Source organism: Cnephaeus nilssonii, assembly GCF_951640355.1.
Source record: "Cnephaeus nilssonii genome assembly, chromosome: 12".
Taxonomy (NCBI): Eukaryota; Metazoa; Chordata; class Mammalia; order Chiroptera; family Vespertilionidae; genus Cnephaeus; species Cnephaeus nilssonii.
Window position 1 is genome coordinate 31026253 of NC_137083.1, and position 125354 is coordinate 31151606.

At 41.8% G+C, this 125354-nt stretch overlaps 2 protein-coding genes across 2 annotated transcripts; one reads left to right on the forward strand and one right to left on the reverse strand.

Annotated features, from left to right (window-relative positions):
* Positions 1–223: 223 nt before the first annotated feature.
* Positions 224–63142, forward strand: ABCB4 (ATP binding cassette subfamily B member 4). Its single transcript, XM_079786187.1, has 28 exons — positions 224–299; positions 501–586; positions 4178–4232; positions 6854–7004; positions 13222–13279; positions 14528–14719; positions 15795–15966; positions 17245–17369; positions 20502–20673; positions 22992–23105; positions 24169–24279; positions 25732–25857; positions 30384–30587; positions 31039–31209; positions 34958–35119; positions 40116–40292; positions 42999–43145; positions 45067–45171; positions 46712–46789; positions 48091–48174; positions 49155–49358; positions 53033–53133; positions 55275–55415; positions 57735–57891; positions 58890–59087; positions 60500–60706; positions 62231–62377; positions 62928–63142. Exons 2-28 carry the CDS (start codon positions 507–509, stop codon positions 63132–63134), a joined length of 3846 nt encoding a protein of 1281 aa, XP_079642313.1. The 5' UTR covers positions 224–299; positions 501–506; the 3' UTR covers positions 63135–63142.
* Positions 63143–65515: 2373 nt separating this feature from the next.
* CROT (carnitine O-octanoyltransferase) lies at positions 65516–96624 on the reverse strand. Its single transcript, XM_079786188.1, has 18 exons — positions 96559–96624; positions 95853–95942; positions 91920–92055; positions 87284–87408; positions 85563–85744; positions 85278–85402; positions 82084–82192; positions 80851–80944; positions 80411–80536; positions 77830–77931; positions 72683–72766; positions 72494–72601; positions 71968–72098; positions 70873–70996; positions 69941–70019; positions 69760–69853; positions 69518–69637; positions 65516–66916 (listed from the first exon to the last, which is right to left on the reverse strand). Exons 3-18 carry the CDS (start codon positions 92032–92034, stop codon positions 66796–66798), a joined length of 1839 nt encoding a protein of 612 aa, XP_079642314.1. The 5' UTR covers positions 92035–92055; positions 95853–95942; positions 96559–96624; the 3' UTR covers positions 65516–66795.
* Between the last annotated feature and the right edge of the window lie 28730 nt (positions 96625–125354).

The following is a 125354-nucleotide window of genomic DNA, read 5'->3' on the forward strand; positions in this document are numbered from 1 at the left end:
CGGCGGAGCGCGGGCTTATCGCCCACAGCTGGCGCGGCGGGGCCGGGCTGGCGGCTGGCCCGGGTGGGCGGCGGCGAGGGCGGCGCGCGGGGCCCCTCACCCGCGCCTGGCCGGCGGGGCGAGCGCGGCGGGCGGCGGGGGCTGCTCCGCGGGCCGGGGCCTGAGCCCCGGCGGCAGCGGGAGGCGTCGCTGGGCCCCGACGCGCGGGGGGCGGGGGCGAAGTCGCGCGAGCAAAGTCCAGGCCCCTGGTCGCAGCGCCCGGCGCCCGGCGGCTCGGCCACAGGCGCGGGAGGTCCGAGGTGAGGGAGTCCCTGCGCGCCCGGGGGGGAACCCGGGGCGGCGGGCGGGCGGGAGGCGAGGACAGCGGGACCCTCCCCCGGCGCCCCGGCCCCGCGCCCCTGCGCTCGGCTGGACCCTCGGGCGGGGGCCGCGAGGAGGCCGGCTGCCCTCGCCGAGCCGGGGCGGGCGCACGGGGACCTGAAGCTGTGCTTTCTCCCCAGGCAGCGATGGATGTGGAGGCGGGAAGGAACGGGACGGCCCGGCGCCCCAGGAGAGCAGAAGGCGACTTGGAACTGAGCAGCAGCAGGTACCTCCCCGCGGGCTCCGCCGTCCCGCTGCGCGCCAGGCGGCCGCGCCGACTTCGGCCCCGGGCAGAAGCGAACCAGACCTGCGGGATGCCGGGGCCTCTGTGCCGGCGCTCCTTTGGGGGGGCGCGGGGGGGGGGGGGGTCTCGGCTGCGCCTCCGACCTTTCCCGGGGAAGGTCCCTGCGCCTCCTGGGGCCGCGGGCTCGGGAAGAGGCTGTCTTCAGAGGCGCCCGCTCCCCTTTGTCAGGGCAATGCGATGAGTGTTGTGTAACGTTCCTTGGGTTATATAACTCAAAACTTTTACAAACAACTTTCATAAACATCATCGGATGTTGCCTGCGTATAGAGCACCCAGCATTTGCTGTGGATGGGTGTGCTTTTAGAACGAGGGCCGGGAACCAGCCTCCCTCCTCCCCCTCCTCTGGCTCTTCCTCCTCGCCCTCCCCTTCCCCCTCCTCCCAGAGCCAGGCGGGTTCCGTATTTCTCAGCCCGGGGCCTGGAGGTGGGGAGGGGGGCCTTGGGCAGCCTCCTTCTTCCCTACCCCGCGCCCCCAGATCCGTGTTTTGTTCCAATACAAGGGGAACCCTCGGGGCTTCCTCGGCTGGCGCGTCTGGCTCCCGGTGCAGGCTCTTTGGTTCCCGGGGACCCTTGTGGAGTGCACTCCACAGGCCTTCGTAGGAGCAGAAGCCGCCGGTCAATAGAGTGCTGTCTTTGTTTCCTCTTTCACTGTGGGAATCGTGAATCATGTTCGCCTTTCGCCTCAAATAGTGGATGAGGCAGTTATGGTCTCGGAGTTCACACCAGGCCATCCAGAACTAAATGACCCGTGTCGCGGAGTCATCCCCCAGAGAGAGACACATTTTATCAGGTTCCCTAGTGTGTCCCTCAAGCTGCAAGGGGCCTGATTAGCCAACTGAAATATGCCTATCTGATGTTGAAACCGAGGCATTATTTTAGTCTGTTGACTCCTTCTTCCAGGGATAGGGCCCTGTTCCTTCTGAGTACCATGAGCACCCATTCATGGAAAGTTTAGTTAGCCCCGAAGAATTGGAAAAACGGATGCATGGTGGAATTTCTACCGGAAAGATTACGGTATTCATCAGTTGGCAATTTAGTCTGGGCTTGACTGTGACTCTATAAATAGGTGGCATTTTCACCAGGAAGGCTATTTATGTATTGCCTTGGCTGAACATTTGATAAGTGTACAAAGGAGCTATCCCTGAAGAAGAAGAAAAAGAATGCCGTTAACACTCCAGAACCTAAGGAGGTTCTCAGAAATGGAGCTCACAGCCTTGTGCTGGAGAGAAGAAAACAGTTCAAAGGAGAATGCAGGAAGTTAAGAAGACAATAAGCCTGTAAGATTATGAAATTAAATGTAATGAGGCTAATTTTTATAAAAGGGAGTTAAGCTCACCTCAGTCATCTAAGGAAAAGGCAAACTTTGTTATATGCTTACTCCAATCATGCGGCTATTGCCTGTGGCACGTTCTTATAAAACATATTTTGTGGCAGATGCCTGCCCTTTGATTTTAGCAAATGTTCTAAATAATTTGGGATCAAGTTTTATGAGTTAACTTTATCACCTACCAGGAAATTTAAGCCAAATAAATGAATTTTAGGTAAACACACACACACACACACACACACACACACACTTCTGCCCTCATGGAATGAATTTACATTATTGTATGGCAGACGGACATAAATAATACACAGGCTAAATAAGTAAACTACAGTAAATGTTAGAAGATAATGAATGCTGTGGGGAAAACATTAGTCAAGAGTAAGGACGTCAAGAGGGCGACAAGGAAGTAGTCTGTAATTTTAAACAGGGAGGTTAAGGTAGGTCTTATGGAGGAGGGAGTATTTGAGCACAGATTTGAAAGAAATGAGAGGAGAGCGAGTGTGGGTGTCTGAAGAGAGCTTTCCTGGCAGAGGCATCTGAGAGGGCGAAGACCCTGCGAGGGAGGGTGCTGGCTGTGTTCACAGGACAGCAGAGAGGCCAGGGTGGCGGGGGCAGAGGAAGCAGAGGTGTGTGGCTGGAGAGGTAACGGGAAACAGATGTGTGGTGCCCTAGCGGCCCATGTAGGGGTTTGGATTTTACACCTGAGAAAAATGGGAGCCACTGTAGGCTTTTGAGCAGAGGAGCAGCATAGACGGACTTGAGTTTTTGAATGAATTGTGCTGGCTGCCGCGTTGAGGTACATTAAAGTGGGCATACTAGTAAGTGGAAGTAGAGAGACGAGGCGGGCATTCTCCTGGGCTAATGGGATAGCAATGGAAGTGGTGAGCAGTGGTTGAATTCTGGATGTGTTTTGAATGTAGAGCAAACAAGATTTCCTGACACCACTCCCCACACCCTTCAGAAGAGTGGCCTTTACTATTTTTAGAACAATATGTTTTTTTAGCCAAAGAAGAATTTACAGTAGTCCCCCTTTATCCATGGGAATATCTTCCAAGACCCCCCCAGGGGGAGCTTGAAACCTCAGATAGTACTAAACCCTATATATTATGTTTTTTCTATGCATACACACCTATGATAAAGTTTAATTTGTAAATTAAGCACAGTAAGAGATGAACAATAATAACTAAATAAAATAGAGCAATTATAACAACATACTGTAATAAAAGTTATATAGGGTGGGGCAAAAGTAGGTTTACAGTTATTCATATAGAAAGTAATAATTAATAAATAAGAATAAACTCTGAGTTTTGAGTATTCACAACAGTAAACCTGCTTTTGCCCCCCACAGTATGAATATGAATAAGCTCGCGCTCTCTCTCTCTCTCTCTCTCTCTCTCTCTCTCTCTCTGTCAAAACATCTTATCATTCTGTACTCACCCTTCCTCTTCTTGTGATATGATAAAATGCCTAGTTAAGTCAAGAACTTTCACCTTGTCACTTAAAGAAAGCACTTTATGGCTTCTCTTTGGCATATCCAAATTGCCAGCATCACTGCTCTTGCACTTGGGGCCATTATTAAGTAAAGTAAGCTGACTTGAACACAACACTAGCACAACAGTCAATCTGATAACTGACAAAGTGACTACTAAGTGCCTGACAGGAGGGTAGCATCTACAGCATAGATACACTGAACAAAGTGATGATTCATGTCCTGGGCAGGGTGCAGCAGGACAGCATGAGATTTCATCACGCTACTCAGAACCGCATACAATTTAAAACTTATGAATTGTTTATTTCTGGAATTTTCCATTTAATATTCTCAGTCCACAGTTGGCTGTAACTGAAACTGCAGAAGGCAAAACCATGGATAGGGAAGGATGCCTACTGTAATCCATTTGGCAGGCACTGTTAACATGTTCGTCTTCCCTCTGTGTGTGAGCTCTGTAAGGCAGGTGACCATTTCTGCTTACCCAGAGAGTCCTGTAGTACCTTGGACAGTTACCTTAGTTAAAAGGGGATTGCCTTGAAGTATGTTAAACTGGATAATTTTGACAATTTGTGGCCAACACTGTTTTGTATTTGCAATATTATAAAAGTTGAATATGATAACTACTGAAATTCGTATTCAATTGACTGTGAACTATTTGTAACAGTTTTAAATTAAAGCAATTATATATTTTTTTGCAGCAACCAAGACAGGAAAAAAATGAAGAAAGTGAATTTAATCGGACCATTAACATTGGTAAGCTATGAAATAGTAAATGTGATCATTCGTTCCTTCGTTCAGATTTGGTGTCTTGAATCGATAGTTACTGAGCCAGGACTTTAAGACTCTGCAGGCAGCAATAGATTTTCCCCGCTGCACCAGCGCTGTCTGAGGTTGGCTCATTGCAGTCACGGCTCACATTCTCAAGGTGGATGATAAAAGAGGCAGGGGCAAGCTGGCTGTGAAACAGAGCAGAGCTGACTGGTCCACAGGGAAATTGAAAATAGCACTTGTGTTTGTAGCACCAAACAAACTAACCCATTTCAGAAAAAAAAAAATATATCTCTGCATTCGTTTCACAAAACCCTACAAATTCAGCTTAAAATAAGATTGCATGCAACGTGATCATTAATCATAGAAAATTTAAAATAATCAAGAAATCTGTGTTCACATTTGGCATCCAAGAAAACATTAAATATAGAGTAACTACTAGGGATTTAGATGATGTGTAATACAATTCTCAGTGGTGTCTGCCGGTACAAGGCAAGCCAACATGTTTTTGGAAGAGTCTGACCTGTTTTTCATTTGTAATATGTCTCAGAGGGGCAGCCCAAGAAAATGTTTGCCCACTTTTGATAAATATGTGTTTCAAGTGATGACAGCCACTACTCAAAAGAAGTTGGTTATTAAGTGGCATCAGTTGAATTCCCCACTATAATAAGTAAATGGGTGAGAAGACAGAAAAATATCCTAGGTTTCGAGCCTCATTGAAGATTTCCCATGTCACAAAGCCCCTATTCATTCTCTCTCCCTTATTCTCCTGATGTTTTTGTCTCGGTAAAAGGTGTTGTTGTTGTGTGTGTTTTTAATTGAATGTTTTAGAGAATAAATAGTAAAACTAGTTCTGGTTTTAATGCACCGGTTTTAAATCTGCCTCTTACATAAAATAAAATATCCCAAACCTTAAAGTAGAAACATGGAAAATTTCATCTGAATTTAAAAGTTAAAATTGAAATTAAGTTTAAATGTAATCTTTTTCAAACTCTGAGTAGATATTTTTTTGTGTCCTGAAAGAGGTTCAGGACAGAATGGTACTCTTTTTCTCCCTTTTTTATTTTTCACTGACAGTTGACATACAATATTATATTAGTTCCAGCTATACAACATAGTGACTAGACATTTACAAAACTGTACTGTAAAGGAGTTTGCAATGCATTGTTTTGTTGAAAATCACTGAAAAATATCTAGGTTTACTTAAGATATTGCTATGAAGTTCGTGTAATTTTAAACTTAAGCTTAAATACAAAAATTTTTACTTAGTAATTTGAAAAGCACTTAAAACATTCTTCAATGTCATGTAATTGTTCATTAAAGCGAACATTACACCACAACCGATACTGTGTTTGTAACTATAGCCCACAGACCCAAGTACTCTATCTCCCTCCCCAGGGGCCACTAAATTGAACCTCGGGGACACAGTTCCCTTTTGTAGCAATTATAGGGTCCCTTCTCCATTTGCTCTTGACTTTACCTCCTCCCCTGGTTTCGTCCCAAGCGCCACCTGGCTCTGACCCTTTGTCTCTGTTGGCACTCTGGCGTGCCGTGTGTGTTTGATGATGGAATTTGGCCTTCCCATACGGAACTTTGGGAACTCTCTGAGAACAGTTTGCACACATCCCCCCACCCCACCATGGGTGTCTGACCTCAGCCTGCCCATCATATTGGCCCTGTCTGACCCGACTTCCGCTCTCAAGGACCCCAAGCTTCCAAGCCTGACTCATCATCCATTCTCCCAATGACCGTTCCTTGTCCCCAAAAGGGGGATAGGCTGGGTGAGGAAAATGGGTGGAAGGAAAATATTAAAAAGGGGGGAGAGATGCAAGGGACAGAGGGAAAGTATAGAAGTGGAAAATTTAGAGAATGAAGATGCAGTCTGGAAGGCAGAAGAGGAAAGAAGAATAAAGAAAGAGCCATGGAACCATTGATCTAAAATGTGGAAAGTGAGAAACGGGAGAGGACTGAAAAGACAGTGAGGGAAAAGTCTTGGGAGCATGGGGACACTGATAGGCTGCGTGGTTCCTGGGAGTTGTGCACTCCACTGTGTCCCCCTCTAAGTGATAGTACTAAGTACATTGTACAGGGGTAGTACTAAGCACATTGTACAGGGGTAGTACTAAGTACATTGTACAGGGGTAGTACTAAGTACATTGTACAGGGGTAGTACTAAGCACATTGTACAGGGGTAGTACTAAGCACATTGTACAGGGGTAGTACTAAGTACATTGTACATGGGTAGTACTAAGCACATTGTACAGGGGTAGTACTAAGACCAAGGTCCTGGGTGTGGCCCACGGCCTTTCTCCCTCTCTCCAATGTCATCTCCCACACTTCGCACTGAGCGCTTCAGGAATTCTACACTGTGGAGCTACCTGAGCACTTCATGCAGTTTCTAGTTCTAAGCCTATTGCGTCACTACTCTTGCACTTGGGGCCATTAGTAAGTAAAATAAGCTGACTTGAACACAACACTGAGAATTTTACACAACTATTACAAATGTGCTGACCTTAAAGAAAAATCCAAAGTACATGTAATTGTGGAAAAGGGAAATTCTATCCCACAAGGTAAAATAAGTATTGTTTTACTTCCATTTCTTTTAGTTTCGATACTCCGATTGGCAGGATAAATTATTTATGTCCCTGGGCACAATCATGGCCATAGCTCACGGATCAGGTCTCCCCCTCATGATGATAGTATTTGGAGAAATGACCGACAGATTTGTTATTACTGCAGGAAACTTCTCCTTTCCAGGTAAGCATTTCTCTACTTTTTTTTTTCTTTTTTAATGCACAGTACTCCATTTAAGTACCTGAAGGTTTAGAAATAGACTTTGTTCTTCATTGTGCACTTTTGTAATGATTTAGCCATCTGGGTGACTTTAGATATCATGGAAGTTGTAAAATTCTCAGAAAATTCCTCCAATAGTCCTTTAAATTTTAAGAAATAGGTGTATGCTGCTTGAAAGGATGAGGAAATATACAGAATGCTTTGCCTCTAAATAAAGTCGGGCAGTCACTCTATTTTAGGATGGGAGAGCAGTAACAGTATCCATCCCCTCAGTGATCCCTGGTGAATTTCAGAATACACCAGTTACCGGCAGTGCTTCCTAGCTGTGCTCAGCTTGTAGATATGTTTCTGCTTTTCTTTTTTCTCTTCCCACCCTTTTTGTTAAAATTATAGCCATTTTTTGTGTCTACATTTGGATCAGCCCGGTTGGCTGGAACTTGATGTAGCACTTCACTAAAGGGTGAATGGATTCAATAGGAGAAGGATGCGGATGCACCCAAAGGACTATCATTACTGAAGGGCCAGAGGAGTCCCAGAAGTTAAGGTCATCTAAAGAGGGGCTGTGGCAACAGCGTGCGAGGGAGGTTCCAATGGACGTAGCTGTTTTTCATATTAGTCAAATTCCACATAGGAAGGAAGAGTCCCATGCTTTTACCAACCCTAAGACTTCGTTCCTCCGTGTGAGCATTAGACTGGAGAAGACTGAATGGAGCTTTATTGGTACACATGGTAAAACATAAGGACAAAATACCGATAAAGGAAAGGTAGCTTTCATAGCAAAGAACCTAAGAAAAAGTGGACCCCCATCATTTAGAGAATATTCGGTAAGAGTTTTCAGGGTTCACTGACTGAGCACTATAATATTTGTTTAGCACAGTAGGATGTAAGTGTGAATAACTAGGAGAGGGCCTATTTACATTAATAGTGATAAACATTAATGCCTTTTAGAAAGTAAAAGCATCCTTTGAATTTTAAGGAAAGCTCCTACAAAACCAGTTTGTTTGTTTTTTAATTCTCAAGTACTGTTGCCTCTGAGAAGACCCTCTTATAATAAAAATAACCACAGTAATAGCAATCTGCTTTTGTATTTTTTATCTGCTAGGTCCTGTTTCACTTAACCTCACAAGAACAACTCTACACAGTGGGTAATATTATCCTCTGTGACAGATGAGGCTAGGAGAGAATAAAAAACTTGTCCAAAGTTACACAGTTGGTGAGCATGAGGACAGAATTCAAATCCAGGTCTCTCTGCCATCCAAACCATGCTCATATGACCAACCATGTAAATACAGTACACTGCCAATGTAAATAATTTTGCTTTCTCTTTTAAAAAGAAATGTGTTTGATAAAGTTAAACAGATTACCTATGTTTAACCAGTGACCAAAATTTTAGCATAAATACCAGAAAGGTAAAATTGGAGTTAATTTAGGATAGTTTAAAAAATATTTAAGGAAATGAGGGGTAGGAGTTTTCTATTGACTTTTTAGAAATTCTATAGACCTATTATGCAATGATTATGTAGAGGTATAAAGCAGGATGATGTCCACATTCAGGCAAATTAATCCAAAATTGGTTTCAATTCAGGGTTTAAAAAATTCAGATTAACAGATGAATGGGTAAACAAAGTGTGGTATGCCAGACAACGGAATAATAGCCTTCAAAAGGAAGGAAATCCAACACACACTACATGAATAAGCCTGGAGGACATTATGCTAGGTGAAATAAGCCAGTAACAAAAATACAAATACTGTATGATTTCACTTATATGAGGTATACAGTGTAGTCAAATTCACTGAAACAAAACCTGGAATAGTGGTTACCAGACACTGGAAGGAGGTAGAAATGAGAAGCTGTTGTTTAATGCATTGAGTTTCATTTTGGAACGTATAAAGTTCTGGAGATTGGTTATACAACAATGTGAGTATACTGAACACTATTGATCTGTACACTTAAAGATGGTTAATTTTATGTGATGTATATTTTTATCACAATTAAACTTTTAAAAAAATATCAAATTAAAACAATGCAACACATTCATCACAGATAAGTTAGCATTTGTACTATTTTATTAGTCTTGTTTTTAGAATACCAGAATACTTCTTCAACTTTCTTATTTGGAGCAGTTTGCTTGTGTTTTTTTACTTGTTTCTAATTATGCAACTGAATTGCTTTAAAGCTGAACATGGTGGACAGGTGGCCCGTGCTGTGCCCCGGACCAAATTCAAGGTCTCTCTGGGGAATGGCACAAGCAAGTGGCTTACAGACCTGTGGTTGCTGGAGTGCTAAACTCAGCAGAGTTGCCAGCTTATTTTCAGTAGCCTCCAAACGCTATGACCCTTGGTCTTCCACAGCCACGTTGGTCAGTAGGCCTATTGGCTGTCTTAGGGGACTTGGAAGGGGAAGTTCCTCCCATGTTTTTAATTTCAATGTCCACTCTTTTTGTAGTTTGTAAAAATAATATTCTCATATCTCTTTGGAGAAAACAAAATCTTTACATTTCATACTCACTCTAGATCCAGAGAGATCATTGACATGTTTAGAGTTGTAGAGTTTAGCACCCCTCATGGAAGTTGGGAGAAGGCAGAGTACTTAGCTGAGCCCCCTAGCTTATCTCATAGAGATCGTGTTTATTTAGAGTCCATTCTTTAGAATTGTTGGAATCTTGGACACCTACATGAGAAGGAAATATTAGAAGAAAAAACAGTTTAAATTACAAGAGAGTCTGACAACGATTTATTGTGACCAGAACCCGTCCCTGTCAACAGAATAAAGTCACTCCGTGACAAGGTCCTTTCCTCACAATGACTCAGTTGTGCAGAAACTATGCATAAAACATTCTGCATCCAAAACCTTAAGGACAGAGTCATAAGAAACAGTTTTTCTGCAGAGTATCAAGAACTTGATATATTTTATGCCAAGTCTATGCGACTGTAATAATCTAGGATATTCTGTGGGGAAATCAATATGCCCTGCATGTCCTTGCATTGTCCTGGGATTAAGAGGAACATGCAACCCTGGCTGGTTTGGCTCAGTTGATAGAGCATCTGCCTGTGGACTGAAGGGTCCCGGGTTCGATTCCGTTCAGGGGCACATGCCCAGGTTGTGGGCTCGATCCCCAATAGGGGGGTGTGCAGGAGGTGGCCAATCGATGATTCTCTCTCATCATTGATGTTTCTATCTCTCTCAACTTCCCTCTTCCTCTCTGAAATCAATAAAAATATTTTTTAAAAAAAAAAAAAAAAAGAAGAAATGCATTTTGAGTCCCTTTTTACCTTAACTAACTGCCTATGCTGCCTCAGCTACCTGGACAAACACCATCTCTTTGTTTTGTGCTGAATATTTCTATATGATAAAAGAAATTTTAGGTAGAATTGAAGAAGACAGACATTGATTTACTTTAAGACTCAAAAGTGGCAGGACTCCCTATGCAATGTCTCCTTAAGTACTCCTTAAAGTATACGGTTATTATTTAGGCCCTTCACTCACCAGCTGCATGACCTTGGGAAAGTTACTTAACCTCTATAGTTCTCACTGTTCTCATCTTTGAAGGTAATCATAGAATTAAATGAGTTGTTTTATGTAAAGAGTTAAATGAGATGATTTATGTAAAGTGCCTGGGACATAGTAAATGATCAATTAATATTGGGGAAAACTAGCTGTGGGAACTTGGAAATGAAATAACTACTCTGAAATTCTGTTTATTCATCTATAAAATGGATGAATGCTCTGGGAGCTCTCAAAACTGAATAGGCAGCTTCAAAGAATTCCCCATTCCCTTGTCGTGGGAGGCATTCAGGAAGATGGAGGGAGAGTTCTCCATGTGGACGTGTTAGAATCAAGTGGAGGTAGTTTTAGAAACATGATCTCTAGACTCAGTCAAAGGTTCTGACTTATGGTGTTTGGTGGTGCCTGGACATCTGTAATATTGCAAGCTCCCCGTGTCACTTTAACAGGCAGATAGTGTTAAGAAATTCCAAACCAGATAACTATTTGGAGATTGTTTATGAGACAGAAGCATAACAGGTAGCATCTGAGAGAACAGTTCTACGCCCTATCCAGATCTAGAATCCCATGAGATTTCTAGATCTAGAACACCACATACGAAACCGCTAATTCCAGTTCTAGAACTCCATATTTCCAGATTTAGAATTCCAGATCTAGAATCCCATGACTCTTCTGGGAACACAGCAACACACATTTGTCTCACCTTTGTCCCCAGGCAACAGAAACTCTTTGTTTTCTGAAGGTTCTGGAGCTCCTCGGATTACGAACCCAGAACTAGATCACCGTTCTTGGCCTGGGACTTGAGAAAGAAGCAGGTCAAATTTGGAATGCCAATAAATTCTTATTTCCTAGGAGGGAGGATCAATTTGAATTATAATATCCTCACTGAGAGAATTTAAAAGTTTGAGATAGGTGTTGGAGGAGAGTAAAACTCATTTAAGATTTCTAAGTTCAAGGAAAAAATTAGCCCTATTTACAGCCCTAGCTGGTTTGGCTCCGTAGATAGTCCATTGGCCTGCAGACTGAAGGTTCCCAGGTTCGATTCCAGTCAAGGGCACATGTCTGGGTTACAGGCTCAATCCTCAGTAGGAGGTGTGCAGGAGGCAGCCAATCAATGATTCTCTCATTGATGTTTCTATTTCTCCCTCTCCCTTCCTCTCTGAAATCAATAAAAATATATTTCAAAAAATTAGCTCCGTATTCATATACCTGAAGGTTTTCCAAGATTTTGAACAATGATTTTACAAGTACCACAGCTTTAGGATAGCTTGTCTGCCTCTAATTCCAAACACAGCTCCAATTTGGCATATCAAAGGTACCTATTTAAGAACTCGGAAGGAAATGAACACACAGAACTGAACTGATAAGAACGGGAGTAAAATAGGGCATGTTTCTTCCAGGATCTAATAGCTGAGGGAGAGCTGGAGTAATAAGCACTTTACTGTGAACATCAGTAGAATTTACAATCCCAAGGGGAAAAGTTATGCCTGGTAATTGATCCTTATAGTAGTTTAAGTTTTAAATAAATTTCAACCTTATCTCCGTTTGGAAGAAGATAAGGAGGATACACAGAACCCAGAAAACATGACCTCTGGGTTGTTTACACATGATAAAGGAACAAAGATTAACTAGTTTCTCTCCTAGCATCATGGGAGATGGGAAATACCTACCCTGGTATGTTTTTTCACCAATACCATAGTGATGATACTTTATCCTATTATTTTGTGGATGCAATAGATATAGTCTGTTTCCTCCCCCCCCCCCCCCAACTTTGTGGGGTTTTTTTAAGTGAAAATAAGTGATTACCACATGAATCAATCAGCATAGTATAGTGTTAGGAGCTATACAGTACAACTGTTAGGACTCTCAGCCTTTTGCTGGCTGTGTGACTTTGGGTAAGTTGCTTTATCTCTCTGTGCCTCAGTTTCCTCATCTGTACAATGGGGATTTCTAAAACAGTCCTACCTCAGTGGGTTGTTTTGAAAATTAAGTGAATTAATATATGTAAACTGTTTTCAATAAATGCTAGCTATAATGAAAACCAGGAAAGCTCACTGACATTTTTATCAAATTAGCTCAAGTTCATGGATAGTATATTTCCTTCTAATTAATACTCCTTTAAAAATACCAGAATACAGTTTTGCTAGCAAACAAGACATGGAACGCAGGAGGATGACTCATTGCCAATGATCATTAAGATCTCGTCTTTAGGTTTTCTTCCTCTACAATGCAAGCAATTCAGCCTTTCTATTACTTAGGTCGTGAGGAAGCATCTCAGGGAACACACACATATATTAAAATGAAATTTACGGGAGCAAGTATCTGTCAAGTCCTTTGAGCCACTTAGAAAAGAGGGCCCCTTAAATGCTGTATTTTCTGTTTGGACCGTTTCTTTCTTCCTCCTCTGCCTTCTGTGGCTCCTCTCTACTGCCTTAGGAAGCTGCTCTGCTGAGGGCCGCAGACCCGGAGGATAGGGGAAGAACCTGGGAGGGTTTATCTCCTCCATCTGGAGCCTCCATGTCCTGCACCTAAACCCTTGGGTTGTTTCCTTGAGTAAAGTGAAGAGTGCACTTGAAAGTGAAAAGAAAAAAAGGTTTTTAAAGCCCAGCAATATCTATTAGTAGTTCAACCTTTCAAAAATGTCTCATTTTTGTTGTTTTTTTTGTTTTTATTTAGTGAATTTTTCATTGTCAATGTTAAATCCAGGCAGAATTCTGGAAGAAGAAATGACTAGGTAATTGGCTAATATATATATACTCTTTACCTTTTGTTATACTCTTTAACCTATTATTATCATTTATACCACCCCCAACCCTAACCCCACCATTTGAAGTAAGTTGCATACATCATGGCCCTTTACTAATAAATACTTCAGTGTGGTTCTTAAGAATAGGATGTTTTCTTCATAACCACAGTACAGTTATCAACTTCAGTAAATTTAATATTGATACTCTACTTTGATCTAATCTACCACCTGCATTCCAACTTGGTTAGCTGATCCAGTAATGTCATTTATGGCATTTCCCCCCCTACTTTAGCCTTCTTAGTGGAAATCTCAAAAGCCTGTAACATAATGTTTGTGTGTTTCACATATCAATTAAAGTTGCTGATATAAATGAATACTATCTGTATGCGATAGCAGGACTGAAAGGCTCTATCTGGAAGATGTTTGTAAAATTATATAAAAGGTATACTTGAAATTATTCAAACTGAATTTATTATTTTTAAAGATACTAACTTTTGCCCTAGCTGGTTTGGCTCAGTGGATAGAGCATCAGCCTGCTGACTGAAGGGTCCTGTGTTCAATTAGGGCACATGCCTGGGTTGTGGGCTCAATCCCCATAGCGGGGCGTGCAGGAGGCAGCCGATCAATGATTCTCTCTCATCATTGATGTTTCTATCTCCCTTTCCCTTTCTCTCTGAAATCAATAAAACTATATTATAAAAAAAAGATACTAACTTTTCTCTAATTTAGTTAAGCCCTCACTCCAAGTTAATATAAAATGTTAGCACACTATTAAATACCTCCCCCCCAAATTCTGCCAAATAGAAAGGGTTTTTTGTTGTTGTTGTTGTTTCTTTGTGTAAACAGTATAAGAAACATTTAACATAGTCAATCTGTTTATTCCTTTACTTGCAATATGTTGAACAGTAGTGAACTTTTTCAGTACAAGATATGTAAGTCTAGAATAGTAATTGTAAAAGAAGGATCATATTGTATCTATAAATTGTCAATATCAGTTAAAATTATTCATTAACACCACTATTTTTTGCAGTTAGCCAAAAAAAAATTCTTTGGCTGATAATTCAAGTAAATCAATTTGCCTTTATCTTCTTATAATTTAAGAAAAGAAAAAGAAACTTTAATGTATATTTGTTATAATGGCCTACATAATCTTATTTATCCCCAATTCTGAAGATTACTCCTGAAAGAGATGAATAAAGAACAGTATATAAAAGAAACTTTCTAATTATTTTCCAGATATGCATATTATTACTCAGGACTAGGTGCTGCAGTTCTCATTGCTGCCTATATACAAGTTTCATTTTGGACTTTGGCAGCCGGCCGACAGATTAGGAAAATTAGGAAAGAGTTTTTTCATGCTGTTCTTCGACAAGAAATAGGCTGGTTTGACATCAACGACACCACTGAACTCAATACACGGCTAACAGAGTAAGTATATAGTTAATGTTATACTTGTGTGAAGAGATTAACCACTAACTGTGAACATTTGTCATGGGAGGATTTTTAAATGGAAAAAGTTACTAGATTAAGTATTTGATATAATACCAAGATAGATGATCTGACAGCCATTTCTAGCACTTACAGCCTATGCCACAGCATATTTTCCTTATCTGTTAGTTTTTCTCCTTAGTTATAGAGTAAGTTTATTTGAGGACTGAGCTCACATCTTGTATACTTGTTTATCTCTCATGGAGCTTACCACACGGCCTGGCAGACGTTACATACTCAATTAAGATGGTTGAATGAATGAATTCATGATTGAATGAATTCACAAAGAGGCTCTTCTTAGTCATTGCTGACTCTTGACTTACTCATCAATTTGAGGGCCTGTTATGTGCCAAACACGAGATATTTGTGATGTACCCGGGACCCAAAGACCTCTGCCATCTTATAGCTTACATTCCAATAGAGGGAGATAGATGATAAACATTTCTTACTGGAGGTCCTGGCCAGAGTGTAGTGAGAAAATGTGGTCAAATGGGAGTGAAGGTCAAGGCATTGGGGACCTGGTTGGCCTCAGTAAGGCCTTCATTGTTCACTCTGAGTGAAATGGCAGCGATGGCACATGTTTGGATCTGAGGAGGAGCCTGTGCAGACTTCCATTTTCAAAGGATCACACTGGCTGGCTGTATTGAGAACCGAGTGGATGGAAAATAGGGCCAACGGTAGAAGGAAGGAGCACTTCCCTATTATCGCAATGCTCTTCCTAACTTCTGCTTTTAGTGAGGTTGGCTCATCTTCAAAATGTTAACGCTTCTCTTGTAGGATTTATGAGTTTAATAGCATCCACTGTAATGTTAATGTCTTAGAAGCATGAACTAATCCTGGATTTCTTCCTTTGTACAGTGTTTAGGTGGGGAAAGTATCATTCAAGAGGCTAAGACTCTGAAAGAGGCTTGCAGTGTCTGAACGAGTCTGACCTGTCTGTGTTTGTTAGATGTCTGCTTCACCTTTCTAACTGAAGACCTCCTGCCTGTAACCACCTAGGTGTGATCTTTTTTAGTGACATCTCCAAAATCAGTGAAGGAATTGGTGACAAGGTTGGAATGTTCTTTCAAGCAATAGCCACGTTTTTTGCAGGATTCATAGTGGGGTTCATGAGAGGATGGAAGCTCACCCTTGTGATAATGGCCATCAGCCCTATCCTGGGACTCTCTGCAGCTGTTTGGGCAAAGGTATGTGAAACAAGGGCATTTTCATGTGTGTTAACCCACGTCTGCCGTTATTTGAAAGATGCAGGATTCCAGTGCTTGTAATTGTGCAAATCAGTGTTCAATGTCAGTTGAAAGCACATCTAGAAGCATGTTGTTAATTTGGTGCTTTAATAAGGAAATTTATTTCAAATGTGATTCAAAATGTCACCATTTTTACCTCAGTTATAGATTTTTTGCACTGCTGGTATTTCTTTGGTAAATTTTCGGGCACAATAGCTTAAATTACATATAAGATTTGTGTCCTTAATTTGAGAAAACACAATTTTAAAATATATCTCTAAACTATTCTGTGAATATAAAAATTTTAAATAAAGTTTGGATTTATTTTATTTATTTTTATTTGTTACCTGGACAATTGAGTGGCGCTCTGCCAAATTTGCCTTACAGTAAAATACACATAACCTGTTCTACTTCAGCCAACACTGCAGAGGTGAGAAATTTTACTGGCATTTTTTGCTCACTCCGGAATTGATAATTTACTTAACACATTGCAGACCAGTAGTTTTATTGCTAGCTTTACCCAGTGGCCAGATAAGTTTCTATTGAACGAGTACAAAAAACGCTTTACATAAATGTTAAAGGCACGCTTTAAACTTAAATACCCATTGCATTTTGAAGTTATTTATTACATGTTCTTACAAGCTAATATCTTTTGAAAGTAAGATACTTTGTAAAACACTGTGTAATATGAAGTGGAACTGAACAAAGCTGGCAAATTCTCGTGATCCGTCCGCAATGCGTTAATAAACTACTGGTATCTATTTTGTTTTTATTCTTCCTTTATCTTTCTCCCACAGTATCTCGTTAGCCATCTTATTATTCAGTAGAATGCCCAGGAGTACATCTGGAAATATTCTTTCATAGTCATTAAAATCATGACAAAATTAAGGAAAGGGTGGGCAATCCTTTCAAAGCAGTAAAGTTTTATTTTCATTTATTTTGTAATCAACACAGAAAAAAACCAAAATAGATGTGGAACTTGAACTGTTCCCAAAAACGCTTTCTAGAGAATAACATGTGGATTTCCTTTTCCTGACTGCCCTTGGGGAGCATGTCACGAGGGTGGACCTGAGTGGCCTGTGCAGAGTGGAGGAAGCCCCTGCTGGCACACGGAGTGCCGTTTGCTTCACGACTTCCGTGTTTAGTAGAGGATAGGGTTGGGGAGAAAGAGTAACTTTAAGGATTAGCTTTTTAATTTCCCTCCAATACAGAAGTCATGAATGTTTCTCTCCTGTCCAGATACTCTCGGCATTTAGTGACAAGGAACTAGCTGCATATGCGAAAGCAGGCGCTGTGGCAGAAGAGGCTCTGGGCGCCATCCGGACCGTGATAGCTTTTGGGGGCCAGAACAAAGAGCTGGAAAGGTCAGGAAGGCTCTTTGCACACTTGTACATTTTGTTGTTCATTCTTTTGTGGTATGTGTTCACCACTTTCCTTTTCCTCATGTTAATACTCCCCCACGGTAGACAGGCACCTTCACTAATGGCTAGAGTTTAACGGCAGACTATAAAACAGGGTTCTGACCCTTCTATGTCCTATGGACTCCTTGGGCAGTCTGATGAAGCCCATGGACTCCCTCCTTAAAATAATGGTTTCAAATGCATAAAACAAAATAGGATTACAAAGGAAACCAATTATATTGAAGTCCAATTATCAAAATATTTTTAAATTGTAATCTAATGAATATGTCTCTTTTGTTAACATATCTATCTATAATAATAAAAGCATAATATGCTAATTAGACCAGACGTCCTTCCAGACAACCTTCTGGATGAAGCCAGGGCTGTAAGGGAAGCCCGGGTCCCGGGTGCCAGAGGGAAGCCAGTACCAACAGCTGGGGGAAGGAAGGCCTACTCTTGCACGAATTTCATGCATTGGGCCTCTAGTGTATGTATATATATATATATACAAGGCTAAGTGACTGACTGTATGTCGGTTTGACCGTCCAGCCGACCATCCGGTACATATGACGCGCACTGGCAATTTAAAAATAAACATTGACTCGCACATGCACGATACATATAAAGCTCTCACTGGCGCCAATCGCATGCATATATTTTGATCTGTCATTGTCAATCGTGAATTTGGTTGTTTTTGTTGACATTCAACGTGAACCACATCGTGATTTATTCATTGATCATCCGACCGACTGACCGACTGGTACATATGACACGCACTGGCAATTTAAAAATAAACGTTGACTCACGCACTTGCAATACATATAAAGCTCTCACTGGCGCCAATCGCACACGTGTTTTAATTTTATAATACTATATTATATATACTATTTTGACATGTAATTTTTTGCAGTAACGTAATTACTGCACAAATCTTTCTTCTAATTAATTTCCTTCCACTATTTAAATAATAAGAGCTAACCATTGGTCTGACAGGTGCTGTAGTTCTGAAGTCGGGGTGTGAGTAAAATATATTTAAAGATATTTGTAGCAATTGTAACATGATATTAAAATGATCTGGGATTTCTATTGGCAACAGAGTCAGAGTTACTGCTCATACTACCATGGTTTGTTGCCAGCATTGATCATGAAAGGAAATGCTAAATTTCAGTTAGAGGTTAATGAAAATAAATATGTAATTTTTTCCCCCATTCAAGTTCCTTGACCTTGGATCCCAGGTCAACTATCTCTGCTCTAAAGGAACTTGATATATAAAAAAATCTAAATGTCAAAACAAAGCCCACTGATGAAGGGTACTCCCTCCACCAGTTTTCTCTAAATAATAACACCCCCTAATATATAACTCTGTGTAAAGTATTTTCTTTTGCTGTCCTGTGGAACTCCTGATACCCACAACTCTGAAATAGAAAATCTTGGAAATTCTCCAGCATTAAAAGCCAAGTTTTCCTAATTTCCTCCATTTCCTTTTCTATTTTTTCTATTCCTTAAGCCCTCTTCAAAACCACCACGTTCCTGGTTCTCTAACCTCTCCCTTTTTCTCTCTTACTGCTGCTTCCTGTACACAATAGCCCACACAGACCACACTAACCCTCAGTTGGACCTCAGGATGTGAATGTAATCAGTGCCGCTCCATTAGCTGCAGTAAGCAAGCCGCCTAAGCGAAGGTAACTACAGCATGTCCACCACTGTCACCGGAGCTATGTGTCACATTGGGGCCGATACAAATCTCCCTGCACGCGGCTGGCTCAGGGCCCAGCCCAGGACTGGACCTGGCCTTCCGGCTGTCTCCCCAGGGACGCAGCTCTACTAAGTGAGTGCAGCGCCCAACACAGAAAAATACACTGGAGAGTCGAGTGCTTCAAGTAATTAAAAGGACAAACACTTTTTGGTGGCAGTATGCATTCTTTGCAAACTAATAAGTTCTCAACATCTCATTGGGGTAAACTAAAAAAAAAATATATGATGCTGTTTTTTTGTTAGAAACAGAAACACACGCTTTATATGTTTCCCCCCCCCAAAGTCTCATTGTATATTCATTGAATTTTTTTCTGAAGTTAGGGAGCTGAAATAAACATTTTTATGCTCTCTGTGTCTAGCGTGGAAAGGTAGATTTAATTTAAATTGATGTAAAAAACAACAACAACATTGCAATTTAATAGAACCATTCTAGATATTTGTGCCTTTGTATCAAATCATAGAAGTCAGTAGTATGAATTTTAATTACTATTTAGAAATATGATAATAATAGAATGGGCAATGTTCAGAAAGAGATTACATTTGAGAACAGCAGTAGTAGTAATAGTGGGAATAGGAAGTGTCAGGTTTTGCCAACTTTGCGCCAGCCCTGTACTAACTACTCTCTATAACTTCTGTCGGCCTCAGAATTACCTGGAAGGTAGGCATTATTCGCTTCATTGTACAGATGATGAGACAAAAGTCTGAAAAAATTGAGTAAGAACCCAAATCCCACAAGTAGTGACCACTTAATAACTGTGTACCCTGGCTTGACAGTTGAAGGTCAGTTGATCAAAAAACAAAACAACAATAACAAAAAAGCAAAGTCCTAAGTATAAGAACATGTAAAATTCCTGTCCCTCACCCAGTGGGGCAACAAAGGAAGGATTTTTCTTTTCTCTAGAGAAGAGAAATTAAGCTGTGTTAAGAATCTTAAGAGTCCTGAATAGTATTTACACTTTGGTGTCATTCTTGGTTGGCTTGGTTTCTCTCCTTCCTCCTTAACCTTGACTTGAGATGCTGGCCATGGAGGGGGTGATGAAGCTCTTCCATATCCCAGGGATGAGAGCTCAATTCTGGAATAGCTACAGGAACATTGGTTGGACTGGTGAGGACAAGGGAGAGGGGTCCAGGCCAGTGAAGAGAAGGCTCAGATAGGTTCTAGCCCTCTCGAGCCCTATCTGGCTGATCCTGAGTTGGTGCAGTTTCCAGGAAGCTGGGTCCCCCAAGGGATTTCTTACTTTGATGGCCTGTTTCTTAAACCTCCAACTATACAGGAGGTGAATATGGCTCAGATTATGGATTGTTTACTTATTATAACATTTTCCCCTAATTTTCTGGTAGGTATCAGAAACATCTAGAAGTTGCCAAAAAGATTGGAATTAAAAAAGCTATTTCTGCAAACATTTCCATGGGCATCGCCTTCCTGTTAATATATGCATCATATGCGCTGGCTTTCTGGTATGGATCCACTCTGGTCATATCAAAAGAATATACTCTGGGAAATGCAATGACAGTAAGTATTTTTTCCTAATATATTTATGAAGAATCTAAAATTATTATTTATCCATCTTCCTTGTCTTTACTTTCATACTCCTCCTTTTCGAAGGATGAGCCATGATGATAGGTTTTTTTCTTTTGGTGAATCTTTGCTCTGTCCTGTGGGCAGAGTTGGCCTTCTAGACTACACAAGGTATAATTATGAGTAGGGACAAGAAAATAGCATGTAGTAAGAAACATACATTTTGTACAGGAAATGAAAATGGAATGACTTTGTGAATAGACAAATATGGACTGGAGCCATCCTCATTCTGCCCTCGAGTTCCATTATCTAAGAAATTAAACATTACATAGTGATGGAATGTTAAATTTATATATTATAAAACATCAGCTATCTGAAATAGGAGATGAAAAGTTATTTTAGTTTCCTTTTCTTTTTCAAAATGAAGATAGATTTATTTTAAGATTATAAAAATAATGTATTCTAGTTATTAAAAGGATTAGAATTTTAAAAATCAGGAATTACTTAGAATTAGAATTATTCATAATCTAATAATCCATATACATTTAATGAGAACTTTTGGCGTATATCTTCCAAAAGTATATATCTTCCAAGTGTATATATTTTCTACATACAGTATACACATACTTTTTTCTTTCAAAACTGGGATTGTATTATATCATTCTGTAATCTTTTTTTATAAACTAGAAATAATTTTATGATCAACTTTCCATGTCAGTGACAGAACAACATGTAACCATTCAAACAGTGATCTTTTAAAACCTGAACTTCCCTACATTTTCCAACAAAGGATACTGAACACAGTCTGTCCCTTTGCTGATGACGTAGGGCCATTATGAAAATTAATCACTTCAAGTTGTTTTCTAGAGTGCTATCTTCAGACTCCACTGAGGTGTTGAGGGCTATTTGGCTGGATGAGCTTTCATAATTGCTGTGCCTTTTCTTTTTTCTCTCATTTTGGTCTTCTCTCTGATTGTTAGCAGAAGCTCTCCACCTTGCTTCAGTTCCTTGCTTGCTAAATTTTATGAAGAAAGGAGACTGAATCGTGACTTTGCTATTCACCTTTTGTGCGGAGTGTGTCCTCTCTGGCCTTGTCTCCTCGTTGGTAGTACGTGGGCAGCGACAGCTCCCCCGTGGGGCTGGAGGGTGATATCCACCCACAGTGCAGGGAGCCAGCAACACCCTCTGGGTAAAGGGCTCTAGTGCATTAACTTAGTAACAACTATTTTGGTAGAAACTCTTTGCTTTCCTACTGGCCCTTACCTTATTGCAGACAGTGGAGAGATAATGAGGGATATTTGAGTTCTGGCTATGTGAAGTGTTATTGTTCCTGTCTTCTGAGAAAAGCCAAACTATGTGTAGAAGTTTCACCATACCCAGAGAGAAAGGAGTAATTTCTCTTCATTTATGTTGTCCTCAGTTGAGTTATGCTAATAATCTGGATTCCTGAAGCTATATTTTTGGCTTTTCTATATCAATTTATTTTCCTAGTTAAAAAAATATAAAGGAAAATGTATTAAGTTTTGTGTGGTATAGTGCAGAATGATTATACAAAGGAATTATTAATCAGTGCACACAGGTGTGATTGTGTTTTACTAGTATAATGTGTGAACTAGTTCTTATATTAAAATCTTATTAAAATATGTATGTAAAATGGTACTTTTTAAGGAAAATTCCATGGAGCCAAAAACCTACCAGGTTTCATCCTTTTTAAAATATATATATTTTTATTGATTTCAGGGAGGGAGGAGAGCCAGAGAGAGAAAAAAACATCCATGATGAGAGAGAACCATTGATCAGCTGCCTCCTGTACAACCCACACTGGGGATCGAGCCTGCCACCCGGGCATGTGCCCTGACTGGGAATTGAACCATGACCTCCTGGTTCATAGGTGATGCTCAACCACTGAGCCACATCATTCGGGCCCATGTTTCCTCTTGAACATTCTGTATATCATATAAATATATAGTTAGAGAAAATGAGAATAATAATAGTGATGGAAAATGCTTCCCTCTGGTGGTATTAGCTTCAGAGTCAAGGAAGAAGGTTTGAAAAAAATCTTTCTGACTCTGTATGAGTTCAGAAGAGCAATAGATAGTTTCCCAAGCTAGACAAATATTTTTGAGGTTGAAGAAACCCATTTGTGCAATGAACTGTTATAGTAACCTTGTAAGTTTTCCTCTTTTGCTAAAACAATTTTAAAGGACCAACCTAAACCCAACCCTTTGTATTGTGTATTTCACACAAATCATGTTTGAGATCCTGGACCCCAGAGTGGGGCTTGTAACTCTTTCTCACGTTCTTTTGTTCAGGTCTTCTTTTCAATTCTGATCGGGGCTTTCAGTGTTGGACAGGCTGCTCCATGTATTGATGCTTTTGCCAATGCAAGAGGAGCAGCATACGTGATCTTTGGTATTATAGATAAGGTGAGTCAGTTATTGTGATGCTGGAAAGTTCCTTGAGGCTTGGGTAATTAAGTCTGGCTTTAGGTTAAATGTCATGTGAACATTAATTATGTGAAATTAACAACCTCTTGTTAGTAATGAATGAAGCAAAATGCCTCTTATTAATGTTCCTAAAAGTGTACCTTTCGTATGACAACCCTGACCTCCTTTTGGAAAGGTACGTCTGCACTTGTGTAATTATTAGAGTTCAGAGCAAAGATGTTTGTCTTCCTAGTTTTTCCCCCCTTTTCTCTTTCACTTTGTGGCCAGACTAAGAATCATATGATTTCTATACAGGGTGGAAAAATTATTGGTGGAGCCAAAATTGACAGTATGTTTTACTGGGTTGCCCCCTTCAAAAAAAAAAAAATGATCACTGCATGTTTGATATCATTTTGAATTAACTATGTTGATTGAATAAGTTGTGCTGATTGCAGTGGAATAAAGAAAATAGTTTTGACATATTAAAATATGTCACTGTTTATACACAGATAAACCCGCAAAGAGGATAACTGAAATTTGATCATTTAATCCAAGCAATTCCTCCTGTTTCATTGATCGAAGTCGTGAGAAAATTGTTCAGCTTCCAAATTTATTGAAAGTTTACATTGGCCCTAAATAACTTGCTTTAACTAGTTGTTTAGTCAGTCTTCTTAACCCAATCCATTACATTTATTATTTAGAAATAAACTAATTTTCTCTAAATGATGAAATACCTGGCTATATCCGTTACAGTATGTTTTGTTGTATAAACATGAATATCTGACCATTTAGAAATTTTATAAGGGTATGCCAAAATCTTAAAGCAAAATATTGTACAAAATAAAATTAGTATGTCACTATGATCTTTTAAAGAAATGCCTGTTTTCTGAGAATGAACATTTCCTTAAACACACACACACACAATCTCTACCTAGGGTTCTATCTTATGGGAGGGAGAGTGTGCCATTCCAGGTATTATTTTTGGAATTTGCTGAATCATATTCCTTAAAAATGCAATTGTTTATTGTATGATAGAATAGTCATTGAATTTTGTTTTATTTAGAATCCTAAAATTGACAGTTTTTCAGAGAGAGGACACAAACCAGACAACATCAAAGGGAATTTGGAGTTCAATGATGTTCATTTTTCTTATCCAGCTCGAGCTAATGTCAAGGTACTGTAAATAGTATCTATAGGAATTCCTAACACAGGTTGAATGTTTAATCATCTTAAAGAATCTAAAGCCTCTAATCTTTTGATATTTATGTGTTTTTTTCTTTTTGGGGTTATATTCCTTTATTTGATAGTTTTGTAATGAAAAAAGTTGAAAGTTGTATTATTAAACTGTTTCTTGTTTTCCTGCAAGTCTGTTGCTTCACTGTCTAAGAATAGCACCAGCAAACACAATTTACTGCAAAATTAAGATAGTGTTGTTCATCATCTGACACTGTAACAACTAACAAAAGCTTTTCTCCACTGCCAGTTATTTCCAGTGGAAAAATCATTCAGTATTTTGACCCAATCCTGAGACAGATGTAAGCAAGTTATAATACAAGGTGGGGCAAAAGTATGATTACAGTTGTGAGCATGCAAAATACAGAGTGTATTCTTGTGTTATTATTTATTATATTATTTTCCATATGAACAACTGTGAGCCTATTTTTGCCCCACCCTGTATTATATAAGGCTTAAGGTAACAATGTTATCTTTGAATTATATAATTTTTATGGCTAGATTTTACCACAAATCATTTTATGAATTCTGAGTATTATACCTTGTCGCCTAGCCTAAAAATCATAGCGTGTTGGGAGGAGGTACATATTGTATTTATCTGCAATTGTTAGAATGTTAAGGGGTATTTTCTTCCAGTAGCATTGTAGTTACTTTTTCCATTGGTACTGCTAAAGGTTGCTAAATCTTTTATCCACCACTAATTTAAGCCAACTATGCTGGACAACTTTATTTAGTGGAGGGGGTTTCCATTTTCACTCCTCACGTAGATTTTATGTATTTCTCATATGCTTCTTCACTCATGGGTTCATCTGCATTAGTTCTGTAGGGTTACTCAGTGTCATCTGGGTCAGCCAACCATCTTCATGACAAGATGTGCTGACAAGTCCTGGATTTTCTGCAAGAGCTTCATTCATTTCAGTTACTTCTCCTGATAGAGGAGAATAGAGATCACTAGCAGCTTTCACAATTTCCTAAGCACCAGATTCATCTTGTTTGTTCCATTTTGTCCCAATTTAAGACAGGCTACAGTAAAACAACACCTCCCAAAGATTCCTATGCAAAATTGCAGATTCTCACCATTCCAGTACCATTTTCTGTTGTTATCCATTCCTGCTACTCAGTGAGAGCAGATTGGGGCCGGAGCACTGCCTCCCGATGCCACACACCCTTCGGCCCCAGGGCTGCAGTCCGCAGGCTCTGTGCTGCTCCGAGCACACTGGAGCACCCCGTTACAGGAGTGTGTGGCCTGGGGGTGGAAACCAACTCCTCAGTCACGCTGGGCCCATGGGGGCAGGGCCTATTTCATAGTTTTTCAAATTTAACATTGAATCAAATTACTCCCCGGTTAGGATTTTGTTGTGAAGTGTGTTCTTTTTTGCTCTTTTCCTCCCAGATCTTGAAGGGCCTCAACCTGCAGGTTCGGAGTGGGCAGACGGTGGCCCTGGTTGGGAACAGCGGCTGTGGGAAAAGCACGACGGTCCAGCTGATCCAGAGGCTCTATGACCCTGATGAGGGTATGGTAAGTGGGAAGAACTAACTTCTCCACATTGGGAAGCTGGGTTCCAATTAGCCCTTTGAAAATGTTTTTTTTTTTTTTAGTAACAAATTTGCATGTTAATGTAATTTTGGTAAAGGGGGTATGGAATTGCAATGTATCTGGAAAATGCATTCAAACCCTTGGGCTGGTTTCACTAAAGTATTCAAAATCATAAAAGCCAAAGAAGCTAGACAGCACTCTTTTCAGTCCCCACTTAGTGCCTCATAACCTACTACATCACCAGAAACAGTCATCCAAACCACTGAGAGAATTATATTCAATGAGTGATTGGGTTTGGTCAAAATTATTTCATATCTCAGTTGCTGACTATTTGGTAATCAGGGTCAGTAATTAAATTCATCCGAGACAGTTCAGCTTTCTTAAATGTTGGAATATCTGAAGGGGAAAATTTTAGATTTTACCGCGTAAGAAACTTCTGGGGATATGAGGGACAGTAATAGCCTACCTAGGATATATATATTTTTTTTTGACCTCTTAAAAACTGTGTTAAATTCTGGCCCTGACTGGGTGTCTCAGTGGGTTGCAGCATCATCCCATGCACCAAAAGGTGATGGGTTCGATTCTGGTCAGGGCACATACCTAAGTTCAATTCCCGGTCAGGGCGCTTACAGGAGGCAACCAATCAATGTTTCTCTCTTACACTGATGTTTCTCTCTCTCTCTCTCTCTCTCTCTCTCTCTCTCTCTCTCTCTCTCTCTCCTTCTCTCCCCCCCCCCCCCCCCCCGGGTGAGGATTTTAAAAAAATGTGTTAAATTCAGCAGAAACCGGTTTGGCTCAGTGGATAGAGCGTCGGCCTGCGGACTCAAGGGTCCCAGGTTCGATTCCGGTCAAGGGCATGTACCTTGGTTGCGGGCACATCCCCAGTAGGGGGTGTGCAAGAGGCAGCTGATCGATGTTTCTCTCTCATCAGTGTTTCTAACTCTCTATCCCTCTCTCTTCCTCTCTGTAAAAAATCAATAAAATATATTAAAAAATAAATAAATAAAAATAAAAAAATGTGTTAAATTCAAACTTAAAGAAAAGTTGGAAGCAGGGAACTCACTATACCCTTCACCCTTCAGATGTACTAATTGTTTAATTTTGACCCACTTGCTTCATTGTTCTCTCTACTCTTGTCTTTTTCATAATAGCCATCCTAACAAATGTCAAGTGTTATCTCATTGTGGTTTTGATTTGCACTCCCTGATGATTAGTGTGATATTGAGCACCTTTTCCTGTACCTGTTGATCTTTTGGATGTCTTCTTTGGAAAAAAAGAAAAGGCTATTTAGTTCCTCTGTTAATTTTAAAATCAGATTGTTTTTCATTTTGCTATTGAATTGTATGAGTTCCATATATATTTTGGATTTTAACTCCTTATCAGTATGTGATTTTCAAGTATTTTCTTCTATTCCCTAGGTTGTCTTTCTTTAATGTTTTTCTTTGCTGTGCAGAAGTTTCATGGGTTAATATAGTCCTACTTGTTTATTTTTCCTTTTGTTGCCTGTGCTACTGGTGTCATATCTCAAAAAAAAATATTGCCAAGATCATTGTCAAGGAGCTTTCTACCTATGTTTTATAGTTTCAGGACCTACATGTAAATCTTCAATTCATTTCAAGTTACTTTTTGTGCATGGTGTAAGATAAGGGTCCAAGTTAATTCTTTTACACATGAATATGCAGATTTATTTTCCCTAAAACCATTTATTGAAGAGATTTTTTCTTTCCCCATTGTGTGTTCTTGGCACCCTTATCAAATACTAGTTGATCATATATATGTGTGTGTTTATTTCTGGGATCTCTATTCTGTTTCATTGGTCTATGTGTCTGTTTTGGGGGTTGTTGTTTGCCAGTACCTATGTGTGTTTTTATACCAGTACCATACTGTTTTGATTACTACAGCTTCGTAATATACCTTTGTTTATTGAGGATGTTGAGGTATCCCTTTCCCCACTGAGTGCTGGGGCTGGAGTCCTTACAATATCTCAAGAAAAAGAACTTTCTGAGACGAGCATGGGAGGATGAATGATTTTTATTTGTGTGGAATTACATCCCTGGGTTTCCCAAGTCCCATTCCCCTTAGCCTAGTCCTGGAAGAAGTGAGCTGGGGATTCAGTAAAGCTAAAAGCAAAGCCAGTGTCCAGAGTTTCCATTCCATTTTGCAGCCAGGAGTCAACCAATGTTCCATGTTCAGCAACAGGCTAGTTGCAGTCCATTAGTCCACTCTGTGAAGGAATGCAGGGAAGCAGGAGCAAGAGTCCCGCAAGCCAGGAGTCAACCAAGAGGCACCAAGAGAGCGAATTCCTTTGTTCAGGGAATGAAATATCCCAAATCTTCCCACGCTTGCAGTGGCCATGCCCTTTCTGGCCAGTGACCTCCGTTCTCAGGTGTGACTGCGAGCAAGCACCTTTACTAGCCTCCCTGACTTTACTGGGCATGCATCTACCTCCCTGCTTCCCCCAGCAGTCTGCAGGGAATAGGCAGGTGGCTCCCTGGGGAGTGTAAAGCTTTAGCTTCCTGGTGAAGCTGCCCACATGGCATGCCTATAATATTTGGCCTTCCCTTTGCTCCTTTCCTGTTATTAATAACTAGGTTCGTTTCAATGGTGTCCCTTTGAAGTCAGGAAATGTAATGCCTTCAGTTTTGCTTGTATTTCTCAAGATTGCTTTGGCTCTTTGGGGTCTTTTATGATTCCATATGAACGTTGTATTTTTTTTTCTATTTTTGTGAAAAATGCCATTGGAATTTTAACAGGGATTTCATTGAATTTGTAGATCATGTTGAATAGTATGGATATGTTAACAATATTAATTCCTCCGTGCCATGAACAAGAATATCTTTTCATTTGTCTTCTTTAATTTCCTTTATTAATGTGCCATACTGGGAAAGATCTTTGTATTCACTTACCTTTTTTATACCAACCACTTAACAATTTGAAAAAGGCAAGTTTTAGCAAATATTTATTCCAGTATTTGAAAATATATTTAACTGAAGCAACATTATCTAGCAACTAATATCTAGATAACAATAGAGATAGTTCAAATTAATATTTGCTTTAGAATTCATTAGGCACTATAATCTTTACCCTCCATTTACTAAACTTTCCTCTTTTGAAATTAGAAAGTTAGAGATTCATCAAGTTTAAATCAGGTTCATTGTTCCTTTCTTTAAACGCTATTCACCACTACCACATACTCATTTTATACTCAACTTCATTAGACTTTTTAGTACATGGTCTTGTTTGCAAGCCTAGAGCATGAATGTTTTGATTAGATTAGAAAGTTTCTCATTGCTCTCAGCATGAACTGTTACTCCGCTTGCTCATGTGGAGGCTGTGGGGCTGAATCTGTTATCAAGTTACACGTGTGGTTTCAAATGAGGTTCCAGGGAACTGCAGAAGCCCTGGAGAAAGATTGACCTTCAGCTGTTAATACCCTGGGCTCCGGTGGAAGGAGGGCAGAGCGGCCTGGAGTCCTGTGAGGAGAGACTGGGGCCTGTGGCTCTGGGAAGGGAGCCCAGGGGACAGCTGCCCAGACCCCTGGGCTGAGTCACTCTTCTGCACCTCAGTAGCCATCCTTCTTCTAAAATCTTCTTAGAGGATTGTTTATTCAACCTTTATTCAGCAAATAAATGCCCAACATATATCACTAACTGTACAGGGTGTTATTAGAGAAGAAAAAGTAAGTCATACTCCTCAGCCTGGTAATTCTCTACTTCTACAGTGACTGTCCTACAGTGTTTCTTGAAGGAAATAAAATGTCCAGCAGGTGGGAAATGCTAAAGAAAATTGTGGTGTATTACATATAGTAAAACATCGTAATGCCATCAAAATGACATGCAGAATGGGTAGGAAAGTGGACATTTTTATTCACATTTACTAATGGTAAGCAAAAATAATAGTATGCCAAAACTATATAATCTAAAATACTTATGGAGAATTATCTATCCATGAAAAAACTGTATAGGTAAGGAGAAAATATCAAGAGAACATATACTTTTTATTGTTATTCTTGCACATTGTTCTTTATTTCCATTCTCATCCTAACCACTGAAATAAGTTCAATATTAGCTAAGACTTTTTTCATAACAAATGAAAGAGTATTAGGCTAATTGAAATAAGCCAGTCAGAGAAAGACAAGTATCACCTATCTCATTCATATGTGGAAGCTAATGAACAAAATAAACCGATGAACAAAATACATTCCAAGACATAGAAGCATGGAACAGACTGTGGACTCTCAGAGGGAAGGCAGGGGTGGGTGGGCAGGAAGAGATCAACCAAAGAACTTGTATGCACATATATATGCATAACCCATGGACACAAACAATAGGGTGGTGAAGGCCTGGGGTGGGGGGCAGGGGTGGTCTAGAATGGGTCAATGGGGGGGAAAAAGAGGACATATGTAATACTTTCAATAATAAAGATTTAAAAAATAGTCTTGATGATTTAGATATCAAATGGTTCAAAATATTTAATGAAAATATTCCTCTTTTTTTTTTTTTTTTCAGATTAGCATAGATGGCCAGGATATTAGGACCTTTAACGTAAGGTATTTGAGGGAAATCATTGGAGTGGTGAGTCAGGAGCCAGTGCTATTTTCTACCACAATTGCTGAAAACATTCGCTATGGCCGTGGAAATGTCACCATGGATGACATAAAGAAAGCTGTCAAAGAAGCCAATGCCTATGAGTTTATCATGAAATTACCACAGGTAACAGCTTTGTTAATGTAGTTGCCCTCAAAGTTAGAATGTCACCTCATGCAGCCGAGTTCTTTCTTCTAAGGTTAAGCTAATAATGTTTGAGAGACAAGGTTGTCCAACTTTGCTAGGTAAGTCCCTTGAATTATTCAGTTGGAGGTTTAAGGAGTAGAGCCTGGAACACAAATCACATAAAATTTTATACAGAGTATGTCAGTAGTTTTTATGATTTAGTATTCATTTATTTTATTATAATTTATGACTCACTGTGATGGTCAAAATGATGCTCCATGTTGTCTTCATGAATTCCTAAACTCCGTAGCCTTTTCTATTTAAAATATTTTAGGGGACATTTGAGATCTTGCTCCCCAGCACATGTCAGTTTGGCTCAAATAAACTCTTATAAAATTTCTCTAAAAAAAAGAAAAAACTTTTAACAGCTCTTCCATGTTTTCTGTTGTAGAAATTTGACACCCTGGTTGGAGACAGAGGGGCGCAGCTGAGTGGGGGACAGAAACAGAGAATCGCCATCGCTCGGGCCCTGGTTCGCAACCCCAAGATCCTGCTGCTGGATGAGGCCACGTCGGCCTTGGACACTGAAAGTGAAGCTGAGGTACAGGCGGCTCTGGATAAGGTGGGTAGACACTAAACGCCTGAAGGACCAACAAAATGAAACTTTTGAAAATTCTTGCTAATGCTTTGCAAGTCCAGATTGAAAAGCATGAGAGCAAACGAAGCTCTCTCATGGAGCTTTATTGATTTCCCCTGTGTCAGGTCACATGGCAGGCAGGTGGGTGGCCCATTCGCTGGCTTGCTGACCAAGGTACGGTGAGCTGAAATCCAGGCCCAGGCACTGAGCCACTCATCTTTGTTTTGCCCTTGCAGGTAGGCCATTGCTTTGATCCAAAGTAGTTGTGTAAAAATCTACCAAAAAAATATGGTTACCTAGACACTGGTCCAGCCGAAAAACAAATCAAAATCCTTGCCTTATTTTTTAGGCAGTAACATCATTTTTATCTATTCACGAAGGCGGATGGATGATTTTCTGGAAATAAAGTTCAGTTTGTATTTGTCTAAGCAAATAAATAAGCAGCACATTTTAAGGATGCTGAGCTCACGTTCCTGGGTCAGGTATTCTAAATCTTTCTATCAAATTTAAGCTGAAGCTTCACAAGAAGAATCTTATCTTAGGACCCTTTGGACATCAGTGCTGATGTCATTTGTAATAACAACGGAGTGTAAAAACCAGATTCGTGTGGCACCAACTTACTGTGGTTAGCTATTTATTTATTTGCCTTCTCTCTCCCAGGAAGAATAAACCCCTTAACATGCAACATTAATAAATGTTTCATATTTGTATCTGTATAATATGTAATCCAGTGCCTTGCACATAGTAGAGCCTAAATAAATACTATCATGGTCCAACTCATTGAGACAATACATGTTTACAGTAAAAAAAAAATTAATGACCATATTAGCTTTTGACTCAATAGATAGCAACTATTTGTCAAAATAAATAATAGGTTTTTCAATATAAGATCTTAAAGAATATAAAAGTGGATTTGATATTTTGAAATTTTAAGGTAAGTCAATAACCACAAAGTTTCATACCCACATGCATCCTCCTTTTCCTAGTGTTATTATCAGGAGGGGTAAGGAAAGAATGAAAAGCCTCCATGGTGATTTTATGAAATGATTCCAAAAGGTTTCATTTTATACTATTTTTTCCAGAAGTTCCAGAAAGGCTAATGAATAGTACTCCCTTTGTGTGGCCCTGCCTTTCACCCCTGCATATCCCAAACTAGTACAGGGTCCAAATGTCTTAATAGCTGGTGTCTTTGAATCTAGGATGTTTATTTGCCAATGTCTTGTCATCGTTTGTGTGTCTGAGAGGTCTGAAAAAACATCTCTTTGTGTCAGATCTCTGTTCTGGCCAAAATTTCTTGGTCAAGGGTGACAGTTGCTAACTTTTAAATTCACAAATATATGCTTTGTTTCTCCTGAACACCAGCCAGTCACTCACAATTTTTATTCCAACTTCTCTGTTTGTTTGTTTGTTTTGTATTGACATAGCATCAATCTATTATCATAATGATAGCATAGCCTTTGTTAGAAATTTAGTCATCACTATTAGTATCGTGAATATAATTAGAATGATTAAATTATTTCCTATCTGCCTTATCATGCATGAAGCAAGCCATGCAACTTCCACATTAGTAAGAGAGGAAGGGAGAGGGAGATAGAGAAAGAAACATCGATGTGAGAGTGGAACATCCATTGGCTGGCTCCTGCACAAACCCTAGTGGGGATCGAGCCTGCAACCCAGGCATGTGGCCTGAGGGGACTCAAACCAGCAACTTTTCAGTGCACGGGATGACACCCAACCAACTAAGCTATACCAACTAGGGCTCATGGCTGCTCTTTTCAAAAAATTTGAGATATAATTTATATACCATAAAGTTCACCCTCTTAATATGAACAATTTATTGGTTTTTAGTATTTTCACAAGATTTTGCAACCATCCCCACTATATAATTTTAGAATATTTTCATCATCCCAAAAGGAAGCCTGGTACTCACCAGCTGTCACTCACCATTCTACACTCACCCTAGCTGTAGCAACCTCTAATCTACCTTCTGTCTCTATGGATTTGCCTATTCTGGACATTCCATATAAATGGAATTATACAATGGGTGGTCTTTTTGACTCGCTCTTTTCACTTAGCATCATGTTTTCAAGGCCATTCCTGTTGAAACATGCATCAGAGTATTGTTCCCTCTTACGGTGCAATAATATTCTCTTGTATGGACATACACATTTCATTTATTCTTTGATCAGCTGATGAACATGTGGATTAGTTCCACTTTTTTGGCTATTATAAATCTAGCCTCTTGTTTTTAATTTATGTTTTAATCTACTTAACTGAATTAGGTTATACTTTACTAACTATCCTAATGAGGTTTTATTGCCTCAGAGTAGAAGTAGTCACACTTGTCAGGATGGCTACCAGCAATAAATCAACAAACAAGTGCTGGTGAGGATGCGGAGAAAAGGGAACCCTAGTATACTGCTGGTGGGGATGCAAACTGGTGCAGCCACTGTGGAAAACAGTGTGGAGTTTCCTCAAAAAATTAAATATGGAACTGCCATTTGACCCAGCGATTCCACTTCTGGGCATATATCTGAAATAGCCTGAAACACTAATCAGAAAGAATATATGCACCCCTATGTTCATTATGTACAATAGCCAAGATTAGAAGCAGCCCAAGTGCCTATCAGTCGATGAGTGGATAAAAAACCTGTGGTACATTTACACGATGGAATGCTACTCAGCCATGAAAACGAAGGAAATCTTACCCTTTGCAACAGCATGGATGGACCTGGAGAGTATTAGGCTAAGTGAAATAAGCCAGTCAGAAAAAGACAAATACCATATGTTTCACTTATATGTGGAACTTAATAAACAAAATAAACTAACAAAGAAAATAGAAACAGACATGGATACAGAGAACAGATCGACAGCTGTCAGAGAGGAGCGAGTTTGGAGTGCTAGGTGAAAAAGGGGAAAGGACTAAGTAAAATAAACCTTATTAAAAATAAAATCAATCACATAGGGGGGAAAAGAAACCATTAACCTAATTCTTGATACTCACTAGAGTATCAAGAAGAATAACGATTATAAATGACATAGTATGAATAATTTGATGAGCATTTTTCAGGTTTTAAATTCCCATAAATAAGCCCACCAAGCCAGCAGGCCCATTCATGGAACTACTTCGAGGGATGATTTGTAGATTTTAACATGCATTTAAAAATCACCTGGGCCCTTGTTAAATCAAAGTTACTAGCCATACTCCAGAGGTTGTGATTCAGATGGACTTTGAACCATGTTTTGAACCGTCCAGACCCCAAGGTACATTTTTGCCTAAACTGCCTACATGCAGTCCATGAGAATTACAGGTAAAATCAGGCAACTTCAGAAGTAACCCTGCAGAAGTCTCTGGAGAAGGCGTATGTCTCTAGCATGCCGTATAGCTCAGAACTAGGGCTCCTCGGGCAGGTGTGACCACACTTGAGAAGGGTCAAACCTTTTCTCCTGTTGCTTGAGTCAAGACTGACACTCCTTAGGCTTCCAGTTACCCACCCCTACACTGAAAGGATTGGCTTCCTGTCTGGTCCAGACCTCAAGTCTCACTTGAACCTTTTACGTATATAGATGAGTGATGCCTTTGTGCCCTAATCACACGGCGTGGGGCATGGGGTGGGCTCCTGTCTCACCAACGGCAAACACGTCCATCCCAGTGCTTAACTGTGCATGCTGATTGACAATGTGTCGACTTTGGAAACCTGCTGCCCCACGTGTTTGTCCTTTTCCCCTTTAGGCCAGAGAAGGCCGGACCACCATTGTGATCGCACACCGGTTGTCTACAATCCGAAATGCAGATGTCATCGCCGGCTTCGAGGATGGGGTCATCGTGGAGCATGGAAGCCACAGCGAACTGATGAAGAAGGAAGGGCTGTACTTCAAGCTGGTTAACATGCAGGTATCTGCCTCCCAGGAAGCGTGCTGCTGTTGGCTCCTCAATATAGTATTTGTGCCTATATCGATTAAAATATCAGACAGCGCCCTGACTGGTTTGGCTCGGTGGATAGAGCATCAGCCTGCTGACTGAAGGGTCCCAGGTTCGATTCTGGTCAAGGGCATGTACCTTGGTTGCGGGCACATCCCCAGTGGGTAGTGTGCAGGAGGCAGCTGATTGATGTTTCTCTCTCATCGATGTTTCTAACTCTCTATCCCTCTCCTTCCTCTCTGTAAAAAATCAATAAAATATATATTTTTAAAAATAAAATATCAGACAGCTATTGCCATACTGAAGAGTAAGAAGTATTCAGGGAGAGTCCTAAAAGTATGCATCTGAGACTTTAATTCAGAATTGGTGCAACAGTCCTGAAAGAGAGAAGCGGAGAGGATGAAAATGCCCAAAACATTTTGAACTTATTCCTTAGGACAGAGATTCTTAATTGCCTGGGGAGCGTGTTCAAACTAACAGGTCCTTTCCACCATAAGATTAGGGGTGCTCAGAGTGGTGGTAGGCGTAGGAGGGAAAGGCCAGGATCTCTAGTGATGGGGGGAGGTTTTATGTAATTTAAAAATGCTTCCCAGATGATTCTAATAAAACCAATAGCAAGATTCATATCTCTAGGAAGTGAATACAAGCATACCTCAGAGATTTGAGGGTTTAGTTCCAGACCCCCGAGATGGAGTGAGTATTACAAGGAAGCAATCACAATATTTTTGTTGGCAGAGGATCTTACTTTCAATTTGTAAAAAATGCACCATCTGTGCAGCACAATAAAGTGAAGTGTGATAAAGTGAGGTATGCCTGTAGCTTGTTTTTGTTAAAAAATGATTCACTCTAATTCCTAAAACAGGTGATATTGGGAATTATTGGTTTGTCTTATTGAACAAGACATTTTATTGTGCTTACTCGCTTGAGCAACTGCAAAATAAATACCCTAAAAATATTTTATCCTATAAACAGGATTCTTATAGTTATAAAAGTATATGCATTGGCTTTGCTATAATTGTGACTAGTATGTACATAATATATTTTGTTCTTTTTCAGATATACATCATTCAAATACTATGAGTTTAATGCATACTTAGCAGTCCATTACATTAATGTGTAATTAATTGCCTTGTTGTTTCTCTAAAGCTGGATACATGCTTTGTTTCCAGTATTTCTCTGTTCTAAATATTGCCCTTGAAGCACGTGGGTCAAAAAGGTTAAGTAAAAATGTGCTCGCTTCGGCAGCACATATACTAAAAAGGTTAAGTAAAAAAATTGCTTTATTTTCTGACAAGTAAATCAACTCCTCTGACCCTTAGTTTCCACATTTGAAACACTAAACCTACCATGCAACGTTGTTATAAGGTTAAGAAATAAGCACCTGAATATACTAAAAAACAAACACACACACACACACACACACACACACACACACACACACACTTTAAAGGGGTAAATTTTGTGGTATGTGAATTACGTCTCAATAAGGCTGTTATTTAATTCTTAGCACCTGACACAAAATAGATGCATGAGACAGGATAGTTATTGAAATTTACTAAGTTCCCAAAGTGAAAATATCCAATGAAATGATAGAAAGTGTTATAACTCATGCTTCATTTTGCCAGAGAATGTTCTCCAGCAGGAGGGGATGAATCATGGTGTCTCCTATTTGCTGTTGGGTCCTCAAACGAGGTAACCACTTTCTCCCCTGGCTGGCCTATTTCTGTGTCCCTGAGGGAATGACCTTGCCCTCACACCAGGACTTAGGCTGGGAGACTGCCAAGGGGATAGGACCGCTCTGACCTTCTATAGCCTCTTCCCTTAGCTCTCTTTCCTGGGAAAAGCTGTGATTAAAGACTGAACAGTAGCCTGGTGGGCCTGAAAAGGCCTGCCGCCAACTCAGCAGTGGCTGGGGAAGTCCTTGGGTTTTGGTGCCCACACCGTTCCCACTTCTGGTTTGAGTTTGCCTTACCTTTGACTTGCTGGTGCTGTGGGAGAGTTGGAGGAAAGAGCCACAGTGAGCCTGAGGGTTTACGAAAGGTTCCCCCTAATGCTGCTTTCTTTTCCTCAAACTCAAAGACCAACATCGTGTCAATAGGTCCTTGTCTTGGTTTTGTTTCTAAGCAGAATGATCTCTAGGTAGACTGTTGGTTCTTACTTGTTTCTTTTAACTATAACTTATTTTTTTTCAGATTATAAATGGAGTGCATTCTTATTTTACTTTAGAATTTTGATAGGTTTTCTCTTTTTTTAAGATACTTTTATTGATTTCAGAGAGGAATGGAGAGGTAGAGAGAGATAGAACATCAGTGATGAGAGAGAGTCATTGATTGGTTCCCCCCTGCACATCTACTACTGGGGATCGAGCCCCCAACCTGGGCATGTGCCCTTGACCGGAATTAAACCCAGGACATTTCTATACACTGAGCCAAACCGGCTAGGGCAGTGGTCGGCACACTCATTAGTCAAGAGAGCCAAATATCAACAGTACAACAATTGAAAATTTCTTTTGAGAGCCAAATTTTTTAAACTTAAACTTCTTCTAACGCCACTTCTTCAAAATAGACTCGCCCAGGCCGTGGTATTTTTGTGGAAGAGCCACACTCAAGGGGCCAAAGAGCCGCATGTGGCTCGCGAGCCGCAGTTTGCCAACCACTGGTCTAGGGCCATTCTTATTTTTTAAAATCCAAGCATTTTTTTAAAAAAAATTCAAACTTGAGTATATTAGAAATGTGAAATTCCCCCATAACCAAAACTTCTACTGACAGCTATTTGATATTTATTTTTCATCTTCATGGCCTAAAAGAACTAAATAGTAACTCCATATTTCCTCAATTATTCATGAGATTGAGCATGTTTTCACATATTCATTGGCCATCTGTACTTTTTTCTCTGTGAAAGGATCTTCTCCTGTATTAGGCTGTTTTTTGGTTGTTTGTTGGGTTGTTTATAATATTCTTATTCATTGATAAGAATACCTTGCATTAAAAGGAAAAAGGAAATGTGCTTTTCTCTTGCACATATTAAAAATATTTTTTCCTACTTTGTGCTTTCAATTTTATATTATTGTTTGTTTGGCTGCCATAAGAAGTGTTTAAATTGTACATAATTAGATTTTTTTCTCCCATGTCTTCAGGATTTGGGGTTGTTCTTTGAAAAAATAGTCACCCATATTTCCTATCAACATTTATTGTTTTACTTGTTTGTTTGTTTTCAATCCTCACCACAGGACCACAGGATATGTTTTTATTAGAGAGAGGGGAAGAGGGGAGAGAGAGAGAGAGAGAGAGAGAGAGAGAGAGAGAGAGAGAGAGAGAAACATTGATTGGTTGCCTTCCATACACACTTCAACCTGGGATTGAACATGTAACCTATGTATGTGTCCTGACCGGAATCAAACCTGCAACCTTTTGGTGTACGGGATGATGCTCCAACCAACTAAACCACACATCCAGGGCTATTGTTTTACCTTTTTACAGTTAAATATTTGAGACAGCTAAAGTATATTCAGGCTATAAGAAATGAGGGCTGTTGGTTGTAAATATACTTTTTATTACCTAGTGAAAAGGCCATCTTGGCTTTGTAGCCCAATGTAGACCTCAGCACCTAGTAAATGAGGGCTTTGGGCAATGCCCAGAATAAATAGTATGGGTGGGTAGTGTTCATATGATTATAAGAGGAGGCTAAATTCAAAATGGGCTTAATGGAAGAACTGTCCTTGATAGCATAGGTGAGATTACAAAAGGAGGAAAAGACAAGGGGAGGCATTCCTGAGAGGTGGTCCAGTGTGAATTACCATGAACTGAATTTGAGGGGAGCCAGGCTTGAGTATGTGGTGGAGAGCTGTGGAAGGCTTTTGAGCTGGGGTACAATTTGAGCAACCTTTTACGAAAAGGGAGTCTGGTAGTAGTGTGTGAGTGGGGAGAAGTGAGGGTGCAGGGGTCAGTTACAAGACTACATCTTGAGTGTAGGTTGGATTTGGGGGGGGAGATGGTATAAAACCATCTTCCAGTTATAAGCAAGTAAGGAAGACTACCTAGCAAAACATACCTTTGTAGTGTGGTTCAAGGCACCGGGGCAATCTTCTGTTAGGTGTTGAAAACACAAGTGGAAAGCTAGGATCAGATAATGTGCAGAGATCAAGATAGACCCCTGGTACCATAGATGCAGTAAGGCACCAGCCATAGGATTGGGTTGGGGCCAGAACCTGAAGGGCAGGAGCAAGAACATGTCAGTACTACAGGGACTGGGGTCCTGGACAAACCACGAGGATGTGTTCTCGGACATGGAGGGAACAAACAGGGAACCAGACCAAAGTCAGACTCTAGCAAGGTTGGCTTGATACTCTCTCACCTGGCATTAAGCTAGATAGAGGTCCTTAAATTACCCACCCCTGCACCTTTAAGGAGAGAATTAATCCCAAAGCCTGCAATGAGGGTGAGCCTGCAGGTTGGGTCACCTGGGGTGAGGTGTGATGCTGAGCAGGACTGCGAGGAAGAAAGCTGATTGTACTTGGACAGTCAAGGAAGGCAGCTTAATTGCCTCATGGGAGGGAGTGACCAGCTTTTCCTTGTCCGTAGCTTTAAAAGTGAGCCCTGGGTAATGTTTCTTTGTTTTCTTCCCTTTCGTGGTGGCCATGCCTTGTTTTCTGGACTTTTAACATATTGAGGAAATTCCTACATACCTGCTAGATGATGAAACATTGGCCTTTGAGCTCTTAGAAAATACTTTTATACTCCAATTTTCATATTGGTCAAATTGAATTTAAGCTTCCTTTTTAACCTTTTTAACTTCCACGTGTTGATACACTTCTTTACAGTTTTCCAGCTGATTGTGGTGCTGTTATGGAATCTGTCTTCACACATGTAATATTGAAAATGTCTTTATGGTTCTAAATTTGTAGGTTACGTAGGTCTGGACACACACATACACCCACACACAATTTAATAACGTTTTGTTCTTCTTTCAGACATCAGGAAGCCAGATCCAGTCAGAAGAATTTGAAGTTGAACTAAATGATGAAAAGGCTGCCCCGGGTATGGCCCCCAATGGCTGGAAATCTCGCATATTTAGGAATTCTACTCATAAAAGCCTTAGAAATTCACGAAGGTATCAGAATGGCCTTGATGTGGAAACCACTGAACTTGTAAGTTGTTTGCAAATACTTAAGTTAAATCTTTTATTGTGTGTTTTTGCTGTTGAAATTCTTAGCCTTGCTAGTATGCTGCAGGCATAGGTGACTCCTATTATGAGCCATGCTCTTCTTGAGAAAAGGAAATTTCAGATGTTAAATGTATTTGACAATGACTTGAAATCAATTATAATTAAAAATGAATTTCCAGTGGAAACAACTTAGTCTTTGTGCTTAAATGCTTAAATTAAAATTAGATATCCCATTCATCTTTGAGATACAGAGATAAATATAGGCATCCCTCGGAGATATTGCAGATTTGGGTCCAGATCACTGCAATAAAGCGAGTAGTAATCTTTTGGGGGTGGAGGTCTTGCCTTCAATTTGTAAAAAAAAAAAAAAACAACAACAACAACATCTGTGAAGTGCAGTAAAGCAAAGTGTAATAAAATGAAATATGCCTGCAAGGCTTGTATAACATCAGAGGCCCTGGTAGTTGCATGTTCTGTTAGATAGGATCACGTTGGATTGCCTATACTAGGAAACCCAGGGCTAGAATGGTGGCAGCACAGTTACCATGGCTGCAGGCCCCTTTCATCTCTATCATCACTGTCCTGGATGTGGCTTCCATCTCCAATGATGTAGCTCCTGGAGCTCCAGCCGTCACATCTGTGTCCCAAGAAGCAGGAAGAAACAAAGATTTTCTAGAATATAACACAATACTTTACTTACATGCCATTGGCAGTCACTTAATTACGTGGCCAAACCTAGCTACAAGGAAGGGTAGAAAATGGAGTCTTTTTGCGGTATGTATTGCCACTCTGAATTAGATTGGATTTCTCTTCCTGAGAAAAAGGGGAGCATGGCCAGTAATAGCAAAATTGTGCATTCTTTAACATTTCTCACCTGAAGACTTGGGATATTATTTTTTAACATATTTTTATTGATTTCAGAGAGGAAGGGAGAGGGAGAGAGACAGAAACATCAGTGATGACAGAGACTCATTGATCAGCTGCCTCCTGCACACACCGCCCCCCCTTCCCCCTTCCCCTCCCTCCCACACTGGGGATTGAGCCTGCATTCCGGACATGTGCCCTGACTGGGAATCAAACTGTGACCTCCTAGTTCATAGGTCAATGTTCAACCACTTAGCCACACTGGCCTGGCAAGACTTGGCACATTATTAATTCAGGTTAACAGAAACTTTTATAACAGCGAGGGAATCCATTCCTAAGAAAGATATTTTCTTATTTCAAGAAATGGTTTGAGAATACATTTTGGTGTTATTTATTGATAAAGGATGAGTTTATTTTTACTCTTGTGTTGGCCTGAAGAAATTCAGCCTACTGAGAGCTGTTGGCATCTGGCTTTCTCTGCCCACAACATTATTTACTGCAGAAGTTACAAGGGCTCTCTAGATCTTAATCTTGGTGTATGTATAGAAAGAAGGGTAATACTCGAGCTATTGTAGACCTGAGCTATCACTAGTAAGATAAACAATTTCCCCCTTTTGGGCTGTGGAAGGATTCACTTTCTATTTCTCATTTGTCCTGAGGGTTATGCTGCTAAGTCTTTGGAGTCTGGTATTTTAGACGAGAACTTCTCTTGGGAAAATGCGCAGAGGGAAGATAAAATGCCACAGTCGACAAGATTTTCACAAGTACCATCATCGTGGGATAAACAGTGTATCCAAGGGAGGGAGGAATTAAATCTGGTTAGAGGGATCTTGGAAGACCTGAGAAAATGGCCCATTTATCAGGCTGGAGACCAGGACTTGAAGATAATGTTAAACCGGGAGAAAAACTAAACACGAAAATGAGAAAATGGGCGGTTTGTAAAAAAAAGGGGCCGAGTAGAACCTGCTTCTATGTTCTGTTTCACAGAGACAAACATGACCCATTTAAACGACCATAAGGCTAGAGCATTCCATAGGCAGTTTTATCTAGTTTAATGTTAAACTACCTCTGTAGTCAGAATAGTCTCCTTTTCGTGACCTAAATCCTTCCTGCTTGACCAGACAGTGAATGTGAAATGTGCCAGGCATGGGACTAGTTTCTGGGGATATGAAGGTGTAGCCTTCACCTTTAAAAAGCCCACATAGGAAAGGAGACATGAAAACAAACAAAAGAAAAGCAACAACAACAGGAAATAAAACAAGCTAAGCCCTGAGAAGAGAAGTCTGCACAGGGAACAGTGGTAAGAGGAAGGGGCCACGTGAAGTTGGTTTTGTGAGTTGGGGACCCGTCCCAGAAAAGGCAGTGCCGGGCTGGGCTCTGGGGGTGAGGAGACCAGACCCATGTTCTCAAGTTCATCACAGTACCCTGCACTTGTGAGGGCGTTCATCCTTCTGTTTACGGGTATTGTTTCATTTGGCCCCAACGTCATCCCTGAGTTGAGCTGGGACTTGAATTCTAGGGCGTTTTGTGCACAGACCCTGCTTCTGCTCCCTGTGCTGAGGCTGGGACAGAAATGGACGGATCACGCCACGGAGATCGCTGCTTGGGTGAACAGCTCGGACTCAGCTGATGCTGTGTAATCATGGACACTGTGGACATGCGCAACACACTGTGCTGCTCTCTAGGACACAGTTGGCTGGACGGTCGTTCTCGGCGCCCCGTGTGCAAGTGCCTTGAGGGCGATGCAGTGTCCTTTTCCTGCCTGCAAGCTCTGGTAGCTCTGGTAGCTGCTGTGTGCTCACCCGTCTATCCTGATGTATTCTAGGATGAAAATGTGCCCCCGGTGTCTTTCCTGAAGGTCCTGAGACTGAATAAAACAGAATGGCCCTACTTCGTGGTGGGAACGGTGTGTGCCATTGCTAACGGGGCGCTTCAGCCGGCATTTTCAGTCATCTTCTCAGAGATGATAACGGTAAGTTTGAAGCATTGCTTAATAACTTGGATTAAATCGCGTCCTCGTTAAATCAGTGCTCACGCCAACCTTACCACTGGGTCCATTTTGGAGTAAAGCGGTCTCAAATTAAACTAAGCCAAAGTTTTTAATACCCTTCTGAGGAAACATGTGAGGCCAAAGAAAGAGTATGAACCATTCCAGGTTATGATATTAATGAGATTATAAACGGTAAAATCCATGAAGGAGGCATTCTAATGAGCTCTCTTCATTTGGGTCCAGCTGGTGTCAGGCAGTGATGTCCATCCCATCTGTGGAGAGGAGATGCAGGGCTCACAGGAAGGCTTAGGTCGGGGCGGGGGGGGGGGGGAAGGTGTGTGGCGGGGGGGGTGGGGGGGTGGGAGGGGGGAGGAGTGTGCACAGGAGGGAAGAGTTCAGGTCATAGTGTTATTTAGAGGCCAGGCCTCACCACATAAGAGCTGTGCAAACTTGGGCAAGATGCTTTTCCTCTTGGTACCCCCGTTTCTTCGTCCGTAAAATAAATGCACCATAGGCTAGCTGAGGATGAAAAGCGATTATATGGGTAACTATATGGAAAGCAGTTAAGACTGTCTGCTTCATAGGAAGTATTCAAAAAGTGATATCCACCAGACTGGGCCAGGCAGCTCAGTTGGTTACAGCATCGTCCTGATATGCCAGCATCGTGGGTTTGATCCTCCGGTCAGGGCACATACAGGAATCAACCAATGAACGCATAAATAAGTGGAACAACAACCTATATTCCTCTCTTTCTCCCCCTCTCTTTTCCTCTTCCTCTCCCTCCCTCCCTTTCTCTCTCTCCCTAAAATCAAATTTAAATAAGTGATAGCCGCCACCACGCCATTATTTCAGCAATCCTTCCAAGGCTTGGGAAGTCTGAGACTAAGAAAGAAAACTCATGCGATCCAATTGTTAAGTTCATGGAGGGGATATTTATAGGACGTTGTCAGAAACGCCTACGGCTCCACAAAACCCAGTATTTATGTTGTATAACCTTAGCCAGCCACTTACATTTTTGGAGAGACTTTTTTGTTAAAGATGACTTAATTCTCCATCATGTTGAGTTCATTGTGCTTTTGACATTAGACACTGGTCTACAATTAAGACCTCAAGCCAAAAAACAAATGAATTAGAATGTTTTTATATTAAAAACCAATTCCTAACTCTCTTGCAATTTAAGAGCTATGTGGACTGTATCTCTATTTTGGGGCATCTCCTATGTGCCAAACACTGCTCTAGGCACTGGAGATATATCAGGAGACAGAATAATCTGAGTCCTGCTCTCAAACAGGTTACTATCCCTGCAAAACAAAACAAGCTACATAATGTGTCAAGGGATAACGAGTGTTTTAAAGCAGGATCTGGCCGGGGGTGGGGGGCCTGGAGGTGGGGTTGCTATTCCCGAAGGCTGGGCAGGGGAGGCCTCTCTGGGCAGAGGCCCTGTGAAGTGAGGGGCGGAGGGAACAGGCTGGGGCAGAGGGAACAGCAAGTGCAGGGGAAGAGGAACAAACACCAAAGTGTGCAACCACACACAATCCATGCTGATAACCACGCATTCCTCAATTCATAGGCAGGAACTAGCATCGTGGTTCCCAGAGGGCTAGGGAGGGGGGAAAGGGGTCTTACTATTTGGCGGGTACAGAGTTTCCATTTGGGATGATGAGGAAGTTCTGGATATGGATAGTGGCGAAGGTTGCACCACACTGTGCATGTACCGAATGCCACTGAATTGCACACTTTAAGATGAGTAAAATGGTAACTTGTATGTGATGCATATTTACCACAATAAAAACCCACATATCTCAAAGCCTCGTCTTTCCAATGCGACGCTCCAGCCACTGTTGGTGGGAGGAATAAGCAAGGGACCTGTGATGAGGTGGGCCCTCTGTGTGTTCTTTCGTAGATTTTTGGGCCAGGGGACGATGCCGTGAAGCAGCAGAAGTGCAACATGATCTCGCTGCTGTTCTTGGGCCTGGGGATTACTTCTTTCTTTACTTTCTTCCTTCAGGTAGGTGCCTACGATTTGGTCTTCTCGTGGAGTCTAGATTCAATGAGGATATAGATTCATTACTAGATTTTAACTACTTATTAATATAGATTGATTAACTATCAATTAATCAAGACCTAGTGGAGTTTCTGAGTCCAAGACTGAAATAAATGGCAAACACAGTTGACAGAGGACGTTTATAGAGAACAGGCTTTAGCAGGAGTAATTGTGACTTCCCTGTGTGCTAAATCATGGCACGTCATAGGTTTTTCCCTTAGCAAGGGAAAAAGAGACCCAAGTCCCCAGGAGAACGTAAGAACCAGTTAAACTCAACTAGTTAAAAACTGGGGGGCGGGGGAAGGTGGAGGGGTGGAGAGGGAACAGTACAATAGCATCCTCTTTTGTTATTGTTACTCTTTACACAATATCAATAACTTCTCTGAGTGTTTCCTCCTTAATCTATGAACTCTCTGAAAGAACATATATGTTGTATTGCATTTAGATAGTATAGACCTGGCCAGAGGGAACTAGCAGGCCTACTCCGATTGTACTTTTCTACCTAGATTTTTACCAAATACTTTTTGTCTCGTTAACTCAGTGATCACCATGCAGGCCCTTCCAATACAATCCACTAATTCAGCAAAATGGTTCCTAGTCAGGCCCAGCCCGCTTCTCCCTTATTGTTGAACCAGTGGCAACAGTAAGCCAAGATTTTTATTTAGAAATCATTTTTTTAGATCTCAGTGATCCCACCCAGTTGCTAGCCCTGGTGTGTGAGGGAGTGGAGCTGGGTACATAAATGGCTGCACCAACAGTGGGCTCATGGATAAAACTGTGGTGCCCACCCTGGGTTTGAGCAATCTGCCAGCAAAGAAAGGAGGAGAGCAGATGGTCTAGTCCCGGGCACCATGCCCCTGGGCACCATCCCCCTGGGCACCATCCCCTGGCTTAGTGTCCTCCCAGGCTCCCTGGAGGCTCCCACCCGCCCCAGAACCCGGCCCAGCTGTGGACTTGAGAACAGGATCTGATTAGAAAGAGGGGAACTGCCTGGCAAGCATGCTTGGGGAGGGAGAGGGGCCTGGTCCCCAATCTGAGAGCAGGTGGAGCTGTGGCCGGGAGCCAGCCAACTCCCCTGGAGCTTCTTACTCCAGACCGCCCCCCTTCCTCCCCATGTGATCCAGATGCGTTCCTGCATAGAATTTTGTTACTTCTCTTTTCACTGTTTTGTTTAAAGTAATAGGAACACACTGAAAGTTGTGGCTAAACACAGTATTGTCCTCCCTGAGATGTTCTTGAACGTTTTGAGAAGGAAACCTGTTTAGAATGGTTCAGAAGCCAGAACTGGACACTTCTAAGGCTTCTCATCTCGATTGCATACTCATGATTCAGCAGTACGTGAATTTTCAGTTGGGACTTTGAATGAATGGTCACAGACATGTGTTACTTGACTCATTGGCTAATATGTAAGTCATGTAAAAATCAGTGGGCAAGTCCCCACTTGCGTCAGAACAGCAGTGATGAGCCAAGGGCACAGGAGCTTCTGTTTTCTGTTCTCCACCAGGGCTTCACGTTTGGGAAAGCTGGCGAGATCCTCACCACCAGGCTTCGGTCAATGGCTTTCAAAGCGATGCTGAGACAGGTAGGTGTGTGCCCTGGATGCCTTCTGCCCAGGTTTCCTACTTTCAGCCTCTTCTTCTGTTCCTATTGCATGTTGTCCCCCCTCCCCACCCCGCTGGGTGTTCATACAAGCACCTGTCGGGGCACTGCAAATTGTCCTGGTCCGTCAATTATCCAAAGACCTCGCAGGGTTCTCATTGGACTAGGCTTAATTTAGGGGTGTTGGGGGATTATTTCACAACTACCTCTGTCCGTGTGGACACTATCATTTCAGGGACCCGTATCTCGCCCCTGGATTCTACACAAGCCCCGGCGAGTCATGTGAGACTCCGGGCCGCTTGTAAACAAAGGGAAACGAGGTTGATAGAATTCGTGCACCACAATCGGCCATGCTAGCTATAGGTTTCCCCAAATGTGGGTGATTTATTTTGTTTCTGTCTTATTTGAGCTCTGTTTTCACATTAGTTCGCTTATTCACTCACTAACCTGTTCCCTGCCGTGTCCCGGGCAGTGTGCTGGTAGCTGGGACGACAAGCATTGCCTGCCCTCCTGGGAAGCTCACAGCCCAGGGCCGGACAGGTGGGAAAGTGGGAACGCGAACCCTCTAGTTCTATAAAGAAGTCTTAGGAGAGGGCCAGAATATTCACCCGATTGACAGGAAGTGATTACCTTCTTGTTCATAAAAGGGCACACCGCCTGAATCGTATTTTAGCAAATCTGAGTTTACAACCCTTTTTTCAGTATCTTTTAAACCGTGCTATGTAGGGAAATTATTTTATACGAAACTAAAAGATGCTGTGGATGAGTAGCTTATACTTAAAGTCATCCCTAAGAGACACTCTTTTGTGTTTAAGGAGACAAACATGGCGAGAAACCAGGGCTGATGTTCTCATGCCTAGGATTTACAGGAAGCCATGTCCAGCCCAGAGCCTCCCCGCCTTTATGAGGGACACCACCATGCCAGGCCAGGAGGAAGTGTCCGTGGGGCTAGTGGTCAGCATTGGGTGATGGAACGCCCACAGCACCTGCACCTCAGGGGACCTGGCAGGAAGCTGCCCTCTGCTGAGTCCACACACACACCTGCCCCATTGGCGGTGCCGTCCCTGGCCCAGCAGAGCCGCCTCGGGCTCGGACCCTGGTGGACTCTGAGGGCGTGTGCCCAGGGCAGGGACCGGGCTCTATGCTGCCTGTGAGGGTCCCTGGAACTCCAGTTCCCAAGTCAGTGTGGATCTTGCCTCAGCATTGAAGGTTCGAATGGTTGCATCTGATTTCCTTCTCTTGCTTTCATCTTGAACTGATTGAAAGGTGTATTTTGTGTCGTAGGACATGAGCTGGTTTGATGATCACAAAAACAGCACTGGCGCACTTTCTACAAGACTCGCAACGGACGCCTCCCAAGTCCAAGGGGTATGTAGACTGCACTCTGCTCCTGTTTTCCTTTAACGTGGCTTTGAATAGACATAGGGCATAGCTGCACCTGTTAAGTTGCTTTCAGCTGGAAATGACAAAGCTCAAACAGGCCTAAACAATAAAGACGAAGGTTGGACTTCAGGGTCGATGGGTCCACTGGCTCAAAAATGTCATGAAGGACGCAGGTGCCCTCTGTCTGTGTGGCTCTGAGTGGCTTTCAGTCCGGAGCATTGGCTACCCCCTCCGCCTCCGTCCCTCCAGGCCCTAGGATGGCTGCCAGGAGCCACCAGAGCTACCGCTTCCTTGTTTCCCACCCAGCGAAAGCGCACACCTGTGCCTCAACCGCCAGATGAGCACCCTTCCCTTAAGTCTGTTGGAGCTCATTTGGGTCATCTGCCAGGCCCTGAACCAGTAACTGCGTCTCTGGGAAATGCCACGCTCTCCCTGGTTGGGTCCCCACCCCGGGAGCTGAGGTCTGTCGCTGTGAAGCCCAGTGTGTCTGCACGGCTCAGGGGAGGGGGGAGAGTCCACAGCAGCATCAGCCCTGCTTTCTGAGAGGTACCAACAGTCATTCACGCCCGTGTGTGCCCACAGGGGATGGGCTGAGGGCGTGCACACTTTGTAACAGGTGGTCTCTTGAAGTATTACGCTTCCCTCTTGCACGTTTAAAGCAAACAGTCTTTAACATGACCAGAGAACACCGGGGGGCGTTTCCTCTGTGAACAAAAAAGTGTGGGTTCACAAAAAAATGTGGGTGTCCCACAGCCTGTCCCCAAGCAGAGCCGCTGATTCCTCGGGGCGGCAACGCTGCGCTCACGTGGGCAGGAGAGGAGTGAGAGGTGAAAAAACCTGCAGAGCCTCGTGCGTTAAGCACAGGGGTCTCAGATTTATTGTCGTGAAAGGGAGCAAATGTCAGCACAGACGCAAAACCCTGCCACCCAGGAAGCCTAAACCGCCTCTTTCTCTCACTCTTTCAGGCCACGGGGACCAGGTTGGCTTTAATGGCACAGAACACAGCCAACCTTGGGACTGGCATCATCATATCGTTTATCTACGGTTGGCAGTTAACTCTTCTGCTGTTATCGGTTGTTCCCATTATCGCTGTGTCAGGAATTGTTGAAATGAAAATGTTGGCTGGAAATGCCAAAAGAGATAAAAAGGAGCTGGAAGCTGCTGGAAAGGTGGGTCACATGAGGCTTCCGTTAGCATGAGCATTGTGTTTGGACATGTGTTTTATGTGTTAGTATGAGCATTGTTTTTTTGGCATGTTTTATTTGAATTATTTATTGCAACACGAGTGTTTTAAGAATTAATGTTTTAATGATTAAACATTTGTGCTCGCTACAGCTAATCATTGCCAGCACTGTGCATGAGATAGTTGACTGTATTAAGAATGCCTAGAACTTGAACATGGAATAATGGAAAGCGTTTAGCCTGTAGAAAACACTTTACGTGGGGTCATTATAAAGAATTTCTGAATTTCCAAAGCTGATTTTACCTTTTACTTCATACCCTGATGCCATTGTTAGGACAAATATCACCCCTATTTTACAGATGAGGAGTCCTTAAAACAGAGAATGTAAGTGAATTGTTCAAGGTAGGGAACTTGCTGGTTCTTAAAAGTTCTTTTCTTCTTGGCTGTGATTTCTGTAATTGAGGTGGACCGCCACCAGAGGGCAGTAATGCTTCGATTTGTGGTTCTAACTATAATGGCAATTGGGCAAACACTTGGTCTTTACTATGTGCCAATTATTGTTCTAAGTATGTATTTATGTGCACCAACTCATTATAGCCTCACAACAATCCTACAAGGCAGGCACTCATGTTACCCCAATTTTACCAGTGTGGAACCTGAGACTCAAACAAGTGAAAGGCATGGCTGGGATTCAAATCCGTGCCTAATTTTGAAGCTCTTTATTACACAGCCCCTTTATACTTGTTTAAATGTGTCTAAGCCTACACACAAATATTTTATTTACATGTTCATGCATTTAAAAATTTAAATGTAGGTGACAGCCAGGGTGTTTTTTTACTCTTACTTATGTAAATATTATCCTTTATTGAAACATTACGAGGTAAAGCAATTCATGAATATGTAGTGTGATAGTTTCTACAGCATGAGACTTTACAAAGCCCGTTCACAAGCATGACTGCAACCGGCCTTTGCTGCAGCTAAGTGGGTGGGACTGACAGTGTTCCCACTCACAGGGAAGAAAGCATTCAGAAGACGGCGAGTGACCTGCTCCAGAGCGAGGGCCTGTAAGGGGTGAGAGTAGAATCCCAACAAGCCTGTGGCCACTAAGCCAGTGATAGCCAATGAGAGCCTTGCCCCTTCTCTCTTAACGGCATCAGCTGAGTTCAAAGCAGCGTCCGTCTCACCGCCAGGTTCCCATCAGAACGCTTCCTTCTCGTGTGGGTCCTGCAGCCTCGCCCGAGTCAGAGCACTAACTAGCCCGGTGCATGGTGCCCAAACTCAGGAAGCCCTGGTGCCCTGCGTGCTTGAAGAGCCTCTGGGCTCCTGGCGGTGGGACTTCCGGGCATCATGTCCTTGACTTCTGTTTGTCACAGCTCTCTGCTGAGAAAACATCCTGTACGTGGTGTCGTTTCCTTTCTCCTTTGTACTCCGTGTCCTTTCCCATTTCAGAAGGGAGAATTGTCAGTAGATAGAATGAAGATACATTTTTCTTAGACTAGTGGCATGAAAGAAAACATCTTGAACCTAGAGAGGACAATAGTCTGAACTCTATTATAAATGGCTAAAGAACACTGAAAGTTGCCAGAATTGGGGCGGGAGGAAGGCAGTGAGAATTGAGCAGTATGGCAAACCAACACGGCACCTTGGGTTAGTTGTCTTGGCTTTGCTACTCACAGTGTGTGATACTAGAGGAGGTCTGGTCCTCACTTTCCACTTTTATGAAATGAGGAATTGTACCAGGTAATGTCCCATGTTCCTTTCAGCTAATACATACTCTGCCATTCTAGGGATCAGAGAATGAGTAACTCAGACTGACCACTCTGAAACTATTTTTAGCAGCTACTTTAACCTAACAAGGTGATTTTTAAGAAAATTTGGGATTGGAAATTTTAAATGTTCATTACCAGCAATTTAATCACAGTTCAAGTTTGTTTACTTAGTCAGCTCTTGATTAACACAGAATGAGGGTTAGAAAGAAGTCTCCGAAAACTACCTACATCACTATTTTTTTTCCCCTCAAAATGAAATGTTCTCATTTATCTGGTGGAGATTATTCATGGGTAAAGTACATTGGGATTCGGGATATCTTCCCGTTTTCATTTTTGAAAAAGGGCTTGGTAGTGAGGGTGTTGATTGCTGGGCTGGGAAGAGGGGTGGAGAAGGATGAATAGTAACCCTCCCTCCTGGGTTGGGTCCTGCCTAATTACTGAGTTTAAGGTCCTGCTGAATCAGAATTAACCCTCTAAGCAGTTAATCCATGACCAGAAAATCAAGAGTTGAGTGTACCTAGTCATTAACAACCAGTTCCTCTTTTGTAAATGACAAAGCATGGAGAGCAGAATGGCATAATGAGTTAAGAACCTGGACTTGGCCTTAGGTAGACTGTCTTTGCTTGCCTACTCCCTAACTCAAGAACTTTAAGCACGCCACGTAACTTCTCTGTGCATCAGTTCCTCGCCTGTGAAAGCAGGAATAATATTTACCTCACAGGGTTATTATGAGACTAAATGAGATCATGTCAGTTAAATGAGGTAATACCTGGCACATAGTAAAAGCTCAATAAGTGTTCTCTACTCCAGCTGTTATTACTGATAGGTTTTTTCATTTATAATAGAGATATAAGGCTATTCAGCCTGAAGTATCAAATATCTTGCTTTTTTCTGGTTACAGAAGCTGAGAACTAAGATAGAAGTCATAAAGCTGATACAACAACCTAAAATTAAGACCTGAATTCCCTTGTGCTAATGGTTTAGACGACAGCTGCAGATCTATGATTTAGGCTGATAAGCTGTCACAGACAGTGGACATCAGTCAAGGGGAGGTTTGGCTGTCATCTGAGAACTGTTCTGGCTGGTTTGGGTAAAAGGGGTGTGATGTAAGGACACACAGAAGTGCAGGGAACACCCATGGCTTATGTTACTGGAAAGTCATGGCTCCTCCTTTAGAGCCACAGGCTCTATTGTCTTTGAGGCCCTCTGTACATTTGTTCCGTTCCTCCATTGCTGCATATTCAGACCAGCTTCCCACACATACCCTGGTGACCTTAGCCTCCCAATCCAAGGACTTCTCAGTTCAAACAGATGCCTCCAGGTCCAGGAAATAATCTGATTGGCCGGCATCAGTCAGGGGTCTGTCCCGGTTTTAACCAGGGATTTGTGGCAGGGTCATGTTATTTACAATTTGGATCTTCTTTCCAACTATCGGTGCACAGTTCCTCTACGTAAGGATGTGCTCATGGAGGAATGATTGACACTTCTCGTGGGCCCTTAGAAATCACTTAGCCTAACTCTCTAGGACTCCACCCTGTGATGAAAGCAAGCCAGGAAGGGCTGTGACTGAAGCCAGTCAAGTACCTGCCTGGTGGCAGGACTGAGAATAGATTCAGGCTGTAGTGCTCAGGCTCCCATTCTTGCCCTAAGCTTGTCGGTCTCCCCGGAATACAAAAGCTTGTCCAATGGACTTGGCACAACCACAAGTGCTTTCGGATTGTCCGTTGTGCCGTACGGCTCGTCTTAAAGAACACATTGTTATGTCTTTGCATTCAAAATGAAGGAACTTCAAACCCTTCAGGATTCTTTTCAGAGTGCCCCAAGGTTTATATTTTTCATGGTTTCAGAAGGAAAAGCCCCATGTCTAATCAAGATCTGTTCTACATTACAGATTGCAACAGAGGCGATAGAAAATATTAGGACAGTTGTGTCCTTGACCCAGGAAAAAAAATTTGAATCAATGTATGTGGAAAAATTGTACGGACCTTACAGGTAATGAACATACGATCGTTACTAAGAACCGAGTGCCGGCCTAAGGCTGAGTTATTGTCCCCCAAAGATAATAAACCTCTGCTGCTCCAAGCACTAATGCAACTGTAAGGATGACATTTTTATTTTTTTGCTAATTATCTTACTGAAAATAAGTAGCTTTTTAACGCGACTGGGCCATAGGATCAGATTTTCCTCTCTCTTTTAAAAACAATAGATTGGGTCTCCAAGAATCGGACAGTCCGGAACAGGCGCCCTCAAACTACAGCCCGCGGGCCACATGCGGGTGTTTTTGCCGTTTTGTTTTTTTACTTCAAAATAAGATATGTGCAGTGTGCATAGGAATTTGTTCACAGTTTTTTTTTAAACTATAGTCCGGCCCTCCAACGGTCTGAGGGACAGTGAATTGGCCCCCTGTTTAAAAAGTTTGAGGACCCCTGGTCCAGAAGACTGTGCAAGTTTTTGTTCATCAGTGCAGGCAACAGAACAACCCATCTGGCTGAGGCAGGATAAACATTGTTTTGGGGGAACTGCTTAAACCTTTATTTTCTTTGGATTGTGTAGACTGAGCCAAAGAAGAGGCTTATCCACGGTTTCACCTTCCATAGTTTCAGTAACTTAGTCAACCCCGGTTGAAATATCACATGGAAAATTCCAGAAATAAACAATTCATAAGTTTTATTTTATTTTTTTATTGAAGCATAATTGACTTACAATGTTATATGAATTTCAGTTGTAAAAGATAGTGGCTTAATACTTACATATATAATGAAATGATCGTCATAAGTCTGGTTACCTTCTGTCACCATACTTTGAGTCCCTCAGATATCAACATCAGCCCCATTGGGTTTTCTAAGTCAGGTGTTGTGAATATATTTTAACACTAACAAAATTGAATACAACTTAGATTACAACTCTGTAGACCTTGCCAACATTTGCCTTAGTCTCTCTCCTGTTTGCTTGGTTTCCAAGACTAACCAGTGGACCAGTGGTCTTTCTGATTGATACATCCCTCTTTTCAAAATATGCTAAATACATTCAATTAAGTTACAGTCTAGTCGTGCCAAAGGGAAGCCATTCTTTCTTTAAGATCATTTGGCATATTTCTGCTCTGATGGGATGCATTTTAAAGCACTAGTGAGGAACCATTAAAAAAAAAAAAAAGGTCAAAACAAGAATAGTTTGAACACTTACAGATTTGAAAACGGATATCTGAAATTCTCAATTTATTCTATCTCCTTTTTATGTATACTTCATGCAGCTACAGTTTTCTGTCCACTTGGTATTTGATATATACCTGTGGCATTATTTATGACCTTGTGGTTTATTTGAAACTGCAAGAGAATTAAGGAATAATAGAATGCTGGAGCTAATTTCTAATTTGATTGTGATTTAAAGGTTCAATATCATTGTAAATCTTTCAGTAATATTAGTATTGTAAGGCCATGATCACAGCACATAACTTAAAAGTCATCCAAATCAGTAATACTTTGACTTTTCTCTCTTGGCAAATGCCTTCCTCCTAATCGTTCTAATCTAAACATAAATTGTTGTTCTTTTAGAGGATTTAGACTAATAATTAGCTATACCGAGGATGGGATCTAATTAGAAATAGTACTAAAAACTTATTGGGGCTGATGGGATCTAGATGAGGAAAGATGTGTTTCTATATAAACCTCAGTGACACTACTTTTCTGAATCAGAAAGATGAGTTTGATATAAGAGATGATAACTAGTCATAGAAGAGAAGAGAATGATATTAAAGAAATCACATTCAGACAACTCAAAGTTTAGTGCTAACTTTGACATCCTCAATATTTTTAACACAATAATCATGTTTACATCATAGGGGTTGACTTCTGGGTCAGCAACTATCATTTGAGCAACCGCTTAGAGCTAGGTTCTGTGCTAAAGATTTATATTGTTTATTTAGTTCTCAAAACAATTCTGCATCATATTGGTTATCCTCATTGTGCAAATCAGAAAACTGCTACATAGAAAGGTTAAGTCACTTACTTAAACTAATGTAACTGGGGGCAGAAGTTAAACCCAGGTCAACTAGACTTAGAAGCTGTGCTCTTTCCACTGCACAGTGCTAAGAGTGGTTGAAGAGATGGTTATGAATGCTCTAATTTGCTTTTCAGAAATTCTGTACGGAAGGCACACATCTATGGAATTACTTTCAGTATTTCACAAGCATTTATGTATTTTTCCTATGCCGGTTGTTTTCGATTTGGTGCCTATCTCATCGTGAATGGACATATGCTCTTCAGAGATGTTATTCTGTAAGTAATTTTTAAATGTTTTATTAATTTTTTACAGAGAGAAAGGGAGAGGGATAGAAAGTTAGAAACATCGACGAGAGAGAAACATCGATCAGCTGCCTCCTGCACACTCCCTACTGGGTATGTGCCCGCAACCAAGGTACATGCCCTTGACTGGAATCGAACCTGGGACCCTTGAGTCCGCAGGCCGACGCTCTATCCACTGAGCCAAACTGGTTAGGGCAATTTTTAAAATATTAAGAATATTCTATAGTAAGATTTCAATACGTCTATGCAAAATTTTAGAGTAGAAAAAACTCCTCTCTTGTTCTAAGATAAGTTTAGAGAGTTGAATCGACAACAGAAATCTGATCTAATCAATACTAAAAGGACAGTTTAATCACTGGAGTGTCAAAAACTAACCAAGCTCATCATAAACCAGAATTTTAGGACTAGCTAGAACTCCAGACAGGAGGATAGCAAATTTTCTTACTGTATAATGTAGGCAGATAGAAATCATAATTAGAAAGTCGCTGGTGACCATAGACTGAAAACAGAGAGTTACATAGCTTGCTCTTTATGGGCAACCACAGGTGGCCTTGTCGAGGAGAAGGGACTGCTTGCCTGATGTCTGGCAAAGGCTCTGTCCCCTGACCAGACTTGGGATGACCTTGCCAACATTTGCCTTAGTCTCTCTCCTGTTTGCTTGGTTTCCAAGACTAACCAGTGGACCAGTGGACTTTCTGATTGATACATCCCTCTTTTCAAAATATGCTAAATACATTCAATTAAGTTACAGTCTAGTCGTGCCAAAGGGAAGCCATTCTTTCTTTAAGGTCATTTGGCATATTTCTGCTCTGATGGGATGAATTTTAAAGCACTAATGAGGAACCATTTAAAAAAAAAGTCAAAACAAGGAAGGTGAAGTGTTTAAAAGCTGTTCTTTTCATCCGAAATTGAAATAACTATGAAAAAAAAAAAGTGCCTTCTGTCCTCTTTGGTGGAGGGATACCAACAACACCACAAGCCAACAAGAAAGAAACCAAATACCCTGGCCTCCCTCTCCTCCAGCCCTCCCACCCCCAGCTGGTCCCCTTCATTGCCAAACCCCATCAGACGCCAGAGGACGAGAAAAGCTGTTGGTGCGGTCCACGAAGGGTCAGCCTCTGACAGATGGGGAAGGTACAACATAGAGATGGGTAGAGAGTAGAGAGTGGTTTTGGAAGATCCAATGGAAATATGCAGCTCAGCTTGGGGACTGACAACTTGGAGTATTTCTACTCTCTAGAAAAATATCACTGAGAAAATTGGTCTTTTTTTGTTTCATTTTTACCATCAAAATGTTAAATTCTGGATAATTGGAAGCCAGTTTTTTAATCTTCCATGCTAAAGCTAGATTGGTATAGGAAAGCTAGGCAACTACACGTGGGTTCATCACTATTTGACAGTTTAATTTTTGGTAACCAAACTTACCACGTATTTGAGAGCCTTACTATACCCACCATTCCTGTCCCCATGTAATTAAAACACATTTTAATATCCTAGATGTAGAAGCGTGGTAGAAGCAAAAAGGTTTTAAGTTTCCATTATTACCAGATAGAGGTTTTCTCCCTCGCCCCTTTCTCTGGTGCCAGAAGTAAATGGCTTTGTGGAGATGAAGGTCCTGGGAATCTTTGGCCCTTCATAAACACAGTTATAATCCATGTCTGTCCTCTAAAGACTATTTAATTAGAAAGGAGACCTTTAGCTTAGGGCGATTGTTTCAGGGTTGTGTCAATAATTATTTTAATTCTCAGAGAAAAGCTATTTCTGGTAAAGGCTCATTTTTCCTAATCAAAGCTCTTTAACCCCAGTGGTCATTGGTGTTTGTGCGGGAGTCTAGCAGAAACCACACACAGGCCGTCAGGGCTGTAGGTTCAAGAGGAAACACGACTTCTTGTCTGGCGCTGACCAAGCCCCTTAACACGCTGTCTACTTCAGTTCCCTCCGCTCTAAAACGGGTATCCGTAGTTATTAAAATTCCTTGAGATTACAAATCAGATTCAGTTATAAGCCACTTCCAAAACGAGAAGAACTGTGGAAAGTTACAGGAACTCTTAAGAAAGGAGAGGCACCTAAGGAATAAAGAAACCCTCCATGGTGACCTGCCTCGCCTGTGGATTTCCCTCCTGCTCCTTCGTTACTGGAATTTCACAGGAATGTGGGGTGAGGTGGGGTGGGGGCATGACTAAGGGAGTAAACAAATATCGGTGCTGGTGGGCAGTGTGTCTGTGGACTTTTAAACATCATGGAGCTAATTATGCAGGCTGACGTTTTAATCCCTCTTCTTCCGGTCTCTAGGGTGTTTTCAGCAATCGTGTTTGGCGCAGTGGCGCTAGGACACGCTAGCTCCTTTGCTCCAGACTATGCCAAAGCCAAGCTGTCGGCAGCCCACTTGTTCATGCTGTTTGAAAGACAACCTTTGATTGACAGCTACAGCGAGGAAGGCCTGAGGCCTGTGAGTTCTCTGCTGCCTTCTGCGTGCTTGGTTAATTGTTTCCCCAAGGTCTGCTGTCTGCTCAGTTGTGACCCCAGGATAAATCTATAGTGATTACACTGACATTTATTCATCTTGGTGATATTTACAGATCTAGGATTTGACCAACTTTCCTGGCATTTTAAAATTCCATAGGGAGTTTCAAGGATTCTGAAGTTTAGCACATCAAAAGTTAAAAAACAACAAAAAAACAAAAAACAGAAAAGAGTCCAGATGTACTGGAACTGGCTAATTTTTATGAAAACCGTTAGTCATTTCTGCATGAAGGTATATGCATATAATTCTGTATGTAAATGCAATGAGCAATTTGGCTTTAATCACATCTTGTAATGACTGAATTACAATTGGTAAGAAGGCCACTGTATTCACAGTGAGTAATCATACACTTTGCTATTTCCAAAGTTAACTCAAGCTTGGATAGGAGGGTTCTTTGCATAACACAAGCTGCTGTACATTTTACTGCACAAGAGGCAGTGTGGGTAAAGAGAGAGGCTATCTTTCTGGGACTTTCCCAGCTATTCATGTTCTGAGAAACTCGCTGTGTTGGTGAGTGAGAGAAAGAGGCTGCCAGGGCTTGGGACGGGCTGCCCACTGAGCCTGCAGGTGGAAACTGCCCTACGTTCCCACACCTTTGAATCTTTAGCCACTGCCTTGGCTCCAGGCTCCTGATTGTCCTTTGAGAATGCTAATTATTTGTCTTAAATGAACCAGAAATCGAGGTTAGATAACCACTATCTATGATACGACTACTTAATGTAACCTGTTACCCATCTCCCATCTTCATTTTATAGAACAGTTTTCTGTCCATATTAACGAGTGTTAGCCCCAATTGTACTGAATATGACTTTTATGTCTTTTTACTACAGTCTTTGGTAAAGTTTTCTTGAAATAATACTGTTTATTACAATAAGGATCAGACCGATTACAATAGCAACATTAAAAAAAAATTTTTTTTTTAGGATAAGTTTGAAGGAAATGTGACATTTAACGAAGTCGTGTTCAACTACCCGACCCGGCCCGACGTGCCCGTGCTGCAGGGGCTGAGCCTGGAGGTGAAGAAGGGCCAGACGCTGGCCCTGGTGGGCAGCAGCGGCTGCGGAAAGAGCACGGTGGTCCAGCTGCTGGAGCGCTTCTACGACCCGGCGGCCGGAACCGTGGTGCGTGCACTTTCTTCCATCGGTTACCTGATTGAAGGCAGTATCTCAAGTGGTTAAACCAGTATGCCCACAATGGAAAAACCTGCATAAGACCCACAATCCTATTGATAGAATGACCACATTCTATAAACCCTAAGTCAGACAGCTATTGGAACAATCAGGTAGAACATCTGGAATTTAGTTCAGGAAATAGTGAATATGAAGTTGGCCTCTATCTGCCATGGGCCTTTTGAGCCAGCCTTATCCCCCTAAGTAAACCCTCAGTTCCTGGTTTATAAAGGAAAGCACAAACTCCTGCCAGAGTGTTAGGTAGGCTGCCAGGACAGGCTACTGCCTGCTTGTTCCCTCCCCACCTGCTTCTGCTTTGCCTTCTCCAACCCTGAACTCCAGGCTCTCTGGCTTTGACCCCCACCTTCAGCCCATTCGTGTTTGGCTTTCATCATTGATTTCCGGGGATCTAGCTCTGGCTCTCTTCCATAAGTGAAGCCTCGGCTCTGATACTGCCTGCCTCTTCCATCACCTTGGGTAGCACCCACTGAGCTAGCCCTGGGAGCGCCCCCCCACCCCCACCCCCATGTAGACAGTCACCAAAGTGTTAAACCTTGTTGTTTTGGGAAAACCTTATCCTTCCACCATTACAGTCACTCGGCAGTTAGGAACACAGGCCAACCAGCTCGGCACCGTGGGTATGCTGAGCTAATACGGTGGCGGGGATCTCTCGATTGAGAGGTCAAGACTAATGGAACCTGTGTCTGTTTCTCTGGTGACTCGAACCTTGCAGGAAGCTGCGTGGCCGTCACTACATCACAAGGCTGCTCTGGAAGCATCATGCCTCCTGCTTACAGCAAACAAAACATAACCAACCTGCCACCAACCAAACCATTCTCCCAAGGACACTGCCCCTTGACCTTGCACACTTCCCCTTGAACTTTAGTCCTTGTGCTGTCAGAGAGAGAACAGTTAGGGCTGGTAGATCTCAGGGGGAAGGAGTAGAAGTAGGTCAGGAGGTAACCAGCTTTCAGAATCTGCCTTTTGTTCTGGTATGCCTGCGGGAGGGGGACAAAGTCAAGTTGAGAGGTTGGAGTCACTCCGGGGACAGCAGGTATGAGTAGAACACCTAATTCCGGGCTGCCTAAAGGCAGGGGATGGTACCCTTGCCTGAAGAGGACAGATAGGGACAAAGAGAGGAATATGAAGACAGGACCCAATGTGCTGTCATTTTGCCAGTTAGGCCAAGAAAGGGACGGCATGATCGTCATAAAAATCGTTGGCTATGTTGGCCTCCAACAGTGTAAGTGTGTAGGGGCTATGAGGCCTGGTATTTCATAAACTGCTGATGCCCATATGCACCCACATCCGCTTGTTTTTTTCTTTTCAAGCCCTTCTTATAATTTGTGGGCTTTGGTTTTCAGCTGCTGGATGGTCAAGAGGCAAAGAAACTCAACCTCCAATGGCTCAGAGCCCAGCTCGGGATTGTGTCCCAGGAGCCCATCCTGTTCGACTACAGCATTGCCGAGAACATCGCTTATGGAGACAACAGCCGGGTCGTATCCCAGGATGAGATTGTGAGTGCAGCCAAAGCAGCCAACATACATCCTTTCATCGAGACCTTACCCCACGTAAGTTAACTGGTAACTTCTTAGGATGAAATCATAATCAACTGCACACTGTTTCCCTCCCCACACAGTTCCCAAAGTCAAACGCCAACAGTCTGGTAACAGAAGGTGTCTATTTACTAGCTCTCTGACCTTGGACAAGACACGGAACTTCATGATCCCAAGTGTCCTTATGTCACGTCTACCTCATACAAATATAGTGAGAACAAATAAGGTGATATTAAGTTAACACACCATATCGCAGGTTGCGAACTGGTGGGCTGCATTGATTGAGGCCAAGTATCCCTGGTGATACTTTTTTTTAATTAAACACTTTATTTTGAGATAAGTATAGATTCGCATGCAGTTGTTAAGGAATAGGGGAATCTTATGTACCTTTTACCTAGTTTCCTCCAATGACAAAATGGCAAAACAACAGCATGATATTAACATTGACACAATCCCCGGATCTCATTCACACTTCGTCTTACATGTACACATTTGTATATGTGTGTATTTAGTTCTGCGCAATTTTACTGCATTATAGATTCATGTATGCACCATCACAGTCAAGACACAGAACATTCTATCACCACAGAGATCCCTCATGTTGTCCTTTTATAGCTCATACCCCTCCTTCCCACTCTCACTCCCCCAACCTCTGCAACCACTGACTGTTCATTTCTGTAACTTTCCACTTTTAGAACATTCTATAAACTTACAGTATATAACCATTTGAGATGAGCTTTTCTTAGCCTAATTCCCTGAAGGTCTGTGTTCATCCCTTTTTGTTGCTGAGTAGTATTCAGTTCACTATAAACTGAACCAACTCAATTTGTACTTTTATCCATTCTGTGCATTTTTAGCTTAGAATGTTCTCTCAACTTCTATACTAAAGTATCTATAATTTATCTCCCCTTTCTCCATCTCCCACCTTATCTCCACAATTTCTATTTCCCTCAGTGATCTTTCATAGCATGTTGCCTATACAACTCATTTGCTACTTAACTTGTATTGAATGCTGAATATGCATTTCTCTTTAGATTTTAATTCCTTCAGCGTAGGAATAAAGCTGAATTCATTTTTACACACTTCCCACAGTTCTGGGCATAACAGGTACTCAGGAAATATTTAAGTGAGTGAATGAGTTTAAAAGAGAATAAATAAACTGGGTTCCTTGTTGGTCATCTGATTATATCGACTTTTAAAGAATTTTAAGCCTTAAACATTAACATTTAACCTTTTTAGGACTCCAGTAACATCAGATGACATTATGATAATGGTAGAAATTCGAGAATTTATTGCAGAATACCATTGAGAATTAAGGTCACTCGTCTTCTATTTGGATTTTGAAAACAAACTTTCCGTTAAATGTAAAAAAACAAACATTAAATGGACAACTATGTAGCTGTTACAGAAACTTTTTATTGATTCCAAATTTTTTTTCTTATAAGTAGTACTGTCATATGTAAGTAAAAGTTTATTCATTGTAACATTAGTAATTTTGCTGGGTTAGGACCTTAATTAATTTTGTTGACTGACTTGCAGAAATATGACACAAAAGTGGGAGATAAGGGGACTCAGCTCTCAGGAGGTCAGAAACAGAGGATTGCGATCGCCCGAGCCCTCATCAGACAACCTCGAATTCTGCTGTTGGATGAAGCTACATCTGCTCTGGACACTGAAAGTGAAAAAGTATGGCCTTCCACCTCACATCTATTTAATCTGTAAAACAGAAGGGTTTTGTGCCATGAAAATAAAAATACGTAAGCGCAGAAAAAAGTAAATAGAAATTTAGACAGTGGTTATTTTGAGGTAGAATATTTTCTTATTCCTTTCAGTATTTTCCAATTTTTCTAAAATGATCATGTATTACTTTTAGGAACACACTAAAAGTAAAGCATTCAAAAGAAAGGGCTGCATAAATCATTTTAGCATATTAATTCTCATGGAAAACAATACTCAATAAAAGGGAACTAGTTAAGTCAAATATTGTGTGACTAGTTAGAAATTGTAACTACTTGTGAAGATTATAGTGACAATCCATTTTTATTATAATTAAAAAGATGTACATAACTGTATGTGATGTCAGATTATATTAATACACAGGCATAGAGGCAAATATTCAAAGAGATAAGAAACGAAAGAAATTTTCTTGCTTGGATGGTAACATGTTTAAATTTCCTTTAATGCTAAAACCTATTCAGATAATTAAGGTGAGGCTTCTGATCTGATTTGTGTATAGATTGTCCAAGAAGCCCTGGACAAAGCCAGAGAAGGCCGCACCTGCATTGTGATCGCTCACCGCCTGTCCACCATCCAGAACGCAGACCTGATAGTGGTGTTCCAGAACGGCAAGATCCGGGAGCACGGCACCCATCAGCAGCTGCTAGCGCAGAAGGGCATCTACTTCTCCATGGTCAGCGTCCAGGCTGGGGCGCAGAACTCATGAACTCTTGTTATCGCATATCTTAAAAAATAAACTCAAAGCATTCTACAACTTTTGCTGACTTGTAAAAGAAGTTTCTAAGTCATCGTAAAATACAGGTACATCCAATCTGGGGTTTGCTATTACAACATTTGAAATTTTGGAGCTATAAATCATCAAGACACATTTCTTAATGAAATATGAAAACAGCTTAGCTCTTCCTGAGTTTTCAGAAACATACGGGGGAAAAGGAGCAAAGTTCAGGTATGTAAAGCTGTAGAATTAGTAGAAGCCACAGACATAGGGACAGTTATTATGGTCCTGAACAGTTGGGTGGATGGATGTTTTGAGAACATTTTCCCCAAGTTCAAAGAAAATATAAGTTGTTCAAAAGCCTACTCTCTCCCTTGGTAGGTTTCCAAATTATTCTACTGGGCATTGATTTTTAAAAATGAATGTATCCCCCGCTTTAGGATAGTCCAAGAGAAAATACAATTTCCCTTAGACTCTGCAGGCACACATTCATTCTGTAAAGCAAAAAGAGATGTCATTAAGTATTTCTTTTAAAGAAATGTTTAAACTCATGAATAATTATTGTACATATATCAGTATAATTTGTAACACTGGAAATACCAATAAAAATTCTTTTTCTATAACAACTGTATTACTTTTTCCAAATAATACTAATATTCCAAGGATGTGAACCTACTTCTCCTAACAAGGAAATATATTTAGATGAAGGGCAAAAAGAAATATTCCAGGCAACCCTTGGAACTAACCACACTGAAATGTTTTTTTCACAGTTTACCTCAGCAAAATCAATTATTTAGGTTGGTATTCAAAGCAAGTTCTTCTACCTGTAATAAACCATATACTCTATTACCAAAGATGTTTCAAATGTGACCATGTGTATCAGTAGACAATTTCAGATTAACCAAGAGGAGAGCAGGGCAAGGGGCATTAGCACAGTGACTCAACGTGAGCAGAATTCAACTGACTCTTGTGTAATTGTTCCCAAAGTTGCCTGATGAGGATCATGGGGCATCTGCCCTGGAAATTGACTCAGTAGGTCTGGGTTGAGGCCCAAGAATCTCTCTGTAGAGAGTATTCTGGGTGACTTTTAACTTGAGGCAATGTAGGGAAACGTGTTAAAGCAGGAGTAAGAAGAGACTCCTTTCCAGGAGGTGACCCATTGCTAAAATACTCAACTCTTTAGATAATGTTGAAAAACAATACACCAAATGACTGTGAAGTGCCTGGAAATTTAGTCTACAAAATTGTACTAGTGAGGAAAAGGTCCAGAGTTCATAGAAGCCAACTCTGAATGTTTTCACAAAGAAATACACCAGACTTACCAAATTCAGAACCTACGAAAATGTAAGAACAAAAAGGACATCCAACCAATATTATTAAATCTATTGTCATTTTTATGTGACAGATTGCTACAATTATCATGTCCCCTCTTGTGTCTATTTACATTTTTTATAAGAGGGTCTCATTTTTTTATTATTTAATATTTCTATTGATTTCAGAGAGGAAGGGAGAGAGAGAGAGAATCATTGATCGGCTGCCTCCTGCACGCCCCCTACTGGGGATCGAGCCTGCAACCTGGGCATGTGCCCTTGACCAGAATCGAACCTGGGACCCTGCAACTTCTACCTTTCCCCTTTAGAACACCCACTGGCAAGTATAGAAATCCAGTTAAAATTCTGAATGGTCAGACAGCACGTGGAGAGGGAGTCCCAGCCACCAGTCCCCAGACAGTGGGTAAAGCCATTTCAGACTTCCCAGCCACAGCCAGCAGCTGCATCCATGACATCGAACCTGGGACCCTTCAGTCTGCAGGCCGATGCTCTATCCACTGAGCCAAACCAGCTTGGGCTTTATTTACATTTTTAAAGTCATTTATGAAATTGACTTTTCTGCTTCTCTTAATCAAGGTGAGACTTTTCCCCTGACCCCTTAAACCTGGACTGCCCTTGTAACTTGTTTTAACCAATAGAATGCAAAAGATGTGACATCATGCGACTTCAATGTGACTTCAGAGCCTAGGCCTCAAGAGGCCCTGCGACTTCTACCTTTCCCCTTTAGAACACCCACCGCCAAGTACAGAAATCCAGTTAAAATACCGAATGGTCAAACAGCGCGTGGAGACAGCGCCTCAGCCACCAGTCCCCAGACAGTGGGTAGAGCCATCTCAGACTTCCCAGCCACAGCCAGCAGCTGCATCCATGACTCAGGCAAGACAGAAGCAGACCTCCAAACGGGCACCGTCAACTGACACAGTCGAGAGGAATAACACGTTGTCGGAAGCAGGGAGTTCGGGTGGATTATTACACAACAATATGCAACAGGTCAGAAAGTATAAGGTCACACAGGAATGAATCACTTATTCAAACACAAGAAGCTATATGATTTTGAGTTTTATTTTCGGAGGGTAGAAACTACAAAATTGAACAGAAGAGAAAAAAAAAACAAAACACTAAAATCCTGAGAATCTGATTCAATATTTAATCCTTGTAGTCATTAATTCTGATAACTAATTTTAAATATAAGTGCTTTAATTTTATATTCACAAACTAATTACAAAATATACTAAAATGAATTTTGTTAGGGTTTTGGTTTTTTTTTTAATGCGTGTCAGAGGGTATAAACCTCCCTACTACAACTTACTTTTTGTCTGTTCAACAGAAACTTTTTTTTTAATCCTCATCAGGAGATATGCTCATTGATTTCAGAGAGAGGGAGAGGGCGGAAGGGAGAGAATTGGGGAGAGAGAAATACTGATGTGAGAGAACATCAATGGGCTGCCTTGCATACATGTCCCGATCAGGGATCAAACCCACAACCTAGGTATGCGCTCTGTCCAGGAATTGAACCCACAGCTTTTCAGTGCATCGGATGACACTCCAACCAACTGAGCCACCCCAGCCAGGTCAGCAGAAACTATTTTTGTTAATCACCATTAACTTGTAGTGGTCTCTCCCAAATATAGTAAGCTTGCATCCCTGTGGCAAATGTGAAAGACACTGATTTCAGGGAAATTAGCATCCAACCAGGTATTTCATACCCTTTGGCAATTAGAAAAGGTTAAAGTGCCTGAAAGATAGACTCTATGACAGTGATTTCCAACCAGTGATCCGTGGCATTTTTAATGACTGACTAGTCAGGGACACTGACCCCTTTTCCCTTAGATTGTCAAAAATTTTTTTAAAAAAAATGACAATAGCAAACAGAACAATAGCTGTCCAGGGTGAATGAATCAAAATTGTACCTATTTTTTGGTCATATTGGCCCAAAATACATTTTTTGATGTGCCATGAGATGAAAAAAGTTGAAAATCACTGCTCTACCATGATGTTCAGAGTGGGAATTTATAACCTACAGGTGTCAATAAAAATATTTAAAAGTTAAAATTAGACTTGCATTGTTAAATTTTGTAGAATTGCATTGTTGAGGCTTGCATAGTTCTATAGTCACTATATCAAAATTTGCATTGCTGCTGCATCAGAGGAAGCTTAAAAATAGTATTTCTACTTTGTATGTCAGTATAGGTTTAGAGAGCATGATTCTATTAATTTCTACATTTCCTTCAAGTCCACACTCCTTACCTCACCTCAGCAACCCATTCCCAGCACCCAGTTTACATGGTCTAATTGGTCAGTGCTTAATGCATAATGAGTCTCTAGAGATGAGCAGTGTTCATCAGCTGCATCATATCCTGGAACGCATGGAACATCAGCTGAATCAGCTTTTCTGCGTCAGTCTCTGCACAGGATTTCCAGGCTGAACAGGCCACAACAAACCTGCAAAGAACAAGTAATAAAAGATTGAGTATGAGGCGAAAATCACAACACCGCAAAGCTCCACGTGGCTGGCTGCGAGCATATGAAGTGTGACTTCCGCCTGGCATGAGGTAAATGGAACCTGACGCATGGAAAGTACAGGCATCGTCATACATAATGCTGGGAACACCGAATGCGCTACGTGACTGGAGACTAAAGACAAAGGGGGACAAAACACGAGCCAGAGCTCCCAGTGCTTGGAGCAAGGCCTTGCTGTATTACAGAAACACCCACCTCTCCCCTAACACAGACCTTCCTGCTCGTGCTCTGAATGGAATGAGGTGGAATCCAAATTCATGCCATTGTTTGCAATAAAACCTGAACTTTTTAAAAATATATATTTTATTAATTTTTTACAGAGAGGAAGGAAGAGGGATAGAGAGTTAGAAACATTGATCAACTGCCTCCTACACACCTCCTACTGGGGATGTGCCCACAACCAAGGTACATACCCTTGACCGGTATCGAACCTGGGACCTTTCAGTCTGCAGGCTGACGCTCTATCCACTGAGCCAAACCCGTTAGGGCAAACCTGAACTATTTTAAAGAAGAATACAGGACGTGAAAAGAGTAAAAAAATAAAATAAAATAGAGAAATATAAGAGGGGGAAAATCTACTCTAGGAAAGCCAGAGAGAAACTCTCTTGAGACCATCTTCCACATATCTCCCAGTCCTCCAGATGAAAAAATCCCTGGTCTGGTAGGTGGTAAAGTGGCCCTGGAAGCTCAAGGACATAGGAAATGTGCTCAGAGCAGAAACCGGGCTACCGACTCTCTTGGAATTGGCCTTCTCCTTTCCAGACACTCAAATTTATTCTAGCAAAACATACATTAAGCTCAAGTTAAAACCAAAATGTTGTGCAATGTAAAGCTGTTGGACAACCAAGCAATTTTCACAACACTAAAGAGACAGTATATTTGTATCTTTGAAATGTACTTTAGCTCAGCAGAATGAAGTAAAAACATGCTCTGGCCAGGATAAAATGATGAAGCTAATATCCAAGTGGATTATATTTGCTCGGAGACACACAGGAACCTACAGAAAGCCCTGCCTGTTTTCACCCAGTGGTTTCACATAACTTGTCATTTTCCAGCTACACTGCATGTAATTGTCAAATCGTTAGCAACATCTAAATATATTCCTTTGCAAAGATCAACAATTCCTATTTAAATGTCAAAAATTTTCAGAAATTCCGTTATCTTTCTAAATTATAGAAAGAAATATCTTCACAAAGAATGTACACAGATGCCAGCAACAACAAAAAAATGGTTTGTTCATCAGTAAAGAATTCTTTTTGTTATTTTTCCCTATAAATTGGTAAAGAATGTTTTATAATGCTTAGAGTTGGTAATGATGTGATGAAATAAGGAAGGATATATTATTGTTATTTGTAATAATGAAACACCTGAAATTGTACGTAAGAGGTTAAATTATGGAAATCCTTAAGACTAGACATTATTCAACCATTAAAATAGCTAAAAGAATAGTTTATGCATTGGGAATTGCTTTAAATAATATTAAATGAATAAAATTCACACAAAGGACATGAAAATATTTATAATATGATCTACATTTTTCATTATAGTACAGATTTTTTTATAATGAGCATGTAGTACATTAAAATAAAATGCTATTTCAAAAATAAACCAATTTTCTTTAAGTCATACAATTTTCACATTTAACAATCAATGAGAAAATCCCTTCCAGACAGTTCACATGCATTTTCCATCTGAAGTGCCTCCAAGCCTGCTCACTGTTTGGAGCAGTGTGCTGAATGCAGCCACATTATTATTATTTTTTTCTTAGTTGTTCTGGTATGCAGGTCTCTCAGGCATGCATCCGTGTTGAACAGGGACTGCTTTGTTGAATTATAGGTGGTTATTTTGTTGAAATGTTAGGGGGAGAGGATAGACGCACCCTCACACCGCCATCCCTCTGCCATCACTCGCCACATTATCTCTCTATATAAAAACCTAATTGACTGAATGTCCAAACGACCAGTCAACCAGTCGCTATGATGTGCACTGACCACCAGGAGATAGATGCTCAACATACAGGATCAGGCTCCCTCCTGTCTGGATCAGGCCTGCGGGGATTGGGCTGAAACTGTCTATCCGACATCCCCCGAGGGGTCCCGGATTGCGAGAGGGCACAGGACAAGCCAAGGGACCCCACCAGTGCACAAATCCATGCACCGGGCCTCTAGTTTTTTATAAAGCTTCCCAGGCTTGGAAAGGTCCCTGTGAAGAGCCTGCCTGACTGTGAACAGGGCCTTCAAGCCCTTCTGTCAATTCTCTGTGACCTTCTTTCCCACCTCTCTCTCCCCTACCAGGCTTTAATTTTTTCTTTCTTATTCTTTCCAGAAACTTAACGCAAACTCCAGAAACCCAAGTGAAATACACAATCAATGCCTCAGTGGTAAAAATAAATAAATAAATAACCCATTAACAAGTAGCAGATGATAAAACAATCGGAATCACAGTGTAGGAAAGACACTCAAACAACAAAAACGATAGCTTTCGTACTCTACAGCACAGGAAGGATCAGCAGAGCGGCCTCACCTGTCGTCTCTGATGTGGTAGAAAACCCCGTAGCCGCTGTGTACCATGGGCACCACCACTCCCTGGACCCTTAAATAACCAACCAGACTTGTCGAGAGAACAAAGTTTCCACCTCCTCCGCTGCGCACAAAGGAAAGAGACTGCATGAGGCTTACAGAAGCTCGCATTGTTTCTGAAGAGCTTTTAACATGGGGGGGGGGGGGGCAGGTAACTGGTAAACATAAAATACGACATTCTATTACCTTCTGGAGAAGAGTGGGTCTGTAAAGAGCTCTGGGACAGGGAGACCTTCCTCTTTTGCTATGAGTGAAAGACCTAAAAGGTGACGGTCAAATCCTACAACGAAACCCCAAACCTGAAGTTAGGAAAAACTTCCAACATGAGAGAATTTTGTTCAAGTTAGAATAATTACAATGTGAGTACCTTTTCCAGTTGAACAATCTTTCATCATTTTATTGTGTTTTGCAAAAGCCTGTAACATCTTTTGCTGCCTCTCAAGAATCTGTGTTAAAAAATCAAGAGATACTTCACTAACAAATGGTACAGAAACCAAACAAGAAGAAACCTGAGCTCAAAGAAATGAGGCTGCGGGTAATGGGGGAGAGAAAGGGTTTTCTAGAGACACCTGCTGCCGTGTCTTTTCCTCACTGTTCCGCTGCTTTTCCTTTCCTACATGCCCTGCATCTCGGTTCTTTCTTTCCAGAGACAGGAAAGCAGGAATTTATGGGAAGCACTGAAGTGACATTACCAAGTGTCAAGAAAGAAGCAACTCTGATTTCAAACTCAAGAAGAGTCATACAAAATGATAATGACGCAGTTCTATGAAATTAAAACCAAGTAACATACACTATGTCTATCAAAAGTAAAGAAACACATACAATGCCAAAGGAGCAGTGGGAAGGAACTATCCCGTTGTCTAAATGCCTCCAAAGGTATAAAAACAAAACATATAAAACTGTTCTGGTTCTCACATATGAAAACAAGAATCTGTGGTTTCAGAAACGTTCCACCACATTAAGAAAAACGTCCTCTCAAAAGCACCTTGGGAGTGTCTGCATCTCGCTGGTGTGATTCTAAAGGCAGAGCAATCGTAGTGCAATACTCAAGGTATTGAGGATGCTTTGCCTAGAAAAGGCACCAATGGGCTCCTTCTGAGGGGCTCCCCGTTTCCTATTCTTCCCACTTACATCCTTCCCTGGCAAATGAACAAATAGATGTTTTGAAAACTTCAGGCGAAAAAAGTCTGAAAGTATTTTACTGACCCGGGGGAATTGAGGGAAAGAAGCTAGTTCTTTAAGGGCCAAGGTTCCCTGAGAACAAAGAAATTCTGTTAACTCTTCTTTTCAAATACTCACACTGGCAGAAGGATCCTGCATGGATTGGCACCACCTGACGGCTTCCACTGTACACGACCGCACAGTCTCCGTACGGCCATGATAAAAAAACCTTGTCATGGCTGTTTCATAGCAGCAACCAGGGCTGGAAGGAAAAAAAAAATGAAAGAAGAGAATGCCTTATTCTAACGAGAATGCTCTGTTATTACCTAATGACGCTGGCTTTGGTCAGAGACTAAGTTCTAGTAACACAAGACTACAGTTGAGACTTTCAACAACGAAGATGCTGATTCCAATATCAAAGAATAAAAACTACTCTGGCACGCAGGGCCTGGTGTGATACGGAATGTGTCAAAGGGTTGGCTGCTGTCCGGGTGTGTTCACTGGAGTCTGTGGTCGGTGGCCTGTATGCCGCCTGCCCCACAGTGATCCTGGTCTCTTGCTATTCATTCCCTTCACTTTGATGTGGGATGGACTTAGTGCCTTACTTCTAATGAAAAGTATATGCCAAGTGGTGGGATGTCACTTGTGAGATTAGGTTACAGAGAGCTCACTCTTGCTCTCACCACCTTGCTCTGAGGAAAGCCAGCTGCCATGCTGGGAGCTGCCCTGCAGAGGCCCAGGTGGCGAGAAACGGAGGGAGGCCTCAGGACAACAGCCTGGGAGGAACTAACCCCCGTGAATCACCACGTGAGTGAGCCTGAAGCAGATCCTCTCTGAGAACCTGCAGATGAGAACACAGCCCTCGCTGACACCCTGACTATAACCTCACAACAGAGCCGAAGTCAGAGGCACCGAGCTAAGCTGCAACTGGATTGCTGACGACAGAAAACGTGAGATGACATGCCCTGGCTGGTGAGGCTCAGTTGGTTAAGCATCGTCCCTTGTACCGAAAGGTTGCCAGTTCAGTTTTTGGTCAGGGCACATGCCCAGGTTTCTAGCTTAATCCCAGTCAGGGTGCATGCAGAAAGCAGTCAATCAATATCTCTCTCTCTCTCTCTCTCTCTAGGGAAAAAAAAGGTAGGAAAAAACACTGGGAGTTAGAATGAAGTAGCTATGGTAAAGACATATCCTTGGAGTTCAAGAGTCTGAAGATGGAAAATGAATGTCCCTCACCGTCCATGAAGTCTATAATAGGCCAGCTGAAGTGCAAGCTGAATAAATGTATCAGGGTGAAGCATCTTCTTCTTGGTTAGCTTTTTGCCAAAATGTGTAAAGGCATACGCCACAACCTGCAGATCAGATGCCTAACAAAAAGAATTAAATGGGAACAGTGAATAATCATCTAAGGAAAACATCCCAAAGATAGCCAGATTATCATTTGCATTAAAGTAATTCAGACATAGTTAAAGGTATTAGAGCTATAATTTAAGTGTTTCATACTGTCATACTTAGATTAGCCAAGTATGCACTTATTTTTATATATAGTAGTTAAAAGAGATAGCATGCCCTGGCCGGGTGGCTCAGTTGGTTGGAGTGTTGTCCAGTATACCAAAAGGTTGCAGGTTCTATCCTGGTCAGGGTGTGTATGGGAGGCAACCAATTGATGTTTCTCTTTCTCTCAAAAAAAAAAAAAAAAAAAGTAATAAAAGAAGAGAGAGATGGCATTACTATCTAAAAGAAAAGTAAAAAAAAAATCTACCTGCTTGAGATGCTGGGCTTTAGCTTGATTGATGTCATTTAATACTTTCTGATCCACAGTGAAAACAAGCTCCTCTGGAAGTGGTATATCCCGTACTTTTTCTGAACCCTGAAAATAGGGAAGAATTAAGAATATTATATTTATAAAAATATGAGGAGAAAGAAAGCTAAAATATTTGTTCTAACATACCTTCCATCTTCCTTCATTCTCCAAAATCTTCTCATCAACATAATAGCTGATGCTTACCATAACCATTGCATCATAAGGAGCATGCTGAAACAAAAATACACAATATTTTGAAGACATTATATCAAGATGAAACTTGACCAATATTTTATTTTCACTCTTTCTCCATTCTTTAACACATGTGCCCTGACCAGGAATTGAACCAGCAACCTCTTGGTACATGGGACTATGCTCAACCAACTGAACCACACCAGCCAGGGCAATGTCCACTATTTTTTTTTTCTTTTTCTTTTCCACTGTGCAACCTGCTTCAGTGCCTGCAGCCTATGAGCAGAGGCCGGGCAATGGTTCAAGGCTGCAGCTTGCTCTGGCATGGGGCACATGAGAGACCCGGGGGACGGGCCTGCCATCAACCCAAACCCATGCACTCATTTGTAAACAGTATGTTACACATATTGCCTTCATATAAGTGAAATAAAAATGGTCAAACTAAGGTGAGCAAATAAAGCATCAGGAAAGCATTAGAATTTTTCACATTTTCTAATTTTTTTTAAAGTGATTATTAGCTTTCCACCAGAAGATGGATTGGTAGAATTTTAAGTTGAACAGATGTATATCCATTAGTCTTACTCTTTGTAACTGGTTCCAGTAAGAGTTAGAGATTAATACCATCATCTTAAATGAAACAATGTATGTGATATCTGTGAAAATTCTTTGTAAATCTATAAAGCACCGCACAGTTGTGAGGTGCGGTTAGAAAAGGGGCTTGTCAGGTACCTGGGAGTCTTGTTAGGTGGCTGTTACTGACAGTCGGCCTCAGCTGCTTGAGCATCGTGTACTGACCTCCCTCATGAGCCTTTCCTGATGGTGTGGCTGCTACCTATTTGGCAATAGTACACTGTGCTCCTAGGCTCCACGGGCCACGGTCCAGGGCAGCAGAGCTATGTCGCGTTAGGGTGACACGTTAGACACCTGGTTTCTCCTTCTGAACCTGGGCCGCCCCTGGGGGCTGTGTGTGTAAGTTAAACCTCCCCTCCTCCTCCCCCAGGCTAGCAGTGTCACATTCAGTTCATGAATGGTGACTGTATGCAATGTAAAGTGGTAGCAGCAGCACAGAGGAAAAAGCTGTCTGATGTAACTGCCATCAAAGGAACGTGGAGAAAAGGAGGCAAAAATGTTTGTCCTTCAAAATAAACGATGGAAAAATTCACTAGCTGCAATTCCTTTCTCCAGATATAGCTTTCAAACCTGGAACACCGTGTTACCCAGCCCATCTTTCCCACAGTCCTTAAACATTGAGCATCATTTCTGCCACTTCTGAACACTCTTGTAGATATGTGAATAAAATTATGCTTTTTAACTCATCTAGCAGGCCTATGTCTTTACCTAAAGCTCATGGCCATCCTCTATTTAGCCTTCAGGTAGTCTGTCATCCCATATGCTTTTGCACAGTGCTCTTAACAATTCCAGAACACCTTCGCATTGCATCCATATGCCGGCTCTGACTTCCAGTACAAAGAGCAATTGTTTTCCTTAGATGGTTCATGTTTACTGCACACCCTCCCCATTACTAATGAGGTGCTTCCAACTTTAAATATTTGTTCTTTCTCAGAAAATAAAATGACAATTACTATACTTTACAATATCCACATTTTGATCACTAGATGATACAAGCAGTTGAGAATTCTGCACTTTTTTTTTCATGTTTCTGACTGGATTCCCAGCAGGGGGCATGCAGGAGACAGCTGGTTGATGTTTTTCTCCCCCTCTCCCTTCCTCTTTCTAAAATCAATAAAAACATACTTTAAATAATAAATAAAGTTGTGGACTTTGGTTCTGAGTCCACACCCCACTATCTGCTAGTAATGCCTAGTCTCATACAGCTGCTGTGGAAAATGATTTTAACAATGCTTATACAGTGCTTCCTACAGAACCTGGCTCACAGCAATCACCAGTAACTACTGTGACTATTAACAACTAATGTTTACTGCATGCTTCTATGTGCCCTTCACAAAGCCCTTCAACAAAGCCTATGTAGAGAAAACAAGCTCATTGACCCCAGGATTTTAAATCCCAAGAGAGAAATGTGATTAATTAGCATAATCACAAAAGCACATATTCAAGAACCAATGGGCGAGAACAGCAACAGGGCCTTGAATTAAGAACAGTTTTACTTTACAGTATGTATATACTTACTAATACTGTTTTACATAGGTTAAATTGCATTTTCTGTAATATCTTAGGTTACAAGGGAAACCTACCTGGAATTTTAAAAGCAGATTACATGTGGAGATAATCAGACTGATTTTATGAATATATGGGTGTTAATGAATACACATAAAACATGTCCATATATTATATAGTATATGGACATGTTTTATAGTATATAGTATATGGACATGTTTTATGTGTATTCATTAACACCCATATATTTGTAAAATCAGTCTGATTATCTCCACATGTAATCTGCTTTTAAAATTGGCATATACTTACTATTACTACACGAAAGCATCTCAGTTGTGTTGAGATGTACTAGTACACTCATAATGGGACCAATATTCTTTATTCAGAGATAGAAAAGATCATGAAATTTCTTTTCATTCTGAATTTGAGCAAACAGCAGGATGTTGGTGCTATTAGTAAAATAGTGCAAGGTGTTGTTGTTGTTGTTTTTTTTTGGGGGGGGGTGGTTGAGAATGAAGGAGGAAAGCAAGATGAGTTCTTCTTGATGATGAGAGCAACTCAGCCCCATGTAACAATATAACATACAGTGAAGCAAAACTCTAAAATTGAGAATAGGTAAAACTGGAAAAGTACAATTGCAAGGCACCTGTATAAAAATGGCCATTGAAAGTATTAAACCAGGGAAGACAGCAGGCACGGGGGGGGGGGGGGGGGGGGCGGGAAAGCATGACTATTAAGGCCAGTTGTAAAACAAACAAACAGGGAAGAACTGGGAAGAGGGTGGAGGCAGTACCAGAGCGGTATGAGGAAGGGGTGTCTTAGGCGACCCTGCTAGCGGTTCTCAACCTGTGGGTCATGACCCACAGGTTGAGAACCGCTGCTGTAGAGCCTAAGACCATCGGAAAACACAGATATTTACATTATGACTCATAACAGTAGCAATGTTACAGTTATGAAGTAGCAACGAAAATAATTTTATGGTTGGGGGTCACCACAACATGAGGAACTGTATTAAAGGGCCGCGGCATTAGGAAGGTTGAGAACCACTGTTTTAGAGGAAGGCCATCAAAAACTAAGAGAAGTCCCATTTGCTTATTTTCTCTTAGTTTCCATTGTACTAGGAGCTGTATCGGTAAAGATATTGTTACAACATATGTCTGATATTTTGCTGCCTATGGATTCTCTTAAGATTTTTATGGTTTCCTGTCTTACATTCAAGTCCTTTATCCATTTTGAGTTTATTTTTGTGTATGGTGTAAGTGGGTGATTTTTTTTCATGTATCTGACCAATTTTCCTGGCTCCATTTATTGAAGAAACTGCCTTGACTCCGTTGTATGCTCTTGCCTCCTTTGTCAAATATTAATTGAACATAATGGCTTGGGTCAATTTCTGGGTTCTCTGTTCTGTTCCATTGGTCTATATGTCTGTTCTTGTGCCAGTACCAGGCAATTTTGAGAACAGTGGCTTTGTAATACAGCTTGATATTTGGTATTGTGATCCCTCCAAATTTGTTCTTCTTGCTCAGGATTGCTGCGGCTCTTCGGGGTCTTTTTATATTCCATAGCAGCACAATTTACCATAGCTAAGATTTGGAAACAGCCTAAGGGCCCATCAGCAGATGAGTGGATTAAAAAACAGTGGTACATCTACAATGGAATTCTACGCTGCTGTAAAAAAGAAGGAACTCTTACCATTTACAACAGCATGGATGGACCTGGAGAGCATTATGCTAAGTGAAATAAGACAGTTCGACTACGATAAATATCACAAGATCTCACTCATTTGTGGAATATAATGAACAACATAAACTAATGAACAAAAATAGATCCAGAGACATAGAAGCATTGAACAGACTGTCTAACCTCAGAGGGAAGGCAGAGGAGGAGGGGTAAGCGATCAACCAAAGGACGTGTATGCATGCATATAAGCATAACCCATGAACACAGACAGTAGGGGGGTGAGGGCATGTGCTAGGGGGTGGGAACAGCTGGGGAGAGATCAATGGGGGAAAAAGGAGACATATGTAATACTTTAAACAACAAAGAATTAAAATTTTAAAAAACTAACAAAAATCTACCTCATACTATACTCCATGCCAAATTACATACTTTATGAAAAGTGTTACAAAGAGATTACAACTGTGTACTGCAAATATGACTAAGGTTGATTTTTAAATTTTCTTGATTCATAGACCTCCTGAATATCTATCTACCAGAAGATGGCGAGGAAGAGCTAATGAACAGCATGGGAGAACAGGAGAGAAAGAAGCAAAGATTTTTTGTTGTATTTTTTTTATAAAGAAGGTTAAAATGGTATTAAATACCAGACCTTTTAATATCCATAGTGTAAATAAATAATGTTCCAAAGAGCATGTGTCATTTTGGGAAAATAGTTACAAAATTACTAGGTAAATCTAGAAATATCCACATATATTTATCTGTGCATAGAACATATGCATAACGCTATATATCTTTTAAAATAGGTTATAATTCTCAACAGTGAATTTTAAAGTGCTTATACTACATGAAAATATATGCAAATTCAACTTTGCACAAATACTCCACACTATCAGCTTTACTACAGATGAAAAGAACTTGTCCTACACTCTACTTTCACTGAGTAGAATTCATAACTAAACCTTTTAATGTAATGACATAAAAATTTGTAATTCAGCTTGATATCTGGTACTGTGATCCCTCCAAATTTGTTCTTCTTGCTCAGGATTGCTGCGGCCATTCGGGGTCTTTTTATATTCCATAGCAGCACAATTCACCATAGCTAAGATCTGGAAACAGCCTAAGGGCCCATCAGCAGATGAGTGGATTAAAAAACAGTGGTACATCTACACAATGGAATTCGTTATGCATACTCATACTACCACACCACAGCATAAATATTGTAGCTTATTGCCATTAAATCAACCTAAAAGATAAAAAAGAAAAAATAACTATAGTAGGTTACTTACATCACAATTACAGCCTAATACTCCATTAGAAAAGGAAATCAAGTTATAGGATTTGTCACCCCAGCGTACTGTTGGATCTCCAGTGAGGACCATTGCAATTACCTAAAATAATTTAATATTTCCAAGTTAAAAGAATTTTAATATTGATTTGTAAATATTTATATCTTAAACACACACACACACATACATACATACTGGTACATATATGTAAATATAGTCTCACTTTTCCCCTTCAGGTAAACCAAATTTAAATAACGATAACTGTTATACTCAAGAGATAATTCTGGTCCTCTAGATATTTCTTAAAAATCTCGAGAAATACTCTATAAAAGAGAATGCTAGTACAATATTCATAAATGTTTAGAGGACATACAATTAAAAGGACAATGCTTTTGCAACTTGAATAGTGTTAAGAGGCCTTGATAAATTCAGTCATTAAAATTTAGTTACGAGAAAAATGTTTCAAAATTCAGATCCCACCACACCTGTTTCTCAAACAGTAGGTTTTGGCCCACTAGTTGAGTCATGAAATGTATTTAGTGCATCACGGTATGTATTCTTTACAAAAAGAAAGAATCAAATAAAACATAAGCATCAGAGTACATCACAGATAGTAAAAGTAATTACTGTTTTGTGAAACTTCTATTATTTTCATGTGTGTGCATAAGCGTGTGTGTGTGTGTGTGTGTGTGTGCACATGTGTACTGTTAGGACAGACCTCAACAACTAAGGTTTCAAGGCACACATGTGTGGGTCATAGGTAGGTTCTCATGTGTGAGCTGCAGTTTAAATGTATGTCTAACTGTATATTGCAATAAAAAAATACTGCATTAAAACATATTCTTCCTCAATAAGTTTGGTGATTTTTTTTTGCCAAAATAAATAAATAAATAAAAATAAAGAAGAGGAAAAGTTGGTTTCTAGCTACAAGGTTATTCAATTCTATATTATTTCATTGCTATCATTTCATATTGATGAATGCATTAAAGTGAGACTTCTAAAAATATGACTTTTACCTTTTATTATTTCCCAGGAAATGATAATATTTTCCCAGGGGGAAAAAAGGTAAGGCCACATTTACCCTTAAATTCACTACAGTCATTTTGTTCAATAACACCTAATGATAAAATAAATTACTTACAGTTTGATATAATTCTTAGGACAGACCTCAACAACTAAGGTTTCAAGGCACACTGGTGTGAGTCATAGGTAGGTTCTCATGTCACCATTGGCATGAGAAGCTCATTTAGCCCAGTGACCTGTGCAAATTTTCTGTATATGCATTCAATAAAAAAGGTTGAGAAACACTGATATGGGATATGCAAACAATAGTCATACTTCTTTAAACAATGTACAAGATTTACCTAACTGGACCTAAACAATGTGGAAAGAACTCATGAACCATTATTTATCTACCAGAGGCCGGGTGCACAAATGTATGTATGGGTGGAGTCCCTCAGCCTGGCCTATGAGCGGGGCCGAAAGGGGCCGAAAGGGGCCGGCCGGCCAAGGGGAGGGACCACAGGAGGTTGGCTGGCTGTGGGAGGTTGGCACACTGACCACCAGGGGGCAGCTCCTGCCTTGATCGTTTGCCCCCTGGTGGTCAGTGTGCATCATAGCTACTGGCTGGTTGTCCAGTCGTCCGGTCGCCCAGTCATAATGGTTGCTTAGGCTTTTATCTATCTATCTATCTATCTATCTATCTATCTATCTATCTATGCCTAAGCGACCAAATGACTGGATGACCGGATGACCAGTTTCTATGACGTGCACTGACCACCAGGGAACAGACACTCAACGCACAGAATCGAGCTCCCTCCTGTCTGGATCAGGCCAAAATTGGCTATCCAACATCCCCCGAGGGGTCCCGGATTGCGAGAGGGCACAGGCCAGGCCAAGGTACCCTACCAGTGCATGAATCCATGCACTGGGCCTCTAGTATAGATTATAGGCTTTAATTTGGTACATGTATATATCATAGGTAAGAAAACATTTTAAGAGCCTGCATATCCTATATAATAAAAGGATACTATGCAAATTGACCCTAACGGCTGAACGACCAGTCGCTATGATGCACACTGACCACCACGGGGCAGATGCTCAATGCAGGAGCTGCCCCTGGTGGTCAGTGCACTCCCACAGAGGGAGCTCTACTCAGCCACAAGCAAGGCTGATGGCTGTGAGCGCAGCGGCAGTGGCGGGAGCCTTTCCCACCTCCTCAACAGCGCTAAGGATGTCCGACTGATGGCTTAGGCCCGATCCCTGAGGGAGCGGGTCTAAGACATCAGTTGGATATCCCCTGAGGGCTCCCAGCTGCCAGAGGGATGTCTGACTGCCAGATTAGGCCCAATCTCCCAGGGAGTGGGCCTAAGCTGGCAGGTAGACATCCCCCAAGGGGTCTTGGTCTGAAAGAGAGCACAGGCCGGGCTGAGGAACCCCCCCCCCCCCCCCCCCCGCCGAGTGCATGAATTTTTGTGCACCAGGCCTCTAGTAACAAAATAATCTTCTCATGTTCAATACATATAAGAGTCCTCCAGAAAAAATTTGTGGAGAGAAATAACAGAACAAGATAGTTAAGTACCTGTGAATAATCTTCTGGTGTTACATGTGGACTGCCATCCTCTAGGGAATACACCAGCAAACTGCTCTGAATTTTTTCCAACCTAGTCAAGTTCTCTGGATCAAGACTAATCAAATAGTCTCGTGCCTAAAGGAGATAATGATTAAATGTTACAAATTAAGTAATACTATATCCAGGAGAGAAAAGGTTCATTAAGAAAAGTATATAATTAATAATGTATTAGATATTTGAAACTTGCTGGGAGTAGATCTTAAAATTTCTCATCACAAGAAAATAAATTTGTAACTATAGTGACACAATAACTAGACACTATGGTGATGATTTCACAATATGTACAAATATCGAATCATTATGTTATACACCTGATAACAGTGTAATGTTGTATGTCAATCATAGCTCAATTTAAAAAAAAAAAGAAAAAGAAAAGTGTAAATTATAACCTTTGCCCATCGAGTTCGCTCCTCGCTAGTTAATGCTGCCACCCCAGGCCCATCAGGTTCGCTATGGCACTTCTTGTGGATGTACGTCAGTTGCCTTACGGAAGATGAAAGAAAGAGGATTCAAAAAGAGCATAGGCAGGATCACTAGCTACTTTGGCCTTTAATAGGTCATAATGTTTACCAGTGTTTAAATGCTCTGATATATTATCCAAAGAAAGGGATTATAATTTCAACTGTAATGGATTTATTTCCAATACCACATCATTTTTTTAAAAAGAGAACTACATGATCAATTAACACCAAAAGTGTATTTGACAATAAACTTAAGTAAATAAATTTGGTATTTGGCTGATATAATTTATGCTTTTAAAATGTACATGTACTTTCAGGGTCTAAGTAAATACCCCTTACACAACAGAGAACTTGAATTATATTCTGGTAAATAATCTCACAAATATCATACACATCTTATCTAGCTGAAAAAAAAAAATGTATGCACACTTCTTTCTTTTCAGATTTAACTGGACCTCTATTTTGTACCATACACAAAAATCAATTCAAAATGGATTAAAGGTATAAATGCAAGACCTTAACAATAAAACTCCTAGACGAACACATGGGGGGAAAGCTTCTAACAACCTTGGTAAGCATTTCTGATAGTGGGGAAGGGCACCTATTAAGAAGAGAGCCAGAGTTGTTTAATAATTATTCACCCTGCCCGGCCGGAGTGGTTAGGTGGTTAAGCATCAAGCTATGAACCAGGAGATCACAGTTCGATTCCCGGTCAGGGCATATTCCTGGGTTGTGGGCTTGATCCCCAGTGGGGGGCATGTAGGAGGCAGCCGATCAATGATTCTCTCTCATCATTGATGTTTCTCTCTCTCTCTCCCTCTCTGAAATCAATAAAAATATATTTTTAAAAAAATCTATATGTACATATAAGTAGATATGTAAGGCTAGAATACAACAAACTAGTAACAGTGATTAATTCTGGGCACCAGATGAAATTGGTAGTATTTGTAATGTTTTCCTTTTCTCCAACTAGAATATATTCATATATGCCTAGTAAAACTAAAAATTAATTTAAATTAAAAAGATAATAATATTTTTTTAAATTCAGCACATAAAAAATTCTTAATTTTCTGTCACCGTATAAATAGGCAATTCTGAATTTATTTTTAACTCATGAAAAAGTTTAAGACCAAATGAGATGCAAGAAAGTAGTTTGAAAACCTGAGAATCTCTGGTGGGGTGATCAAACATCCTTCATGAATTGCATCAAAGACAAAAACTCGGCCTCGGCACAGCACTACAATGTGACTTGGGGAATACCCTTCACTCTCTGGGGGGAAAAAAACACACAGAAAACACAAAACCAAATCTTTCAAAGTTAAACAAGAGTAAAGTTGCATATACATTCCTCCAATATTTTATTTATCAAGTATTCAATATGTCACATGAACAAAACACTCATAATGTGATGGAATTCCAGTTGCTTCTGAAACCTGTCCATGTGAAACATCTAGAAATCCATGGGAGTTTCAAATATCTGTACACCTTGAAAATCATACAAATTCCAAACTACTGCAGGGCTTTCTAGTTTTATTTACGGATAGGAGTGGGAAGAGGAAAGGGTAGTAGAGGGACCCTGGAAGAGAGCTATTTGAATTAGTACGTTTCTCTTTCATATTATTTTAATGTTGGTTGCAATAATATCTAGCTATTATTTCTCAATAAAATAGTTTTCAGGAGAATAAGGGCACTGTATGCCTGAGTGGCAAAGAGAAAGAATTCTGCTCAATCTGTAGTTTTATTTAAGGCTCTGGTAATACCCGGTAAGCCACTGGTATCTGATATCAGATTCTGTGTTTCCTTTGGCACACCTTAGCTCCCTAAGAACTAGTTTGCTATAAACCTCAGGCTATTCTGATTTAGCCTCATTTTTTTTTCAAGTACTAGTCCCTTTAACAGGGGTCTTCTTGTATGACCCCTGCTCCTTCCCTCTAAGAAAGCGGGGCGTGGAGGGGGGGGGGAGGCGAGGAGTGAAAGAACAGTTAAAAAAAACATATATTGCCTCTGGAAGGAAATTTACTGGTTGATATTATGTACAAGGAACTGTGCCAAATGCTTTACACATTATCTCATGAAATCTATTCATCAACTATTCATCTCCTGATTGGACTACTAATTCTTCCCTTATATCCTATTTCCTCAAGTCCTAAGAGTTGAGGCATGTATTTTCCTTGTCCCTCATGGCTAATCCCAACTCATTTCTTCTCTCTTCTCCTTTAACCCTCCCCCTTTCTCTTTTACATTTACCACCATGATCTTTTATTGTTGTCATCTACTGACTACAACCTGGCAAAATTTTAAGGCTGGAAAAGAACAAATAAAATAAGCTTTATACAAAAATAATAAATGTTTGGGAGGAGGGTGACAGAAGGGTGCTACCTCAGGATGAGCCGAAGAGGGAATATTTGAGCAAAGGAAGAGGAGAGAACCATGAAAATATTTGCAGAAAGAGAGTTCCAAGCAAAGAAAACGGCAAGTACCAAGGCATTAGAACAAAAATGAACTGGTTTGCTTAACGGAAAGCAAGATCAGTGCAGCTGTAGCAGGCAGATATGGTTGGGACCAGATCATACCGGCTTCCGAAAGGGCTTTCAGTGTTAAGTATGATGGGTTTTAAGTAAGAGAATAATAATGTGATCTAATTAATACTTTAAAATGGTCACTCCAGCAGATATATGGAGAAGAGATTATAAGAGGAAAGAGAATGTACAGCAAGATCAATTAGGAAGTAACTGTAGGGGTCCAGATGATAATGATCTAAGTGGAAGGTGATGGTGGCTTTGACTGGGGTGTGACACGTGAAAGAGACGAGAGGTCAATTTTTTTTTTTTTCCTTTGAGAAGATATTATAGATTGGAACTACTCACTGAGAAGGGGGAACTGATAACACAGCAGAGAGAGAAAAGATAATCCAAAGCAAGGTCCTTGATTAGGCAAGAGGAGGAGGGGCCCAGTGCACCACAGAGAAGGGTTGTCCTAAGTTTGTCCATTTTTTAAAAAGGGAAGGAGAGCCGAAACCGGTTTGGCTCAGTGGATAGAGCGTCTGCCTGCGGACTGAAGGGTCCCAGGTTCGATTCCGGTCAAGGGCATGTGCCTTGGTTGCGGGCACGTCCCCAGTGGGGGGCGTGCGGGAGGCAGCTGATCGGTGTTTCTCTCTCATCGATGTTTCTAACTATCTCTCTCCCTTCCTCTCTGTAAAAAAAAAAAAAAAAAAAAAAAAAAAAGGGAAGGAGAAATATATGACTGTGCAATAGTGTATTGCAAGGGGGTGGTAGGACGGGCAAATACTTAAAAGAGTCTATTTCTATGACTGCTGTAACAAATTCCCACTAACTTAGTGGAAAGTGCCACTAACAACACAAATTTATTACCTTACAAGTCTGGGGACCAGAAGTCTGAAATGTATCTTACTGGGCTAAAATGAATGTGTCAGCAGATCTGTGTTCCTCCTGGAGACTAAGCAAGAATGTCTCCTTCACTTTTCTAGCTTCTGGAGACTGCCCACATTCCTGGGCTCTGCCCCGCTTCCTCCATCTTTGAAGTCATCGAGGGGAAATCATGACTTCCTCGTGCTGCTATCTCTGGTTTTTCTCTTCTGACTCTTTCTTCCACTTGTAAGAACTTTTGTGATTACCTTGGGCCTGCCTGAATAATCCAGGATAATCTCCCCATCTCAAGGTCAATTTATTAAATTCATTAGCAGCCTTAATGTCATCTACAATCTTAATTCCTCTTTATCATGTAACCTAACACATTCAACCGGTTCCATACTGGTGGGGGAGGGGGTGTGTAAATTCTGCCTACCAGATAGACTGGTAAATTTGGGAATAGGAAGACTGCTTTACATTTGTTGAGAATAAGAAAAGAGTTCATTAGCTGAGAATAAGGAAGGAGAAAGGCATGAAGCAGCCTTTTCTGGGAGAATAACCTGACAAAAGAATATGCCAAGATAGTAATGTGGGTCCACTTAAGGTTTAACTGTCTCAAAGGCTCAAAAAGAGCCTTCAGGTAAGAAGTAATGAGGGTAGAAACAGGATCCAAATTATATTCTCCAGATTTCCTAATACTCTGATTTGTAATTCCACTCTTTTAACTGAAATTTAAATTTTCAAATGATGTAACATAAGCATCAAGTTTATATAACACCATGTAGGACACAGTTTAGGAAATCCATTCCCATAAATCACTTTCAACTAATCTGAATGACTGAAAGATAAGGTTCATAGAAAGCCTTTGATTAGTCAAAATCCAATCAGAAATATTCTCCAAAATGTTCCACAGTGTCATAGAAACTACAGCAAAACTACCCAAATCCCAATGCCTTTCCGAAAAAAAGTACCGAATTTTCTACTTACCAGTCCTAAAATAATTCATAATTGAATCTCTAGAAATTCCTGGAACCTTACAGGTAGAAAATAGCATTCGGAATTGATTCATATCTAGAGGAGTATTTCCAACTTTATCAACAGGCAATTTTTCTCTATTAAAACAGAAAGTAAGTACTTTAAGAATTAATTATAAAACTTATAAACCAAATAGTCACTACTGTAATATTCATCCCCAACTAAGTAAATTAAGCTTCTCAACTTTACCTGAGACTTTGGGTAAATTTCATACTAAATTCACATAAGTTTCCTTACTTTCTTAACAGCTGCCAGTAGTTCAAGTTATGCCAAAGACTTATGCTTCCTCTTTCCAATTGTGTGCCTTCCTTTGGAGGCCAGTAGTGTTCCATATGGGACGCCGGACCCCCAAAGTTGACATTCAGTTGTGATGGTATACGGACATCCAGGTAGGCAACATTCAACCACCACTCTTCCAGCTAAAATAAAGAACATCAACCTAATGGTACTGATAATAAATGAATATGTAAAAAATAAGTTACTGTCTACTTGGTGTTTTTTTTCCTCTCTTCTTTCCTTTGGAACTGTAGGGTCTTAAATACTATTGAGTTTAACTACATTGTCAAAAACATGAAACAAAAAGCACTTTCAGGCAGATCAAGTTGAAGTCACAAATACCTGACAATGTATTTGGGTGTGTTTTCTCAGAGTACCTGGGGTACAATAGCTCCTCAATAAATCCTCAATTAAGGGATTTACCATTTTCCTTTTCCAAGCAAAAACTGAAATACTAAATCAGAAATATAAAAACTTTTTGAGTAGGTTTAAAAAAAACTAATCTAGATTTTTCACAGACAGTGTTCTGAATCCCTCTTTCACTATATGCACTTTAATTTCATGCATCAGAAGCAGATCTTATCAAGTTACCTAGAGTTATTTTTTAAGAAACTGATATTCTCAATTATAATCAGTCATTCAAAAATAGATATAAATAAAAAGGATACAGGCAAAACAACTTGTTACCTTTACCCTAATTTAATTAAAATCATTCAAGGCTCGCCCTGGCCAGTGTGGCTCAGTTGGTTGGAGCATCGTCCCATATACCAGAAGATTGCAGTTTGATTTCTGGTCAGGGCACATACCAAGGTTGTGGGTTCGATCCCATTGTGGCATGTGCAGGAGGCCCTCTATCAATGTTTCTCTCTCTCCCTCCCTCTCTCCCTCCCTCTCTCTCTTTCTCTCTCTGAGATTAATTTTTAAAAAATTTATTCAAGGCTCAAGATTGAGAATAAAGCAATCTGGAAGTATAAAATTTTATTATTTCATTATAGGTATGATGGCTGATGAAAAGATAAGCTTGCTTTTTCATTTCTAAAATTAAAATAACTGTAATCATTATTTCTAGATTAAAGTAATTTTAAATTCAATCATTCGGTTTACACTATACAAGTAGAGTAGTTAAGTAGTCAAAGAAGATTCCTTGTAGAAAATTGATATCCTTAATAATTATTATAGCAATGTGTTGTTAATCTAATTGACACACAGAATACTCAAAACCATTTCCCACTCCAATTTTGTAATGGCCCTTTTTCTCACATGCATTGTTTCAATACTTGTACACCACCAATATGATACGTCTATGTTAGTAGTGTTTTGATGCTTTTTAGGCAACGATGACCTGGATAAAATGTTTCTCTCAAGCCTGGTCTACAAACCACATGGAGTAGTTGTTAAAATAAGGATTTCTGGGTTTCATTCCAGAGATACTGCATCAGAATGACTGGTCTCAGGAAATCAGCATTTTAACAAGTTTTCCATATTATGAGAGAGTAGCCCACCCACAACACTCTAAACTCCAGGGTTAAGCAGTTCATTAATTCTTCTGAATGATGATCATGACAATAGTGACTGCAAGAACTTTTACGGTAATAATTTTAAAACGAAAGCCATGTACATTTTTATTTTTCATTTTTTAAGTATCATCAATTTTCTAATCTTAAGTATAATAACATACATACCCAATTTCTTTTTTCTTTTGCCCTTTCAAGTAATTTCTGGTGCAATTTTTCTCCAATACCATTTTGAAATTTTTTGACAATTTCTTCAGTTTTCTTATATTCTTCTTCATTTGCAAATGGCTTTACTATAAAGAAAAAATATGCATTAAAGTAGTTAGACATCAGGTACCACAAATGCACCTCATTATTACTTACACAAATATTGAGACTCAGTTATGTAAAACAATTATGGAATATTAATTATCACTGCAGTCCAATAAATTATAGTTTACAACATGAAAATAGCTAAAGAGCAACAATAAAAATACTGTAAAAAAATAAAACAATGGAAATTATGTAATCTAATAACCAGTTTCTGAAAAATTATTTTAAAATCATTATGGATGATGATAGTTAAAATGACAAAGGCAGGACTATCATGTAGCTATCAGTCCAATAGGAAAGTAAATCCTGTTTAGCCACAAATAAGAGAAATTAAAGCATCTTTCCACTAATGTTCAAGCAGAGCGTTGTAAATGCAATGTGCAAGTATAATGCCTGCCCAAGTATAATGCTTGGTGCCCTGTGGCCAATAATGGTTTCCTTTACCAAAAGAGAGAGAGAGAGAGAGAGAGAGAGAGAGAGAGAGAGAGAGAGAGAAAAGAAAAAGAAAAAAGAAAGACATAGGGTTCTTAATCCATCAAAACCTAGTGCTCTGAAAATTAAACTATATCTACAAGTATTTTAGAAATTTTAGAAATCTTGGGACATTAATATTTACCTTTTGTCCTATTTTGCCTTTTCAAAATTGTATCTTAAAATCAATTTAAATATCCGTATTCATAGAGTACAAGTGAATAATCAAAAACAGTGATTAATCAGTGAATTTTAAAAAATACTAGAATTTCCAGATGAAAGTAGATGAGAAAAAAGAAGAGAGAAAAAGAATTTCAAAAGCATATAAAAACCAGACGGCTTCAGTTAAAGTGAGCTAAATCCATTGATTTATCTCCACTACTTCTAGAAACTCATTAAAATAACAGTAATTAAAAAGGTATGAATCTGTCAGGACAAGAAAAAAAAAGAGAGAGGATAGTAGATACATCAAGCTAACATTTTACAAATTACAAAACACATGGGAAAATGGCAACTGACTTTGTAGAATGGAGCGAAGTATCTAAAGCAGGAGGCAGGGTCAAGTTAGGTGCAAACCAAGAAGCAAGCTAATTCTTGCAATATAATCCTAGAAAGGCTCAGGAATTCAAGACACATGTAACTCCAAAGGCAGGGGGCAAACTGAGGCTGAAAACAGTCTTTAGAAGCAGCTCACGATTGCCCTATTCACACTGGCATCTGTATAAAAAGCCAGAAAACTTCCTCCAGTGCCAGTAGAAATGGGGAGGTTTACTCTCGGGAGAAGTTAAACCAGACAAGCAGAATATCTGGGTTCTAGCTCAAACTGAAAAAAGAGGGATGGATTAGGATGAAAGTGCGTACCCGGAACAATGGGTCCTCCAACCCTCTCCCTCTTCTAAGCTCCCCAGATATCAGCAGTCAGGCTTATGCCTTCTAAACAAATGATAACAGGATTCTTCTTTGGTGAAACTGATCAGTGGAAGAGAAAGGGGTACTGGTATTTGGGTGTGACCTAAGAGAGCTGCTAGTTCTCTGCCCTGTTACCCTAGAGGGCTCACTCTAAGGCTCACTAGTCACCAAGCCCTTAGACCCATGCACACAGAGCTCCTACTCAGTTTTTTAGGGTCTGACTCAAATATGAATGTCTAAGGATTGCCAGATATTTGAGGAAAGTCACATGAGTCAGAGAGCAGAACTAACAAAGGATTGGTAATATCAAAGAGTAAAGAGACCAAAAAGGCGAAGGCATTAATAATGAATATACATTCCAATTTTCAAGAAAGGAGATGCCAAGGTGTGCAGTAACTCGAAGACCATTACCCTAATTTCCCACACAAGTAAAGAAAGTGATGCTCAAGGTGATGCAGCAAAGGCTTTTACCTTTTAGGAAACGCTGGATGTTCAAGCTGGATTCGGAAAAGGAAGAGGCACTCTAATTGCAAGCATTTGGCATTTGTTGGATACTGGCGTGCTCCAAAGAATTTCAAAAGGTTAGTCTATGGGTTATAGGCTACAATAAAGCCTTAGACTACATCAATCGTAAAAAGCTATTGGTTGCTCTAAAATAAATGGCGTGCCTCAGCATTTGATCATCCTGACACGTAACTTGTATAGTGGACAGGAAGCCTCTGTCAGGGCAGAATATGGAGAGACAGAAGAGTTTCCTACAGGCAAAGGTATCAGACAGGGTTGCACTTTATCTCCCTCTTCTTTAATCTGTACTCAGAACATGTCATACAAAAGACTGGACTAGACTCAAAGGAAGGAGGGGTGAAATCGGTGGAAGAGCTATCAATAATTTAAGATATGCAGATGACACCATCTTACTGGCAGAAAGTCGCAATGATTTAAAAGGACTTCTGATGAAAGTGAAAGAAGAAAATGCCAAAGTAGGTCTATATTTGACCAGCAAGGCAAAAATCATAACTACAGAAGAAATACACAACTTTAACAACGACAATGAAGACATCGACATTGTTAAGGTTTTGCTTACCTTGGCTCAGTCAGCAATTCAAATGGAGACTGCAGCCAAGAAATCAAGAGAATGTGGAGACTCGGAAGGGCAGCAATGGAAGAATTAGAAAAGATCACCAAAAGCAAAGCTGTGTCATTAGAGACCAATACTTAGATCATCCATACTCTTGTATTTCCAATAACTATATATGGGTGCGAAAGTTGGACAGTGAAGAAGGCTGACAGGAAAAGAAAAACAAACAGATTCATTTGAAACATGGTGTTGGAGGAGAGCGCTATGGATACTCCAGGCTACCAGAAAGGAAGAGCGAGTGGATCCGGTAGTTTGCCTGAAATAGCACTGGAGACACATCATGAGAAGGCAGGGTTCTTTGGTAAATACAACAGAAGTGGGTAAAATAGAAGACAACAGGAAAGGAGGAAGACCAGGGGGACTGACTGCGGAAAAGAAGCCATAGGCATGAGTCTACAGGAGCTGAGCCGGGCTGCTGAGGACTGGACTTTGTGAACATCACTCATTCACAGAGTCTCCAGGAGTCAAAGCTGACTCAACAGCAATTAATATGCTAATAACAAAAGGGAAACATTTAAAAATTCAAAGCTTAGCTTAGAAGGACCCAGATCCAAGCAGCAATAGTTCGAGAAATAGAAAGCAAAGAAGTGAGGGGAAAACTACCAAAGAAATATTTCAAAAATTTCCTAGAACTAAAGAATATTAACTTTTTAAACTAAAAGAACCCACTGGGTATTCATAGAAATAAATGAAAGAAACCTACACTCTAAGCGACATCATTGAGAAATTCAGAATGGTAGGAACAAAAAAAAGAAGTTGCCAGACAGTAAAAAACAATAGGTCACATATAAAGGGCTGAACATCAGAACAGCATTAGACTTCTCAAGAAGAACAGACAGTGCCTTCAAAATGCTTTAAAAGTATCATTTCCAACCAAGAATTCTACAGTCCGCCCAACAATCAAGCATGAAGGTAGAAGAAATGTTTTTTAGGTCCTACATTATTTTCCTCCCAGATACCCTTTCTCAAGTGGCTACAAAAGATGTACGGCACTACAATATGAGAAGAGAAAGGGGAAAAAAGAGGAAGATAGAATCCAAGAGCCAGGGACTCCAACAGAGGAGGGGGGAAGAGAGCTGCCAGGATGATGACCAAAGGAAAGCCCTAGGACACAGCTGCCCCACCAGCTCTGGAAACGCTGACTGGAGCAAGAGGGTAGAGGGGTCAGCAGGGTTGCCTTCAAGAAGAAAGTGACAGTGAAAGAATATCTTATGTGTTTAAATATATTCAGAGATTCTCAGTGTATTAAAGTGTTTGGGAGTGAATTAGTTGTGAATACAAAGCAAACTAAGCAAATGAAAAATGGCGGGAGGAGAGGGGGCGGGGACAGGATGCAGCAAAAAGGTAATCAAAGTTCACCAAATGGTTCGCATGTGAATAACTGCAAAACCATAAACCCTAAATGGTCAGCTAAATCAATTCAGGTAAATACTGATTTGCATCAGGTGAAATCCTAAGTTAAATCAAGTGAACACTAATTTAATCCCAACTGGTGACTTGTACAACTATATTGAGAAAATGAGAGAAAAAATGTGGATATGTTGGATTGCATATATGTTGGGGAGGGGGAGAGGTTAGGGGGTGTAAGAGAGCTAAATCCACATATTTTTGGGAACCAATTCATAATATCAACAACCAAAAAAATCCATGAGATAGTAACATAAGAAGTTTAAGCCTGGAGATAACACAATAAACAGATAAATTATTTTTAAAATGCTAGCTTGATAGAGTGGGATTTGCAGAGGGTGGGGGGGGATGAGGCAGAGAACTACTACTTTTTATTGTAAGCCTAATGGTACTATCTGACTTTTTAAACTATGGAAAAATTAACATAAAAGAAGAATTTGGACATTTTAAGGATATTTAATTATCATGAGTCTAAAAGAAAAGGCAATTAGATCTTCATCGACTTCTAACAATTTCATAGTTTTTTAAGTTGCTAACAACAGTTATACTAAAAGATTACAAACGTACCTGATTCAAGGTATTTATTTAATGATTCTTCAAGTGAAGGAACAGGCAGTGATGGAAGAGAATCCTGGTACTGAAATGTTCGTTCCTCAGTTGACTTAGCCAATTGATTTTCCATGATGCAATCACAGCAGGAAAACTAAAGAAAAAAGACAACATTCACAACTTCAACCTCACAAATATTCTTATATATGGTAGGTCCAATTCACTAAATCGGTATTTAGGTACCACAGTATATCCAGAGCTTGGTCCTCATACTTAATAACTTCATAAACTTGTCAGTGAGAGAACCCATTTTTAAAAAGTATAGACTCTGAAGGAAAGCCAAGTTTGCCATCCCAAAATATGCCTTTTTTGGAATATTGATTATTTTAAGCTCATTATTTTTAAGAAACAAAAGACTCAGGAAAAACTTTTAGGTTATCAAACAACCTAAAAGAATTTGATAGAGGACCTGCTTCAGGGAGGAAAGCAATAGATAACTATAATTAAACTAGTGGCCCGGTGCACGGATTCATGCACATTGAAAGGAAATTAATTAGAAGAAATATCTTAATATTGCTATTCGCCTTTCTCTATAATAGAAGTGCCAACCAAATTCACGATCAACAATGACAGACCGAAACACAGGTGTGCAATTGGCACCAGCAAGAGCTTTATATGTATCATGCATGGGCGAGTCAACGTTTATTTATAAACTAGAGGCCCAGTGTGCGAAAATTGTGCACTCGGGGTGGGGGGGAGTCCCTCGGCCCAGCCTGCACCCTCTCACAGTCTGGGAGCCCTTGGGGGATGTCTGACTGCCATGGAGGCGGGAGAGGCTTCCACCACCTCCACTGTGCTTGCCAGCCGTGAACCCGGCTTGTGGCTGAACGGAGTTCCCCCTGTGGGAGTGCACTGACCACCAGGGGGCAGCTCCTGCATTGAGTGTCTACCCCCTGGTGGTCAGTGCGCATCATAGCAACCGGTCGTTCTGCTGTTCGGTCTATTTGCATATTAGCCTTTTATTATATAGGCTTGCCAGTGCGCGTCATATGTACCAGCCGGTCGGTCGGATGGACAGACTGTCGGTCACTTAGCCTTTTATATAAATAGATATAAGTTAAGTGTGATATACAGGGAGGAACCTAGCAAGGCATCTGATCATTGCTAAAGATAGCCCAGCAAACATTCATTTACCAAACACTTGCTTTCCTATCTCCGCGTGAATTGCCTCCCTGCCCTTGGGAGCCGAACACCACTTCTTTTTAGCTCAAGATGGCATGTAAGCCTCAACTGCCAGATCTGTCCTCAGGGGCCCACATTCTTACAGAACCTCAGTATGTACATACGTAACAAATCTGATTACTTTCTCCTGTTACTCTGTTTCATGTCAATTTGATTATTGGACCAAATCGAAGAATTTAGAATGGTAGAAGGAAAAGTATTTTTCCTCCCCCACAACTCAAACTACTACAAGTCAAGGAGTAAGCAGTGGGACCAGGAAAATTATCATTTACTGCGCACCTTCTATTTGCCAAATATTGCAGTAGGTGTTACAGAAAATGTGTTATCTCCCTAATCTTCATATTATTTCTGAAAGGTGGCATTCACTGCCATTTTACAAATGAAGAAACCAAAGCTCAGACAGATTTGGTAACTTGCCTCAGATCAAAGCAACAACTCAAATCCAGATCTGTGACTACAGTCTTCCCCCTATATAATGCTACATAATAGTGGGGGAGGGAACCTGCAGTAGATCTAAGTGAGTAGGTAGAATTCAGATGTATAGAAGAGGATAATGGGCTGAGAGAACTTTGGAGAGCAAATATATAAGAACTAGAAGCCCGTTGCACGAAGTTTGGTGCAATAGACCTTCCTTCACCTGGCTGCCGGCACCAGTTTTCCGCCAGCAGCAGTTTTCCTCTGGCCACCCCAAGAGGAACTCCGATCCGATCGGCAGGTGGCCAGAGGAAAACTGCTGCTGGCGGAAAACTGGTGCTAGTAGCCACGCAATCGGCCACCCCGAGTTCCACCACCGGCACCTTCCGCCGGCTCCATCGGTCCTCCCGCAGTGCCGGCCGTTGGAGCCTAAGGGAGGAACGGGGGGCGGGGACTCACTCATGAGTCCCCGCCCCCCCGCTCATCCTGTCAGCCCAATTGGCCACCCCAAGTCCCGCCCCCAGCCTGCCGCCGGCCCAATCGTGGGCGTAGCGGAGTGATGGTTATTTGCATACTTCCTTTTTATTAGGTAGGATATTACAGAATACATAAAATCACATGACAAAGTGCTGTAACCTAATTGTGCAGATGGTATGAGACCTACACAGAATGGTTTCAAGTTTCCCAAAGCAATCGTGAACATCTTCCACAAATGTACTCATTTTCATCAGAAAATTCAAACTAACCCAAAATGTGAATGAGGCATACAAGTGCTAAATGAAAAATGAGATATCTCAAAAAAGCCTTTGTAAAGTAATTATATATTAAAATAGCAATTGAGAAATCAAGGAATACTAATATGGAATAAGGCCAGCCAAGGCAGGTGCAATGCAATTGGTTGGGGGGCCCCATGATCGCCCCTCAGGAGGAGGCCCAGGCCACCCTCTGCAGGGTGATCGATTGGGGGGCTCCGTGATCAATTGCCCCACAGAAGGAGGCCCAGGCAAGCCAAGCGATTGCACCTCACACCTGTCACCCACAGAGGGAGGCAAGCCAAGCGATTGCACATTGCACCTCATACCTGTTGCCTGCAGAGGGAAGTGAGGGGGGGAGGGGAGTGCTGCACAGATGGCAAGCAGTGGCAGCGGGGCCAGCTGCCGGCAGCCAGGGGAAGGAAAGTCCCCATAGGCCCTGATCGTCGGCCAGGCCTAGGGACCCTACCCAAGGGGTCCTGGATTGTGAGAGGACACAGGCTGGGCTGAGGGACACCCCGCCCCCCCATGCATGAATATCGTGCACTTGGCCTCTAGTAATCATATAATCAAACAAAGCTGTTATTAGGTTTTGTTTTTTTAATGCTGCACAAAATAAAAATAATCCGGTTAAGATGGATACATATCATGTTAGCTAGGCAGAATTTCTATGAATGCCCCCCTGATACCCACCCTCCCACCCCAGTCCACAGAACCTGTGATTATGAGATTTTCACTTCCATGCTTGTGATATTTTTTATTAACCTTAAAATAGGGAGATTACCCAGGTGAGCCTCATCTAATCACTTGAGCCTGTAGGAGCAGGAAGCTTTCTCCGGCTGGTGACAGAAGAGTCAGAGAGATGACAACCACGAAAGGTGTTGTCTGGCAGGTGGTCTCATGGAAGGAAGAGAGGCCCCAGCTGACAGCCAGGAAGGGAATGGGGACCTTTGTTCTACAGCTGCAGGGAGATGAATCCTGCCAGCCACCTCAATGAGCCAGCCTCCTGGAGGACGATTCCCTCCCAGAGGCCCCAGAAAACAACCCAGACCTAAAGAAACCTTCATTTCAGCTTTGTGAGAGCCTACGCGGAGTACCCACCCGGGCTTCTGGTCTATAGAAGCTGTGAGGTAATAAATTTGTGTTTTTTTAATGAAGTTTGTAATAAATTGTTATGGCAGCAAGAGGAACCTAACACACATATATAGAAAAGCTATTCTCTGTATTCCTCAGACTCTAGGACACTGAGACCAAGACTACCAATTCCATGCCCACTCTAGTCTTAACTAACCAAGAGGTACACATTAAAATAAGAGTTATCAGATTCTTTCATGAAGAATTTTTTTTAAAATTCTCAACCATAAAGATTAAATTAAATAACATAATTCCAGAAGAACCTATATGTGCAATAAGAAAATGATGACACTGGATTTAATTATAGTGGGCTTCCTGGGAGCCAAACGATGTAAAATCAAAGTGGAAAAGAGAACCAGGAACAAGAAGTAAAGGTAATAATAACAATAATAATCTGATTGCCACATACCAGAACACCAAGAGGAGCTGTTTAGGAGTTCCAGGAGCCTGTTGCAACAATTCCGTTTTCAGATCACAGGGGGCTGAACTGGGCTGGTGACTGTGGGAAGAAAGAAACAAGTTACTAATTGCGGAACGGGAGGCGGAGGGTAAGAGGCGGGGGTGCGGCGGAGGGGGCGGGTATTAACAAAACCTGGTGAAAGAAGGTGGAAGACAGACAACCTAGAGGTTGGGAGGCCCCAAGACTCAAACTTTTGGGGAAAGCACAGCAAACATACTCAAACAGTCCATCTGCTGGAGGACTGGATACAAACTACTACACGGTTCACTGGTTTGCAAACAACCGCCCTGCCTTCCATTAGGTCCACAGGGGACAAGGCGACAGAGTTCAAGGCTGGGCTCTAAGAGACGGAGGCGCAGGGAGCGACCCGAGCTCGGAGACTCCGCCCCCCAACCCAAGGTCAGCCCCGCACCCTCGGGAGGCCACCGAGGGAGAGAAATCCAACCCCGCACCGCGACGGGCCAGCCCGGCGGCCCGACAGCAGGGGTACCTCCCGACCCCGCAGGCGAGATGCCTGTGGACCCTACCGGGCCCAGTCCTGGCACCGGCGCCGTCCTACGCTATTTAACTCTGTTCTGCACCATTTAACTTTCCACCCCCCGCACCCCCGGACAGGATCGGGAAGGGGGAGCGCAGTCTCGGGGGCCTCACTCACCCCGCGCCCTTCGCCCATTCCGCCGCAGCCGACAGCCGCCCCAGCCCGCTCCCTTAAGGCCACCGGGGAGCGGGGATTGGGTGGAAAGCTGCGAGGGTCCGCCCCCTCGGCCAGCAGGGAGCGGGGATTGGATGGAAGCCCAGAAGGTCCCGCCCCCTATTCGAAGGCGGGGCCGGGCCTGCGCTCTGCCGGGACCCGCCCCGCAGGTTGCAGGCTGCCGGCCTGGGAAAGGCTGGCGGAAGCCCGACGAACGGTCCCCACCCGGCCAGGCAGCGCTTAGTTACTGGCTGCCGGCGGAGCACAGCGCCCCGGCCCGGACACGGCGGGTCTGCCCCCCCCCCCCCCCTCCGCCCACACAGATACCGAACCTGTGGGACGGACGCAGGACACGATGGCTCTGACCCATTATTACCCAACTTGTTCAAGACTCCCTTCCTCTTGTAGCCACATCTCGGGTTTACCAGCCGCTCCTCCCCCTCCCAGCGCGACTTTTTCCGCAACCCCAAAAGCAAGAAGTTATACCCACGCCTTCTAAAGGAATCTCATTGTTCACCCTGTGCGTCCCTACTTGCCTCTCTTAACCTTCACCCACTGAGGTGGAAGCTCGCCCAGCTAGACGTGCTGCAGCATCTGCAGCATCCCCGCCTCCTACCCTTCTACAGGTCTTCCTGGTGCCTAAGGTCCCCGAGCCCCCAGGGATGCGCACACTGCAAGCTTGAAGTCATTGACGAGGTCGCGCCAAAAAACAGAGGTTTTTTTTTTTTTTTTAACCAGAGTGGAGCTAGGCAAGTTCTAGAGGAAGGTCATAATGTAGTTAACTTAGTGTCACAGGTTAATCTATTTTACATTTACTTCCTGAAATAAAATGGACTGTTTCATTTTAAATACACTGTTTATTTTTTGTGAAAGAAAACAACAGTAATGTACAGTGGCTGTAAACCAGATATCAAATATAACGAACTAGATTTCAATTGAACATGTCAGATTAAAGGTCCCAATCATTTATCTTTCCTATCCCTTGGTAAAATCTGACGCGAAGGGAACTGAGGCTATGTATAAGTACATATTCACTTGGTGTGAATAGCTGTAAGTTTCCTACAGAATGCAGTGCAGTTCCAGCCCTTGTTGGAGGTGTTGCATAATATGTGGCAGACACGCCTTTCTAGTAAAAGTTCTGAATTCTGAAATGTATCAGGCCAAAAGTTCAGATAAGGGTGTGTAAACTTGTATGAGTAATTTCTGAAGCAATGAAGAACTTTTCACTTATAGTATACTAGAGGCCCGGTGCATGAAATTCATGCCCGGGGGTGTGTGTCCCTCAGCCCAGCCTGTACCCTCTTCAATCTGGGACCACTCCCCTGCTAGCCAGATTGATGCCTAACTGCTCCCCTGCCAGCTTGTTTGCCCCTAACTGCCCTCCCCTGCAGACCTGCTCTCCCCCAACTGCTCTCCCCTGAAGGCCTGGGTCTCCCCCAACTGCTCTCCCCTGCAGGCCTGGGTCCCCCCCAACTGCCCCTCCCTGCAGGCCCAGTCGCCCCCAACTTCCGTCCTCTGCTGGCCTGGTCACCCCTAACTGTCCTCCCCTGCAGGCTTGATCGCCCCCAACTACCCTCCCTTGCAGGCCTGGTCCCTCCCAACTGCCCTCTCCTGCTGGCCTGATCGCCCACAACTGCCCTCCCTTGCAGACCTGGTCCCTCCCAACTGCCCTCCCCTGCTGGCCATCTTGTGGTGGCCATCTTGTGTCCACATGGGGGAAGTCATCTTTGACCACATGGGGGCAGCCATCTTGTGTGTTGGAGTGATGGTCAATTTGCATATTATTCTTTTATTAGATAGGATAGAGGCCTGGTGCATGGGTGGGGGCTGGCTGGTTTGCCCTGAAGAGTGTCCCGGATCAGGGTGGGGGTTCCCTTGGGGCATGGGGCAGCCTGGGCAAGGGGCCTGTGGTGGTTTGCAGGCCGGCCATGCCCCCTGGCGAACCAAGCGGAGGCCCTGGTATCTGGGATTTATTTATCTTCTATAATTGAAACTTTGTAGCCTTAAGCAGAGGCCAAGGCAGGACAGGCAGAAAGCTTGGCTTCCTCCATTGCCGGGGAAACCCAAGCCTCCTGCTCGTTCCGTGGCTGCAGCCATCTGGTTGGGTTAATTTGCATACTTTCTCCTGATTGGCTGGTGTGCATGGCTTGTGGGTGTAGCTGATGTACGGTCAATTTGCATATTACTCTTTTATTAGATAGGACTAGAGGCCCGTTGCACGAAGATTCGTGCAATAGGCCTTCTTTCCTGTGGCTGCCGGCACCGGTTTTCCTCCAGCACCTGGGACCCAGGCCTTCGCTCCAGCTGCAGCGGAGAAGCCAAGCCTCAAGGCTAGGCTTCTCCGCTCCAGCCACAGCGAGGCTTGGCTTCTCCACTCTGGCTGCAGCAGAGAAGCCAAGTCTCAAGGCTTCTCCACTCTGGCCGCAGCGGAGAAGCTAAGCCTCAAGGCTAGGCTTTCCGCTCTGACCACAGCAGAGAAGTCAAGCCTCTTCAGTTTTCAGTCTTCAATCTTCTTCAGTCTTCAGTCTTCAGTCTTCGCTTGTGCCGGAGCCTTCAGTCTTTGCTCCACGTCTGCGTATACAAATTAACCTGCCAGCTTTGTTGGGTTAATTTGCATACTCGCTCCTGATTGGCTGGTGGGTGTCATGGAGGTACAGTCAATTTGCATATTTTTCTTTTATTAGTGTGGATAAGTGCTGTGTTGTGAATGATGTTAAAATTTGCTTATCTATACTAATAAAAGGGTAATATGCTAATTAGACCGAGAGACCAGCCGGGGAGGGCAGTTGGGGGTGAGAAGGCCGGCAGGGGGGGGGGGAGTTGGGGGCGAGCAGGCTGGCAGGCAGAGTGGTTAGGGGCGATCAGGCAGGCAGGCAGGTGAGTGATTAGGAACCAGTGGTCCTGGATTTTGAGAGTGATATCTGACTGCCAGTTTAGGCCCAATCTCACAGGGATCCCACAGGGATCGGGCCTAAACCTGCAGTCGAACATCCCCCGAGGGGTCCCAGATTGGAAAGGGTGCAGGCCAGGCTGAGGGACACCTCCCCCCTCCCCCCCCATGCATGAATTTCATGCACCGGGCCACTAGTTCTTAAACAATAATAAAAAGCTACTCAGAAACCTTCATGGGGAGGGAGGGGCGGGAGCGGGCTGGAAGGGGTTAATGGGGGTGGGGGAAGGAAGTCCTATGTAATACATTCAACAATGAAGATTTTTTAAAGAAAATAAACAAATAAATAAATAAAATGAGCAAGAAAAAGAAACCTTCACTGAATTTTTTTTTTCTTCTTGCTAGTGAATTTTAGCACCTCTTTAAACGTTCATGCATGTTTAAGGCCTGTTGGTGGCATAAAATTTAGGGTCACTAAGTTTCACTGTCATTCTCCTAGTCTTGATATTTATTTAAAGGGAAACAAGATATTTTTAGATTTTTGTAAAGATTTCTGGATTCGTGGGGTGGGGGGGGGGGACTGTGGAACTGAATAAAAATGAGTTGTACAGAAACTTGATTGTATAGGAGGAAAAAAATTATTTTTTAAAATAGATATTTAGGAAGTGTAGCAGAATGAAAAATTAGCTGTGAAGAGATAGAACCAAAGAAGAACCTTTCTCTTTCAAGAAGGAATTCATTATTGAAGGAGAGAAAAGAGCTTGCTACTCAGGAAGCCCTCCCAGAGCCCTGTTGCATTATCTTATAGGGGCCTGGTGCATGAGATTCATGCGCAGGGGGTGGGTCCCTCAGCCCGACCTGCACCCTCTCCAATCTGGGAGCCCTCAGGGGATGTCCTACTGATGGCTTTGGCCTGCCCCCTGTGGTTCTCTGCTCTCTGTGGACCTGCCTGCTTGACGCCACTGCAGGTCCTGGTGTCTGCTCTCTGTGGGGACCTGCTTGCCCCTTGCTGCCGGGGCCAGGGGCAAGCAGGGCCCTGGTGTCTACTCTCTGTGGGGGCCCTGCAGTCTGCTTGCTCACTGCGGGGGACCGCTTGCCCTTCGCTGCCATGGCCAGGGGCAAGCCGGGCCCTGCTGTCTGCTTGCTTACTGTGGGGGAATGCTTGTCCCTCTCTGTCATGGCCAGGAACAAGCAGGGCCCTGCTGTCTGTTTGCTCGCTGCGGGCATCCCGCCCCGCCCCCGGCCACTTGTCGCTTGCATGTGTGCGTGCTGCTCACAGGTCCACCATCTTGGTTGGGTTAATTTGCATACTCACACCTGATTGGCTGTGGGCATCATGGAGGTGGTCAATTTACCTATTTGTCTATTATTAGTATAGATTGTCCTAAGGCAAGGTAGATATACACATCCAAGGCCAAGGTTCAGTATACAGAGGCATTGTTGGATTGGGGGAACTGCCTGAGGCTGTTCAGGTGTTTGGCCAGCAGGAGGCAATAACATGTAGACTGAAATGCCCTCAGCTGTCTGGCAGCAAGCAATCATTTATGCATCCTTTTCAGGTGTGGGGAAATGCCCTTAGCCATTTCCAGCAGGCAATCCTCGAGGTCCCATCAACCTTTCGGTGAAACTTGTTGCATTTATGACATGCTGGAATTAGCTTCCGGCAGAAACCTTTATTAGTGGTCTTCTTGTCCTCTTCTCACGTCTTCAGCCAGGCTGACTGCACAGCCTGTTTCTCCCCAGATCATTCCCAATATCCGTAGGTTTGTAACGGTGGTGAGCCGTTCTCAGCTGCAAGCTCGCCCTGGGGGCTTGAGCTACTGAAGTTGGTTAACTGGGACAGTTACTGTGCCTGGGCAATTTGATACACCTGTTAACACTGGCTGCCTAATACAGCGGCTTTCTTGTTAGCATTTCAGGTATTTTAGGCTCCACTCTGGTGTGCATAAGAGTCATTCTTTTCCTTTCTGTTTCATAGAGGCTGCTATGTAATTAGCTCAAGGGCTAAAAGGCTATACAAATAAGTATTTATTGAGCACTGCTCCTTGCCCAGTATTATGTTAAATACAAATGCAAATCAACAAGTCAATTCTGTATTTTCCCGTTTTCTGTTTGCATAGATATGACAGCTCAGAGGTGGAAGGCCCAAGGCATTCTTTGTGGTATTTCATGGTAGGGCATGTATACTGTGAAAATATTCATAGGCTGCCAAGGTGCAATTTCTACAAAAAGTGCATTTGACATTCTGCTGGATAAATGTGTTGTCTGTATTTTTTTCTTTTCATTACTTATATAATTCTTCTAGACAATGTTATCCTTTGACTTAATATTTGCTTTTAAATAGAATTCAACATAGGGCATTTTATTAGACACACTTTGTATGTCTCTAACACAAATGCCAAGCCAAAGTGAGTGCTGCTTGAATTTTTATGTGTGGGGGGAAAAAACACCACTATATAAGATCCTTTATATCTGAGTTATAAGAATCTGAATTGTTTTTATTTCTTTACAGTCTTCTGTATTTTCCAGATGGCCTAACATAAATGACTTTATACATATGTTATATATGCATGTTTGTATAGATCTATATTCGCATACATATTTTTATGGGACCTCGGGATATACAATCCTGTGTCTTGCCTTCAGAAAGATTATGTGCTGTTGTCTTCATAAGAGTTCCATCATCAGAAGCCCAGAAATATAAAGTTAATATTAAATAATATAATCCCTGGAATTAGACAAATAGGAGGAAATGATGGAGGAGGGATCAGAACTTAGATTTTTCAAGCTACTAGTTTTGTATTTTTCATGTTAAAATGAACATGACAGATGGAAGTGTGGAACCACCCTTGCTTCCAGCAGTGTGTGTGTGTGTATGTGTGTGTGTGTGTGTGTGTGTGCATATATATAGTGTCCCCAAAAATGTATACACACACTTTGAATAATTGTAAAGGCAGTGTTTATTAATATTAATATACATTTCATTTTCAAAATCGAGCTATCTGCTGTTAAAGTGAGTATGCATTTTTGGGGATACCCTGTGTATTCTACTTGATGTTAAATCTCTGGTATTCCAGAACTTAAAACAAAGTGTGCACTCCAGGGGATTGTGTGTGTGTGTGTGTGTGTGTGTGTGTGTGTGTACTGCCCTTAATCAATTTGAAAATTATTTTTTTAAAAGTATTTAAGGATGTCTTTTTTGTTTAATCCTCACCCAGGGATACTTTTCTATTGGTTTTTAGAGAGAGTGGAAGAGAGAGGGAAGGACAGAGAGATACATCCATGTGAGAGAAACACATCGATCGGTTGCGTCCTGCATGTGCCCTGACCAGGGCCCAGGCTGGGGAGAAGCCTGCAACCCAGGTACATGCCCTTGACCAGAATTGAACCCGGGACCCTTTGGTCCACAGGCTGATGCTCTATTTACTGAGCCAAACCGGCTAAGGATTAATATTTAAGGATGTCTTATGCAGTAAATGCATATATTAGACTCTCAATAATAATACCTTAAAGAAAATATAACAGAACATTAACAGTGATTTATTCTGGCTTGTGTGTTAATGTTTTCCTTCTCCTTTACATTTTCCTATAATGACTTATTCTATATAATAAAAGGGTAATATGCCAATAGACCGAACGGCAGAACAACCGAACAACCAAAGCATAATATGCTAATGATATGCTAAGGCTGCTCCACCGCTCGCTATGACGTGCACTGACCACCAGGGGGCAGATGCTCCGACCAGTAGGTTAGCTTGCTGCTGGGGTCCAGCCAATCAGGACTGAGCGAGATGGACCGGACATGCTCTGGAGCCCTCCTGCAGTTCCTCCCCAGCCTGATCATGCACCGTGTACCGATGGGGTCCCTCAGCCTGGCCTGCACCCTCTTGCAATCCAGGACCCCTCGGGGGATGTTGGAGAGCTGGTTTCAGCCTGATCCTGCAAGCCACTCCCCTTGGGAGGGCACCAGATGCAGGGCTCATGGCTGGCGAGCACTGCTGCGGAAGCCCGCAGCAGGCACAGTGGGGCTGGGATGAACGGGAGCAGCAGGTAGGAGCTGCAGGAGGCATTGGACTGTGGGTTTCGGCCGATCCCTGCAGGCCACCCAGAGGGACCCCACCCATGCACAAAATCATGCACCTGGCCTCTAGTTTTCCATAATGACTACTTCATAGTTTACCATTCATCAAAACTGATTTCTTTGTAAAAAGCAGGTTGATATTCCTGTGTTTTGATAGAGAATTCCTTGATTGCCAGAACTAAAACAACAACAAAAACCTCCCAGACTTTGCTGATGGGCTCTGTGCTAGGGCACGCCTTCAACACTTAGACTTGTGCTGAACTTGAGTGATCAGCCTGCTGCAAAAGCTTAAGGTCTTTTCAGATCTTTTCTGAGCATGCTTGCCCTGCATGGTGGGCTTTCTAAAATCCTAAGTACATATGATTGCTTTAGAATGCTCTCATTTCCCTAAAAAATTCTCTTCTGACTTTTCCACCCAGTCCTTAGTGATCTGTTGTACATCTCAACCATGATCTTTTGTTCTAGGCAGATGTAGATTGTTTTCCTGCTAGCCAATGTTAATGAGCAGTGCTTGCTGTCTCTCTAGCCTGGGGAAGTTCCCAAGGATGTGAAACAGACAAGCTTCTTGCCTCAGTCATTCAGGTAGCCCCCAGAAAGGTTAGAACAGAACTCTACAATAATTATTGAATAAGGTCTGCTCTGCTCCCGCAGAACCAGGGACCAAGGTCCCACCCTTGCTGTCTTCAAGACTACCTCTGACCTGGGGAGGGAGGAGAAGGTCAAGTAAAAATACCACAAAGCTCTCCTCATGTTTTTAAGTTGCCTTTTTTTTAAAATTCAGTCTGTAGGTTTAATGTGATTCTTATAAATGGTATACAGTTGAGCTTTTTTGATGCAATCTAACAATTTTTGTCTTAACTGAAACATTAAATCCTCTTACATAGAATGTAAAAACTTGTACATCTGATTTTAAATCCACAATCTTTTATGGGCTTTCTAATTGAAACTCATCCTCAATATTTCTTTTGTTGCTTTTTGGTATATGATACAACATGGTCCACCCTTGAAAACCTTTCACTAAAGTGAAAGAAGCCAAACACAAAGGTCACCTAAGTAATATTCCATTTACTAAATTTCATAAACATTACATTTTAAAAATAGGCAGATCCATAGGGACAGAAAATACACTTGTGGTTACCAGTAGCTTTGTCTGCTGCCCCCAACTGTCAGGAAACTGAACGTAGAGGCAGTGGCTGCCGCTTCCCGGCAAGCAGTCCAGCTTCACTCCAGAGAGCACACGCAAGTTTGGGGGTTTCAATCTCTTCCCCTAGGCTTGTGGCCTCTACTTCTAAAGAAGCTACCTGAGCAGAGACCGTCCCCACGCGTCTCTAATAGGGCCCAGGATGAACGAATAGGGTCTTGTTATTGGGATTGTTCTTCAGTGAGCAAACAAGCACAGTCTCTGTCGGAGAAAATGCTGCGGCTATTGTAACTCTTTGGCAGTTGATACAAGACGAAACTTGTGTCCTCCTATGCCAAGGACTCCAGAAGGAGGCTACCTAAATCCGGGCCAAACCAGGAAATACATAGTCAACATTGTATTAAGAGTACAAAGGAATGCAATCAGATGCACGCTCTTACAGAAGAAGTTCGAAACTTCTCATCCTAAGGGAGCCGTGAAAGGGTAGTGTTCACAGATACTTACTGATAAAAACATAAAACTTCCTCAAATGTATAACAGTGTATTTTAAGAAGGGGTTAGGAATAACCTTTCCAGTTTATGTTTGCTGCTGTTGTTTCCAATTAGAAAGTGTCAGGGAACCGTTATTAGAAAATGCTGGTCCAGATCCTTACTCTCAATGTGTGGTTCAGAAACCGGTAGCACTTCTGTCTCCCGGGAGCTCATTAGACTCTCAGGCCTCACCCCAGAACTACCGAATCTGAATCTGCATTTCCACAAGATCTCGGGTGATTTCTATGCAATAGTCCAGACATAAATGATAACGGCAGCTGAGGTGGTGGTGTTTGTTCTCTGGGAATAGGGGGTGGGGTGAGTGGCAGTAGTGGGTGGAACCTAAAGTGATCCTCAGGTGGGAGGATTAATCCCGGGAGAAGTGATAGGGCAGGCAAGGCCAGCATGTGGACTTCCAGCTGAAGACATAATACTATCCTCCAATATAATAAAGATGTAATATGCAAATGGTCGTTACTCCGTGAAGCGTAACGACTGACCGAGTAACAACTAGATCTCAGATCAGCAGGAGGGTGGGGCAGCGGAGAGCTACAGGAGGGGGCAGGACAGCAAGCTATGGGGCGGGGGGGGGGGGGGGGGGGGAGTCCGGGGAGCTACAGGAGGGCAGGGCAGCAGGTAGAGAGCTACTGGAGGGTGGCAGCCAGCTACTAGCGAGCTACTGGCGCACGGATTCGTGCACAGGGCTACTAGTAATACAAATATTTATTTTGCCCTGGCCAGGTTTCAGTTGGTTAGAGCATCTGGATATGCCAAGGTTGTAGGTTCCATCCTCTGTCAGGGCACATACAAGAAGCAACCAATTAATGCATACATAAGTGGAAGAATAAATAAGTGCTTCTCTCTCTCATTAATAAATTAACAAAAATTAATATTTATCATTTCAGTGATATTAGGGTTGGGAGAGAGCTATCAATTTACCTTCTTAAACCCAGGCTGTTATCCAGTAACAAAACAAAACCAACTCTTAAATTCTTCAACCCCCAATTTGACGCATTTTCAGGAACCAGAACTCTGTCTAAATTATAGAGCTGATATTTCAAGGAGCTTATAAATGAACTTCTGAATGAAAAATAGTGTAGAATTTTGGAAAATGTGGGACCCTTTACTTAAATTTACTGTCCTCTTCTGTGAACTCGGAATGATGCAACTTACTGGTGGGTTGTAGTGATGTACATGGTATATTTTTGAAAACATTGGAATAATTTTTAGAATCAGTATTCATTTCACACCAACATAAGCACTCAGTAGCCTCACTGACTAGCTACATACTAAACCAGTGAGCATCCAGGCTGGTGGCTCTGCGCCTGGCTGTTGAAGGCAGCAGAGCTTGGTGTTGAACCTGAAGTTTTAGACTGTGCCTCAGCGCTTACTTGTGAACATGCACCTTGAGGAGAAGTGAAAGGGAGTGACCACAGAAGACCAAGGAGAACTCATTTATAAAGGGGTCATTTGTCACCTGTCTTGCAAGGAATGACCACAAGGAGAGTTGGAAATTCCCATGATCCTCGCCACTTTCTGGACCCAGGACCAACTCAAGCCAGCAATGACATCAGACAATCTTCACATTGTCCTGCTTATTAAAGGGGCTATTACAAGGAAAATTAGGGCAGGGTCTAGCCCAGGCCTATTTATCTTCAAAATCAGCTTATGTACCTCAAGAGCTGGCTCCTCATTTCCCCACCCCACGCCCCCTCAAATTGCTGTTACTTATTTCTCATGATTCTGTGGCTTGACTGGATCTTCTCGGAAGCCCATTCTCCAGGCCAGCTTTTTAGTAATCGAGCTGTTAATCTGTCTCCACGTGTCCTTTTCTAGGGCTTTATTTCTCAGGTGTTCCAAGTTTTAGAAGCAAAGGTAATATCACTAACCTAGACAGTGCTCCTGTAACTGATTGTACTGAAGAGCCGTGTGTGACTAGAGCAAAATTCCATGTAAGGGAAAAACCTAAAAATATATGGTAATTGTAACTGCTCCCACATTACAGATTAAAAATATATATAGTCATGCCTTTCCCTGTCTTGGTATCCAATCACTTCTTCAGAAAGAAAGAGAGTTTCTTCAGTCTCTCCCGGTATAAATGGCACCTCATCCTTCAGGAAAACCCCTTAGCAGAGCTGAAGTTCCACTTCCCATCTCTTCCCCAGTGACATCTTGCACACAACAATTGGCCGTAGAATAAGTCTCCAAATCTTAACAGAGAGTGAGGGGCGGAGCTCTACCAGGTTGGGCCCAGGTGGCTTTGACCTTCCACGTCTCCTGTTCTCCCTGGAGAATTCTCTACAGGTGAGCAGTGAGGGTGTGCCTCTTCCTTCCACCTGCAGGCACCTAGTGGGTTTCGTCCCCACTCCCACATGTGCACCTTGGAGGGTAAACAATTAGAAACGGTGGCATCTAAGCCCATGCGAAGGGTGAGAACCACTTCTCTACGGGCAGCCTCAGGAGAAGACGCCTTTCCCTCCGTGGACAGAGCTCCCCTGTGCAGAGCACCTGTCTGGGCGTCTTTCCCACAACAGAGAGAGCTCTCCTGGCGGCTACCCCGCAGCCATACGACGTCCACATAGAAGCACGGATTGTCAGTTTGTTTTCACCTTGATCAAGCCAAGTTCTGGGACACTGGTCTCAATAAGCAGAGGATGGGCAGTTTAAAGAAGATTACAGGATTACTTCCCCCTGTCCGAGCACACCCAGAGGGGCTGGGTTGAGCGGTGTCTTTTCTTTCCTGCCTATATAACCTCTCTGTAATGTATGAAGGCCGTTCACTGTGACCATTTTCCCCTTATGGGGAGATGCTGATCTGAAGCAGAATGTGCCATGTACCTAGGTAGTAGCCAATGTGCCGTCAGATCCTGTTCCCTGCCCACCTCTGTGCACCATTGCTTCCACGTCAGACCCCCTGGCAAAGCTGGGCAGACCATGCGGCCCAGCCCCTAAAACAGTCCCTTTAATGCCACGTGTAGGCTTTACTTTCTTAGCATTTTGACAGAATGATTCACTGAGACTAGATTTCCTGCAATGGATTTATCCTGAAAGAAAACAAAGCATATGCTGTCCTCCCACTTTTGACAAAGGTCCTAGCATGAAACACATCAAATAGTGGGAATCTTAAAATCTGATTTAAAAAGAAAGGAATTTAGTACTTCAAAAAGTTAAAAGTAATCTCAAAATCTGATAAATCTCCTCTGGGGAATCGCATGGTGAAAATATGCACTTGGGCACAGCCTGGTAACTAATTACTTGGTTGTAGATTTAAAGTAATGGGTTCAGTGAGTTCCATCCTTCTGCAGGTGCCATCTGTGGTGGAGCGACACCTTCTGGCACACATGAGGTACTGCATGCTAGCTGGTTGGTCTTAGATCAAGAGCTCATGAACTGACCAAGTTCAATCAACTGACCAAGTTCAGCCTCATCAACAGGGCCAAAGGTAGATGAGAATGTTGATTCGAGAGTTAATAATTTACACTGCTCTCTGTTTTACAAGTAATTACTGGCCACTGGCCTTTTAGGGAGAAACAAAGCAGCCTCAAGTACACAAATTCTCTAGAATTATGCGAAGTATTGGCCATATCCTCCACACCCTTCACTCCATGTCCCACCCACGGGAAGACTTCATAAGAAAAAAATTCAGTGGAGTCTGCAATAGTCCAGAGCCCTTCCTGGGTGACACAGGTAGCTGACCAGTTGTTAGAGGGCATTTCACCTCATATTATTCTGGTAGGCAGTGGGGGAAATCCCCAACACAGCAATGGGGTTCCTGACTTCACAGGAGGAGAGCAGTGTATGGCTATTTTAGTTTGCTAGGGCTGCTGTTACAAAGTACCACGGACTGGGTGGTTTAAACAATAGAAACGTATTGTCTCACAGTTCTGAAGGTAGAAAATCCCAGATAAGGTCTTAGCAGAGAGCTGCAGAAGAATATGTTCCATGCCTCTCTGCCAGTTTCTGGGGTGGGGGAAGGGGGTTCTGGAAATCTTTAGTGTTTCTTGACTTGTAGACACATCAGCCCCATTTTTGCTTTTATGTTCAGATGGCCATCTCCCTGTGTGCATGTGTGTTTCTCTACAAGGTGTTCTTTTACAAGGATTCCAGTCATATTAGATTAGAGGTGTACCCTTCTCAGTATGACTTGACTTGAATTCGTCACATCTGCAATGACCCTATTTCCAAATAAGGGCACATTTTGGAGGTACTGGAGGATTAGGACTTCAACATACGAATGGTGATGGGAGACACAACTCAACCTGTAACAGTTTCCCCCCCCCCCCCCCGGATCACCCAAAATTCATGTCCTTCTTACATGCAAAATACAGTCATCCCATCCCAACTTTCCTGTCTTAACCCATTCTAGCATCAGCTGTAAGTCCAAAGTCTCATCTAAATCAAGTATGGGTGAGATGTAGGGTGATAGTCATCCTGGGGAAAATTCCATCTGTGAACCTGTGAAACCAGCCACGTTCTTTGCTTGAAAAAAAAAAAAAAGTAATAAAAGGACAGGCATAGGCTACACATACCCAGTATCTGAATTTAAGTAGCTACATTTACCAGTAGAATTTAAGTAGCTACATTTACCAGTATCTGCTCATGCCTCAATTTATGTTTGGAAAATATCGGCCATGTTCTCTATCTTACTTGGCATTCTATAGCAAGCTCCCTCAATCATAGGAATTTTGGTTTGCTGTCCTGTTATCCATACACAAATGCTCATGACTCTCCAGTTCTTGAATTCCTCTTGGAAAGTCGAAGCATCTTGAAATTCAGTGCTATTGCCACCACACCCCTCCCCTGCCACAGCACACATTCTCATAAATATATACACACAAAACAATAATATCCTCAGAGCTGCTTCTTTTGAGCAAAGTATTGTTTTAAAACTGTAAGATTGGCCACGTGTTGATGATCACAGAAGGTAAGTGATGGATAGTTGGGGCTTTGTTATATGGTTTTCTCTACTTGTTTTAAAAAAAATTTTTTTAGTTTTAAATTACAGTTGCCGTACAATGTTACATTAGTTTCAAGTGTACAACCCCGTGATTAGGCATTTATATAACATACCCATCTGACATCATACATAGTTATTACAATATTGTTGACTATAATCCCTATGCTGTACTTTATATCCCCATGACTATCCTAACTACCAATTTGTGCTTCTAAATCCCTTCACCTTTTTCACCCATCTGCCCAATACCCCTCCCATGTGGCAACCATCAAAATGTTCTCTGTATCTATGAGTTTGTTTCAGTTTTGTTTGTTCATTTGTTTTATATTTTAGATTCCACATATAAGTAAATTCATATGGCATTTGTCTTTCTTCATCTGACTCATTTCACTCAGCACAATGCCCTGTAGATCCATCCATGTTTTTATAAATGGCAATATTTCATTCTTCTTTATGGTGGGCTCATATTTCGTTGTATATATGCACCACTTCTTTATCCACTCATCTATTGGTGGACACTTAAGCTGCTTCCTTATGTTGGTTATTTTAAGTAATGCTGCAATGAACACATGGATACATATGTCTTTTTGAATTAGTGTTTTGGGTTTCTTAAAATAAATATTCATAAGTAGAACTGCTTGGTCTTTATTTGTCTCTTGGTAATGCCTTTTTTAAAAGTCTATTTTGTCTGCTATAAATATTGCTACCTTAGCTCCCAGCTATTCTTTGTTGTTTCCATTTTCATGAAATACCTTTTCTCATCTCTTTACTTTCAGTCTCTCTGTGTGTGTTTTTATCTGAAGTGAGTCTCTTGTAAACAGTATGTGTAAGGGTTTTGTTATCTTATCCAATCAGCTACCACATGTCTTTTGATTGGAGTATTTAATCATTTGCATTTAAAATAATTGTTGATAGATACATAGTTGTTGCCATTTTGTTATTAATATTTTTATTTATCTTGTTTTCCTTCTCCTTCTTAAACAAGTTCCTTTAACATTTATTGTAATACTGGTTTGGTGTTGATGAACTCCTTTAGCTTTTTCTTGCCTGGGGAATTCTTTATCATCCTCCCAAATTAATGTACACATAATTTGAAAACAATTCTAGAAGAAAATCACCATGCTTGCAATACAGAACATTTCCACAAGAGGACACCACAATTCTAGCCAGACACATTTTATACTGAAGGCACTCCCCCTGGGGAGAGGAGGAGGTCAGAAACGTTGTCTATTGTAGAACACAACCAAATGGACCAGGAGTGGGCACACAGCCCAAGGACAGCCACTCTCTTGACCATGAACCTGTCTGAAAGCCGGATATAAAAAGCCCCACCCTCCGGAGACTATCAGGGCTCCTCAGAGTCTCAGGAAACTGCAGAGAGATGTAAGGGGTTGACAATGTAAGGGTAAAAATCCATGAGATAAGGAGGAAGCTAAAAGGGTAATAATGAGTCACTAATAAATAAACCAAAGGTTTCTATAAGCAGAAGCTATGGGAAAGAAGAAACTGAAAAAAACAAAAGATATAAGACGCTAAAAGAGATACATAGGGCAGGGAAAGAAGAGAGAGCAGCAACATATGCAGAAATGCAGTCCCATTAAAGATGGAACCCCAGAGGGAAGCTCTCATACCCCTGCTGCCAGAGCCAGGAGCTCCCGCTCTGTGAGGCCTGGTCACAGGTGGATTCCCTTTCTAGGAGTTTCACAGATCCGTCTTCCTCAGTGTAGCGTGTCCTTACAGAAAACCCTTCTTCCTTTTGCTGACCTAGCAGCAGTTGAGTCTCTTGTTTATTTCTACAAAGGGGGCTAAGAAGGAAAGAAAGAAATAAGGGAAGGAAGGAAGGAAGGAAGGAAGGAAGGAAGGAAGGAAGGAAGGAAGGAAGGAAGGAAGGAATTCCCAGTATATTAAGTTAAAAAAAAGGCTATCACTTAATAGCATTTCTTTACCATCCAATTTTAAAATGTGTAATATAATGTAAAATCTGGAAGCATATACATTGCTACAGAACAGAAAGGGTTTACTCACCTGGCAATAGCAGAGCCAAACTCTAGACACTGAGCATTACATTGGAGAAATATTGATTATTTTATTATGAATGGCAACCACCCAGGAGAAGGGGAAGCTAATGCTCAAAAGCCCAATCTCCTGGGTGGAATATAGGTTACAGATTCTATAGGACAAAAATCACAAGACACCATGGATTAGGTTTTAGGGTTGTGCTGGGAGCTGATTGGTTGGAAGGGAAAGAAATAATTTCTTGAGGTCTTGAGGGCAGTTCTGAGGTTTGTACTGGTGTCCCTTTATCAGGTTCATGGGAAAGTAGCTGGGGGGTCGTTCCACCTTAGGATTCAGGAGCTAAAATATAACTTAGTGCCTGCTGGAGGTCCAGACCTTGTGATCATTAGTCAGGTCTGGGCCTCCGGGGTTGCTGATTATGGGGGAGAGAGAGAGGAGGGGTAGGGAGGGAGGGAGGGAGAGAGAGAGAGATGAATTCTAGACAGCTGGGATTTAAAACTAAATTTAATCAAAGTCATAAGGACCCTTGGTTTTGAATCAAGATATTAACAGCAGTTATAGCTGAGTGGTGATATCATGAGCATATTTCTATATGGCATCAGTATTCCCCCCCCCCCCCCCAAAAAAAAATAAGAATACGATTTGTTTAATGTTTTAAGTGCAGTTCTTATTAAAAAGAAATAATTTTTAAAACCAAGATATTTTTTAAAGAGACTGTACAGGTTGTAGAATGTCTCCAGAAGGAGCATGTGCTTTGGGTTGGGCCCCAGAGGCCTTGCAAGGTACAGGTGTCCCAGGAGCTTCTTCACGGGGCCCCTGAGTAAAGTGCAGAGGCTAGTGCCTGCAAGGAATGCTGAGAAAAGGAGCGGCTGACTGCTGAGGCAGAGGGTACCAAGAGATTATAAAGGACACAAAAAACTGAATGTATCTGGTGGAGATTGTTTTATTTTTTCAGACTTGTAAAAAGGATGCACTATTTGATAGATACAGTAGATGTAACATGTCTGTGGGCCATCTGTATGTCCTCTTTGAAGAAGTGTCTATTCAGGTCCTTTGCCCATTTTTAAATTCAATTATTTTATTACTAGAGGCCCGTTGCAGGAAGATTCCTGCAAGAATAGGGCTTCCCACCACCTCCCCCTAGCCGCTGCCGCCTCCCACCACCACCACCGCCTCCCACCGTTGCCACCGATGCCACCCCACCCTGCTTTACACTTTCCCTCCCTCTTCCTTGTACACTGTCTTCAGTCTTCGCTCCGCGCCTGTGTATGCAAATTAACTGCATACTCACTCTGATTGGCTGGTGGGCATAGAGGAGTGATGGTCAATTTGCATGTTTCTCTTTTATTAGTGTAGATTATTACTAGAGGCCCAGTGCACAGAATTCGTGCACTGGTGGCGGGGAGGGGATCCCTTAGCCTGGCCTGTGCCCTCTCACAGTCTGGGACCTCTCGGAGGATGTAGCAGTGTGCCAAGGGGCAGGCGGCCAGGGAGGAGCTCTAACCAGGGCCAGGTGCCATGCCACTCGCTCTCATCCAGGCCCACTGCGCTTGTTGCCGCTGCCGCGTAGTGCTGCCATGGAGTCCGGAGAGGCTCCCACCACCGCAGCTGTGCTCACCAGTTGTGAGCCTGGCTTCTGGCTGAGCAGCGCTCCCCTGTGGGAGCGGACTGACCACCAGGGGGCAGTTCCTGCATTGAATGTTTGCCCCCTGGTGGTCAGTACACATCATAGCGACCCGACGTCCTGGTCATGCTGCCATAACAGTTGCTTAGGCTATTATATATAGAGATTTTGGTGTTGAGTTGTATCAATCCTTTACAAATTTTGGATATTAACCCCTTATCAGATGTATCATTGTCAAATATGTGAACTCTTTAGTTTGATGTACCCCCATTTGTTTATATTTTCTTTATTTTCCTTGTCTAAGGAGATATATATATCAGAAAATAATGTGGCTATGAGAAATGTCCGAGATTTTACTGCCTATGTTTTCTTCTAGGAGTTTTATGGTCTTTAATTCATTTTGAGTTTATTCTTTTGTGTGGTGTAAGAAGATGGTCTGGTTTCATTTTTTCTGCATGTATCTGTTCAATTTTCCCAACACAATTTATTGAATAAAATATCTTTAGTCCATTGTATGTTTGTCAAATATTAATTGACTTTAAAGGCGTGGGTTTATTTCTGGGCTCTCTATTCTGTTCCATTGATCTATATGTCTGTTTTTACTATAATTACTATAGCTTTGTAGTATAGTTTGATATCAGGTAGCATGATTTGTCCAAATTTGTTCTTCTTTCTCAAGATCGCTGTTGCTATTTGGGGTCTTTTGTGGGTTCAGATTGATTTTTGAAACATTTGTCCTGGTTCTGTGAAATATACCATTGGTATATTGATAGGAATTGCATTGCATCTGTAGATTGCTTTGGGTAGTATGGACATATTAATGATGTTAATTTTTCCTATCCATGAACACAGTATATGCTTCCACTTATTTGTAACTTCCTTAACTTCTTTCTTCAGTGTCTTATAATTTTATTTACTTATTTTGTTAATCCTCACATGAGGCTATTTTTCCATTGATTTTTAGGGAGAGTGCAAGAGAGAGGGAAAGTCAGAGAGAAACATCGATGTGAGAGAAACACATCGATTAGTTGCCTCCTGCAAGAGCCCTGACCAGGGCCTGGGCCGGGGAGGACCCTGCAACCAAGGTATGTGCCCTTGACTGGCATCAAACCTGGGACCCTTCAGTCCTCAGGCCAATGGTCTATCCACTGAGCCAAACCAGCTAGGGCAGTGTCTTATAATTTTTTAAGCACAGGTCTTCTACATCCTTGGTTAAATTTATTCCCAGGTATTTTATTCTTTTTGAAGCAATTGTGAATGGGATTTTTTTTTTTTTTTTTTTTTTTAGTTTCCCTTTCTAGTAGTTTTTTTGATGAAATCTTTAGGGTTCTCTATCTACAATATCATCTCATCTGCAAATAATGACAGTTTTACTTCTTCCTTTCCAATTTGGATGCCTTTTATTTCTTCTTCTTGTCTGATCACTGTGGCTAGGACTTCCAGTACTATCTAGATATATAAAAGTCCAGAGACCAGAACAGCAGAACGACCAGAACGACCCGAACCACTGGTGGCTATGACGTGCACTGCGCCAGCCAACCAGCCTGATCCGGGCCCCAATCGGCCCCCAACATCCCAATCAGGGGTGGGGCCAGCCGGGCAACCACCCATGGCCCCTCCCCCCACCAGCCCAGCCCTTTAGGACCCCATCGGGGTCGGCTGGCCGGACCTCACCTGTGCATGAATTCATGCACTGGGGCTCTAGTGTTGAATAAGAGGAGTGAAAGCAGACATCCCTGTTCCCTATCTTAAGGGGAACACTTAGAGTTTTTGCACATTGAGTACGATGTTGGCTGTGGGTTTGTCATATATGGTCTTTATTACATCGAGCTATGTTCCCTCTATTCCCACTTTGCTGAGAATTTTTATCATAAATAAATGCTGGATTTTATCAAATGCTTTTTCTGCATTTATTGATATGAGCATATGGTTTTTATCCTTCAATTTGTTTATATGGTGTATCTGGTTAATTGTTTTGCAGATATTGTACCAGCTTTGCATCCCCAGAATAAACCCCACTTGATCATGGTGTATGATTTTTTTAATATATTGCTGAATTCAGTAACTGGTTCTGTTTCTATAGAGAACTCTAATAAAACTTGCCAATAGGTTCTAAGGTCAGTTATACAACAAGACCTTCAAAAATATGAATGAAGGTAGCAGCTTTCCTTTGATGCAGTGTCTGAGGCTGACAGCGTAGGATGACACTACACTTCCGTGTGTGTGTTAAAATTCAGGCAGCTCTCACACTAGAAAGGTGATAGGTTTCATTCTCTCCTCTTACTCCATGGTTCTCTTAGGACTCTTTTCACTTTGGGGCAAGTGGTTCTTCTAGAGCACTTATCGCAGGAGAAAGCTTTGTCAATATGAACAAATTCTTGTAACATCTCCAGGGAAGGAGGAAGTGGTTCCCAGCAGAAGTTCCCAGTATTTGTTTTGTAGGACTGTTGTAACAAGTTACCACACACTGGGTGGCTTCGAACAACAGAAATTTATCCTGTCCCAATGGTGGAGGTCAGAAGTCCAAAATCACGGTGTCAGCAGGGTTGTGCTGCTCTGGAGGCTGTGGGGGAGAATCTGTTCTGCATCTCTCCCCGAGATCCTGGTAGCTGTCAGCCACCCGTGGTGTTCCTGGCTGTTGAATCACTGACTGTGTCTTCACGTGCGTGGCCCTCTGTGTATTTCTATTTGGCCTTCTCCTAAGAGTGTACTTGCCATTGGACTTAGGGTCCACCCTAACCCAGGATGATCTCATCTTGAGAGTCTTACTTTAATTACACCTGCAAAGACCCTTTCTCCAAATAAGGCCACCGGCATGAGTTTGGGGTAGACACATCTTTTGGAAGTCCACAATTGAACCCGCTATAAGAGGCAACAGAAGACACTGTTGACAGATAGAGGTTCTGCTCATCTCTCTCTTTTAGTGGGTGGGGTGAAAAAACCCCATGCTGGGTGTTATAGATGAGATTTCTCCCTTTGTGTATGCTGAGAGTTAAAACGCTTTCCTTGAATAGAGGCTCAGTAGCCGATGTCTGCTCTCACTGGAGGGATTGTCAAGGAGCCCGGCTAAGGGGAAGTGGTGCTAATATTTTACTGGGGAGAATATAAAGGACTCTCTAAGGAGAGAGAATACGTGTGCTGTTGGATGGACAGATTGCAGATAATTTATCTTAATTGTTATTTATTTAATTGTTTTCTTCCCCATCTTCATGCTTTTCCTAAAACAAAAATAAACAAAAAACTTCCCCCATTCTGTCATGTTCTATTTGTTTACTTAAAAAGTCAGAAATAAGAATGACAAATGTTAACTTTTTTTATTCTTGGTGGGATTTTTGTTTTGGTGGCTTTATTTTTTCTGTATTCTTACAATTAAAAATGTAATTTGATGAATTTTCATAATCAACAAGAGACATCATAGATGTGTTGTTAAGGAATACTATTTAGTCCTAACTGGTGTGGCTCAGTGGATAGAGCGTCAGCCTGCGGACTGAAGGGTCCCGGGTTCAATTCCCGTCAAGGGCATGTACCTTGGTTGCAAGCACCTCCCCAGTGAGAGGTGTGCAGGAGGCAGCTGATTGATGTTTTCTCTCTCATCGATGTTTCTATCTCTCTATCCCTCTCCCTTCCTCTCTGTAAAAAAGCAATAAAATGTATTTTTTTTTAAAAAAAAGGAATACTATTTACTTCTTCAAATGTTTATTTTTCACTATGAGCCTGGATTTCTAAGCAGTAAGTTAATTGTATTCCTGTCTGGTCTGCTTTAAAAAAATTAAAGTGGCATCATTCTAAGGAAAGAAGTGTGATTACCCCATTGTTCCATCTATTTAGAGAACAACTTACGTAGTATGGAAAGAGCGACCATAGCGAGGCTAGCAGGTTTGGGTTTGAGTGTGGATGGTGCTGTGCTTACAGAACTAAAAATATCTTATCACAGAGAAAATACCTGTGAAAAAGATCTCACCGACCCCACTCTTCAAGGCCAAAAATATGCAATATTTCTATATCAAAAACTAATATAACTACACTGCTCTGTGGACCACATTTGCATTTATATTTTTCTTTCTCTCCTTTAACTTTAGGCCATCCTCTCTTATGGCCAAAGAGTCACATTATTTTAGTGCCAGAGATGTTTAAAAAGCTATCTATCCATTCCATCGTTCTCACTCCACAATTAGAGAATGGAAATTCTTGCCCTAGCTGGTTTTGCTCAGTGGATAGAGCATCAGATTGCGGACTGAAGGGTCCCAGGTTTGATTTCGATCAAGGGCACATGCCCGGGTTGCGGGCTCGATCTCCAGTAGGGGGTGTGCAGGAGGCAGCCGATCAATGCTTCTCATCATTGATGTTTCTATCTCCCTCTCCCTTCCTCTCTGAAATCAATAAAAATATATTTTTAAAAAGTGGGAACTCTTAATGTTAATTAAATAACTGAACGTGACACAATCCATATCAAAGCCAGGGCCTAGCACATACTCTGCCTAAAGCTTCATGTCTAAATTTTAAATAATTTACCAAAATTGTTCTCAGGAATATTCTAGATCTTGAATGAAAAGACAAGAAATAACTGATGTCATTTTCATCATTTTCCCCTAAACTTTTTTGAGAAATGTATTATGGTTCAAAACCTAAAAAAATCTCTACCTTGGCCTTGAATCTTTATTTTCAAATTTATAATTCATTAAATTTATTATTTAAAAACAACACACACACACAATTTAAAACCCAGAAGTTATTGTAGGAACTTCAGTAAACTGTTTACCTGCTCAAAAATCTACAGGGTGTTGCCCCAAAAATGTATACACATATTAACAGCTGCTTGATCAATTTTGAAAATGAAGTGTATTTTAATAAACAATGTCTTTATAATGATTCAAAGTGTGTATATTTACTCCTATTTGATAGGATTAACTTAAATTGGCATATTTATTTAATTTCTCTGTGCAAATTTTGAACTTTCAAGTTCAGAACAGTGTTTCATCTGAGTGCAACAGACCACTGGTTCTGATTTTATCCTTTTTTGGATCAGTGTTAAACAGTTATTAACACACCTAAAAAATCCTGTTTATCAGTTGTGGCTCATTGTAAAGAATAATATGTCAGGCCCTAGCCGGTTTGGCTCAGTGGATAGAGCGTTGGTCTGTGGAGTGAAGGGTCCCAGGTTTGATTCCAGTCAAGGGCATATGCCTAGGTTGCAGGCTTGATCCCCAGTAGGGGGCATGCAGGAAGCAGCCAATCAATGATTCTCTCTCATCATTGATGATTCTCTCTCTCTCCCTTCATCTCTGAAGTCAATAAAAAATATATTAAAAAAAAAAGAATATGTCGGAGGGGTGTGGGATGGGAATGGGGGGACGAGGACAAATATGTGATACCTTAATCAATAAAGAAATTTAAAAAAAAGAATATGTCAAAATTAAAGGTCAATTTCACCCACCATATCTTATGTAATTCTCACAACAACCCTGAGGAGGAATTTGTCTCAAGGTTTCAGTTCTATATGACACATTAGCCTAATATTGGGAAGGGTATAACTGAAACTGGACTATCTCTACAACTTCTCTGTAAATCTAAAAGTATTACAGAGGGTGGATGTGGGGAGGAGGGGGTCATTGGGGGAATGAGGGGAGGTATCTGTAATACTTTCAACAATAAAGATACATTTTTAAAAAAGTATTTCGAAATAGAAAGATTCAAAAAGGGGTCCTCTGTTCTCACAGTTTGCAAGCATTTTAGAACTGGCAGGGTAGAATATAACCTTTCCTTTTGCAGCTGCGGATACCGGTGTCCAAGCTGACACTTGTAAGCTCAGACCAGACCAGAGATCCCCAGTTACCGAGCTGGTTCTTTCGCAACACTGGCCCTGATTTGCAGGAAGTGTGTAGAAATCTCATCCTTCTATTTAAAAAAAAAAAAAAAGAAGAAGAAGTTTATCCGGAAGCCCACAGATCGCATCTAACCTTGGGAGCACATTCAGGCCGATATGCACAATCTGCTGCAATGCCCAAATTCATTATCTCTGTGAACCAACTTCTCTACCACATAATTATTCAAACACGGGCACCTGAGAAGGTCACCAGCCGTTATTCCCACCTGGCCCGGTTTGTAGGAAGACACGTTCTCCCTTCTTCTTGTTCTTCAGTTGCTTTTCTTTGACACTGCAGCCTTTCTTCACCTTCACTTGTTTTCCCCCCTGACCTTTTTTCTTGAGTCTGCTTAGGGAGGCGGTGAGGGGTCACACTCGGAGCAGAATTGCGAAGATGTGTGCTCCCCCAGCCCCTGTCCTCTGAGAGACTCAGGCCTAAGTTACCTGGTGTGCTTGCCTCTCATCCTTTGGCACTGGGACCAGGGAGAAGCACATTTCTTCAGGATGCTGCCGGGTGACCCTTCCTAAGGCAGCTGCTTGTTATCATCCTATACACCAGTGAAGGCTGCATGTGGGTAATTCCTTCCTCCTGTAGTGTACGCCACCTCACTGATGGGGACCGGACTCTGATCTTTTCCTACTTCCCCCTCCCTGGGCTGACTTTGAATGCGGATTCTTTCTCACCCAGTCCTGACCTCTCGTTTCAGTTTCTGAAAACTGCTGCCCTTGGCTAATGAAGGATCATATGATGCCACTGTTGCTACTGAACATATATTAAGGGAAAGAAAGAAAAAGAAAGAGACACTTATTATTGCATTATTATTGCCAGTTTTCCTACCTTCTCGCAAAGGCATGGAACTTCAAAACCATTTAGGAGAAGAGAGAAAAATTAATTTTAACAACTCTATTTTTATATTTTACACGTTCCCTTCCAGTTTTGGTTCACATGTGTAGACATCTTACACAATTACACTGTAGAGAGTCTACTTTATATTTAGCTTTTCCCCTTTAATGTTAAATCATGTTTTTCCCATTTTGCTACAGTCTTCATTATGTTCATTTTAGTAGATTCATAATATGCGTAATTTATGGTGTTAACTGTGTGTCAGGCGTTTAACATATTATTTTATTATTTCACTAGAGGCCCAGTGCACGACATTCGTGCACTGGTAGGGTTCCTAGCAGCTGCCATCCGGGTACTCCCTCCCTTCCCCTGGTTGCCCCGAGCCCTGGTTGAACTCCCAGCTGAGGGGACAATTTGCATACTATGCTTTTATTGTATAGGATTCCCACTAAACCATACAGGCCAGGTATTATTCTGCTCATTTCACAAGTCAAAAGTGGTGTTCAGGGGAGGTGAAGTAACTTGCTCAAAATCATTCATCCTAGTGAGGGGGTAAGCCAGGATTCAAACCAAGTTCTGTCAATTCCAACATCTGTGCTATTGACTTGTCAGAGCATGGGCCGAGGACCCACAAACCCCAGGCCCAGATGTGTAGCTCAGCACTCTCCCGTAAACCAGTGGCTCTCTGCTTGTCTGCTTACCAGGATCATCTGAGGAGCTTTAAAAAAAATACTGCTACCTCCTGGCCAGTGTGGCTCAGTGGTTCAGCATCGACCTATGAACCAGAAGGTCATGGTTTGATTTCAGGTCAGGGCACATGTCCAGGTTGCAGGCTCGATCCTTAGTAGAGAGTGTGCAAGAGGCAACCGACCAATGATTCTCTCTTATTATTGATGTTTCTCTCTCTCTCGCTTCCTATCCCTTTCTCTCTAAAATCAATAAAAGTATATTTAAAACACAAACAAAATAAAAACATTTATACAAAAAATATTGCTGCTTGAGTCTCATCTCAGAGAATCTGATATTATTTGGTCTGGGGTGTGGCCCCAGGCATCATGGCATCTAAAAACCTCCCCAAGTATTTTAATTTCCAGTGAGAGTTGAGAGAATTGCTCTCTATGACAGCTTTACTATAGAGACAACAAAAGAGGAGAAACACAGTTAAATCCTACCCAAAATGAATGAGAATCCTTTAACCACAAGGGTTTTTAAAACATGCCACACCTGATTACTTAGGAGCACTGACCTTTTCCCCCTTAGTTTGTCAAATTAAAAAATGACAACAGCCAACACAACAACAGCCGTTTGGTGTGAACGAATCAAAATTATACCTATTTTTTCGGTCAGATCGGCAAAAGAAATAACATATTTCCTGGTGTGCTGCAGAATATTAGTAATTAGTTTATGGGTGCCGTGAGATGAAAAAAGTTGAAAATCGCTGGCATAGAGATATAAATGGAAGCCATGGAGGTAGGTGAGCTGGCCCTGGCAAAGCATGTCGTGAGAAGGAAACAGGGCAGAGAACAGAGCCATGGGAGAGAATGTTGGAGAGACGGGCAGGAGGAAGAGCAGCAGAGCTATAGCAACGGCTTTCCCCAGGATCTTAAAATCCTAAGTGCTGCCAGGAGGCCCGTAGGAGGAAGTTTGAAAAGGTGTCCATTGGATTCCGCAGTCAGTCCTTCACTGGGACCCTCAAGGGAGACCATGGTGGAGCGGTGCTGTGTGGGTAACCCAGATTTCAGTGACTGAAGCAAGTATGGGAGGTAAAGAAATGGATACAATCTATATGGACCTTTTCATACATGTTTTGGTGTGCAGTTAGATATCTAGTAAGTCTCCCTCAGTATCTGCAGGGTATCAGGTCCAGGCCCCTGCGGACACCCAAATCCGAGGATGTTCAAGTCCCTTATATAAAATGGCATAGTATCTGCATATAACCTATGTATACCCTCGCCTGTTATATACATTTTGGCTTTAAAAACGTATTAATGTCTTTTCAGCTGTAAGCATGGGAATACCCAAATAACGGTGACTTACACAATAGAGACCCTCCCATTCAAAGTGTGAGCGCGCGCGCGCGCACACACACACACACACACACACACACACACACACACACAGGATATATAATAAGCAGCCCAGATGTGGGTGGTTCACAGGTTTAGACTCTCGTTGGCTTCTCTGGGGATACTTTTGGCTGCTCTTCGTGGTCAGAAGATGATGAAGCATCTCCAAATACCCTGTCCTCACATGGCAGCCTCCAGAGGGATAGCTCTCCTTACGTGCCTCTCTTCCCGTCATTAGGGAGCAAACCTTCCTGAAAGCTCCCAACAGACGCATGCCCTAGTGACTCCCTGGCTGTAAAACTCACATCCCCACCGTCAGCTGCAAGGAAGTTTCAGCCAGTGAACATCTGGAATTTCCCCTCCTTTATATTGGGAGACAGATTCTGCTTTCAAGGGAGCAGGGGAAGAGAAAGATGAGGATGAAGAAAGTTTTTAACTTTTTTAAAAAACAAAACAAAAAACACACAGTTGAAACTGAGCATGCTTATATGCTTTTTATAGGAAAAATATAATCATAATAGTGTGACCCCTGTAATTGTGGGATGCAATGGGATGTTAAACGTGAGAGATGGACAGGCATCTCTCCCATTCTAATTGGAGGGAAGGGGGAATGCATGAGGGTGGATGTAGGTGAATGTGTAGGTTTGTTGGGAGGTGAGGGAATTCCCATTTGATGGCTTCCCTTTCTTTCCCGTGAAGTCGGTGACTGAGTCACCTGAGGAGGGTAAGGGAGTGTTGCCCAGGCAACACAGGATTTCCAGCTGGTTTTAAGGCACGGCTGAGGGTGGCTGCCCTGGATTTAAAATTAATCAGGAGTGTGAACGGTTTTTCCCCTCCAGCTACACTAGACACCTGGTCACAAGTGTTGAGAAGGCAGATAGATTAATATCTCAGGGGACTTTCTGCACAAGTGTGATAAAATAAATGAAACAAGGGAAGAGGATATTATCAAAAAAGCACTTGCAGTGCTAGAACACAGACTCTAAGTTGGGAGAAGGTGAAAACAAGGGAGTAGATCCACAGGGAGAAAGTCAAGACAACAAAGGATCAGAGACCATGAAGTTGCTGAAGGACCGATAAGAGTGAGAGGAAGGACCGGAGGACAGGGCATACCAAATGGTCTCTCTGGACATATTTCCAACATGGTGCAGTTCTGAATGATGACCAAGTTCAGGATGTTGCATTGAAAAGACTGGCGGAAGCACAATTAAAAAAAAAATACAAGGAGCTATGGTATTTGGGAGGGTCATCTATATGGCCTGTGGCCCAATTTATAAAACTAGAGATGTATGAAAGAAGTGCTTTTCAAACTTCAAAGTGCATACAAATCCCCTGGGAGTCTTATTAAAATACAGATCCTGATTCAGTAGATCTGGGGTAGGACTAAAGCTCTGCATTTCTAACAAGTTACCAGGCGATTCAGTTTGGTCGTCCGGGAACCACACTTCCAGTGGCAAGACACTGGATAACCTGTCACTGACTATCACACATACTATGTGTTTTATTTAAATGTCCTCTATCCTGCTCTGCTGAAACGGGTGGGCCTTAGAAGAGATATGTTCTATCTGGTCCCAGCTTTAGCTGGTTGGGTGTGGAGAACCTGATACAAGTAGAAACCAACCCATAATCTGGACTCATCGGACCAAAGTTTCTCATGTGAATCTGAACTAAAAAATAGAGATGGAAACGCTAAAGCAGTGGTGGGCAGTGGAATTTCAAGATCCATTTTCCCCATTTCATACCCAAAATCAAGATAAAGCCTTATTGAAGTTAAAGTTTTGAGGAGTGGTAATCATAATGAAATTGGTTCTTAGGGGGGGAAAAATGGAGCAGAGGCACAAAATTGACATGAGACAAGAGACCAAGCAGATCTAGAAGGAGAGGGTGGTTATCCCTGATACTACCTCTCCTCAAATGTACCCTACACCAGCATCTGGTCTCTCTGGCCAGCCTTCTTGACTCTCTTCTTTACTTGGCTAAATCACACTCTTTTCTTGGGGGGTGTCTTGATTTAGAAGGCTCCTCCATGAAGCTTCCCCTGCCACCTGAGGCTGTGGGTGCCCTACATACACCTATAGCATCCCATAGTGTCCAGATCATAGCATCCATCACTATTTATGACAACCGTTTGGATACTTATGTGCCATGTATGTATGTATTTAAATATTCTAGTTTCATTTATTGTTATCAATCTTCCCTTTTTACATAAAAAGGAGCTCAAAAGAAGCTAGATAACTTGCCCAAGATCACATAGCCTGTGGAATTGACGTTTGATGGTTGCCTGTCTTCAAAGTGTTTGCCCTCTAAAGTGTTTGTGAATGAACGCTGCTGAATATGAGCAAAAGGAAGTTATTTGTTGGGCCAATCAACTTTCTAACAGAACTGGGTAAACAATTCTGGGTAAAAATTCCTGTTATAACAAAGTGTCCTGAACAAAGAGGTCATTTATAAAACACATGACTGGTAGATCAGATATGCACAATACCTGATTCTAGTCAGTGTTGCAACTTCCAAACCTACAGCCAGGTGTCCATCCTGTCCTCATCCCTTGTCCTAAACTGTTAGGGGACCACCCGGAATCTTTGCTTGGACTCTCGCTGCCAACATGGGCCCTCCGTGTGCACCCAAATATCGTTAGAGCTTTCTTCAGTCTAGGAGTTGGCGTGTCCAGGGACACTATCCTGCCTGTGTTGGTGTCGTATACTTATAAAGGACCCACGTGCACAGCGATGCTATGTTGCTTGCCT

Excerpts from the sequence above, each read along its gene's own strand:
- CROT (XM_079786188.1), bottom strand. The coding sequence starts at position 92,034 with ATGGAAAATCAATTGGCTAAGTCAACTGAGGAACGAACATTTCAGTAC. Across the intron at positions 85,745-87,283 it reads CAAAAGAAAAAAGAAATTGG|CTGGAAGAGTGGTGGTTGAA; the intron begins GTATGTATGTTA and ends TCTTTATTTTAG. Across the intron at positions 69,638-69,759 it reads GACCCACTCTTCTCCAGAAG|CGGAGGAGGTGGAAACTTTG; the intron begins GTAATAGAATGT and ends CTTTGTGCGCAG.
- ABCB4 (XM_079786187.1), top strand. The coding sequence starts at position 507 with ATGGATGTGGAGGCGGGAAGGAACGGGACGGCCCGGCGCCCCAGGAGA. Across the intron at positions 57,892-58,889 it reads GCGAGGAAGGCCTGAGGCCT|GATAAGTTTGAAGGAAATGT; the intron begins GTGAGTTCTCTG and ends TTTTTTTTTTAG. Across the intron at positions 62,378-62,927 it reads TGGACACTGAAAGTGAAAAA|ATTGTCCAAGAAGCCCTGGA; the intron begins GTATGGCCTTCC and ends ATTTGTGTATAG.